Source organism: Pararge aegeria, chromosome 20, assembly GCF_905163445.1.
Source record: "Pararge aegeria chromosome 20, ilParAegt1.1, whole genome shotgun sequence".
Classification (NCBI taxonomy): domain Eukaryota; kingdom Metazoa; phylum Arthropoda; class Insecta; order Lepidoptera; family Nymphalidae; genus Pararge; species Pararge aegeria.
In genome coordinates, this window is record NC_053199.1 from 1496319 (window position 1) to 1629280 (window position 132962).

A 132962-nucleotide genomic window follows, 5' to 3' on the forward strand; every position below is an offset into this window, starting at 1 on the left:
TCTCCACATCAATCATTCAAGATCAAAATTAATGCATTTATTTTTTATTAAAAGACTTATTCCAAGTAAGGTACATTATGGTTTCGTACTATAAGATCATTTCAAAGGACGGAAATATACTTATAACACACACCTGACTGTGGGTCGCACCTTTAAGTGTGATTCTATGATTTTATTCGAACCAAATTGCGTCGCATTTTTGTCGTAAGTATATTTTCGCCTTAACGCAATCAGGGCGCACGGCAGTGCACTGTGCAATGTTCTTTGAATAAAATAAACATACTGGGTATGTCTGCAAAATAAATTCTAAAAAGAGTATCTAATTATAAATTTAAGGAAGTAAAATAAATATATCTAATACAATATCAAGGGGTTAATATCGACCAAAGACGAGAGAGGATGCTGAGAGGATTCAAAGCGGAGGAGAATTTTATGCAAAGAATGGATTTTAAATATATAACCTATATAACAGATTAAGTACCTACTGTCCTTAACATGGCTGCTAATATCGTCTTTGGTCGTTAATACATTTCAATCGAAACTTTCATTTGACGCTGATGCGATACTGGAGTTTTATTTGAGGCACACATATTTATCTGAACTTACCCAGTTATCTGGTTATACAATCATTTATAGTATAATTCTTAATTCAATCGATACAACATCGAAATAGAAAATAATTTAATATTATCACATTTAAATCGGATGCCATTTTTAAATTGTTTGATATGTAACGTAGCATAGTATTGAGTATGTACTGTAATATGAAATGAACATTCTTTATTGTCAAAGCTACATTGAATTAGAGTTATGACATGACTAGGAAGTCATACTTACCTACGTGATCAGTGCTCTTCATGCACATCTAAAATGAAATTTATCCCTTAAATGACATTTTAGGCATTGAATTATATTAGATTCAAAGAAATTGTAGGTTTCGATCAACAAACTCAAAATACTATTCTGAGTTAGTGTCTCATGGACACCAGTCTGAGATCGTACTTTGATTTTGTCTAGTCAAAGTCAGGATTTAAACAAGTGTTTAAGATAGTGTCAGAATCAAATGAGTTTAATAATAAAGAGTAAAATTTTTATTTTGCGTATTCTTACGTAAATTAAGATATTCTGTCCCTTTGACGTAATTTTTTGGAAGTTAAGTACAAATACGTTGGGTAACTTACGAAATTACTGTTAATGAAAGAGCTTATTTTTAACGGACACTTAGACGACTTGCAAGTACATCTAGCATAGGTAATATTGATCAAGCATCTTGCTTCAACTGTTTGTTATGTGTGAGCAAAGACAAAGTATTCTCTAAGATCTCAGCATGAGTTTTTAAGCGGCTTTAGGTATAATATTGCTCCGTTCCCAATACTGTCTAATGAAGACCCGTAGTGCGATTGTGTCAGATTCGTCATCACCATTAGCGTATTTAACAACCCAGGGCTTTTATAGGAGAGAAGGTTTAGAGCGCTACACCACTCACTAACCGTTGGCGGGAATTAAAATTCTGCCCGGGCACGGGGTAAACACTGCTAATTTCCTAACACCAGGCTGGTACTGATACAAACAACCCTGTTAAACTGTCCATTCAATGAAGACTTAAAAGTGCCCAGTGCTTTATAAACTCTATCTCTATAATATCGAGTAATTACGGTATATTTATGCAACGCAGTTGAACTTAACTTATTTATATTTTTGAGGATTTTAACGGTCGCAAAAATAATTTTATATTTGTCGTGTAGCTATTTTTACTAGAAGCATTTGACAAACAAGTACCATACCCATTTTACGTATTATTGCTTTCAAATGAATTTTAATTTTCTTACTCAATCGTACCTCTGATATTTATAATTTCATTTATGGAATCCCCACAGTTATCTATTATTTATATTTTATTTTATCTAATATCTACATAATATATCTATGAAAATAGTGTGAGAAATAATAAATGCGTAAGATAGTGTTTCTTTCTAATAGATCTACCGATACGTCGCTCTACAAGAACCCTAATAGCCGATGATATGAAAGTTAGCGGTCTAAGTACCGAGGACGGTCCCAATATATAAAGGTACACGGCAGTGTGTAAAGCCAAGTTACCAAGCCAAGAAATTACACTGGTTCAAAGCAGCACGCACAGCCTAATAACTTCCCATTGTTGAGCACAGGCGAGAAAATTAGAGCTTAAACCATATATGTTGCTTAAGACGGGTTAGCAAGTAATAATAATCTTACATTGCAAATATGGAAATCTTCCGTGAACTTCTTCGATCTCCTAACATTTTACATGTGATTTAACTAGTTTATTAAAAAACTTACTTTTTTGAGTGGTTACTATTAATATTGTAAGTAGGTACCTCAATATTTTCATTAACGTTTATATTTTGTAACGTTCGGAACAGTATTCTTAAAATATTACTACGAGGTGTCAGTTCACGGATAAAATTTTCATATTATATTAATTAGTAAGTAAAGTAACGTTAACCCACGTTCTACTTTTAAAGTATACAAATTTTTATTTTTCAAAATAAAAATTGTAAACGTAGTAGAACTGGTTGTAGAAGCGTTGACGAAAATAAACCTCATGGCTGTCTCTGCGTACGATAACTTTGTGCAGTTACTTCTCCTTTATTATTTAAATTATTATTGTAATACCCCATCAACTACTCTTGTATACCCGACTGTTTATCTTCTGAATGAAATGTATCTGATGTAGGCAAAGGCAAAACACAAAGGAGTAATACAAAAAACAAAGACAGTAATTAGTGTCGGGGAGCAAAGGGTGCCTTACCACTTCTTCTACCAAGTGATCTTGTAAAGGCAACCGAAGCGTACTTAGTACAAAATTGCACAGTGTCAACGTGTTTCGAGATTTGAAACACAAAGTTTAATCTGCCGTGCAAATATCTGAAAAAGGCAAAGAAATATACAAGTATGTAACTCAAAATAACCAACAAAAATATCAAAAAACCGCTTTTTATTAACACTACAGAAATAAACTTAAAGTATTAAATAAGCTTATATCAAAATTAATAATCCTTGTTTTAAAACACTTTGCGTGCTCAAATTCCTGCAAATAAAATTTCATTTGTCAAGGGAATACCGCCCCGGGAATTTTTACATGAAACCGTTTCTAGATATGATAAAGAATGTAATTTAAAGCTACAATTTCAAAGTGCCTATCTACATGATTTATAAAGACGTGAAGAGACAGTTCTGGAACGCACTACGGTTTTTTGCCGCGGTAAGTAGGTATACAATATTTCTGCAAAAGTATTTTTGTTGGTTTATTATTCTTTTACGCAGTAACTGTAAAGCGAATGGACGTGATATATTAGCATAGCGATAGTTATGGAGCCGGGGCCCATCATGCTATTATATATCCCGGAATAAAAAAACTACGCAAAGTTGATGCGCAGGCAAAAGCAAGTGTATAAAAAAACCTTTTTGTTTCTTGTTTTACGACAAGACTAATTTAAATCTTCATCAAACTAATATATTTGTATCAGCTTGATGAAGAATTTGTATTAGGCACTGACGTATTTGATGTGTCAGTGGTACTAGGTGTAATTTTTTGGATTTCAAAACATCTATCATTGAATAGAGTACCTACCGAAATGTTTTGATAAACAAAAATAACCTAAAATAATCTATGCACCAAAATGAAGAAGAAATTAAACGTAAAATGTCTTCGCAATAGATATAACTGCACGGTTTTGAAGGTGTTTTTAAAATTTTACGTGATATAGAGAACGTAAAAACTATTGATAGCCCAATCTGTTCAGCCATTCTTAGTTATGACGGAAAGGAATAAACTACCATACAAACGTATACGAACCCTGAAAATATTAGTATTTATTGGCCAGTTGTGTAAAACTAGCGGATACTTCGGCGCGGTTAACCGTAATGCGTACTATGACTTATTAAATTTTACATTATACATATATGAAGTAGGTATCTACTCAGTACTTATTAATATCACTGACATACATTTTAATATAATGAACGCAAACAAATTTACTTTGGGGAAATCATTTATTTACTACTCGGTAAGCTGTGTAAGGCACACAGATTTATAATTTAAGATTACTCTGCTAGTAGATGGCGGGAAAATTTTTCCGCGCGCCGAACACAATGCATTTTTCAGTAATGACGTCATCAGCACAAGTCGGATGTTTATGTGTTTATTTTTATGTTTTTCGGATTGGGTGTAGCTGATTAACCCTAATGATTTTAACAGGGTAACATGGTATTGTTGGCGAGCCGCGGAATGGGGCTCTGCAGGAAGAGTGAAAGGGTAACGGACGGTGATTAGTCCGCACGCTTCCGAGAACGTTGTGCGAGCCCACGTCCGGATGACTTTAGAAGTCGGGGACCTCGTCTTAGCCGAGGTGCGGTCTGCACGCTGTGCAGAGGTTGATTGTGTGTTCTGATCAGCCACTACTGGATGGATGAAATGGTGGATGTTTATGTGCAACTGTACGTACGTAGCGTAGAGCGAGCGGCTTTGCTAAACCTTCTGGTTCCAGGAACCAGAATAATATCTAGCTTATCCTTTAATTATGCCTCCGAACAGCGAACCGCCGCGACGTATATGGTGGCGTACTTCTAAAGTATACGGCGTACTGTACTTTTAAGGTACTAAAGCACAGTATGGTGTCCTTATAAAACGTCCAGCGTACTTATAAAGTACACGATGTAATTATGAAGCACATGACGTAGTTCTAAAGTACACGGTGTATTTATAAAGCAAACATGTAATGGGTCCTGCCTTATACAACGTGTAACCGAATTACGAAATAATGTTAAGGGTGCAGGTATATTTCATAAGGAATCGCCCCGTAAAAACATTAGGTCAAAAGAAGCATATTTATTTTTCAATACAACCCTATTAAAGATAAAAGACCGACACGCGCCTAGTACCTACGCTACGCGACACGTACCTTATAAAGTGACAGAAGGCATTTGATTTTAATTTTGCATGTGATGTTAGGGCTGCATCTGATTTGTTTCAGTAAAAACTATGGCAATGGTTTACTCAAAACCTATTAGGTTTTCGGTTTCACAGATAAGTACCTATCAGAAACAGTACCTACACGTTTTTCTAAAGCCTGTGAAGTATTAGTTCGGTTTTCATTAACACGTTGTATAACGTGAGTATTATCAAGGTAAGAGTGGAGAGACAAGCGCGTCGCAACCCAACCACAACTATTCTTCTCAAGTAGATAGTTCTTGTATTGATCACTACGCGATGGCGGCACGCGTCAAACTTCTGGTAGACATGACAAATGAATGCACTGTCAAGGTGACTGACGTGTGGGTGGATGCCTTACAACTATATTGCATGACGTCGCTGATCTGCGCTTAAGTTGCTGAGTACCTTAATTAAAGAACTTAAACTATTAATCATATTCTATTATGTAGTTCTTCACAGAAAAAAAAGATATGTTATTTTGACCATATTTCTGGCTAATAAATAAAACCGCTTCGTTCGATTCAGTAAATTATTTTTAAAATAAATAAATGTTAAAGTTAGTAAACTTCTAAAAATAATAAATAAACCTTTAACTGTAACAAAAATTAGAAGGACGGTTTTCCTAGTAAATAAATACTATTTTGACACTACTCTACTTGTAGATATTTGTGAGTATTTAGCAGCGAATGAATTTTGCAGTCATGTTTATTTATTTATTTATTTAAGAGCACTAACAACATGCATATTACACGTTTTTTAAACATCTTAACAGTCATGTTAAGATCTTAATTAGCTTTTTTTCAGCATGGAATGCTCTGGACTGGCTGCTGGCGTCATTCGCATTTTTAATACCGATAAATGCATTGCGTATGATCTGTAACAAGTACGGCCATTATTACAAAAATCAAGCATAATTTGATATAAGTACTCCGCGAAAAGCAAGAGAATCTGTATAGTGTAATTTATGCTTGCTTGTTTATATTTCACACCAAACAGACCTTCGGCAATGCACCTACCCTCTACGCACGTTTTGCTCCGAAACCAGAGCATCATTAGATGTTGACTTTACAGTTAATAATTGTTAAGTGAAAATTCCCCAAATACAGATACCAAACAGGTTCTCTTGCTTTTCGCGTAGTATAGTAAACTAAGCTTAATTTTCATAATATATCATAGAATTCCGCAAAGTAACGCCTGCTTCTATCCAATATCCAAGTACGGCCATATTTAATTGAAATTGAATATGGAAATATGGGCACCAATCTGGGCGTACGGTTGTGCAACCGCCAAGTTCAGTACGGTATTAATATTAATAATTGTACAAATACATTTTTATGGTCCACATTAGAAGCCTATTCTGCAATATTTTGAGATTTAGCACATTTTTTTTGCTGCTTAAATTTTATTTAGTGGTGGCATTGACCATTTTATGATTCATGTTGTATTGGAACTAGAGATTAAAATATACTATTGGAAAATAGTTATTATTTCACTAATTGTGACTTAACAGTATGGTTCCATTCTTGAAATGCCACTATGTTGGTAACTCTCTGTTTCAAAACCCAAGAATGTATTGAAGATTATCAATCTCCTTTGCATTGGTCAACTTGATACCTTTATCTCAGTATACAGTAATATGGACCACAGTTCATAAATACATAAATAGCTAATTGAAATTGTAATATACATTGTATAATTTATATTAAGATTGTACAGTTAGCATAATTTTTAGTCACTATATGTGCATATTACTAGTGTTTAACTTTGGAGTGTTATTAATGCTAACTGTACGCATGCGGCAACGAAAGTTGAAATAAGGTTGTGCACTGGCGTTTGGAATTGATTTGCTGAATTGTAACAAGATACATCATTATAGATACTCGAATTAGCATGATATTTTATTTATCAAGTAACAAATTAAATACTTTTTAAGTTGTAAAATTCTGTTAAAGCAGGTTCGAGTCTATCATCGCCCCGTTTCAACTTTCGTGGCGCACGCAGTACTATGTGTTTAAATTTCTACCGGACACGACATATAAACTTTTAAATCAACCAGGAAAAATTAAATAACAAACACCATGCTAATCGTTTACATAAAATTGGTCCGAAGGTTATTTTTTTTCGTTTCTAATTATTATTTATTATCGGTGCGAAAAAATATTAAAATATTAAATCTAAACATTTATTATTAAATTAAATACAGCCATGTGACAGTCCTTTTTATACTACCTAGTGCATTTTTATATCCCTTTTGAATACTTACGTGCTATTTTTTTATTACTTAATACCTAATTTACTTATTTACTTTATTTTTAAAGAAAGACTGATTAGTTATCATTATTTATTAAGAAATGAAACATACTTGCCTAATGCTTACGTATGACCGAAAATCACAAAAATAAATAATGTTCTTTTAAAATAGTAATGAAAAGAAAAATATAGTAAAAAAAATAATTCTCGTAAATTATTCTTCCCTAGATTCACGGTCGATAGTTATCTTAACGGTCTAACTAACTTTTTAAAGCTAAAATTAAAATAATAATGATTTGCATTATCGACACCAATATTTAGTTCACCCAGTCTAACTTCACTGTTGGTAAATTGTCACCATTGTCAATTATGTTTGCTGACAACAGTGTTGTTGCGTTATATTGCAGCCGTTGTTGTGAAATAGCACAATTAGCAACAACACGCAGAACAGCTAGGCTATGCAAACTGTTCAAGCATTTACTAAATAGGTACGACTAGATGTTTAAAGCTTTATAACTAAACTCTAAATAGGGGAGGGGAATTTATAAAAAAAAATCTAGTAGAAGACAAATACTTACCTAGATCAGTGAAAAAGAAAGATAGAGAGGTAAATTGGTGTTTGTTTTGGCATTCGAGTGATTAGAGAAAAACGATAGCGATTTGAAATCTTTCGTAAATTCTATAATTATATTTACCAGACTTTAAAACCAGCGCTCTTAGAATTTGGGCTCAAACATATTTTTAACACGAGGCGTGGTGTGGAGTTTTCTGATCGACTCTACACGCATTGTTATTGGTTTCTACGCGAGTTAAAAGTATGTTTTCCGCCTTTACTCCCATCCAGGGACACCATAGTTAGCCGAAAAGTTCATCTCGTCCCTATACTCGTCAGCACAGCAGCGAGTTGAAGGATTACGAGAACAAAACACATTGGTCTTTGACATTGGCCCAAACATTTACCCTAGACGTTGGCCTAACTAGTATAACTGCTTCTGAAGAAGGCCAAGAATAATTGCCATGCTTCAAAAATACTCGAGAAAACTGGTTTTTCTGTGAGTTCTATAGATGTACAGCTATTACATTGAAAGCGTTTTAAAACATTCTTATAGCTGTAATGGTTAGAAGATGTTGGAGAAACCAGTTTTCACAGAAGGTATCTCTATATACCCATTTATGCGCACGGCCAAGTTCTTTAGAAACAGCGTTAAAGGAAAAGCCAGTTTCACAGATGATATCCCTATTTAAATACCCGTTACCCTTTTAGGCGCACGGCAGTTTGCCGGCAAAGTTATTTTCAAACCATCCTCACGACCGCAGCTACAGCCATTAAGGAGATGCCCGCTTTGAGCCGCAAGGATGGCTTGACCTGCGTAGCTGAGGAGTTGCCAGCCAGGATGAGGGCCCTGAGGCGTTGTCTCTCGCGATACCTCGTGTCCTCGCCAGGGGGGTCGAGGCATTCGAACTCGCAGCATCGCTCGCCGACGCGGAAGTTCTTGCAAAACTGTAAACAAAATACATATCAATGTACTTTATTAGCAAGATATAATAGAGATTTAAGGTGCACCTACTTTATGTAGGCTGTGTTGATGCTATATTATGAAAATTAAGCTTAATTTGACATACTCCGCGAAAAGCAGGAGAATATGTATGGTGTAATTTATAATTTCTTCAATCCTTATACTCCACACCAAACAGATCTCGTTTCGCTCCGAAACCGGAGCATCCTCAGGAGATGACACAATGAATAGAAAGTGTAAGATAGTTAAGAAACATTATTTTAAAGTTTCGCAAAGTAACGCCTGCTTCTATCCAATGTGTTCATGCTAGGCTGATAAAAGACTTGGTCAGGAGGTAAACTTAAATTCCGTAAAAGTAAATTTCAATTTATTTATTAGATATTAATTTAAACTTCTTTATTGCGTAGAACAGGAAAAACTAAGAATACTGATGAAATATTACTGGCATAAGGCGAACTTAACGTAGTTGTACACAAACGATAACATTAACTACAAAATGTATAAAAACTACCAAGCGAAAATTAAACAATGTCCCGAATGGCCTAATTATATTCGTTTTAGAGTTACAAATCCTGTACAAGATGTATTTCTTTTTACAAAAGCTCTGCCATAGCCCTAGTTGAAGAATCTTACGCAAATTTAGCTCAAATTTGCGTAAGATTCTTCAACTAGGGCGAAATGACAAAACAATATGAATAAAATCCATTTTACTCTAATGTTCAAGTATTTCGATACTTGAAAACGACTTCTCGATTACGCGCGAGCGAATTTCGTACTATCGGTACATGATGGGTTGGCGGAAATCATGTCGTTATCCAGATCTGATGGTTTTTGGGGGGTGTTGCGTGATGTTATACGTGACGCTCCTGTCACATGGTTTCAAGATGACGTAACCAAATTGTTATGTTAATTTATGCTGTGCATGTGACTTCACATACATCAAGTAATGACCTAAAAACATGACATTTTGCATATATTGTTCGTCATAGATTTACGCTTCTGGTTCTTGGCCAACAGACCATTGGCAAACACTTTTACATGAGTGATACTTTGACGGCCTCCGTGGTGCAGTTGTAAGTTGGAGGTCCTGGATTTTATTCCCGACAGGAGCAATTTTGGGAATTGATAATATGTGATTCTTTTCTGGTGTCTAGTCTGACGGGAGGCTTCGGCCGTGACTAGTTACCACCCCACCGACAAAGCTGTACTGCTACGCGATTTAGCAGTAAGATGTAGTTAATTGCAGCGAAGACGATATTTCTGACCAAACTTTTATCTGCTTCATACGATACACAGAAAAGTTTATAAAGTAATTTGTGATACGATTGCAAAAAAATTTCATAGTTACCTCCTATACGACGTATACGCCATTCGCAGTGGGTAGGTTTTTCTTAAATCATTAATTAAATTTTGGGATAAAATCAAAAATACTACCTTTATGTGACCATTACCAATTTCGATGTTTTTTTTTTTGATTACCAGCAATACTACTGTATTTTGTTTATATTATAATTTTTTTTTAATTAAATTAATTTTTGCAAATTACATAATTTAATTTTTATGATTTCAAATTCATGTGTATGTAGAACAATTGTGTAGGTAAAACAATTTAATAAAATTTATACTGAAACTCTTAACTCGTCACAGAGTTAAAAAAAATAGCCATAACATAAACACAGCCATGTCACGATCTTAAGAAGTAAAGGCAAACAGCGCAATGCTGAACTATGGCCTTTTCTAGAACGTGTCACACATAGCAAACATTATCCTGGCGCTTCTTTTGTTTGCGCATTAGAGCTTCTAAATACTCAAGTGTCGGAAGCTCCGAGGTAATACCGCTTAACGTGTTTCAATACGTTGCACTATTTCTATAGTTTCATTACGATCTGAGTTTATATGTTAATACACGCTAAGTTCAAGAAATTCCTTAACTGTGATTAACATAATTTCCAGAATTAAATAAATATATTACGACAATACATACACATTTCGCCATCTAGCCCCAAAGTATGCGTAGTTTGTGTTATGAGTACTAAGTTACGACGGCCGATTGGCGCAGTGGGCAGCGATCCAGCTTTCGGAGTCCAAGGCCATGGGTACGATTCCCACAACTGGACAATGTTTGTATGATGAACATGAACTGTTTTTAAGTGTTTAGTTTTTTTGTATTCATAAAGTAATTCATTAGCTATCTTAGTACCCATAACACAAGCTACGCTTACTTTGGGACATTAGTATATTTGTATATTAGTATATTTATTTATTTAAGATGACTGATGAATATTTTTATGAATAATATACATAAATACTTATAATATACAAATAAACACACAGCCACTGAAGTACATCCATGTTCATCACACAAATATTTTTCCAGTTGTGGGAATCGAACCCACAGCAGTGGACTCAGAAAGCAGGGTCGATACCCACTATGCCGATGGGGCGTGAAATCTCGTCTCTTGACTTAAAAATCGAAGGTGTGTTAAATCGCTGTCGTGTTGAATCCTTCAGACAGGTAGTAGTAGCACCTGTCTGAGTTGACCATGAATTAGTAGTACACATAAGGAAAGTCAGTAGAAAGCGGAAGTTTAGCGTTATGGTATGATGGTACCGAAAAATCTGCACCGTTACGTTGTTGAAATTCCATCAACACGTACGAAGCGTTTTGCTTCTTCCTTTCTGATCCGCACCGCAAAGGCCTGGAATGCCCATCCCATCTTCCGACTTCGGTCTTCCCCGATACCTATAATCTGGGTACCTTCAAATCAAGAGTGAATAGGCATCTTCTAGCCAAGCGCGCTTCATCTTAGGCTGCATCATCACTTACCATCAGGTGTGATTGCAGTCAAGCACTTGTCTATATATTAAAAAAAAAAAATGTCGCGTAGAAACCGATTACATGTTATACATAACTGCCTAACTGGTTGGCTCGTTACCATCTTAGAACGCATCATCACCACCAGGTGAGTTTGTTGACACAGTCTTGTCTCTCAAAGTTCTCCCATTGCCGGCCCACTACAGGGCACGGGTCTCCACCCACAATGAGAAGGGGTTAAGGCAGTTTTCCACCATGCCATTACCAGAACATTATTTCCTGGGTGCTAGCATTTCGAGTGAAGTCTCAAATCGAATAAGTTTCGGCTGCTGCCCCTGTATAAAGCGCAAGTTCGGCCTCATTTTGATTTGTTGACAATCCCAAACTAACCATCTGATTGGATACTTTGGCGCACCGTTAAGACGTCAGTTCTTTTTGTTTTTTTCAGCGTCTACCTAATGGGGAGTACTCAAAAGGATTTATGAGCAGTATATTTCGGGCCTCGATACGTAATACCTGGGACGTGGGCAGTGGCGTGCATAGAGGGTATGCAGATCATAAAAATGAAGATAATCTTCAGTACGAATTATAAATGCTTGAGGGTAGGCTTTTTATGACTCTGACAATACCTAACCATAAGTTTTCTTTAATTCGTACTGAAGATTTTCTTCATGATATATCATCTGCATACCCTCTATGCACGCCACTGGGCGTGGGGGTACCAGTACGAGGCAGTTTCCTCTACTCACATAGGGTGGATCGCAGTAAATGGCCTTGCACCACATGGGCTCGGCGTGGTAGCATACACAGATGGAGCACACGCCGGGCCCCGGCACGTAAAGCAGCCCGTGCGGTACGGACTTGCCCTCCCAGTCGATACAGTCTTCTTCCACGCACGCTGCAACAAACGTTACATCGAAAGTTCAAAATACATTTCTTACAAGAAGGCCTAGTTTATAATTACTATTGAAACGTCAAATCAGTCTGTTTGTAGTGAGTCTACCATCGGTTCGAATGACAGATTCTGCCGAGACGGTGTCGGCAAGAAACTCCGCAGTTGCTTCCTTTCAACATCATCATTTCTACAATAATTATTCTGTCTTGCGAAAGATGAAAGCGGAACGGTGTAGGTAGTTCCAAGCAACTTTGGCATTAACACATACGTAGCCAAATGTGAATAGCTGTATAGAAGTCGTAGAGCATTTTGTGATAGAGCAAGTCTGGGGAAGTACTGCCGCTATGATTATTTATATGTGGTTAATGGCATAGGCCTACGTCTCAAGAGGATGTAAAATAAAATAAAATAAATAAATAAATATACTACGACAATACACACATCGCCATCTAGCCCCAAAATAAGGGTAACTTGTGTTATGGGTACTTAGATGACAGATGAATAATTTTTATGAATAACTAGCGTACCCAGCCGACGGGCTAGATATTGCTTTATTTTATTTAAACAATAAACTTACATCATTAAATTTTTAATTTAAGTCTTATAATATAAATAATTTATTTCTCTCCGTATTCATTCTCTTCTCGAGCGGGTGAAGATCATTATCAACATCCATGTACACCCAACAATAGAATATCATCATAGTAAATAAAAGCTGTATTTGACAGTTTGTCAATTCAAGAATAGGAGTGCTTCAATCGTCACCAAACTTTACAGGATTACTCGCCAGGTCAATCCAGAGATTCCCTGAAAGTTTCATTAAAATCGGTTCAGCCGTTTCGGAACCTATACGGAACATACCCACACACTTTCTCTTTTATATAAATAGATATACGTAAATACTTATAATAAACATACAAACACCCATACACTGAAAAACATTCGTGTTCATCACACAAACATTTTCCAGTTGTGGGAATCGAACCCACGGCCTAAGACCCAGAAAGCAGAGTCGCTGCCCACTACGCCAATCGGCCGTACTTTTTATAGGAAGTTGGAAGAAATAATTCCAAACTTCACAGAAAAAAAAATAAACCGTTACGCTAAAATTTACGACTGGAATTTACGTCTTAATAAAAATCTGGGTTGTCGTAAAAATTGACGTCGACCACACATCAAGCGGGATTTCTATGTACCTTCTGGCGACTCGCGCGGGAAAATCGCCAAAGCTCACTTATCCTGAGAGCGTAGTTTACGACCTTGTATAGACCATATTATAGCTAATCCAACATATTCCAACATAGTCCCTATTTCGCGGTTTTCGACTACTAATCCCTACTTAATATTATAAATGTGAATGTAAGTTTGTTTGTTACGCTTTAACGCAAAAACTACTGAACCGATCATCATGTAACTTTGTACACATATTTCTGATGGTATTAGAATTAATATAGGATGCTTTTTAAACCGAAATCAAGCTCAGTTCTTTTGGGAGAGGGGTAGGTGTTTGACGATTTTACACCATAACGCCACCAAATGATTGAAACCCGATTTAAATAATTACTTTTGCACTTTAGAGTTTATAATGTCTGTTTAATTTTGCCCAAATATCGTGTATATCTGATGAAAGTGATTGGAGATAAAGGACACAACTCCTCAGCGGACGGCAGCCAACCCGTCATTTAAGGCTTAGCTATCCTAAATAAAAAAAGTGCGTAGAATTACTCCTAAATCGAATGCCACATATCTTTCGAAAAACACAAACAAACGCAGACGAAGTCGCGGACAACAGCTAGTAAAATATATTTTTACGATTAGCAACACAGCGTGGGTATCTTATATATTTACTGGGCAAAAATTTATAAATTTAAAGTACCCCTTACTTATATCTTATGAATATTAAATGCTTGCCTAGTAGAATAATGTACATTATTCTACTAGGCAAGCATTTGAAAACCATATTGAGTGAGTAGTTATAAAAAAAATTTAAGTCACCATTTTGTGGTTGCAGCCATGTTGGATTCCAAAGTTGTGATTGGTAATATTATTCTACTAGTCAAGCCCTCTCATTTGATACCCATATTGAGGGAGTTCAGAAAAGAAGGCGGCCATCTTGGATATTCGATAGACTTTCATCAAACATAGCTAAGAACACTCCTGACTAATACACGAAATCAAAATCAGTTCATTCGTTTCGCCGCTACGATTCCACAGAGAGACACTCACAAAGACACTTCAAATATATAACAACTATAGTCGGAAAAATGTAATAGGCCCGTTTTGACATTTGTGCAAGACCATAGAATGTAACTTGGAACGAAACTGAAAGAAACAAAAAAATAAAAATCAATTACATACAGTGTTTTAAAAAATACGTAAATTTTTTTGGGACGTTAAATAATATGAAAGAATATATCGCGAGTATTCTTTTTGCGCTTACTTCATAGTAGCATGCAATTTATAATTGTTGCGAAACGTTCCGAAAACAGTTACGTTCTCAGTCTTTTTTTTTTTTTTATACTAGAGCTGTAACCATTTTTTTACTGAATATTGAAATTAAATATTGTGTAGTTATCTTTACTGCAAAGAATGAGCTTGGTTCTCAAAATGGGTTCTAAATAATGAGTCTGATATGATGTATCTGACCAAGCGGCACATGACTGAAGCGTCCCCGCGCGCACTGCGCAGTTTTTCGTTCCTCATCTTGTAAAGTTGACTGTGCGCTCGTTTAAGTTTGATATATATTGTTTACTATTACGTTAACTATGGCTCTTCTATTTTGGACATTAATTTAAACATAGTGATTTGACTCGATTTTTGTGTTTGTTGTTATATAGTACTAACTCTGTTTCAACATGTTGAAAAGTGGACGTATAATCAACAGCCAGTCACGCGTATTGGTTGTGAAGTTAAAGGAATACTTTGAACGAACGAACACTTTACAATACATAATAATATCAATCAAGTACTGATACAAACTTGAATTGATTTATCGTGATTATCGAGTACAGAGTCTTATGGTTCCATAACTAGTTACGTCGCGATGACAAATGTCAAAACGGGCCTATTACATTTTTACGACTATAACACCCCGTCGTTTAATGATAATGATAAATGGTGAATCACTAAAAATAGAGACTTCCACAGTTTTTCTGGGCGTGACCTTGGATAATAAGCTAGTTGGATAATAAGTTGAAATAGCTAGGCTAGTTTATTTTGCGTACTTTCATAGTGTTATGTCCTATGGAATCTTGTTATGGGGTAAAGCAGCTGATATCGAAACTATATTTACATTGCAGAAAAGAGCTGTACGGTCAATATATAAACTTAAATCACGCGAATCCCTCCGTGAGAAGTTTAAAAAAATAGGCATACTTACTGTAGCTTCACAATATATTTATAACAATATAGTATTTGTAAGACAACATAGTAGTCTTTATAAACAAAAAGTGGACATAAACAGTCGACTTACAAGAAATGGTCATAAATTAGTGTCATCTGCATATCGTCTGCGTAAGGTACAGGGATCATTTGTGGGATTGAGTATACGCTTTTATAATATGATTCCTAAGGTGATTTTGGACCTGCCAATGCACAAGTTTAAAGAATTTGTTAAAACACATTTATTACAGCGAGGTTACTATACGATTGATGATTTTTTTAATGACAAGGTTGCTTGGAAGCATCCGGCTCCGCTTTCAGCTCTCACAAGATAGAAAAATGAATGTTAAAATGCAAAATGTAAATTGTTGATGTTGGAAAAGAGCAACTGCTGAGTTTCTTGCCGGCTTCTTCTTGGTAGAATCTGCCTTCCGAACCGGTGGTAGAATCACTACAAACAGACAGACTTGACGTTTCAAAAGTGCTTATATTAGGCCTACTTGAAATAAATGAATTTTGAATTTGAATTTGTTTCTGCGTCGGGGTTTACAAAAGCAGAAGGTTTTCAATTCGTCCACGTGACATGTCACACCAGTAATTTGTTTTCCAGGGATAAAAATGCCTATCCTATTTCCTTCTCCAGGATGCAAGACGACTCTATGCATTATATTTGGTGCTCGAACAAACTAACAACTACACACTAGCGTTTATAACTGATGCTATGTATCTAATAAATACTTATTTATATTAGTTATTTACATCAGTTTTAAGTGTTTTTGCGACTAATCCTTCGTGTAGGAAGGAATCACAATCTTAATAGAAAACTTTTGATATAAAACTACCCTGAGCGCTCTTACCCTAGAATCTACCCAAGTATCGAAAATCTTTTGGGGAGCCTAGATACTTTTTTCGATACTTATATCCCTGAAAACAAGCCTACTATTAATCACTTAGAAAATGAAAAGTAAACAACGTTCCTTCATAAAAATAATACCTAGAAACGAAAATTAAAATGGCGAAAACAAATTCCAAAATTCGAGTGCAGTTTTAAAAACAGGTGGTATGAAAAGATAAAGCAAAGGCAGCGTCGCGTACAGCCTAAAAGCCCTAGACGAATTCATTAGCGCGCCCGGCAGGCACACGAAAAAAATTGGGCTCGCATAAAAGGCACACACACACGAACGAGCTCGTCTCGAGTATCCTGTCTCGAGGACATAAAACACGCACCTGTGTATACCAGTCTACAGAATGCAGGCTATATTGTAGTTTAGTAAATGATTACGACGGAGCACTGGGAGAACTTAATAACAGTTTAGGAGTTGAAAAGTTTTGGATTTAATTTCATTTATTTTGACCGCCACGATGGCCCTTTATATTGATTTTCAAGGGTCGGTGTATATTTTTGTATATTAATGTCGTGCAAAGGCATAAATAAGTAATGTCTTACATTATGCATTCCAAAATTAAACGCGCTACGCTACGCTCTTTTAGTTAAGAGGTAAAGTATACCCGGTGAAAAAGTCACTCAAATATTGATATTTTGATATAAATTTACATTTTGATATAAATTGATATTTTGATATAAATTGATATTTTTAGATGGTTTAAAAAAAAGAGAAACTTTTAAATCAGACGTTAGACACCAAATTTAAAGCGGTGGGTCAGACCGATTTGATTATCCCTTCTTTTAGCGCTAGATATTACTAGCTACTACTAGCGGCCTGCAACGTTATCCTGCGTCGCAAAGGTTCTTTTAATCTTTTTAATGTTTAATCCCAACACGGTAATGTTCTTCACGGTTGCCGCTCAGACTTTCGGATATTGCCTCTCACACAACCAATTGTCACCGCAAATCAGGTCACCTAGTGTGGTGATCAACGGCAAAGCAAAACCATAGTCTGCCAATTTTTGTTTTTAGTCTGCATTGTAAATTATTATTACGTTTAAAATATTATTTACTTTCAAGATATTAAGTAAAAATAAAATACAAAAAAGCGTCAGTTATTCAGTTATCTCTCAACGCCAAGGATTATCCACTATTCTTATACCCGTCTCTTACTGGGGCGGTATCAATTATAATTTTGTCTCCTTCCATCGTTTTCATGATCCTTAAACTCGACGGGAGGGCTTTTTGAGTCTCGTCAATGGCTAAATGGAGACAAAAGGATGTTAGATGCATAGGAAAAGATGTTTATGGTACCTACGTACTGATGTAACTTAGTGTGTGAGGGAAGTCTACAGTCTAAATTATTAGTCTACACAATTTTTTTTTTGTATTAAAATTTGGAGCGCATTTGGAACCCAAAGGGGCAATGCTGCCAGCATCTTAGGAACTGTGCCTCGCTGCGGTGATTTCGAGGACGTTTTAGATTTTATTTTGTTTTAAATAGTTTATTTTAGGTTATATTTAGAAGAAGAAACTTTACTATATCATATATAATTAAATCAGGGTAAATAAATACTATTAAACATTTAATAAAAGTAAAATATAATACAAGGAATTTTCTTTAAGCTGACATGTTATTTAAAATTGGAACTTATTGAGTCAAACGACACATTAAAGTACGGTTGTATTAAAATCATCACATATTCAGTTTATTTACCCTTTTTTTTAATAAGCTCCTGCTCTTATGTTATCATCATCATCGTCATAACCTTTTAATGTACCACTGTTGGGCACAGGTCTCTTCTCTGATGAGAGAGGATTCGAGATAAGCCCATCACCCAATTGGGCATCCGATTTAAGAGCTTCCTAGGTTTAGTGAAGTCGCGCATAAAACTATAAGGTTGACTTTGACTTTGATAACCTACTCATTAAAACAATAATAATAATAATAAGTTTATTTCAATTAACAGTTACACAGTAAATTAAAAATAGTACAAAATAAGGCAAACATAACGTAATGTGTATCATGAAACCCAAATTCGATAATACTGCTATAGTGCAAGACTGAGTCGCAGTTATTATCGCCCATCTCCGGAGCGAGAACCATACACTTAAATTAAATCTAGTGAGATGAATAAAAATAATAACCTAAAAATCCTTTAGAATTGAATTAAATTGAAAGCGTTGATAAACTCAATTTTTTTCTTTTTCTACATTTACATAAATACATGCAGGAGGTTTTTTTTTTAAATATAATTATGTACTTAATAAGATAATTTCTGAGGCATGTGAGGTATCAACTGCGATATAATATTTTTATAGATCGCCAATTCGCAGTGCACCGGGAAACCATACATTATGAGCATTTCCGCGAGTCATTTTTGAAGGGTCGCACATCGAGAATCCCTATAAGGGCTTCAAACGTAATGCTCACCGTCTGGTCTGTTTGAAGAAATTCGGTTGAAATTTTACTCTCTGTTGGTTCACTTTCTTTAATTCGCGAAGCCATTTCAATGACGAAGGGGTATTTTATTACTAGTTGTTGCCTGCTACTTCGTTCGGGTGGAAGTTTTTACGTGTAAGGAAGCTTAATGCATATATCATTTTCTGAGCCCTGAACTATGAAAGATATAATTTCAATCTTTTGCTATGTTAAGAAAAAGAAACAATAAAGCCCATGTGATCCGTACCTACAATTTTCTGGGATAAAAATATTTATCTGTGTGCTAAATTTCATCCAGATCTGTTCAGCCTTTCTGGCATCCTTCTGGAGTAACATACATCCATCCAAAGTTTCGCATTCATAGTACAACAAAGTATAGTTTTTTCGGGACCCTAGTACTAAGACTCCGCTGTCCATCCGTCCGTCCCTCTGTCTGTCTGTCACCAGCCAATATCTCCCATACAACAGACATTATATTTTTGCCGTTTTTATAGATAATGGTACGGAACTATTGCTCGCACTTGGCTGGTTTTACACAAATGTTGTAAGAAACAAACAATATTGCTAAGATAAAAAAAACAAACTAATAAAATTTAACGTTTGCGTAAGTGGATAAAAGCAAAGTATTCGTGCGCGGATGAAGTCGCATAGAACCGCTAGTATCTCGTAAATTATTACTATGCCGAGAGTAGAACAAGCTCCGACAAGTTTGCATTTTATAAACGTCTCCTTTCTGAGGTTGAATATTAACCCTTTTATGGTCTATTAGTATAGTCGGTAGTAGCATGTTCTCGAAGGTAATTTAAAATCTATCGGCATACTTTTTTAACGATTATAAAGTCGAGACTCGAGGCTTATAATATTGTCATCGACGTCACTACCTTTTTTAGTTTCCCAAAGTTGGGCACAGGCCTTATAGGAGAGATTCTATGAAAATGTAGTTTAACTTGCTTTACTCCGCGAGTGGCAGGAGAATCTGTAAAAATAAGTTAATTGGGCGTGAATGATAGACAAACAAACAAACTTTCGCATTTAAAATATTAAAATTTGTAATATTAGTATGGATTTTCAACCCCACTTTGGAAGGCTTTTGATTGAATTACTGGACGCTTACTGACATGGCTTTTTGCAGAATTATTTTTAAATGCCAGTTTTTTATGACATACCTTGACGTTATAGTTCTAAAACAAAAGGTCATCATCATAAGCAAATCATCACTGGCCCACAAGGCTCGGGTTTCGACTTAGAACTTACCTGTGGTTTGCATCTCGTTTTAATTTTACCCCGTGACAGGGTGTGTCGAAGGGTAATCATAAAAACATAACCAAACACTTAGCTACGGCTTATAAGTTTACCTTGACCTATCAAGTTACTTTGGAGTAATGCTGCTGATATTAGCACTATAATTTTGCGTGCTGCGGAAGAGGGCTTTTCGTTCGATCTACAAAATGGGTCCGACAGAGTCATTGAGAGATAAATTTGAAGATTTTAAAATAATGGCAGTGCCAGTACATAACGATAAAAAAGCTTGGGTGCGAATTATTGCTGTAAGGTTGCTGGTAATAATTTTGAATGACATTGTGAGATGGTGATAACAAAAAAAAAACACCCGGCTAAGTTGTGGGCTTCTTCTTAGTGCAGGACGCGTTTGGAACCCTCGTAGCTTTAGTTTTAAGTTTACGAATGTGGTTATGGCGGCGTTAACGGCGTTTTCCTTCACCCTTGAAGCAAGTGATATTTTACGCACGCACATAACGTAGGAAAGTTAGAGGTGCGTGCTGGGATTCAAACTTGACCTCCCGACAGTGTAGACGGAGTCCTAACCACTAGGCTTCGGATTAATAATATTTTGTTATTATTTAGATATATTGAATATCCTTAGTAATTATTATGAAGTATATTGTACCTTTAATTGACCTATACCACAATTAAATCATCTAACTCACATCCTGGTGTAGCTGGAAGAGATATCTTATAGAGATAAGCTTTCCTTAATACACTTCATGTATCTTATGTTCACAATCACAATTTATGGTACATAAATCTTCCTTTTCTTACATAAACTATTTGGTGTGTTGCAGGGACAAGTTTTATAAAATGGCACGTCCAATGCAAACAAGAAGGGCGGCTGCTATGGAAGACCAATTAAAACTAAAAAATGCCCTGCGTGAACTAAAGTCACTAAAACAACTGAATACTCAATTACTAAAGGAACAAGATGATAATGAACTCGAACTGAGAGCAATTATTGTCAAGAACTCCCAACTGAAGACCGAACTGGCAGACCTAAACAGTGCTCATACTGTGATCTTAGAGGAGCGTGACCAACTACAGGTTGTGGTTAGCTCATTCAATCAGTGCATAGCAACATATGATGAGGCTCTGGAAAAAATTTCTATGTTGGAGGGTGAACTAAGCAGTGCACATAAAACTATTAATGACCTTCAGGCTCAATTAAGTAGTGCTGAAATGGTATCCACAAATAATTTATATGATGAGCTGCTTGCTTCATCCTCTACTGAACCAATGTGCATCGATCTGACTTGTGACAGCCCTTATGTCCAAAAAATGAAGCCACAACATATTCATCCATATCTAAATAGTCTCAATAAATTAAAAAAATATATAAAAATTGGTAAAATTATCAAAAAAACTCAAAATTTAATTAAAAACCAGCAAGCAAGTACCAAAAACCTGGCATTAAGGAAAGAAAGGGTATTATTATTGAATAAGTTAAAAAGCTATTGTTTCTCACTTCAAAAAACAACAGCAAAATATGATACAGATGTCCAAAACTTGAATGATCAAATTAAACAGTTGGAAGATTCCTTGACAACTGTCACTTCCAAATATGAGCTGTCACAAAAGCAGATCCATGAGCAAATCCAGGCAGCTGATGAGTTGTTAGCCCTAGGAACGTATAATATGGCTCGTTTTGAGTCTTTAACAAATAAATGTCAATGTACTCATGACATACCTATACCTAGTCAAGACTGTAGTAATATATTCACTGACAATTTGGATATTTGCCCAGAGAGGTCTGGAAATGCAACACATGTTCCTGTATCCTTAAATTCTACTTTATCTGCTAAACCTAAAAAACAAAGTATAGTAATATCTGACAAAATAGGTAGAGGTTTAGGTCCTATTATGAATTGTTACCTAAACCACTCAGTGACAAATATATGTTCACCGGGGGCTAGTTTTGATTGTGTCATTAATAGCCTAAATGAAAAAAATCTAGATAGGCATACAAATGTTGTCTTATTGTTAGGGGACAGTTTAAATGTCAAAAAGCATCAGATTATAAGATGCATTGAAAAATTACTGCTTTTAAATAACAAAACTAAATGTAAGTTTGTAATGTGTGCCTTTCCTTATTGTGGCACTCTAAACTCAAAACAAAATGAACATATTTATAAATTAAACTTATTAATCTATAATTTGACATACCGTCATAGCGACGCAATTTTTTATTTTGACATTAATAAATTCACGTCATCATTTGTAATGACAAGAGATAAATTGTATCTGCCTAAAAAGTGTAAGCAGCAGATAGCGTTTTTACTAGCTTATAATTTAAATGATACTGTTACAACTGTTGTAACAAAGTCTATTGACACTTTTACAAATTGTACTTCAAGTACTTCTATTTCTATTACTGACCCTAGTACTTGCGCTAGTACTATTAAGAAATTTAATAATGATTTAAACTAGTTAATAAGACAACGGAGGAGCTCTGCCATATGAACATTGTACACCAAAATATACAGAGCTTCACCGGCAAAGAATTAGAAATAGAGCTGTTTGTGGAGAAACTCAATGTACATATTTTGTGTATAACTGAGCACTGGCTCACTGGTACACAAGTAGCAGTAAACATCGATAACTTTATATTGTCAAGTGCGTTCTTCAGAAGGACTGCAATTCACGGTGGATCTTTAATTTTTGTACGTAATAATATAATTTGTAAAGAACGAAAAGACATAGTTGGTCTTTCTGTTGAACGCATTGCAGAACTGTCTTGTGTGGAGCTGGAGCGATTTATAATAGTGAGTGTATACCGACCCCCTTCAGGTGATTTTAGCGATTTCGAGAATGTCATGGAGGATGTACTAAAGCGTTTGTGTCTTTCTACTAAAAAAGTAATTGTATGTGGCGATTTCAATGTCGACATTTTACTAGAAAATGCAACAACTGCTAGATTGCTTAACTTATTTAAATGTTTTAATTTGTGTCACACTTTTAGTGAACCTACTAGAGTAACTGCAACTTCAGCATCCTGCTTAGATAATATTTTTTTCAATTGTGACATTTTAGATAAAAGAATAATTAATAATTTAAGGTCAGATCATTGTGGTCAACTTATTACTGTTTTAAATACTATCAATAAAAGCAGACAAATTATAAAGTGTAGGCCAATAACTAAGACTAAATTAATGCGATTCAAACGTGAAATTACTGCGAAAATCCCTGGTATTGCGTGCGAACATTTTCATCCGGACAGTCTTTATAGTGCACTATTTAATACTATAAACAACGAATTTAATAGAGTATTCAACTTTAAGCACATCAATGTCAGTAATAAATTAAAATTTAGTGACTGGGCTACTGTAGGTATATATAAAAGTAGGGAGAAGTTGTATGAGCTGTATGATGAAAAACAATTTAATCATACTCCAACTTTCGTAGAACACGTAAAAAAATACTCTAAAATATTTAAGAATGTTTGCACTAATGCGAAATCGCTACACATTAAATATAGTATAATGAAATCTGATAACAAAATACAAACAACCTGGAAAATAGTTAATTACGAGTCAGGAAAAACTAAATCTCGTGATGTGGATTTTGAACTTATTGTTGATAACAATAAAGTGACGTCTGACAGGGAGGTTGCTAATACTTTCGAAAACTTCTTTCAGAATGTTCCCATTTTGTTAACAGATTCTCTAAGCTCTTCACCAATAGCAGCTCAGCGTATATTGAGAGATAATGTTAAAGAGTGCAATGTTTTATTTAATTTTAAACATATATCTGCAATAGATATTGTAAAGAATTTCAGGTTATTAAAGTTGAAAAAAACCGGTGATCTGTGGGGTATGTCGGTGATGGTCATTTCTAACATTATTGACGTTATTGCCCCTTATCTAGCTGTAATTTTTAATGAATGTGTTGATATGGGTATTTTTCCGAACCTAATGAAATGTAGTAAATTAATACCCCTTTTTAAATCCGGTCATAAAAATGACCTTAACAATTACAGGCCTATTTCAATCTTGCCAACTCTTAGTAAGGTCTTTGAAAAAATTATACTTTATCAACTTTTAAATCATTTTAATGTAAATAACTTACTTCATCCGGAGCAGTACGGCTTCACTAAAGGTCGTAGTACAACGGATGCAGGCGCAAGACTCATAAAGCATATTTACGATGCCTGGGAACGTTCGCAGAATGCCATTGGTGTTTTCTGTGATCTGTCCAAAGCATTCGATTGCGTTGAACACAAAACGTTGTTATTAAAACTAAGCCACTATGGCATCAAAAACGTTGCACTCAATTTAATTGCCTCTTATCTAAGTGATAGAGTTCAAAGGGTATGCGTAAAAGACATAAAGTCTAAGGGATCATCTGCCTTAATGGGTGTCCCACAAGGCTCAATTTTGGGTCCCTTATTGTTTCTGGTGTATATAAATGATCTGCCACACCATGTCAGGGGCACTTGTGAGATTGTACTGTTCGCAGATGATACATCTCTCATTTTTAAGACTGATAGAAACAAAGATAATTTTGACGACGTAAACCGTGCTTTGTCACATGTGTCAGACTGGTTTACTGTTAATAACTTACTTTTAAATGCAAAAAAAACTAAGTGTTTGGAATTTGTTTTGCCTAACGTAAAAAAAATTGATAAAAACATCATAATAAATGGAGAAACACTTGAAATAGAAAACTCCACTGTTTTTCTAGGAGTGACCTTAGATTGTAAGCTACAGTGGGGTACCCATATAGAAAGCCTAGCGAGTAAACTCAGCTCAGCTGCATATGCAGTCAGGAAAATTAGACAGCTTACCGATGTTGAAACAGCTAGGCTTGTTTATTTCGCATACTTTCACAGTATTATGTCCTATGGGATCTTGCTGTGGGGAAAAGCTGCAGATATTGAAAGTATATTTATACTACAGAAAAGAGCCGTACGATCAATATATAAACTTGGATCACGCGAATCGCTTCGTGAAAAATTTAAACAAATAGGTATTCTTACAGTAGCTTCGCTATACATTTATAGTAATATAGTCTTTGTGAGGCAAAATATTACTCTTTATAAATCAAAAGCTGAAATTAACAATCGACTTACCAGAAACGGTCATAAATTAGTGATATCTGCATATCGTCTGCGAAAGGTGCAGAACTCCTTTGTGGGGTTGAGTATACGCTTTTACAACATGATTCCTAAGGAAATTCTTGACCTACCAATGCATACATTTAAAAAATGTGTAAAAACTCATCTAGTACAGCGAGGTTACTATACATTTGATGAATTCCTCAATGACAAGGTAGAATGGAAGCAGCCAGCCTCGCTCTCATCTCCCGCAAGATAGCAAAATGATTGTAAATGTTGATGTTGGAAAAGAGCAACTACTGAGTTTCTTGCCGGCTCTTCTCGGTAGAATCTGCTTTCCGAACCGGTGGTAGAGTCACACAAACATGCATACTTGACGTTTCAAAAGTGCTTATAAAGTAGGCCTACTTGAAATAAATGAATTTGAATTTGAATTTCTTCTATCTATATATATAAAAGATAAAGTGTGTGGGTATGTTCCGTATAGGCTCCGAAACGGCTGGACTGATTTCAATGAAACTTTCAGGGAATCTCCGGATTTACCTGGCGAGTAATCCTGTAAAGTTTGCTGATGATCGGAGCACTCCTATTTTTGAACTGTCAAACTGTCAAATACAGCTTTTATTTACTATGTGTGTAGATAATGATCTTCACCCGTTCGAGAAGATAATAGAAGAGAATGAATATGGAAAGAAATAAATGATTTAATATATTATGAGACTTAAATTAAAAATTTAATGATGTAAGTTTATTGTTTAAATAAAATAAAACAAAATCTAGCCCGGGCTGGGTACGCTAGTAATAAATAAATAAATACCTATAAATAATAACATTGAATAATGTATCGTGCCTTTATAATATACTAGCTATTGCCCGCGACTGCGTTTGATTTTGTTTTTCATGTGGCATTAAATTCAGTTGTAGTTCTAAAATAAAATAAAGTATTCAGTATCGCGAAGCCTTAAATGAGGGGTTTGCTGCTGTCCGCCGAGGAGTTCTGTTCTCTACCTCCAACCACAATTTGGGTAAAATTAAACACATATTATACCTCTATAGTACAAATATATTTTTTTTAATCGGTTATAATTTGTCGGAGTTACGGTGTAAAATCGTCAAACACTCATCCCCTCTCCCAAAAAAACCGAGCTTAATGTCGGGATAAAAAGTATCCTATATTACTTCTAACACTTCCAAGAATATGTGTACAAAGTTTCATGAGGAACGGGTAAGTAGTTTTTGCGTAAAAGCGTAACAAACAAACTTAAATTCACATTTATAATATTAGTAGGGATCTCATCTGAAGGGGGGCTTTGGCCGTGGCTAGTTACCCTAATCGATAAAGACGTGCCGCAAGCAACGTGTAGTTTACTTATACTGGAATAAAATGTATTAAAAATTGAGCTATGGTGGGCCTTCGGATAGTGGCACAGCGCATTTCTAATTTCATCAGGTAGACTTACTCCTAAACGTATCAAAGTTGATACACTCAATGAAAGCGTCAACGCAAACCAAAGCGTCATCGTTGCTGAGTCTAAATAGGTATTGGCAAACGTTTTAAATAATTCCAGTTGAATTACAGCTTCTAAATTAGCAGTGAACTGCGAGCCAAACTTTGGTAATTAACTATGTAGATGACATCCAGGATTTATACGCCGAACGGCCGCTGTACGACGTGCAGCGATTACCTAACTTTGACGCAAATTGCACAACAAGTAAAAATCTAAAATAAATAAACAAATACTAATCGTCCTGATAAAACGTGTAACTGAAAACCGAAACATACTTTAGAGGTACATTATTAACTGTTTATGAGACTCGAGAGAAACCGAAAAGCTAATCCCACCAAAAACATTCTGTAGAAAACTAGCCAAGTCTTGTTTTCTACAGAATGTTTTTGATCTCTAAAAAGTAATGAAATCTAGACAAAGTCGTGCCAAGTCTAAGGTTCCTTACTGCGATTTCTTTATTATTATAGTTAATGTTGTGTGACTTGGCCGTTGAACATTCTTTATACGTACAATGGTGCCATGGAGCACCTGGTTTTGTATCCTAGTGTACCCCTCAAAGGCCAAGTCAAACAACAACGGTCAACAACACAGTACCCCCCGATAGTTTTTGAATATAGAACTGCCATAGTTTTATTCAAAAGAAATTTGATACAGCCCTAACATCACATGCAAAACTATAATCAAGTTACTCCTGTCACTTACTCGTAATTAAACTATGCGCGTGTCGATCTTTTGTCTTTAATAGGGTTGTCATATGGAAACAATTACAATGTTTTTAATTAGTTTTTACAGGGCGTTTCCTTATGAAATAGTCTTATGGTGCATAATTACTTCAATATTATTTCGTAATTCTGTTACACGTTATATATCGTGAATAGGTGTGTCATATTCACATTTTATGATTTAGTTTTCGATTTCACAGCTAAGTCTCAGAGACAGTACATATCTAATGTATGTCTGTCCTGTGCAGTATTAGTATACAAGAATTACTCGTTTAAAAATAATATAAAGATAGTACAATTGTTTCGCATAAAATATCAAACGAAGAAATGTATGTCAGCATTTCGCATCGACATCAATAAAATCGCAGAATATGTCGCCGGGAACGTGTAAATGTATACGTCACAGATAAATCATGTAACTAGGGGAATCCCCAAGGATACCACAAATGTGTCTTGTAATCCGAAATTCTTTATCGTCTTAGATTGCATTATCAATCACCGCCAATTGGTTACTTATTATAATCCTTATATCCTTACAAATATTATAAATGCGAAAGGTGTTTGTTTACGGTTTCACTAAGAACCAATCGACTTGACTTTTGGCATAGAGTTAGTTGAAAGGAAGGAGAGTGAAAAAGGATTTTATCATATGAAAACAAACGGTTCCCACTGGATTTGTAAAAATTAAAAAAAATCGTAATAAACGCGGAGGAAAAACGTATTGTATATATATAACTACATGTTAGCCTTTGTCTGCAATCTCCCCTGGAGCTAAGTGACGATGTAGCCTAAGATGGTATCGGGCTAACCTGTTAGGGAGTATGGCAGTCATAACCCTAATCACATTCATTAACACTACATCGCTTAACGGCACGTCTTTTGACGGCCCATTGGCGCACTTTGCAGCGACCTTGCTTTCTGAGTCCAAGGCCGTGGGTTCGATTCCCACTACTGGAAAATGTTTGTGTGAAAAGCATGAATGTTTTTCAGTGTCTGGGTTTTTATATTTATATTGCTATTTATTTATGTATATTATTCATAAAAATATTCGTCAGTCATCTTAGTACCCATAACAAGCTACGCTTACTTTGGGGCTAGGTTGCGATGTGTGTATTGTCGTATATTTATTTATTTATTTATTTATAGGGTGGTAACTAGCCACGGCCAAAGCCTCAGAGCACACCAGAGAAAATTCAGAAATTATAAATTCCCCAACTGCCCCTGCCGGTACCCGGGACCTCCTCCTTAAATTCCCAGCGCTTACCGTTGCGCTAGGGAGGTCGTCAAAGGTATAAATAGTAACTAATGCTCGTGGGAATATTACTTCGAATGGATACAGGCAAGTGAATGCTATGGAATACGGTTCGCCATTTGTAACTCTCCAGCTCCAGACACATTAATTAATGATTATTATCAACGGGCCTTTCCTTGCAATGTTAATTAAAAGCTCTGTTCCGACTACATGATGAATGTAAATGCGGTAGGTACTATTTATGTCGGTACACAGAGGTATGGGATACGTTTAGTATAAACGACGTACCACGAGGATATTTTTCAAATTTAATCGAACGAAAAACAATACCTCCCTGGTGTTGCGGTGATCTTTTAATTGGGTGGTCGCCAGTTCGATACCCGTCAGGGGCAATTTGGAAAGTTGTAAATTTTAAATTTACTCGTTTCTGATTCCGGAAGAGGTGTAGAAACCGATTAATGGTTTTATATCGTGAGGTAACCTGAGTGTTATCTATAATTTTCTCGAAGGCGTGTGCGGTGTGAAGCCTACCACTCCGCACTAGGCTAGCGTGGTGGACTACGACCTAAACCCTTTTCATTCCAGAATTTCCTCTTTTCATTCTGGAATCCTGCCATTTGATACTCATATTGAGGGAGTCCTGAAAAATTAGCAATACGCCATTTTGTGGCGGTTGCCATCTTGTACTGACTTTCATTAAAGAAAAAAAAATCAGAAAACTCCCGACTTATTCACCTTTCAAACAAAGAAAACTAAATGAAAATCGGTTCATCCGATCGGGACATATGATGCCACAGACACACACACACACATACACGGCACACTTATAACACCCGTCGTTTTTGCAACGGGTTAAAAAGATACCTAACTAAATGATATAATACAAGTCCGGGCGCTATTCATTATTTACTTTCAGTTAATATCGTAATTTCTGAAATAGAGTAGACATACGTTGTTCTATAATTTGAATTTCCAACTGTTCGCTCTCACCTAGTTTCGGAGCCCACGAAAATATCTCAAGGCTGTCTGAGGGCTTCGGGTTGGCGCTATTTCTTAACACGAACTCTGTACTATTACTGTCGACTTTCCGAGCATTTTTACTTACTACGTAGAGAAAGGTTTTCAAAACTTTTTATTTCTTCCTTTTTTAAACGCCGACACAAAAACGACGGGGTGCTATAAGTTTGACGTGTCTTTGTGTGCGTGCCTGTCTGTGGCATCGTAGTTCCAGTTTTTGTTCTTTCTTTGAAACGTGAATTAGTCGGGAGTGTTGTTAGCCTTGTTTGATATAAATCGGTCAAAGATGGCCGCCGCCGCTAAAATGTGAATCACATTTGTGTTCACTCAATACAACCCCATATATGTTTTCATGCCTAAATAACTAAATTCCAACGAAGACTTTTGGGTTAATAAATCCCGCTAGACAAGTTCATTCTCGTTATTTCCAATTTTCGTGTTTGCATGAAGCCCTACCGAGGTGAACCCCTAGTACAATAATTGTATGCTCTCCGTCGTTTTTGATCGAAACCCTATTTTTCAAAGAACCATCAGGTGGCCTTGACCACAGTTTTGGCTTTAGAGTTCCAAAGATTTTTTTTAAAATATCTTTAATATACAGAATTCGACCCGTTACGGTTTAATTAGAACTATACATGAAGCTATAGTGTTTCGATAGTCGATAACGTTTACGCTTGGGGAGTGTAAAAATCTTGCACGAAGGGTTAGTGTCCACTGAGCATACTGATAAAGGTTACATTTTCATAATGGTTCGATCACATTGTCCGCCTTCGCACAAACCCATTTCATTAATCTAGTACGATGATAGCTAAAGTGGTCTATATCGACCCCTTGGGGCCCAAGACGACCTGCATGACGTAAGAGAAAACAGGATTGTGCTGTACTTGAGAATTTAATTAGGTTCAGTGCAGTGGCGAGCATAGAGGGTATGCACAGGGTATGCAGATGATCCCCGATGGCTATCCGTCTTTTTACGTGATATATGTGTCCTCTTTTTTTTCCCCACAAAATAAAACAAAGAAAAACTGTACTGTAATCATTTTATATTCGGAAATAGTGACTAAGCACTCTGTTTTAACCAATATTTTTACATAACAATTAAATTGGCAGTATTAAACGGAGGGTGGAGACCGAGTAAAATATATTTAGGGACCAGTTTCGAGAGCAGAAAACCTGACGTTGTTAATTAGATCTTCAATCTAAAGCTGTCCGTACATTTGAACTCGGCACTACCGCTCGCGCCGAACGTAAGTTGTATAAAACATGAAACGATGGATACTAAGTCACTTCTACTTGACTAACTTATGTTAAACAAAGTAAACAGGAACAATGTAACAACTACAACAATTCGAATACGAGGTATAGATAGAACGTAACTTTCCTATCTCAAGTAGTTTCTCGTAGTTATGTACAAGAGTTATTAGCTACTGTCAACACCCCTCCTCACGTGGTCGTACCCAGAGGGGTGTTAAAAATAAAGTAGTTTACGTAGAAAGGGATTACCTTACAAATTCCTGTACCGCACTTTGGTTTTACTTCCATAGATATTTCATCAAAAGTTAAAAAAATTGTTAGGTTGAACGCCTGACACGATTCCAATGTGCGATCAGCATGAACGGAGGCAATGTGAGACCTCTTTGTGGCGCGTAATCTTTTGTTAAATGTTTACGACCTTTTTCATGAATTAAAAAACGAGAAAGAATAAAGTGGGATGCTCAGCCTAAAAGGGTAATGGTTTCTTTATTCAAAATTAGCTTAAAAAGATTTTTGAAATGTCAAGGCTTTGTGTTAAACAACGACAGCCAGTAACCTTAGTACCAGATTTGCTCGGTCGCAATCGAGGCGTTTGAATATGGAAATACTTGAACATCGGGGTAAAATGGACCTTACTTTCATTGTATTAAAGAACAGAATAGAATAGCAAAACTTTATTGCAAAACAACACAATAGGAAAAACACAAGGAAAACTAGTACTTAGTGCTAGGGTGCAAAGACGGCCTCATCACTAAAAGGGGGACCTTTTAAAGGCAGCCTGAGCGTGCAAAGCCGATAAAAAGGTGGAAAGTGGATGGTGCATAAAGTATGTTACAAAAAATAAAAATAAACTTACACGAACATGCATACTATATTTACATAAAAACTACGAGAATACCGCTATAAATGTATATAATATATACTAGAATAGATATTTATGTTATATATTTATGCTATTGTAAACTAACTTAATACTAAATTACATAAATAAGTCATAATTCTTAATTTTTATTAATTTAAGCTAAATTTTGCCTACAATTCTTTTACTTGGACGTTTGGCGACACGTACGTCAAACAACAAAAAGGGGTGCAGGAAGTGAGACTTTAAAGCAAGCGTAATTAGGTCTTTTTTACGTTGAAGACATAGAGTTTGATATGCGAAAACAACTACTCGATGGGAGTGAGCAAAACTTATGCTAAGGCTACAGGTAAGAAAACTCAGAGTCCCTTAGCCGGCCTACTGTATGAGCATCCCAGCGAGATCAATTAATAAATAACATGATCCGTAGATACAGCGATATAGAGTAGCTTAACGAATTGCAATGCCGAGTTTGGAGACCAAAAAGAGTGATCACCAGATAAGTCAAACATTTACTAGATCGTATTATTAAAAGTGCGTGAAGAAGAATAAAAAAAGAACGTGTGTGTTCTTATGTACATGCGTTAGAAGTTATACTTTGGCGTAACAAAATAGAAATCTTTTCATAAATTTCACCTCTCGCCTTATTCTGCGTTTGTAGAAAAAACGGAACTTACAATAGAAAAAAGATATTCATACATTGAAAGTTTATTATAACGCACTATCTAGTTGAATGAAGTGTGTTTAAATATCACAAAAAAATATATTTCTACATAATTAAAGAAATGGACGTGATAAACATAATGAAATTTGGAACACTAACAGAAATTTAGTTATCGGAAAACAAAGTTTCACTCAACATTAAAATTTGAGATTTTTAATCAATTATATCACCGGAACGAGCCCGCAGACTTTGACTATCAAAGTGTACACTGTCAAACCTTATAGCTAACTTCAGGGTGTCGGTTTTTTGTGACGGTGTGCGCGCGCATCGTAAAAATTTACTCTCGTGATTTTTCCCTAACGCGCCAATAGAAGTATAACTTCAAAACACATTACCTCCGCGTAGTCGGTTAACAAGGCAGAAATGTAGACAAACAATTTTCCGCATGGCTATGGAATTTTCGACCCGGTTAACCCCGAGTTGCGAGTACCGGGAAATAATTATGCTGCGTACGTCAACCGAGAGTCGTCAACGTCACGGACGGGGTTAAGTGGATACAAGCTGAATCGCTGGCTTCGTTCGCCTGAAATTGTACATCCACAGCCTATTAATGTCTAACAAATGGGCTCTTTTCTTAGAAGAAAGATTGTATTAGAGCATAGCATTGTTTGGTGGCTTATTATATTAACTAGTGGTCGAAATTCAACCGTAATTAATTTAAATTATAAGTTTGAGCATTATTAACTTTCTGTTATCTAAGACCATAGATATTCTATGACCATAGGTTATAGCCCACAGATTAACATCATGAGGGCACCGAGTGATTCATAAATCGTAATCAGTTCAGGTATTTAGAAATTATGGTGGAATGAAGATCCTTAAATAAAAACTTACGTATAGGCACATGGACCCTGAAAGCATTAATAAAATCGTATTTGGTCGGGCGTATAAAAATTATTCCTATGTCGATTGATGTTTGCTTACTAAACAAACATCAATAAACATACACCCAGGGTACAGTTATCGAGAACGTAATGGAATAGGTTAAATATTAAATGTTGTTTGCTCGCTGAACTATTAAATTCTGATCATGCAATGCATTATAAATACGAGAACATACATCGTAGGAAGGCGCAAAGAACGATCAATAAATATTATACCTACGTTTTATTTTTCCTAAAATATAACACAATTCTAATAAGTCTGATAACAAATTCTGATTAACAGCGTCTGGACCGTATTTTTTTGATTATATTATTAAAGAACGGGTACAGATGAGAGCAAAACAGTGCAGTTATCGAAAAAGTATTGAAATTCTTTTCATACTGAATGCTCTTTGCTATCTGAACCATTGAAATTTAATCATGCATCGCTTCCATTATAAATACGAGAAGATTCCGATATAGGAAGACGCGAAGAGCAAACGATAAATATTCCATACTATAGCACAGTTATGTGTCCCTGAATATGTGATCTGTAACTTTAAATCTGATGCTTCAGTAAAGATATCAAGCTCAATACAATTCAAACCGACCAACAGATACCATTAATTATTCGGGCTTAGTGTCCCAGAAGAGGGATCAATTGAAGCTGATATAACTAGCAGAATAATATCGTGCTGAAACAACGAGCTTATGTCTTTTATGGAGTAAATATGCCCATTAAAATATAGAACAAAGTTATGAATGGCGGCGAAACCCTGGGCGATGGAGAGACCCATAAACAAAAAACCTATGTCTATGAAGGGCAGGAGGATTCACACTCGGAGAAAAGCTTGAGGGAGTTTCAAGGTTGCAGAAAAAGCGGATAAACTAAATGGTACTGGCCTTAAACAATAAATGACCATGTCGTGAAAAGTACCTTTCATAAATGAAAAGATATGAGGAATACCACAAACCAAAAGAAGACGGAGGTCCAAAAGAACATGAGGGACACGGGACTTATAGAAGATGACCCTTCTTCTTCTCTTTGTGCCTCTTCACTACTGGAGGTTGGCCGTCAGTTCCACGCTTACGATATTGGTCCATACTTTTTTGAAAGATTTTCAGTAACTCCCGGCTTCTGGCGACGCCCTGGAGTATTCTGACGTTGGAAAGTTTTTGTGTCCAGCTAATGCAGAGCATTCTCCGTTAGCACTACATCTCTTAGATTAATAAAAAGATGACCCAAATGACCGAAATTAATAGATTCTCATGATTGGGAAAGTAGAACCCGCGTTCTATAAAAAGGTGAGGTCAAAGAACAAGTCCTGTATGCTTCCATTGCATGGCACACCATTATTGTTATGTGTGGCACAAACTTTTTCTAGGTTGTGCCAACATTAGTGGTGTCGTTGACGTTGTAAATTGTGGCGAAATGTTTATATACAGTTTTTTTTCTTTCCTTAAAACTCAAGTTAACTAAGCTTTGAAGTATCTAAAGTAAATTAGTTTAATTTATATTATGTAGTTGAGAAATGTTGTCTTCATTTGAAAATTACAAATTTAAACTAGCGTGTAGGATGTTAGTTTACGTAAGGCAGTTGTCGGATTTCGTTAACTATTCAATGATGTTTGCTTAACTATTGACATGGTGATGGTTGCATTAAACATTCAAGAGAATATTTCGATTCAGGGAAGAGGTCACCTCTAAATTCTAAATGTTTGATGTATTTAATTTTATACACTGGTTTAAAATAATCGGAAGTACTGGCGAGTCTTAAATAAGTTTCAAATAATGCAACGAGTTTGATGAAATTCGACACCATATTTGAATCTTCAGGAACTTATATATATATAAGCTTGCATCTTTAAGATGAAAAATATTCATTTTTTATTCCGGAAGAGCATTACAGGGGTATTTAAAAAATCACCTTTATTACCTGTGCACGGTTTCACAGCTTTAACTTGCATAGAGAAAATTTCTATCCTGGAGACGGCTATAGGAATTTATTCTGAGAAAAGTAACTGACGATGGTTTTTTAATTCCAATGGATGAGGCAATGTTATAAGTAAATACATATTAATAAATTAATAAAAAAAAACTATTGCATTTAGAGCTGTAGTGGCGAACCCACACCGGTAATGACTGTTATTTTGTTTGCGGGGCCCAAGTTAGTGGAATGTAAATATCCTTATAAAATACCTATAAATATATACAGAAAGTTAACACACATCGCCATCTAGCCCCAAAGTAAGCGTAGCTTGTGTTATGGGTACTAATATGACTGATGAATATGTTTATGAATAATATACGTAAATACATATAATATACACACTGAAAAACATTCATGTTCATCGCATAAATATTTTCCAGTTGTAGGAATCGAACCTACAGGCTTGGCTCTTCTTAGCTCAGAAAACTGCTCTCTGCGCCAAGCGGGCGTCAAATCCTATGTCCAACAATCAATTTCTGATGAAGATGACAGGCCAGGACAGAGAGTCATGACAAAATATGGGCCGCCAAACATTAGTCACCTGTGCATTTGCCCAATTGGGTCAATGTTGCACAGGCTTATTTCATCATCATCATCATCACCCGCAGCCTATTGACGAATACGAGAGATGGTTTCACCCATCACGGCGCTCCAATCTGGGTAGATGGGTTTTAACCACTAATATCACAAGATGATAAAAACCGAGACTGTGAAAGGTTTCAAATAGACCAAACGACAATCTACTGAAATGGTTACATCTATAATAAAATAATGGGCAATAAATAAAATGTATGAACGGGAGAAAAACTTTAATAGAGAGAGGGTTTCTGGATATTTTCCAATCTTGATACAGACAATTCTTTAAATGTGTGTTTTTAAGTTACAAGGTCATGGAGTGTTCTAGATCCAAGGAAATGAATAGGCTTTTTCTGTCGTAAGTGCTTATTGGTGTTACATTGTATTTTGACCGGGCTTCATATAGGCATATTATGTTCACATTTTAGCTACAAGTATTTAGCCAAATTGTGTCTTATTAGTGTCCTCGGTTTCGATTTCCCTGGATAAAAAGAGTGTCTACTCCCGAGCCTCGGCGACCACGTTAAGCGGTTGGTATCGGTTTTTATAACACGTAATTTTTTTTTATTACAATCATTCTAAACGATTTTAGTAGGAGTAGAACTTTTTGTGGCAGAGCTCGCCGGAGATGTACTACCACCATATTTATTTCTGCCGCTAAGCAGCATTGTTGCTATGCTGTGTTCCGGTCTGAAGGGCGTGGTTTCCGGTGTAATTACAGGCGCATGAGGCTTAACACCTACGTCTCTGATTGATGGACACAGGGCATCACTTTCAACATGTGTTCTACGCATGACCTGGCAAGTGTTGCTCATATTATATGATTCATAGGCTTTGGTTTACCACCTACCATCAAGTGGGCTATCTGCTTTGTCCATCAATTAATAAATATAAAAAAATTGGTTGTCAGTAAAGTCGGCTTACTGACGATAGTTGAACGTGACAACGTCGTAAGAAAATACTGATGGAATGGTTGCATTTTTCAAAAGAAAATTTTAATTTTATTTGTTTGATAGATGTTATCGTTGCTATAAACAATTGACACCACATTCACTTTTCACTGCACTTCATCCTTGCCGAAAACATGTAAATGTATTATTTTGTATAGAAGCTGTCCACGCGGACGCATCGCTCACTCAAGTAGGAGAGAGACAGATGTCGAACGCGGAGGCCGACTGTGCCTCTTTGTCGCTCGTTCCGCGCTCCCGCTTGCACTTCAAGCCTTGAATGGAACGACTCAGAGCGAGGTAACGCCGCATGCGTCATGTTTTTTCGGGCGTGCAGCCGGCTCCATCGAATTATAAGACGTTGTCACGTCAAAAAAAAAAACAAAAAAAAAAGAAGCGCGTTCCATCTTACGCCACATCTATACTTCGCAATGAGAATGTGGTAAAAAAACTCGATGCAAAATCCAATTATAGTACAAAGGATTATAAAAATGCTTAGGAATGTTATATCTATGTACGGTGCATAAGAGCGTGTAAAAGCATATTTGAATAAAGAAATTCCTTATTCGGATACCGATACGGGTAAGGTTTTATATTTAAAAAGTTAAGGAGCAGATTTTTCTTTATTATTTGAGGTGAACTAAAGCGAATAGCTATTTTTAGGGTCCTTTACAAGTCTAACACTTGATGGTATTATATCTAATATCTATAAATATGTAACTAGCTATTGCCCACGACTTCGTCTGCGTTTGATTTCGTTTTTTGATGTGGCAATTTAGTTGTAGTTCTAAAAAAAAAAGTATTCAGTATCGCAAAGCCTTAAATGAGTGGTTTGCTGCTTTCCGCTGAGCAGTTCTGTCCTCTATCTCCAACCACATTCATCAGATCTACACAAAGTTTGGGCAAAATTAAATACATATTATAACCTCTATAGTACAAAAATAACTGTTTAAATCGATTATAATTTGACGGAGTTATCCCAAAGAAACCGAGCTTAATGTCGGGATAAAAAGTATCCTATATTACTTTTAACACTTCCAAGAACATGTGTACAAAGTTTCATGAGGATAGGTTTAGTAGTTTTTGCGTGAAAGCGTAAAAATTCAAATTGATATTTATAATATTAGTAGGGATTATATGTGTATGTATATATAAAAATATATATATTATGATATTTATTATTTTATTTAATTATCTATGTATTTTTTTGTGTGTTCTAATGTATCTAAATCTATGTAATTATATGTATAGAATTGCGATTTCCCGTCACTCGTTGCCTTATTCCTTTAGTTAAGGTAGCCTGGAAGAGATCACTTTTAGTAGTGAAGCCACCTTTTTCGCGTAATTATATTTAAAACTAACTGTTGCCCGCCACTTCGTCTGCGTTCGATTTTGTTTTTCGAAAGACATTTGGCATTGAATTTAGGTGTAATTCTATTGAAATTTTTAAGTTGTGTATTCTTTTATAAAAAAAAACTGGTGTAGTTTTTAAATTTAAATTTATCATTTGACTTTCGTCCCCCTCTCCCAAAAGAACTTAATTTTGGGATAAAAAGCAACCTATATTACTTCTAATACCTTCAGGACTATGTGTACAAAGTTTCGTGATGATCGGTTTAGTGGTTTTTGCGTGAAAGCGTAACAAACAAACTTACATTCACATTAATAATATTAGTACGGATAGGGATTAAAATAACTGCGCTGGTCGAAACCACTATGCTTGCCAGTGTTTAGTCTGCATCACTTTTGGCGTGGAAGCTGGCCCACCTCGTCATTACCGGCCCACTACAGGGCACGGGTTTCCCCTCAGCACGGCTAGCATGGGCATAGAAAATTATCTCCCCGGAAAAAGGATATAAATTTATCTTCTCCCACAGCTTTATCAACTCTCAGAGCACTGGCGCACAAGTGGAAATAATATCCAAATAATATATGTGTATTAATAAACGGGGGTAAACTTCTCCTATTTCATGTTCCAGTGATGTAGCAGGCAGACACGTTAATTAAGGGGATTTGATCGGGGGATATAATTTCTATATCTCCCGCCCGTGCTAGCCCTGTAGAATGAAATGGGGTTAGGCCGTAGTCTACCACGCTGGCCTAGAGCGGATTGGTAGACTTCACACTCCGTTGAGAACATTATGAAGCTCTCAGGCATGCAGATTTCCTCACGATGTTTTTCTTCATCGATTATATTTAAATGGCTTACATTAAAAACGCACATAACTCTGAAAAGTCAGTGTTGGGGCTGGGGCTCGAACTCGGACTCCAGGAAAGGAAAGTCGAAACTATAAATTATTTATTTATTTTAATTTATTAAGATATCACCGAGTCTGCTGGCCTACCTAATGGTATCTAAACCATGACCTAACCAACTAACCATCAATCAACTATGACTAATAACCAAGCAACATTTCGCGGGCGTTACAACAGGGCGTGCAAGTGACCAATGCCACGAAGTGCTCGAAAGGAAATTCGAAGCCATAGCCACTAGGCTATAACCGCTTCTTCTGGCCTACCTAATGGTATCTAAGTGTTAAACTCTGGCCTATAAGCCAAGCAAATGCTATGAAGTGCAACTGACGCCCGGCAACTACGCGCTTCAGAGCGAAACACAGCAATGCTACTTGGCAGATAGTTATACTACATTTCCAGACCACTGTTTTAGTAGAAGGTACTAACTACACTTACCACCGCTCACCACATGGCCAGGCTAGGCTAGCTTGTAGAAAAGTAAAAAAAAAAGAATTCTTATAAGCTAAGCGATGCCAGCTCAGCTAGCATGGGCAGGAGGCAATTATCTCTCCCGGTGAAAGGATAGTAATTTATCTTCTCCCACAGATTTATCAACTCTCCGATCATTGGCGCACAAGTTGAAATTACATCCAAATAATATATGTGTATAAGTGTTTAATACTAGGTGTTTCTAAATAATAAACGGGGGTAAACTTCTCTTATTCCATGTTTCCGTGCTTTAGCTGGTGGACACGTTAGGTTAGGGAATATAATCGGGGGCAAGACCTCTCTATACCAGCCGTGGTCAAGGTTATGGCAGGCAGCGACAAGTCTTGGGAGGCGATGGTCTCCTTCTGCGAGCAAGTAATGTCGCAAGGAGGCGGCGGAACGGTTGAGAGAGGACGATGTGGAATCTCAAACGATCCGCCGTAGGAGGATCGGGCGCAGGCGTCTCGCTCATGAACGCCGCCTGCCCCCTTGATGGGGACCTCCGGGCGACGGATGCGGGGAATTCGTCACCCGTTGGAGATAAGTCCTCGGATTGGAAGGTGCACCTTCGGCGATTTGTAGAGTCATATTTTTAGGGTCTCAGAGGAGGGTCTGCTACGACGGGCGCCGCTAGCTGAGTCGCGGTTGTGTGCGAAAGCGTTCCCGGCCCTGCCACCAGGCGACTTGTTGGAACACCGTGGGGTATTAGCCGGTACGAGTCCGTGGTGCGGTGGTATCCATAAGAACTTCCCCACGAGATACAGTTTTTGTCTCGTGCCTGTGCTACCCCTGTAGGCTGGTGACATTACAGATGTCCGCCGGTGAGCCTCGCCAATTGGGAGTTGGAGCCGCGTCAACACGTCACTGGCACTGCGGGCTCTTTTGAGCCGACGACAAAATCCAACGTTCCGTCATCTGCCATCTTTTGATATATGGCGATGTGTGGATTGTCGTAGTAAATTTATATATTTATCTATTATCATTATTATAAACTACAAAGCGCGATTATCCTCGAATGAAAACTTTTAATATTATATAATTAATTCTCTAATAACTTTTTTTCAAATTCCAATTCTTTGTTTGGAGAAAAAATGGCTGAAACATTTTTTACGCTTATGTTTTTGTCGTTCACATCGAAGGCCGCTATTTTATTCAAGAGTAACAAAGGCTATATTTAATTTCTCTCTAGGGTTTTTAAGAATCATCCTGATCGATACCGGCCCACTACAGGGCACGGGTCTCCTCGCAGAATGAAAAGGATGTAGGCCGTAGACCACCACGCAGACTTAGTGCGGATTGGAAGACTTTACACGTCTTTGTTGACTATGTGAAGAACCAGTTTTCCGCACGATTTTTTCCTTTACTGATAAAGAAACTGTTAATTGCCTAAAATTCAAAATCCCTACTAATATTATAAATGTGAATGTAAGTTTGTTTGTTACGCTTTCACGCGAAAACTACTAAACCGATCTTCATGAAACTCTTTGTACATATTCTTAGAGGTATTAGAAATAATATACCTATAATAATATCATTGAAAAAAAATTACGTAAGATAAAAAAAATGTCTATAGGTGTAGACTATGTAGCAGTACGCTGCCTCCCAAAATTACGCGGGCGCAGCCGCAGGGCACTTCTAGTAACTTCATAAGAGAGAAGTGCTTGCCAGTGCGTGAACTCGCGCCTCCCGTAAGTTAAGCGGAAAGCCCTAGGCTATCACCACATTATAGTATTACCTCACGATTTGTTGACCGACACGGGAACCAAACTCAGGAACAGGTGGTCAGTAAAACGTGCTAACCACTAGGTCAAAGAGCCAGAGGGTCGATTGTGTAAGCTAATCGCATTCATTTCACAGCTTAACATAAGGTTTCAATTGACAAACAGATAATTCCAATTGACTTTGGGGTTTATACTCGGACTGTATAATATTTTGTTTAACTACTATATAAACAATCTTTTCATAACTTTTTTCAAATTCCGATTCTTTATTTGGGAAAATATGGCAGCTAAAAAAGTTGACATTTTCACACCCATTTTATTAGCTTCACCCGTATGTTGACTCCTTTGGACTGGATTTTTACCCTTTACATACGGTCTGATTCCGTTCAAACTTTGGACCAATGACATCAAGGATCAATGGCAAATGGCAATACACTAATTTAATAGGATTATTCGGTGGGATAATTTCATTTTCTTTTTTCAAAATAATATTTTTGTTAATTTCTAGAGTTTTCATCTATGGGCAGGAATGATGTTAATTTAATTTCCAGTAATTATCTTTAGCAGATTTCTCTACATTAACAACGTTGATAGAGTTACCGATTAATTTCGCTCTAATATAAATAAAAGTTTAAAAAAAACACGCTTTTATAAATAAACTAAAAGCTAGAAATTAGTTTGGTATGAATACCAAGCGTGTTTTTTAGTTCTTTCGAACTATTTATTTTTATGCTATTGTTTTTATGCAAAATATTTGGTAGTTTAGGGTACATTATTGCAATTTGTTTATGTATCTCTTATTTTATTGAAAGTAAGTTATAACTTATGTTACTTTGTGATAATGTTGTTTTCTATTGGTAAAGAAATGATTAAAATCGGTCGCGTAGTTTTGGAGATTATTGGGTACAAACAAACTTCATCTTTATAATCGTAATAATAATAATAATAATAATAATAGCTTTATTATTCCTTACAACGGTTTACATATTATTTTAAATGGATTCTAAATTTACATAATTAAATTCTAAATACAACAAATGTTTAGGTTAGTAATTTTTCTTAAAACTATGTTAGATTTAATATTTGTTGGAAGGACCGCATTTGGCGGTGAAAGCCTCCTCCATGAGTAGCCAGACTTTCTGTCCATAGCTGCTCTTGCCCATGTTTTTCCTGCTATCTGTGTTATATCATCAGACCACCTTCTTAATGGTCGGCCTCTTCTGCGCTTAGAGTCTCAATAGTCTAGTTTGAGTCTTGGGTATCAATTTGTAACTATGTATGACCACCGCTCGTCTTTGACTCTTTGTATATGTCCTGCCCATTTCCATTTCAAAACGAGTACATGTTTTATGAGTATATAATATACTCGTAATATTACTAGATATATATCAATATTGGTATGTTTGAAATGTTTTAAACACTAAAGTAGGTAGTAGTTTCTGATATGGGGCAGCCGTGCCATTGCGGGCAAGCTATTAATAACAATGAATGACAAGCGGATGCCAGTCCTCGAGACAAGGGTTGGAGTGCTTCTATGCGGGCTACCGGTTGACGCATACCCTGGCCCTCTGCGGCGTAGGGTGGCTTATACATAATACTAAGATAACAAAGCTTTTGTTACCTGTGTATCAATCGATAGCTTATAACAGTCCACTCCTCGCAGAGGAGGGCAGCTGCACCCTTGGAAATCTCGAAGAAAATGTACATTGTAGCAGATAATGTAGCAAGTAGCCCATAGATGGCAATTTTAATGTGTACAAAATTAAAAAAAAAACAAAATTCAAAATTCATTTATTTCAAGTAGGCCAAGCTATAAACTTGCAATTTTGAATCGTCAAGTCAGTCTGTTTGTAGTAACTCTACCACCTGTTCGGAAGGCAGATTCCACCGAGAAGAGCCGGCAAAAACTCAGCAGATTGCTCTTTTTCAACATCATTTTGCAGTTTACAATCTTTTAAATTTACTATCTTGTGAGAGATGACTGATGAGAGCGAAGCCTGCTTCCAAACAGCCTTATCGTTAAGAAATTCATCAACCGTATAGTAACCACGATTTATTGAATGTGTTTTAACACATTGTTTAAACTAATGGCAGGTCCAAAATTACCTTGGGAATCATATTACCTTACACCTTTCGCAAACGATATGCAGATGTCACTAAGTTATGTCCATTTCGAGTAAGGCGGTTGTTTATATTCACTTTTCATTTATAAAGAGTACTGTTTTGTCTGACAAATACTAGGTATATTGTTATAAATATAGTGTGAGGCTACCGTAAGTATACCTTCCTACATGGTAGTGAGATAATGGCAATAACCATATTCGTAAACTAAAAACTAAAGCTACGAGGGTTCCAAATGCGTCCTGGTCTAAGAAGAAGTTCACAACAAACTTAGCCGGGAACTCTCTTAATGAATCTATGAACACTCTTAAAATATGTATATAAGATACATACAGACAGGCAAAAAAACTACCCTGCCGAAAACGCAGGACTAGACAGAATCTAACAAAAACTGTTAAAGTTGTACTAAAAAACAAAAATACTAAATTCAGATCTGTTTATATCAAAGGTACACGGACTATTATGGCAATAGACACAAGATTAGGGCTGTAGGTTATATGAACACAAGTTCTCACACACACATGCACATATACACACACTTGTTAATGTGATTTTAAGACATTACAATTAGTTAAGGGTGACCATCTTTCTGAAATATATGTCACTGGAAATACTCCAACATAAGTGATACTTGTTATGAAGATTGCATTATAGTTACTGATTTCATCAAGGTTTCATTTATGAATTTCATAAAGACAAGGCTGCTCTGAAGATGGTTCCGCTTCTATCACACGCAAGATAAAATAATGAATATTTTATTGTGAAATGTTAAAATAGAGCCACTGCAGATTTTCTTGCCGACTTCTTTCCAGTAGAATCTATTTTCCGATCCGTTCACCAAACGGTTGGTAGAGTCACTACAAACAGACAGACCAAAAGTTTCAGTTTGACTTGTTATTCATAAAATAAATGTTGAGATCAGGATTGTAAAAACCAAAACTCTACACTTTTTTTTCCATTTTTCATTGATTCAAATACTATATAAATTCAAATTCAAAATTTCTTTATCCTTGTAGCGTTCATAAAATAGCTTTAGTTTAACTTAGGAAAAAGGTCCAACTTAATTTGAAATGTTGTTTTTTTAAAATATTGTTTTAGACACTACAAGAATTATTTTTGAATTATTGGTGAAAATTTTGTTTGGAAAATGTTTAAAAATAATTTGAATGTAGTTAATAAACCGTTTTCAAACGTATAAATAGAGCCATTCTAGCGTCGTATATTATAGGGGCTTGTTTATATGTGTATATATAAATTAATAAATTATATATACTCGACACCATCATACGCGTGTTTGACTTTTTGGATGGCTAAAACCGTTATATGTAAACTGTGCATCGTTTTAATTATGTTCTCTATTATTATCTATTATTTTATAACTGATTATGTACTTGTAAATTTCTATCTTTTAAATCTGACGGCCGATTGGCGCAGTGGGCAGTGGCCCTTCTTTCTGAGTCCAAGGTCGTGGGTTCGATTTCCACAACTGGACAATATTTGTGTGATGAACATGAATGAAAAATAAGTATTTATGTATATTATTCATAAAAAATATTCATCAGTTATCTTAGTACCCATAACACAAGCTAAGCTTACTTTGGGACTAGATGGCGATGTATGTATTGTCGTAGTATATTTATTTATTTAAAAAAAAATATATACTGTACAGTACATTAATGCGACAGAAGGCCTCAAACAAGTCGCCGTCTATGCCCAGCAGTGGACGTAATCGGTTGAAGTGTTCATTACAGTGTTCAGACACTAGTGTGCTCTTAATATCCTTACCGATTTTTGTAGAAAAATAAATGGCCAAAACAACGTTTTTCCTGTCGAAACACAGTTATTGCATTGTCTTGTGTTTTAACTTCTGTCGGCATTTCTTATCACTGTCTCTGTATAATTTTTCTCTTTGCGGCTTGTGGCCATAATGTTATGAAAATAAATATATTCGAAATAATTCGCAGTGAAGATGAACTAGCAAAGGTAATCTATAAAAAATATTTTAAACAAGTCCTTAGCGTTAATGCCCGTTTTAGTGGGTTGTAATAAGCGAATGAAGTCGTAATAAAGGCTAGTTTCGTGGTTTTTATCATTATAATAACGGACCCTAAAAATATTGAATTGGATCCAAATGTTCAGAAAGTAGAAACAAAAAAACTTTCACTTCGACTTGGCAGCAACACTAGTTTGCATAATAAAAAAACTTGACACAGAAAAGCCAAATTAAAAAGTTACGGAATCGGAAGTATTTAAACTGTCACTTGTCATTTCAAACTTTTTACTATAACAATGGAACGAGCATAATGATAACTCCTGACATTAATTACCCGTAGTTCCAATGAAAGTTGCTAGTTGTTTTTTAAAATTCTTGAAAATATAATGCATTGTTGCATTGAAAAAATAAATTAAATGTTTCCAGATTTGTCAGAAAATTCAAACATGGAAACTGTCACTGCAAAAAATTTGCCGCAATAACAATAGTTTAAATTATCAACTTTTGAAATGGTACATTAACGAACCATAAAATACTCTATTGTAATTATTAAAATATGGAAAGTTCGAATGATTCCATAAAAACATAAACACCACTTGCTGGTAAAAAATTAAACTATACTACCTCTCCAATAACAAAGGTAATGCATTAAAAATATGGTATACATTATTGCATGAAATTAGGAAATGTCACTGTCACTTATTATAAATTCGCGCTGTTTATCTTATGTGAAAGAAACGTTCGATGAAACTTTTTAAAATTGAAAAATGGAACACTCGTACTCACCGGCGAGCGCGACGAGTAGCGCGAGGAACGCGACGCAACGTGACATTCGTGGCATTGCTCGCGCGGCCGCAGCGCTGAGCGGACTGAGGTCTGAGCCGCGCCTCCCCGCGCCCCCGACTGCGGCACTGCGCTTCTGTGCCGGACACGTGAGCGTTGGGGCGCTTTCCACAGCAGACGACACGTGGAGTACGTTGCTGTAATCGACTCTACATTCTATGTTACTAACAACAATCCCTGTTTTATCTGTGCTCTATCTACAAACCTTTCGTAGCACAGTTAGCTTAAAACGAAATATACTTGCGCGCACAAAGACAAGTGCTATAATTTACGGTTTGTAGGCCTCTGAGTGTCTAAGAACATATTATTATATTTTATGAAACTAGTAAAAACTTGAGAGAGGAATTTTCTTAATCAGTTGGACACTGTAGGGACAGATTACTTGCTTCATTGCTATTTTTTTTATTTCTTCTTTAGTATCCTACGAGTAAATAATCGGGCAGGACATTGCAAGTAGGTAGGTATATTTATTAATTCTTACGCGAGGTAAGATTGGTGTACTCTTAGTTAAAGATGATATTACAGAATGTTTGGAGTGAATTAAGGTCAGCCATAGGCTATGCTTTAAAAACAAAAGATAACATATGTAAAATGTGAACAAAAAAAGTAAAATAAGTATTATATTAATGTTAATTGTGGTGATAAGCAAATTTAGAGGAGGCTAAATTTTGCCTTTCTGGTAGGTTCCAACCGTGGAGACATGTAATATCGATACCATAATTTTCGATGGGAAGTCAACCGGCATTGAAAAATTAAAATGACTGGTTGACAATTTGTTGGAAAAGTAATTGAATCCTTATCCTATGGACAACAACACAGTTAATAATAATCTATATTGCTCATAACGTTAGGGCAAGTGGAAAAGCGCGCTCTTATCGCTTCAATTTGTACTCGATTGGTAACTCAGTGGTTCACACCTCCTGGATCAGGAACAAAGACAATCTCACTTCTGACAATTTTTTTATACTAAATTAATCTTTTATTTTCAAAACAAACCCTCCCTGTTATTAAAAAGGATAAGAAGATACTATCGTAAATCTTTTGTACATAAGAGAAATAAAGTTTAAAATAATCATTATAGTATTTTTCTATTTTGTTCCAAAATTGTAATAAATAACTGAGAAGCGTTTTGCGAATTCGTTAGAGGACATTGTATACCGTCGTTAAAATTTTATTTAATCGTGTGCAGTGGAAAACTATTTACTCAGAAATATGGTCAAGAATAACGTATCTTTTTATAACTTTATTTTATGTTCAAATTTATGAGTTGTTTGAACTTCAAAATAATTGAAGTTCTCAGCATTTTAAGTTCAAGCGGCTCAATTATATACGTAGGCCGAAGCGTAGCACTGACGTAGGCGCCTGCGTAACCTATACGTAGCACAAGCGTAGTACACCTCATAGCAACGAGTATGGAATTCATATAGTATTCTTTCGCATATCGTAACATAATATATCCATAGCATAATAAAGTTAATCTTAGTCGTTTTACTATGTGTTTTTTTTCCTTGGCCGCAATGGTAGGGTGTTCACGGCAAACAAAACAAAATTTTTACCCTCTATAAGTGATAAATTAATATAATGGTATTTTGATACTCGATTGTAAGCTTTCAAACCTCATAAGTAAATAGAATACGACAATACGCACATCGCCATCCAACCCAAAAGTAAGCGTAGGTTGTGTTATGGTTATACTGATGAATATTTTTATGAATAATTTACATAAATACTTATAAATACGCTACCCACTACGCCACTCAGCCGTGAATTTCGCTTTAAGAATTCCTTGTAAGAACTTCTGAAACGTCAAGCCTGTTTGTAGTGACTCTACCACCGGTTTGGAAGGCAGATTCTACCGAGAAGAGCCGTCAAGAAACTCAGCAGATTGCTCTTTTTCACAATCATTAAAATCTTGTCACACATTTTTGTCACTGGTAACTGGCCACAGTCGAAGCCTGAAGGCTTTGTGCTATTTATAATTTCAGAGAGGTCTGTATTGCTCTCTAAGATTATAAATAGCCAAATTGTCTCCGCCGGGAATCGAACTAGAGCCTCCACTCATAAGACCACAGCGCTCACCATTGCGCCACGCAGGTTGAGTCCATTATATATTGTACCCACTAATGAAATCGTTGCTTTATTTAAACAAGCGAGCAATCACTGCCAATCGGACTGATAGCCCGCCCGCCAGTTAACTCGATGCGGTTTCCACTTCCCAGTCATTTCATACCAATAAAATAGACGGGATCAGTTGTGCAGCGTAGTCACAATCACTAACGCATTTGTAACATCATCTCACAATCTGATCATCAATTGTTAAAATCAATAAATAAAAATAAACTTGCAGTGCAATACACTAGATATTTAAAAGAAATTTGGTGATGACAAAAATAACAAGTTTGTTGTGGGCTTCTTCTTAGCGTTAGTTACCCCCGTAGCTTTAGTTTTAAGTTTTCGAATGTAGTTATCGCCATCACTACTCACTACTATGTTCACATTTTGAATGTAATGAACGTATCAAAAGACCCCATCTATGTGGCTATGTGAATAAAGAAATATTTGACTTTAACTTTTGACTTTCTCAATCTGCTCCAAGATCTACTACTATATTAAAGAGGTCAAAAAGCTTTTAAAAGTACTACTTGATAGTTAGTCACTTTTCATTGTTATTTTCTTGTGTTATTTTTACCTATTATTTTTGTGTTCAGCGGTTATATTTTTTTTTTTCAAAATTAAGTTTTAAACAAAGATACACTCTTTTATGTTATGCTTGTTGAGTATATACATAATAGTTAGTGGAGTGTGCATCATTATAACACAACTGTTTAATGTGTCCATATATTAAGATAGCTATAAACGTTGGCTTCATAATAAATAAATAAATTTTAGTGACTTTTAAAACTGGCATTTAGTAATGTATCTAAAGCCAACCAGTTGTTATACAAAATGCATAATTTGACAACGACAGTTATATGCTTCATCATTACCGGCCCCTCACCGATTTTTCTACGCGACTATTCTAAAAACCTAAGCTTTGGAAACAGCAGCTCTGGAAAGTTACCGAGTGGCTTTTATTAAAGCCCTGGCGTAGGTTATTTAGCCAGAATATACTCAACTTCGTTAATAGAATCGAATAAGAGAACACTTGCGAACATTTCAAATAACCCCATTATTGAATATAAACAGTTTTTGTTCGTTTAATGTGCGATCATATATCCTGTAGGTGAAACGAAAGATAACTGTTAACAGCCCACTTAATTTATTCAAAATGGCGGTATCTCTGCTATAACAACAAAACGTTAAGGCAATTTACACTAAAGTAAGCCAATTCGGCATTTATTTCATTGCTTTCTTCACTAAAAGTAATTCGTAGCAGATACTAAAAGCTCCTTGTAGTCATTTGAGTCTTTGAAGAAGACTTAAGTATTTAGGCACAAAACCTACAATGAATAAAATTTAATTGCATTAAATTAAGCTTTTATGTCAGAGCTCCTATTTTTTTTCCGATTGTGTTTAGCTGATAAACCCTAATGTTTTAGCAGCGTAACGCGGGCTTGTTGGCGAGCCTCGGAATGTAGCTCTGCCAGGAAGAAGCCTAGGGCTCGAGGAAGTATTTATAGTACCTAAGTTTTCTTCAAAAGACTCTGTTGGTAGCCTGTTTGTTTGTAGTGATTTTTATCGCGGTTTGTAGATTTTATGTTGTCACTACAACTTGCTATCGGTCACTAATTTAACTAATCTATATAATTCGACGAATCGAGTTTCTGCGGAAAATAAAAGACTGTCAAGGAACGGGTAATTCGAAACTAAAAGAAATGTCTCGCTGGTTTCTTAATCTCCAGTGAGGTTAGTGCGTCCTTGAACTTAGGTTTTATTGATTTAATTAAAAGGAAGAAAGACAGAAAAGAAAAAATATATTTTATGCAATTGCCAACATTTTGAAGAAGAAGAAGAAGAAATACTTTATTGCACACAAACATCAGAATATACATAAAATATAGAATAAACAACAACAAGAATTGTAGGCATGCAAAGGCGGCCTTATTGCTGCAAGCAATCTCTTACAGGCAACCTCTGACAGAAGGAAAAGCTGCAAGAGAGCGGGATAGTGCAATTATACTACATATAATATACATATATATTCGGCAATAAATAGACATACATATAATATAAATAAATATATAAATACATATATAATAAATATATATATAAATACATACATAATTAAATAATGAAAAAAGAAAAATACAAAAAAAAAACACATTAATTACGATATTTGTTCAAATTACTTCACTCAAAGACAGATAGTAGTCTTTAAGACGACATTTAAATATGGGAAGGGATTGACTTTTACGGATGTCAGCAGGCAAATTATTCCAAAGAACAACAGCCTTAAAAGTGGAAGAGTTACCGAAGAACTTGGTTTTGCAAAATGGGAGTACCAGGCGGTTATCGTGCCGAGATCGGAGGTCAGTATGTGAGGCAGAATCAGAAATATAGCGAAAACGGTATTTAAGGTACGAGGGTGTAACTGGATTATTTAGGATAGAGTACAAGAATGAGAGGAGATGAAGTTCACGACGCAATCTGATCGGCAGCCATTTAAGTCTAACCCGGTACTCCGAAATGTGGTCAAATTTACGCAGTCCAAAAACAAACCGGATACATAAATTTTGTAGGCGCTCGAGTTTGTTCAGCAGTTCTTCGGTAAGATCAGGATAGCATGAGTCAGCGTAGTCAAGTAACGGAAGAAGAAGAGATTGTGCAAGAGAAATTTTCGTTTTAACTGGAAGGAAATTTTTCCAACGTTTTGACTCACCTCAGCTACTTGAGGTGACCAGGATAGGGTGGTATCCATAAGCAGGCCGAGATTCTTTACTGTAGTGCTAAGAAGCAAATCAGTAGAGTTAAAGCGAACAGAAGGAAGAGTGCTAAAATTAACTTTTGCTAATTGCTGACGGCTGCCAATAATAATTACTTGTGACTTATTGGGATTAACACATAGCCCATATGAATTACTCCATGTGTAGATACTGAGTAGTTCATTGTTAACCTCAGCAATGCCCTCACAAATACTGTGTGAGGGGGATCCAATATAAACTTGTAAGTCATCGGCATAGAGATGAAAGCTGGAAGAAAGTTGTTTTGAAACAGTGTTTATAAAAATAGCAAATAGAAGAGGGGAGAGGACGCCACCTTGAGGAACACCAGCAGTGAGAGAAGAATAGGAGGAGAATTTATTTTGACTATAAACACATTGCTGACGTCCATTTAAGTAGCTATGGAACCAATCAATAGCTGCCTCTGAGATGTTAATGGATTTGAGAATAGCAAGGAGGATATCAAAATCCACAGTGTTGAAGGCATTGCTGAAATCTAATAAAGCAAGGATTGTAATAAGCTGATTGTCCATATTAGCACGTATATCGTCACAAACTTTAACAAGAGCAGTTACAGTACTATGGCCGCGTCTAAAACCGGACTGATACGGACTGAGGATATTGTTATTGACCAGGAAAGAGTTAAGCTGGAAATGCACGATGCGCTCCAATACTTTAGATAAAAAGGGAAGAATGGAGATAGGGCGATACTGAGAGAAAGAAATTGGATTTTTAGCCTTAGGTATAGGAATAATGTGAGCTTTACGCCAAGATTTAGGAAACTCTCCAGAAGATAAAGAGAAATTAAAAATATGCGAAAGTACTGGCGCCACAGTATCTAGGAGAAGAAAAATCATTTTGCGGTTAATTCCGTCACACCCAGTAGCATTGGACTTAATTGCCAGGACATGTTTTTTTACCTCAGCCGGAGTTATAGGACAGAAATGAAATGGAGCGCAGTTTAAAGGAGAAAGAGTCTTAAGATGACTTAAGGTGCTGCATTTATTCTGTGGATCCATAGGCGAAATTGAAGTGAAATGGCGATTAAGAGCATCAATATCCAGGTCACATGGGGCGCTCAAGCGTTGCCGGCCAAAACCGAGTGTCTCCAAGAATCTCCAAATCCCAGTACTGCCACAGTTTTCAACGGAGGAGAAAATATAGCTCCGCTGTGCGTCCCTGCAGATTTTATTACAACGGTTACGCAGATGCTTATATTTATTGAGATCTGTCAGTTGGGTTGCGTTTGTACTTGGCTTTGGCAGCATTACGCTTCGCCATCAGTGCCCGGATATCTTGTGTCAACCATGGCGCAGGGAGATGCTTCAGTTTAATTGGACGAAGGGGAGCGTGCTTATCAAAGAGTTCGGTCAGGATTGAGTTAAAAATGGAGATCTTGTCGTCAGCAGTATTAGCACCAAGAATAGAGTCCCAATGAATGTTATTAAGATCAGACATGAAACAATCATTAATTTTGAAAGGATTGCACTACCTTCTATTTAGATTTACCTCGAGAATTGTGTATAAAAGAAATTACGCCATTGTAAAACATTTAATACACTATGGATCAACTTAAATTTATAGTTGTTCCTAGGACACATTAAGTAAAATGAAATATGTGTACATCATACAAAGTCAGCCATTATACGGCAGTCGTACAAATACATAACATAAATATACTACGACAATACACACATCGTCATCTAGCCCAAAAGTAAGCGTAGCTTGTGTTATAGGCACTAAAATGACTGATGAATATTTTTATATAAGAATAATAATAAAAAAAAGAAAGAAAGAAAAAAAGAAAGCAGGGTCGCTTATATTATAATATAAGCGACCCTGCTTTCTGAGTCCAAGGCCGTGGGTTCGATTCCCACAACTGGAAAATGTTTGTGTGATGAGCATAAGTGTTTTAGTGTCTGGGTGTTTATTTGTATATTATAAGTATTTATGTATATTATTCATAAAAATATTCATCAGTCATCTTAGTACCCATAACACAAGCTACGCTTACTTTGGGGCTAGATGGCGATGTGTGTACTGTCGTAGTATATTTATTATTTATTAATGCGGTTTGGCGAGCAGCTAAACGGTGCAATCATAAACTGAAATGTAAATTAAAATCCCCTAAGAATTTATTCTAAGTTTTAAACACTTGAACTGGAGTGGGAAACTAAGTTATGAAGGTAATTTAGTTACTGAGTCCAGCGAGAGCACTTGTTAAGTTCGCCAGTCGGGTTTGCTTTACCAATGAAAAGAATTCAACTGCATTTGAAGCCTTTTCATTTTACACACGAAGTACGGTATTAATTGACAGCCGACTGGCACAGTGGGCAGCGACCCTGCTTTCTGAGTCCCAGGCCGTGGGTTCGATTCCCATAACTGGTAAATCTTTGTTTGATGAACATGATTGTTTTTCAGTGTCTGGGCGTTTATCTGTATATTATAAGTATTTATGTGTATTATATTCATAAAAATATTCATCAGCTACTTTGGGGCTAGATGGCGTTGTGTGTATTGTCGTAGTATTTTTATTTATTTAGGTTTTTCGTGTATTATATATACTATTTTTGAAGCTTTTTCGACAAAAGTTTCAGAGAAAAACTGTTTTAATTACATGAAGCCCATTGGACGTATTAGGCGTCTTTTTTTATTTGATAATTTCCCATAGTCTATGGATGAAAGAAAAAAAAGTGGGTGCGTGTTACCTTTAGACGTGACTATTTATATCATATATCGTACTAGTTGTACCCTGCCACGCTTCGCTGTGGCACATAGTGATTGAATGGTTGAGATTGAAAATAGATAAAAACAATCGTTGATGCGTATTATATATCATATTAAAATTTCAGCCCGATCATTGCAGAACTTTAAAGCGTACACAAACCAACATAACATTTTTATTTATATAGATATGTGTTTTAGCACTAAAGATGTCCCTCCTACTTCCAGAGGCAACCAGTATTATTTGGAAATTATAGATAGTTGCAATCATTGACTGCAAATCTTACATAGACTCTTCCGCACTTAATATTTTAGTAGTAGTATTAAAGCATTTTGTGGCCAAGCTTGTCCAGGGAAGTCCCTACTACCCCCATGCCTATTTAAGCTGCTAAGCTGCGTTCCAGTCCGAAGGGTGTCATTTCATAGGATGTGATCCTTGCCTGTTGAATGCCATCAAAGTGTTCCTCTGTTTATGTAACAAATTATGGTTTTTCACTAACCATTAGGTTACCAAAGCTTGGTCCATCATTTATATAAGAAAACCTTTAGGATGTTATCAACAATAATTATAATTATATAAATAATTTTAACGCCCCCACAATATCCTCTAGGGCTAAAATTTTTTGAAATCTGATAGTAAGTGACCTTCATTTAACAAACATGAAACTTTTATTTAATTTTAAGTCTGTGGGAATTTTAGTATAAAATTTTCATTTTATTTCATTAGCACCCCCGTAACCGATTTTGTGATTAAAACTTCATTCAATACATTCTTGTTTGCTCGTAACATAGCCCAAAAAAATTCTGTCCAAATTTCATGTCTAAAAGAGTTAAAATTCAAAATTTAGTTTTTTATGATTTTTTCTAATCATTAACTTTCTTATAAAAAAGTTAGCCTATCCTATATATATTAAGTCAATGTATCCTCTACATGGATGCAAAATTTCAATTCAATCGGATGTATAGTTTAATAGTTTTAACGGAACAACCGTAAAAAACTCTATAGATTTATATATTAGTATAGATTTATCTTTCTGGTATTATGTCGCGTAGAAACCTTGTAGTGTAATAAAAAATAATATATGGAGTTCATACCCTCCACGCTACTTTAAGGTTACCTGGCAAAGATCGCTACTAAGCGTGCCTTTTGTATACTGCTTTTGTCTATGTTTTTTTTATTCTTATTGTATTCTTTTTTAACTTGTAGAGTGCAAATAAAGAGTATAAATAAAAATGACGGTTTTTCTCAACGGAAAATTCCAATCTAATAATTATTCAGATGCCTGAGAATCGAACAAAAAGACATCGTGTACCGTAGTTAAACCACGCCAAAAAGGTAGCTCTATATTATATATATTATTTGTATATATATAATCAGTATTTAACAAAAAATGTTTTATCCATTTAGACCTTATCACAGGCACTTATGAAGTGTTCATACATTTAACATGTTACACTAATTAGTGATGGTGATAAATGCATTCGTTAACTTAAAACTAAAGCTAGAAGGGTTCAAAAGTTCGCACCCTGGTTTAAGAAGAGCCCACAACAAACGTAGCCAGGTTTTTTTTTGTTCACACCACACCACACACACTACACCGTCTCACAGTCTAGTAAATGTTGAGCTATGGAATAAGAGCAATTCATTCCCAAGCCTTTTTTTATCATACATGTAATCCCTAATATTATAATACAATATTTGTGTTCTATGCGCATTTCCGCAAGAGATCTGCAGTGCTAATGTTCCCGCATAAAGTCGTAGTACCTAGTTACGGTACGTGAGTACGAATAACTCTAGGATATTGGAAGTAGGCGTTACTTTGCGGAATTCCATGATATATTATGAAAAGCTTAATTTGCTATAGTCCGCGAAAATTAGGAGAATCTATATGTATGGTGTAAATTATAATTTCTCCAATTCTTATACTCCACACCATACAGATATTCGGCAATGTACACTGAGGGAAATTTATGCTATGTTGTATTTTATGTAGCTTAATTTTCATATTAACGCTAGTTTTCCTAACTATTGTTGATACTGATGTTTGAAAAAGTTATTAAGGTACTAAGAGCGATTGGGTTTTAAAATCCCGTGTCTTTTGGATTTATTAAAAAGTAAGTACTTCTTCTTTTTTCTTTCTCTATAATTTATCATTCATTCACTCATTTTTACTGCGGTTTGGTACGCAATAATTCCACCAAAGTAGTGAAAATTCGGAGCTTGGGGTTTTAAAATAGAGGAGAATTTGACAACCTCTCTGGCGCAGTGTTGAGCATTGTCGATTTAAAAGTCTGGAGGTCCTGACTTCGATCCCCGGCGAAGGCAAATTTTTAGGTGTAGTAAAAAAAAACGTTTCACCAACTCTTAGGTGATAACTATTGGTGTACGTATAATGTATGCCTAGGAATCTCCTTATTAATCTCCTTATTTAGGCATATCCTGATCCGTCTTTAGTGTAAACGGGCATTAATTTCCCTAAAGTCTACCAGAACGGTTTTTTTTTTATATACTTGTAGATATACTTGCGCTTGACAACTATCATGCCTGATGTAAAGCAATGATGCGGTCTAAGTTGGAGCGCGTTTGCCTAGAAAATGCCTAATCACTCTTGCCTTAAAAGCATTTAATTGTATGTATCAGGAAACACCGAAGCCGGAAGAGCGTTCCAAACTTTAGCAGTCCGTATCAGAAACGAAGATAAATAAATAAATAAAAATAAATATACTACGACAATACACACATCGCCATCTAACCCCAAAGTAAGTGTAGCTTGTGTTATGGGTACTAAGATGACTGATGAATATTTTCTATTTTTTATGAATTATATTCATAAATACTTATAATATACAGATAAACACCCAGACACTGAAAAACATTCATGTTCATCACACAAACATTTTCCAGTTGTGGGAATCGAACCCACGGCCTTGGACTCAGTCAATTGGCCGTCAAAAGCGCTTCGTGCGTGTTGCCTGTATGTCAACCACATAAGGATGCCACCGTTCACGGCGTCTTGCTGTTCTGTGGAAGAATGGTGCCGGAGGAATAAGATTACGAAGTTCCTCAGCACACTCGCCAAAGTATATCCTGTAAAAAACCGCCAGGCAGGCAACCTTACGTCGGTGCTGTAAGCTGTGTAGTTTTGCCTGAGTAAGGGATTCATTGCCTATGATTCTTCTGGCAGGGCGATCAACCGAGTCTAAGGCTTCAACGTAAGCATCGCTGTGGCATAGAGTTTAACGGTTTTATATTAAACTTTAACTATGGGCCTCATAAGAAGGCTTAGAGTCACTCAGCGGGCGATGGAGAGAGCTATGCTCGGAGTATCTCTACGCGATCGAATCAGAAATGTGGAGATTCGTAGAAGAACCAAAGTTACCGACATAGCTCAACGAGTCGCGAAGCTTAAGTGGCAATGGGCCAGTGTATAAGAAAAATATTACAGGTCATTTTTGTGGGCTGGGACATAAGAATGTTTCTAAGTGAAGACGAAACCCGAGTGATAAAAACAGAAAAACGAAAGACAGAGACACTTATAGTAAAAGGAGAAGGGACATATGCGGATGTACTTAAGAAAATGAAAAGCAGTGTTAGTTCAACTGATCTTAAACAACTGGGAGTAACTGTTAAATCGGTGAAAAAAGTAGGTGAAGGCAAAGTTATGATGAAAGTCTTTGGAAACGCGAACCAAACAGAGGCTCTTAAAGATAAAATAACTAATGTCATGGTAAACTCAGAAGTAAGTATGGGAGGAGAATCCATATATCATATTACAGGTATAGAGGAAGACGTAGACAGGGATGAAGTTAAAAGAGCAATAGAGAAAGAACTGAACACCACAGTACAAGTCACATCTTTGAGACCCACGAAACATAGAAGCCAAACAGCTACAATTGCAGTCAAAAAATACCTCACTAAGAATCTGATAAATATAAAATGGATAACAATTGGATGGACAAGGTGTAGGCTAAGGAAGAGAGTAAACATTGATATATGCTATAAATGTTGGGAGACGGGACACATTGCAGTGGAATGCCAGGGTCCGGATAGATCAGATCTTTGTAAGAAATGTGGAATGAGTGGGCATAAAGCAGCTAGCTGCGTGGCAGGTGAATACTGTTTATTATGCGATAAGGCAGGCCACAGACCTGCAACGACAGGATGCTTGAAATTTAGAGAAGATATAAGGCGTGCTGAAAATATAGGCGTAAAAGAGTATAAAGGGAACAAAACTAAAACAAAATAGTAAAAATAAGATAGAAAGAAATATATTTAATCAAGAATAACAGCAAATAATGACAATTAAAAAAATAATACAAATTAACACTGACCGAATACGAGCAGCGCATGATCTTCTTTTCGAAACAGTCAAAAGGTTGAATATCGATCTTGCTATTATAGCAGAACCCAATCGCAAAATAGCTGAGGCAAAAGACTGGGAAAGAGACAATAGAGGTGATGCAGCATTAGTCGCGTTTAAAAATAATACAACATTGGATGGGATAATAAAAGGAAATGGCTTCATTGGTTGGCACCTGGGTAGTTTTACCGTTTTTAGTTGCTACATTTCACCAAATTGCCAGCTAGCAGATTATAAGAGAGATATTGATAATTTATGGGACATTCTTAGACAACAACGAGGACAGATATTAGTGGCAGGTGACTTTAATGCTGCTTCTCAAGCATGGGGAAGCAAAAAAAGTGACCATAGAGGAAAATATCTACTCGAAATGGTGGCGGATCTGGATGTGGTAATTCTGAACAAAGGTGACTCTCCTACCTTTGAAAGAGGTCTTAGAACCTCTAGGCCTGACATAACCATAGCCAGCCAAGAAATAGCGGGAAGAATATGCAACTGGGAAGTATTAGACGAAGAGTCAATGAGTGGACACAAATATATCATGTACGAAGTACTCGAAAATGAGCATAAAGTCTATCCTTTAAATGGAAAATGGAATCTCAACAAACTTAACATTGCAAATTTTGCAGAAACTATAAAAAAGCAACAAATTGAAACACCAGAAGATCTAATAGAAGCAACAAACAGAGCTTGCGATAGCTCAATGCCACGCAAAAAAACAAATAAAAGGCAGGAAATATACTGGTGGAACAACGAAATAGCAGAGGCAAGGCAAAAGTGCATTCAGTGCAGAAGAAGATTAACGAGGGAAAACACAAAAAAAAAGAAAAAGAAAAACCATCATGATCAACAGTCTGCCTTATATAATGATCAATACAAGGAGGCAAAGCTTTTATTGCAAAGGTTGATTATAAAATCTAAGAACAAAAGCTGGGAGGCTGTCTGTGAAGAGGTCGACCAAGACGTCTGGGGTCTTGGATATAAGATTGTCACAAAAAAGCTGAAAGGAAATCCTGCCGTTCAAATTAGTATGAATAAAATCGATGAAGTTGTTGGTGTACTTTTTCCTAAGCACGAAAAGTTTACGCGAATAGTAGTCTCAGTGCAGGCAGTTCCGGAAGTCACAGACGATGAACTTAAAAAAGTACGAGATCGAATTAAACTAAAAAAGGCACCAGGCCCGGACCATATACCACCCGAAATAGTAAAATTGGCCACAAGTATTATACCTGAAAAGATTAAAAACGTTATGACTGGGGTGATTAAATCAGGTATTTTCCCAGCCATTTGGAAAACAGCAAAGCTAGTATTGCTCCGAAAACCTAACAAAAAAGCTGATGATCCCGCTGGTTATAGACCACTCTCCCTACTAGATTGCTATGGTAAACTGCTAGAAGCAATCTTATTAGGCAGGATAGAAGAATTGCTACAAAATCATTGCAACTTAGCGGATACACAATTCGGATTTAGGAAAGGAAAGTCCACACTTGGCGCAATTGAAAAGGTTGTAGCAATGGCGGAAGCGGCGAAACAAGGCACACAACGTAACAAAAAATTATGTGCATTAATAACGCTTGACGTTAAGAATGCGTTCAATTCAGCGCCTTGGCAAGCTATACTCGAAGAAATAAAGAGAAGAGGCTTCCCTCAATATATGTACAACCTTATAGATAGCTACCTAGATCAAAGACATGTCGTTGTAAGAGATGCTAAGGGAACGACAAAAACGTTTGAAGTAAGCAGTGGGGTACCACAGGGCTCCATTTTAGGCCCAACACTGTGGAATATTCTTTATGACGAGGTGCTGAGATTGGATTTGGGATCTGAGGTCCAGCTTGTAGGCTTCGCTGATGATCTAGCCTTAATAGTGACGGCCCAAAAAGAGTATGTGTTAATGAAAAAGGCCAACATTGCACTCGGTAGGATAAGCGACTGGATGAAACACAAGAGACTTAGACTTGCACCCGAAAAGACTGAAGCCATTATGCTTAGCGGAAAAAAAAGGTATGGCCCAATCTCATTTCTAGTAGACGGCGTAGAAGTTAGACCTGGAGAAAAACTAAAGTACCTGGGTATATGGTTTGACAGATGTCTGAAGTTCAATAAACATATTGAAGAGGTGTCGGGCAAGGCAGAACGCCTAACTGCAGCGTTAGGCCGGCTGATGCCTCGGCGAGGTGGACCACGTGCGAGTAAGAGAAAATTACTGGCATCAGTGGCCCACTCTGTTATGTTATATGGTGCACCAATATGGGTAAACACATTAAAGATGGATAAGTATAAAAAAATGCTGACAAGAATTCAGAGGCTGCTTGCCATAAGAATATGTGGTGCCTATAGAACTATCTCTTTAGAAGCCGTGCAGGTAATAGCTGGACTAATACCCATAGAGCGACTGGCTTTGGAACGTACCAGAAGATACAGAAAAGACAAAAATACACCTGAAGAGGAAAGAAAAAGAACGTTGATAGAATGGGAGGCAGAATGGAGAAGCCGTGGAAAAGGAGCATGGACCAGGGAACTTATACCGAACCTTAAAGAGTGGATGGAACGCAAACATGGAGAAGTAGACAGATGGCTAACACAGGTTTTGAGTGGGCATGGTGTCTTCAACACGTACCTGCATACCATAGGTAAAGCCATAAGTGACGAGTGCCCCTATTGTGGCGAAAATGATACTCCACAGCATGCCATCTTTGAGTGCCGTATGTTTGAACGAGAAAGAAATATGACTTTAGGAAAAGGAAGCAAGTTAACGCCTAAAAACTTTATACCCAGAATGCTTGCGAATAAGGATGAATGGGAAAAAGTTGCTAAATTGGTAAAGCTCATTATGAAAACTCGGGAAGATGACGAATGGGATAGGCAGAACATCGAAGCCTGAATTAAACAGCTGCCTTTCTGATGGAATACTTAGTGTAATACCGGAAAGTACAGTGGAGGATGGAGGAGGTTTTTAGTCCGCAGGTCACCCCATAATTATAGGTGAAGTCGGGCATGCCAGTTAGTGGTATCCATGAGGATTTTCCTCCTCCATATATATAAAAAAAAAAAAAAAAGTGGCAATGGGCCGGGCACATAGTTCGGAGAAAGGATGGACGTTGGGGTCCCAAGGTGCTGGAATGGCAGCCCCGTACTGGTAAGCGCAGCTTTGGTCGACCCCCAACGAGGTGGACAGACGACATTAAGCGCGTCGCAGGTAGCCGTTGGATCCAAGCGGCTCAGAATCGTGGAACTTGGAACTCCCTACAAAAGACCTATGTCCAGCAGTGGACGTCTATCGGTTGATGTGATGATGATGATATTAAACTGAGTATTCTGTCCTTGACCTTACAAAAAAAGGGTAATTACTTAGAAGGTAGGTTAATAATATTAATCCTAGTGATCGATTACGGTGACAAGGCTCGAAAATGTATCCCGGATACTTTCTGAGCAAATCAGATTGTGTACACATTCTGCCTTTGGCTTTTACCTGTTTTTTCTCTTATTTATCTTCTTTGTATATACCTATGAAGTTGTGATAGTGCATTGGGTAGGAGCTCGATATCACTTTTGGAGGACCTAGTTCGAATCCCAGCACGCACCTCTAACTTTTCTTAATTATGTGCTTTCAATTTATGAAAATATCACTTGCTTTAACGGAGAAGGGTTGAGGAAACCTGGCTGCTTGAGAGTCCTACATATTATTCTCAAAGGCAGTGGCGTGCACAGGTTCTACGGCCAGGGTATGCATAAAGCAGATATATCGCTTAAAATAGAAACATTCCCCTACAATAAGAGCTATATAAAATAATTTGGGTATGCAGTGCTTTTGTGCTTGTATGTAATGCACGCCACTGTTCAAAGGTGTGTCCGTAGTCCACCCTTCCGCACAGTGCCAGCGTAGTGGACTACGGCCTTAACCCCTTCTTATTGTGAGAGACCCGTGGCCTGCAGTGGGCCGTAATGGGTTGATGTGATGATATTTGTTAGAATGTATGTATAATGTGTACTACGTGTAACAGAATGACGAAATTAAATTGAAATTAAATAAAAATGCTTAAGTATATTCCATAAGGAATCACCTTGTAAAAATTTTAAATCAAAAGATGCATATCTATTTTTTCATACAAACGAATTCAAAACGTTCTAAGTGTTTACTTATATCCACCCTATTGAAGATAAAAGACCGACACGCGCATAGTATCTACACTAAGCGACGCGTACCTAATAAAGTAATAATAATAATAATAAATAAATAAATATATGAGGACAATACACACAACGCCATCTAGCCCCAAAGTAAGCGTAGCTTGTGTTATGGGTACTAAGATGACTGTTGAATATCTTTATAAATAATATACATAAATACTTATAATATACATATAAACACCCAGACACTGAAAAACATTCATGCTCAACACACGAACATTTGCCTGAAGTATTTTTTCGGTTTTCATTTACACGTTGTATATTTACGTATGTATGTATGCCTATATCAGTGTATTAAACACTGTTAGACATTATTGTTGTACACCCATAACCACACTCTGTAACTCATTATGTCCTCTGTCACTCATTATGACCTCTGACACTCATTATGTCCTCTGCAGTTGAGGTACTTCAATGTGTCGTACACAAGTTACGTTCAATATGTCGTTTTAAGTCTATATATATGTTTATTGGTGTGCAATAAAGTATACTTTATTTCTTTCTTTTAATCTGATAAGTTAAGACGCTTGCCAGGCTTGGCTTTTCGAATGATGCATGTTCAAAGACCCTTGGGGCTCAGAACACTGCATATCTCTTCCGACATTGTGTCACCAGGTGATCCAGGAGAAGCTGCAGTAAATACATTTAAGCAAGACAATTCAACCCATCTTAGCATATTTTATTTTCAATATTGATATATAGTATTTATAACGTGGCCTTCGTTATTTATTGTTCTTATATTCTATGTTATTTTGTATTATATTTTATGTGTTTCAATGAGCATACCTAGTTTCTTAAAACTATAAATAATAATAATAAGACATTCCTGTTCAATAAGGCCGATGTGGTCACCCAAATAATTGGCATGGGCTATGATCGTACATGCGATATACGAAAGTATGCGTGACATTCAAGGGCGCGGTCTAAACATGCATTACGTGTTAATGTTTAAACGAGAGGGTGCTGTGGCATGGTTGTGACAGCGCAAAGTCACGAAACAAACAGGTGCAGTTATGTAGATACTTAAGATTATAAAGTCATTGGTTCAACAATGGTTTCAAAGTTGATGGGGTTGCAGCGTTTCTGTAGTGCATCTCTGATTTTTGCAGATGCTCGAAACAGTGGATTTCTATGGTATTACGAGTATGTGAAAAATAGCGGCAATAATTATTGAACAGAATGCGCGGAAGCTCCAACGGTATTCTGCCAAATAGCATACTGAGACAAACCGTCCGTCCAAGCTTCGCACCGGACCAGAGACACAAGCGCACCACTGCGCTAGGGTAGACGTAAAAAATGACACTTCAAATCGCATAAGAGAAGTATTACAGAATTGGTAGACCAGTAGTTAAAAGTATGAGTTACAAACTGGTACCACCATGGTACCGGTGGGGACCCCAAAGAGGATATAAACAAACGTTAACATCTCTGTAGCCTGGCAACGGTAAACAACCCCCCAGTTAAAACGATATAAACAAATCGAGCACTGTCACCATGTCACCACTCGTTACATTGTCACCGAGGAGTACACAGATTAACGACGTAATAACAAATTCTAACCATTATAAATCACTTATAAATACAATAGTTTATTTAAATTGGGTTCAGTTTAATTTTAAAATCACCGGTTAGTGTAAAGTGTGCTTTAAAATTGGTGTCAAAAAACATATTTAAAATGACCGGAATCAATCGACCGATGAGTCAAATGAGGAAGCTGGAAACTGTACGTATTAGTTATACCCCTTTTATAATATTCGACCATCATCATGTCGACCAATGGGCGTCCATTGCTGGACATAGGTCTTTTGTGGGGATTTCCATAAACAATGGCCTTTTTTCGTCTGATTGAAGAAGTTATATATACCATACAGATTCTCCTGCTTTTCGCGGAGTATAGGAAATTAAGCTTAATTTTCATAATATATCATGGATTACGCAAAGTAACGCCTGTTTCTCTCCAATATATTTCGACCCAGATTCATGAATCGTGGTCACGACGTAGATTTTCAAGCAATAAAAGGATTTTATCTGTACAGAAAGAAGCACTATTCCGAACAAGGAAGCGCATCCTCAAGTACTTGGTGCTGGGTTTCCTGAAGCAGGAGGGCTTGCTTCGCACCGCGGAGACCATGTCCTCGGAGGCTGCCATGACGGACGAGTACACCCTGTGCGACAACATCGACTTAGATATCATACTGCAGGTCAGTTCAGACCTTAACAGCGTTAAGTGAAAGGTTGAAAGGTTCTTTGGGTGCCAATATTATTTATTTAGAAATTTATTTAAGTCCGGTCTAGTAACTTATAAGAGCTTCGGCCGCGGTGATTTAAAACTCCTCATCATATCAACCCATTACCAGCCGACTACAAGTCACCGGTTTTCTCTCACAATGGGCCAAGGCCGAAGTCCCCCACGCTGGCCTAGCGCGGTTTGGTGGACTTCGGAAAACCCTCACAAGGTATTCGTTGCATGGAGGTTTCCTCACAATGTATTCGTTCACGCTTAATCGCTAGGCGGCACGTCCTTTTCGGTAAGGTGGTAACTAGCCTCGGCCGAAGCGTCCCACCGGCCACAAGACCAGACAAGAGGAAATTCGAAAATTATAAATTTCCGAATTGTCCATGCCGGGGATCGAAACTGGGGCCTTTCAATCAAAACCACAGCGCTCGCCGCTGGGAGGTCGACAAATAGATTGAAGGAAAGAAAGCTTCTGCAGTCAGTGGCGTGCACCTCATACATGCACAAAAGCACTACTTAACTACCTACCTACCTTACAATTTTGTATAACTCATAAAGGGGAAGGATTTTATGCCATCTTGCTTCTTTATGCATACCCTGTTCAATAACCCTGTGCACGCCACTGTCTGCAGTGCATCAACAATGTTTGCGGAGAATCACTTTGAGGAAGCTCCAACAACAATTGGAAAATATTAAGCAATAAATGGGAAAACCCCTTTATGGATCACTGGGTTGGTACACACTAAAACACCAAGTGCTCAAGAGGGCATGCCTAAGTTAGGAGATTCCTAATTATTTCTTATTTATAGGTTTGGCCAATTTTAATTTATAATATAGTAAATAAGATAATTGTTATTGTTGTAGCTATGGATTTGTATCTTAATTAAACGTTTTTATTATACAATATCAACGACACACATAGGCAATGTTTGAATTTGAAGTGTGTTTTGAAAGAATTTGTAGAGCAAACCAACTTGAAATATACGGAGACATATTATTGAGCCTAGCGACCTAAATAATGGCAGTTAGGTCGCGCTGTAAGCCCGCGCTCAGTGAATGGAGCTTTTGCTAGAAACTTCCACCCGCAGCCCTTTGGGTCGGCATTCGAGTAGGTGCACAAGCTTTGAGCGACACAAGTGTTTAATGAACGAGTGGATGGTTAAAAGTATACGTTTGATGTTTTTAAAATTGTAGCTCCGCCAATCTATGTGTTCATCATATTTATGTAATAGCTGTTGTACGTTCATTATATATATATATATATATATATATATATATATATATATATGTTAGCCTGTGATCTTTGTCCGGTTTTTTTCAAATCGCGTGGGAACGATTAGTTTTCCATTTCTGTTTTAGTTCAGGCAACTTATAGGCCCATCTGAAATACACATAAAATACTATACAGCGTATTATAACAATTATAAATACAACATTATAAGCACTATAACGTCAAAATAAAAATGACTTAATCTAAGATTGTATTCCTTAACGACAAGGCTGCTTGGAAGCAGGCCACTCAGCTCTCATCTCTCACAAAACAGAAACATTCTTAAGTTTGTTAAACTATAAAATGATGTTGGAAAAGAGCAATCTACTGAGTTTCTTGCCGGCTCTTCTCAGTGGAATCTGCCTTCCGAAACGGTGGTAATACAAACAGACTGACTTGACGTTTCAAAAGTGTTTCTAACTTTTAAGTAGGCGTAGTTGAAATAAATGAATTTCGAATTTTTTGAATTTTAAAGTTATTATGGATTATGAAGAGAAAATATTTCATTAGGTCGGTACTAGATGTTACAACCAGTGAATATTAATTACCGTTGAAGTATTACAACAATTTGCAACAGAGCTGTTGCGATGGTGACTTGTCATTGTGCACGAGACTAGCAAATATTTTATTGGCGTGTCAGTGGTCCGCCATCGGAAAATCATAACACCATTATGTTCGTAGACTACCAAACTTGCCAAAGGTGACGCATTGACCACATCGCCGTACGTGTATACACAAGGAGTAATATAAAAAGACAGGCACTATTCTTTTGGTTTCGATAATATAAAATGTGTTTAAAACTTGTCAGATATGATACGAGATCAATCCCACTGTTTATTTAGAATCGTAGTAGAAAATACATTGTGCATCGGGGAGAGTTGGACGGCTGCCACGTGGAAGGTTTGAGACTCGCGGACGCCGCGCCGACCTAGCGGTTAGGCTGCGGACACAGATCGCATTAATAACTTACGAAGTTACGAACTAGGGTAGACAACAAATTTAAAAATGTGTTAATTCTTGATCAAGCGTCTAAAAATATAAGCGATGGCTCTTTAGATTTCGAATGCCACCTAAAAAATGTATCGAAAGTAAATATTAGCACATACAAAAAATTAAATTGTTAATTTACAAATTAAGATAAAAATATTAGAAGTTAAGGAATTTTAAAAAAAGGTCCTTACAGAGTAGTAAATTTCAAATAAAAATTTCCACCTCTCGGTATTCTATCTTCATTATTTATAATCAATATTAATGTTTAACATTTAAAAAAATTATGGATTACCGAACGCCTGGGTTCTAGATGCTTCTTTACTATTTCAACCAGTACACGATTTACGTATATCGTCCACTTTCGCGATGACCAATCGAAACTTTCAATTTTTCCGTAAGGCATGTTCACAATAAAGACTTTGAAACGTATTTATCACTATGAATCTAACTATTATTAGTGAAATATCGATAAAACTCGTCGCCAGTTACGTATGACGCAATAAAACCAGGCAGTCGATAACAGACTGATTTAATATGAGACCAAATGTAGGTACACACATAATTACTTATGGAACTACCCAACACAGTTGAAGATGTATGATAAATAAGGCCACTAAGTATGTCTGATTAAAAATTAAGGCCCTTGAGAGCTAATAAGCCCGCGGAGTTTATATTTTGAATCTACGGTACTATAGCCGGTTCGCTGTCATATAAATTGCTATTGTAGAATCCCCACCACTCACCGTCCTAATAAATAGCATATTGGTGTGTTTTAATGATTTTTATCACACTGTTGTGCGCATTCTTTGTCCGCGTTTGCTACGGTTTTATGAACCGTTTGTTTTCTTGTTATAAAAAGTAGCGAATGTAACTCTAATAATAATAAATAATAATAATAAACTGCTTAAGCTTAAAATATGCATAAAAAAGGTCTCAATCTATCAATGTAGATGGCCGATTGGCGCTGTGGGCAGCGACCCTACTTTCTGAGTCCAAAGCCGTGGGTTCGATTCCCACAACTGGACAATATTTGTGTGATGAACATGAATATCTTCAGTGTCTGGGTGTTTATTATAAGTATAAGTATTTGTGTATATTATTCATAAAAATTATTCATCCCATCTTAGTACCCATAACACAAGCTAAGCCCACTTTGGGACTAGATGGCGATGTGTGTATTGTCGTAGTATATTTAAAAAAAAAAAAAAAAAATGTGCACTGTGTACACAGCCTTATGTGAACTACTACTACTACTAAACTACTGTCTATGTTTCTCGCTTTTGAAACTGAAATGGTGATGCGGGAAAATATCCAAATGTCTGCCGCCAAATAGAAATGTTTTCCCTTTTGTAATCGAAATGTTTGATATATTGTTTATTTGAATGCATGTAATTTGAAGTACACCATCATCAGCATCATTATCACCCCATTTCCGGTCCACTAGGGTCCTGGACAAACCAGGGTTTAGGCTAAAAGTCCACCACGCTGGCCAAGTGAGCTGACTTGACACGCCTTTGAGAACGTTATGAAGAACTCTCAGGTAGATTTCCTCACGACGTTCTAAAGACTTTTTCCTTCACCGTTAAACAAGTGATATTTAATTGCTTAAAACGCATCTAACTCCGAAAGTTAGAGGTATGTGCCCAGGTTCGAATAAACTGCGACATATTTTATCAGAGTAGTATGACCTAGTTGTAATTTTGTACCTGTGCTAATTTATTGATTAGGCCCTAGTTTGCGGCTTTCCGCATTTTCAGCGGCTTACAGTTGCCTTGAGACATTTTATTTAAAACTCTGAATCTTACTGCAGATTGTAATGTCTCTGATTATGAAAAACATAGGGAATTGGTTTGTTTTTTTGGGGATGAATTTTTCGCCCCACTCGCTATTCCTTCGTTTCGTGAGGTGTTTTAAAATAGAGTAGAGCACAGCTATTACCATGTATCATGATTTGGGCTGCCAAATAAAAGAGTTTTCTTCTATAAGAAAAAGAGAAGAGACCTGGTCCCGTAGATGTGTATTTATCGGATATGCTGGCCACAGAATTAAGAATATACAGAATCCGTATTCAGCCATTATTGCATGCAGTGCATTGTGTCCAAATACATATAATAACGTCTCACTTCACACCCGCGGCTCACAAACTTTTCCCATTTTCTCCATTTTATGATAAGTATACGTTTAGAACACTGGTAAGCGCTCAGCGAGTCGCAAAGCTGAAGTGGAAATGGGCAGGGCGCATAGCTCGGAGAACCGATGGACGTTGGGGTTCCAAGGTGCAGGAATGGCGACCCGCACAGGTAAACGCAGCGTTGGTCGACCCCTAACGAGGTGCAAATACTGTATTATGCGCGTCGCAGTTAGCCGCTGGATCCAAGCGGCACAAAACCGTGGAATTTGGAACTCCGTACTATATATACTACTATACTGGACATAGGTATGGTAATACCTATGTCCAGCTGTGGACGTGTATCAGTTGATATGATGATGATGATGATGATGATGATGTTTTGAACATTAGAGATAAAATAATGACAGTCAACTGCTAAATGAATGAAGTGACTCTGATCGTGAATAACACATAAATATAAATAAATAAATAAATATAAATATACTACGACAATACACACATCGCCATCTAGCCTCAAAGTAAGCGTAGTTTGTGTTATGGGTACTGAGATAGCTGATGAATATTTTTTTATGAATATAATACATATAAATACTTATAATATGCAGATAAACACCCAGATACTGAAATATATTCATGTTCATCACACAAACATTTGCCAGTTGTGGGAATCGAACCCACGACCTTGGACTCAGAAAGCAGGGTTGCTGCCCACTGCGCCACTCGGTCGTCACACATAAAGTGGCACTCCAATTTATGTTCTTGAGTTTTTTATCCTTCCAATAATAATCGTGAACACGGATTCTGTATGTTCTTCATTCTTTGCTGGCTATGCTGAGGTATAGATGATGATGGATAGGAGTCAAATATAATGATATCATTGGTGCAGGACTACTGCAGTTATTACATGATCCGGTTTAACAAGCAGCCCCAGTTCTGCCGCAAGGTTGATGATGCACCGGCGAAGAGGCCTCAGACGAGGCGCACCAGACCAGAGCCCGTGGTGGTGGAGAAGGAAGACCCGGATCCCGATCTGCCTTCCACCTTCACTGTCACCAAGTTATTGAAGGTCAGTATGGAGGTCAGTTTAGACAGAACGGAATAATGCATTTTATTGGATCTACTTGGCTCTGAGAATAGGACCTTGGATTAAAGTAGAAAATTCTATGAATATCGACACGTTCTTAAGAAGCATAGCTGAATTCTTTAAAAATAAATATTAATGTGTTGAATAAAGTATAATGTAATGTAAGAGTAAAACAAAGGAAAATAAGTATTAAAACGTAAATGCCCCATTATTTACGTTTTAATAGTTATTTACCTCCGTGTCTTATTAGCGCTTCCTTCAGACTACCTGGTAAATAACCCCTTAAGTTATACAACGTATAAATCAAAACATTATTTACTGTCTCTGAGACTTATCTGCGTAACCGAACCCTAATAGTTTTTGAGTAAACCATTGCCATAGTGTTTACTAAAAAAACCAGGTACAGCCATCACATGCAAATAAATACCAAGTGACTCCTGTTACTTTTTTAGAAGCATCGCAACCACACTGAAATCACAAGCAGTAATTCGTAAGCAAATCAGAGCCCGCTTGCGCGATTGCTTCGAGAACTCCCGGGCTAGCGCGAAAAGCGCGCGAGCATGCCCGAGCAAACTCGATATTCATACAAGGCTATTTCCTATGGTAATAGGATAATTTAGAATGCATAGCAAAGTGCTTTTTTCAGCGGATCTGTCTGAACTGCGTTAAGTATTGGGCATTAGTATAAATAAATAAATACGACAATACAACGATCGCCACCTAGTCCCAAAGTAATACGGGCAAGATATATTTTGTACGACCTTGATCGTTTTCGTTGGCCATCTCTCAGATATCCTACTTAGCACCAAGGCTCTCGTTAAAACGTGCCTTTTGATTAGTATTTTTTAACAGTACGATAAAAAAATCTACTTAGGCTAGGATAATCAGTCTGGTCTTTTATTGGTCAATTCCTGTTGCCTGCGTGTTTGGTCCGTGTTAATTACGGGTTTTTTACAAATCCCGTAGCAAACATTTGTTTTCGTGAGATAAAAAGTAGCCTATACTACTCCGCCACCTTTCAATTAACTCTACGCCAAAAATCAAATCGATTGGTCGCTTATTTAGGGAGTTAAGTGAGGACAAACAAACGATCCCACTTTCGCGTTTATAACATTATTTTGGATTTTCTGTCTTGGTCTACTATTTAGCTTAACCTTTACAGGATAACCAGCTGGCGAACTGTACAATACCCGCCATAGAACGAAAGCCTCTATCTGGACTTATGTCAAATATGACCTCAGAGAAGAAGCAGCTAGTGGAACTCTTGTACCAGGACATCATACGACCATCGGGTGTGTGCTGGGACGATATCAAGGGTTTGACCACAGCTAAGAGCATTCTAATGGAGTCTGTGGTGTATCCCGTTAGGTAGGTAAGACAGTGAAGAAATCATACGTATTAATTATAATAGTACCTAGTAGTAGATCTTTCTGTGAGAGAGCTCGTCCGAGCCAGTCTGTAGGGCGTGGTTGCCGATGTAATTACAGGTAAATTACTTAATACCTACGCCGCAGGTTGATGGACACAGGGCGACACTTTATAGGGCGTGTTCCTAACTTGCTCTGCGAAGAGTTGCACTGTTTATATGTGACTTGCTCTGTTTAGTTTGTCAATTATTACGATAAAAAAGTAGCTCCTGAGCACACTCTCCGAAATGTAGCTTGTAGAATACAGCCAGACAAGCAACCTTGCACCGGTGTTCAAGGCTTTGAAGTCTAATGACTACAAGGTCCATTGAGTCTCCTAGCACGACGATCCACCGAATCCAAAGCATCGAGCTGGTACTTGGCAGAGCTATCCCATAAATGGCTGCAGTACTCCATGCACGACCGAACTTGAGCTTGGTACAGGGTTAGAAGCTGTTCCGGCGTGAAATAGCGCTTAACTTTGTTGAAGATGCCAAGTTTTTTGCCAGCAGTTTAGCTTTGGACTCGATGCATTGTCCAAAGCTAAGATTGGACGAAATGCTGATAACTAAGAGCTCAATACTTTTGATTACATCAACGTATGGCGAATAAACAACTCCAGGAGTAAAGATGTTAAATGAAGCAAACTTATGGGCAACATTCGATCAAGTGTATTCATTCATTCATGGGTACAGTGGCGTGCACTTCATAGATGCACAAAAGCACTGCCTACCCTAAAATTGATATATAGCTCGTATAGGAGGACGATTTCTGCCATTTTATGCAATTTTCCTGCTGTCTGCATACCCTGGTGAGAAACCCAATGCACACCACTGCATGGGCATACCCATAACTGGACTGACAGGAGTGTGTTACTGGACTATTTATTAAAAAAATATCACATGTGATAATAGTATCATGTTCTTAACCAGGTACTGCAGTGGCCAACAAAAGAGGCATTGATGGACAGACGGACAGACGTGTAACTGTGGGCCGAAGCGAAGCCGTGTGATCCTCAGACCATACCCAGACAAAAATCCAAAACTTAACTCTTTGCAGATATCCAGAAGTGTTCACCGGTCTCCTGGAACCTTGGAGGGGGGTGCTGCTCCACGGACCACCGGGCACCGGGAAGACCATGCTAGCGCGTGTCGTGGCCAGCGAGAGTGGGTGCACGTTCTTCAACATCACCTGCAGTACGATCGTCAACAAGTGGCGTGGGGAGTCGGAGAAGATCGTCAAGGTCAAGATACTTTTTTCTGTCCCATTGTGAAGCAAGGTGCAAAATGCAACTTTTAATATAAGTGGATCAACTTGGAGGCATCTACCATCGTGATCGTGCATCTCTAAAAGCAGTACTATTTTAATACTGTTTTGTCTAATCCGCATTTAAGGCATGGCATAAGTAACCTTAGATAGATAGAATAAATTTATTGCAACAAACCTATTTTAGGAACGGCAAGCTAACTTAGACAGCAAAAACTTTATTGCAAACAAAAAAAAAGGGAGAGTTGGTAGATATTTTTGTACTAGCGTCTATGCGGTCTTATCAATTAAACTGACAGTAGTAACAGATATGAATATTAAAATACAGAACCTTCAATTATCCATTATTGCATGACAGACCTAAAACAGTGAAAACGCCCCACGCTCGTCTCACTTAATACTCGCGCAATGTTGCTAGCTCACAAAATTTTCCCATTTTCCCCGTTTTATTGTAAACGTTTAGAACATTAGAGGTAAATGAGATTATAGTCAACTGCTAAATGGAGTAAAGTAACTCTGTTGGAGAAATACTACTAAGTCGAGTGGTTTTTGTTGGTTGGTTTGGTGTACGCGGTTTCTATATTTTGTTAATTCTGTAGCTCGCACATTCCAGGTACTTTTCGAAATGGCTTCCTACTATGCCCCTTCGATCATCTTCATCGACGAGGTGGAGACCCTCGCGGCGGAGCGAGGAGCCGGCGAGCACGAGGCGTCGCGGCGGCTTAAGTCGCAGCTGCTGACAGAGCTGGACGGCATCACGCAGAGAGACGGCATCGTGTTCCTGCTCGTCAACTCCAACATGCCTTGGTGAGATGCTTATGCATTTTATCATATTCATCAGGCTAATTAATGGCCGATTGGCGCAGTGGGTAGCGTCTAGTACTTTCCTTTTCCTGCTTTGGACTCATCCAAGGCCGTGGGTTCGGTTCCCACAACTGGAAAATGTTTGTATGATCTCGGTCTCGGTGTTTATTTGTATTTTATAACAATTTATTTACCTAAATTATTAAAAGTATTCATCAGTCAACTTAGTACTTATTATACAAGCTACGCTTACTCTGGGGCTAAAAGGCGATGTGTGTTTTGTCGTAGTTATTTATTAGTTGTCGGCAGACTGGCGCAGTGGGCAGAGAGTGCTTGCCGAGTCCAAGGCCGTGGGCTCGGTTCCCACAAATGGAAAATGTTTGTGTGATGAACATAAATGTTTTTCAGTGTCTGGGTGTTTATATGTATATAATAAGTATTCATATGTATTATTTAAAAAATATATTCATCAGGCGTCTTTGTACCCATAACACAAGCTACGCTTACTTTAGGGCTAGATGGCGACGTGTGTATTTTATTTATTTATTTGGTATCTATGACCCATCACTACACACTACACTATAACATAGATAGAATAATTAAAAACTAAACTAAATCAAATAACTTACATTAAATATTAATATGCAATATAAAAAAAAGTTACAAATTAAAATATCTGCGCCCAGGCAGCCCTATGTAAAGTTTAATATACCACTTGTAAATTGGAGAGTCGTATCGATTTATTAGTGCTTTCAGAATGCCGTTACTGCTTACCCATTATTATTGTCATAGTATATTTATGTATCTGTTTATTTATTTATATTGGTTAGAGCCCACTCTAACGATTATTATCACATTTTACTAACCAGGGCCATGGTCTCCAAGGCACGTAAGTGGAGACTACCAATTTGGATTGGATTCCAGGCTGGTATTGAGAATTTCAAGAGAAGAACCCAATACGTCGCTATCCATAATTCACTATGCTTAGTTCAATCCATGTTCCGTGTAAAATGAACGAACCAATTAGATAATCTCATATACCTAACTTAGCGCATTGTGCGCGCGTGTTTAAGTCAAATCTAAATAGTAAAAGTACATTTTTTATCTTGTGTTTTACCCGCACATTTCGCTTTTAACTTCCCGTCTAAAAAAAACGACGTCAACGTCATCATAAATTCAAAATGGCCACTAGTTCAAGATGGCCTACAACATAATGTTAAACAACGAATCTTGGTTGAATCGATGTGTTATCTAATACTAGGAAAAGTTTTAGTCACAATACGATTTTAACTTTTCCTTATTCTTCTCCATCAGGGAAATCGACCCGGCAATGCTGAGGCGATTGGAGAAGAGGATCTACATACCGCTACCAGATTTCAAAACCCGCGAGGAACTTTTCGAGACGTTTCTGAACAGCAAGAATATAGAACTGGTGCCCAAGGTCAACTTCCAGGAGTTAGCTGCTAAGACTGAGGGTTACTCCGGGAGCGATGTGAAAATGGTCTGCAAGGAGGCTCTGATGAGCAGCGTGAGGAAGATGCTGCCTTACATGGGGGGAAAGAGTAAGTGTCTTTACCTCCAGATTCCCTGTCATTCTATATTAATACCAGCGACCCGCCCCGGTTTCGCACAGGTGCAATGTGATTTATACTTAATAAGTACAATTTCATAGTACAGGTTTAGACAGCGTTTGCAATGTAAACTCACAAAAATATATTTGTAATGCATACATTGCTATTCTTTGAAATTCTTTGCTTTTCTCGAGTATACCTAATATGTCCTACTATACTTAATCTTAACGTTCTTCTTGAATCACTATGTTTATGGCCTAAAACTGAAGATTAGATGCGAAGTTTAAAAGATTTAAGCGTACAAACAGTTGGAGCGACTTTGTTTTTTACTATGTACCGTAAAGTGAGTAGGAGCTAGACTTCGCTTTCAGTGGGCAGAGTTCGAATCCCAGCCGGTAACTTTTCTAAGTTATTTGCGTTTTATTTAATTAAAATATCATGGCTTCAACGGTGAAGAAAAAACATCGTGGGTACACCTGCACGCCTGACAGTTCTCGAAAATGTTCTCAAAGGTGTGTGGAGTCCACCAATCCGCACAGGGCCAGCGTGGTCGACTACGGCCTTAACCCCTTCTCATTGTGAGAGGAGACCCGTGCCGTGAAATATTAAAAATAAAAACACTAAACATAGCTCTGTCTATCGCCGCTGAATTTAATTCATGAATCTGTTATTTGCTCTATTCTTAGATCATACCAATCGTAAAGACAAGATATCTCTCTCCGATGTTCTCACGGCGATTGAGAAGACGAAACCAGTTTCGAAGAGCCTATCAAAAAGACACCAGGAGTGGCAGAATGAGATGGGGTCATCTTAGTAATAGAAGTAGGAAGAGAGAGAGTTCAAGAGGAAAGTAGGAAGAGAGAGAGAGTTCCATAGGGAAGTAGGTACACCTACCATACTTATTTAAATATATTTAAAAAGCTGGAAAGGAAGCTGAAGCGTGAGTTCCTAAATAAGAAGCATTTTTTCCACAAAGCGGTACATTAAAATTAAGTTTTCTTTTTTCGAGTATCTCTGGGACGTCGTATCGGTATAAAAGAATTTAAAGTAAACCATTATATTTGTATTGCAAGGTTAAATCTGAATTCGTATTTATATAGCTCTATTCACAAATATGAAAAAAACATTATTCAATACCTAACTAAAGTATGATTTTGTTGAAAAAGCTCTTCAATTCAAGTCGCTTCGCTCTCAGCTCTCATAAGATAGTAAAATTCTATTGATTGTAAACTATAAATGATGTTGAAAAAGAGCTATTTACTGAGTTTCTTGCCGGCTCTCTTCGGTAGAATCTGCCTTTTAAACCGGTGCAGGTTGAGGTAGAGTCACTACAGACTGTCTTGACGAAGAGAAATGAATTTTGAATTTCATTTTTTGCGGTCTACATGACATAAGCCCGGAAGTTTGAACGTCACGAGCCTGCGTAAAATGTAATCCATACTATTATTATAAATAAGGAAGTGTGTTTGTTTGCTCGTCTTCACTTTACACCCCAATAAGGAACCAATCAACTATATTTTTGGCATAGAGTTAGTTAAAAGGACACAGTAAAAGTAGCCTTTGCTACTATTGGTTCTGGAAAATCATCAAACTCCCAACTAATATTTGTATTTTTACACACAAATGTACTTACACCACGGGTAACACCGCGGGGCAGCACTAGTTTTAAAATAAAACGTTTTTTTTATTCACCAATTATCTTTTATTTGACATCTAAATTAATTCCTCTATACAAAACCTTGAAAAATACATATTTTATAGTTTACAGCTACTTAATAAATAGATAAAAATGTACACAGCTCAATTCCTAATTCTATTATATTTTTATTTAAAAAATATATAACAAAAAAGAATACAAACACCAAGGGTCGATGCACACCGATCGGTGCGGTTACGCATCTGATGCGTCTACAAAAGTAGTAAAAAGTCATAATAAGTAAATAAAATACTACTGATGGCGCTTTTTAACCGTAAAATACATTATGCAGTTCGCTAGACCGCATTGGCGCATCATCGTGCCGAGTCTAAGAACTCGATCCCACTCCCATAAGAGACGCCGAGCTTTGGGTCATCATACGCGTAGGATGATGACGATGGTTTTTTACTAAAATTCTAAATTTATTTACAAGGTGAAAACTAATGTGTATCGACCCTTTAAAGGAACATTTTTCACTAAGGATAGTTCTAGCAGCAGTACCTACGTCATACATCTTAAACATAAGGGGTCTTATAAATAAACATGGCATAACGTCGCATATAGTTACGCAGTTTATATTCATGCTCTGGACGATTGCCAGTTGAAGTGTGATTACTTCGTAACTATTTCATCGTTATGCCACGTTAATCAATAAGGCGCTAGGAGCCTTATTTATAAAAATGGCATAACGTCAGAATGCGTAAACATATCGACGCTATGCCACGTTTATAAATAGGAGGGTAGGAGCCATAATTATTAAACGTGGCATAACGTTGGAATTGTTAGTGTTTTTCGCGAACATAAATTTAAAAGATGCTTGCTGTCATTTGAAGTGTGATTAAACACAGCGAAGCTATATCTACGTTATGCCACGTTATAAATATTGGGGTAGGAGTAATTTTGAATAAACATGGCATAAAGTCGATATAGTTAGGAACTACGTTGTGTTTCTCACCGGCTGACACTTGAAAGGCTGTTGTCAGTTGGAGTCTGACAAAATACTGCGTAGCTATTCTGACGTAATGCCATTGTTCTGGTACATACTTTTTTCGGGGCACAAGTCAACTCGATATTTGAGCCTATAGACATCAGGTAAAATGACTGCACGCGATTTATGAAATATTAAATTGTTTTACTGACAAAAATTCGCCTTTGTTTGAGACGATTACAAAACGAAAAAAGTTAACTCCAGTATTAGTAAATTTCGTTCGAGCAGTCAGTGCTGTTGTGCATGGATGAGGTGCCTTCTTTTTTAAATGTTTAGTTTCCTTGAGATGACACATGACACAATGAAATCAAGCAATTTGATCCTATTACACTATTGTAAGCTTTACCAATGTGCATGGTAAGTTTAATTGGTAGGCGATAAATATTTTTAACCAATCATAACGCTCAATATTTTGGCGCGAAAGATTATCTATCCCCTTATGCGTCCCCTATTGGTTGTTGCGTCTGCTGTTTACAAATGCGATAGCATGAGACTCTTTTGTTAATTCTAACCTTAATGTAAATCAAAAGTTTTTATATTGAATTGATGTATACAATTGCTTTTAGAAGTTGGATTACACTTTCTTTCTCTAAACTATAAAGTGGCAGTATGTTTATTGCTTAATTAGTTACGCTTAATTATGTTTATTGCTTATGTATGAATAAATTATTTCATTTTGGCACTATTTAGTTTAATTTTACAAAAATATTGCTGTATTCATTAAGTCACAGATTGGTGTTGTCTATTATACGTAACAATAGCGGAGAAATTTACCCGATAAAAATATAATTTTATGTAGAAAAAGTATTTCAAAGCGGGAAATTAAGTGTAATTATATGATTGTCGTAATAATTTTCAGATTATTAAAACATGGTGATCCGTCCGTGATCCGTGAAGTCGCAATTCGCTTTGTTTTTCTAATGTTCTTTATCCCTTATCCACTAATGAATAGAGACGAACAAATTAAAAAAAAAACAAATATACCCGGAGTATATTTGTTTTTTTTTTATCTTAACAATACAGGCATATATTTGTATATAGGTTAAAGAGTTTACCTAGCTTAAGAATATACGTGTCTCTAACCTAAAAGTTATCACGACAGTAGAATATAACAAGAAAGTTCAAATTTATATGTATAAGCGTTTTATTATTATATTACACATAGACAGAAATACAAGATATAATAAAGGTTTTCGCTATAACGCCAGGTCTAATAAAATTGAGAAAACGACTGATATTTTCAAGGGTACTTTAAACACTTACGACTTCTATATTGCACAATTCTTATAACTAGCCTATAATGTAAGCAACAATTTTGGTAAATTTATTGAATTAATACTGTTCAGAGTTTTGTTGAACAATGTTTTAAAAGTTTTAAACAATATTGTAAAGATTATGTAAGTTTTATGAATTAGAAATTGACGAATGTTCGGGGCTCATCGGGGCACATCGATCGAGAGCAGCGCAGCGTTAGTAGACCTCCAACTAGGTAGACAGGTATTTATTTTTTTAATTATTTACAATGGCTTTGACATAAGTGCTAGGACGCTGCGGTTGTACTCTGCTATACATTCGTTCCCACGACGCCGCGTCTCGTGGACACGGTAGTTTCACTACGTGGCTCTCACATCTGTATCTGTCCCACCACCCAGCTTCTACACGTAGGGCAACTCTTTCAGATTAACCTACAGCCTATCACTGAACCGTAAAGTCACTATAAATAGACAGACATGACGTTTCAAAAGTGCTTATAGAGTAAGCCTACTTGAGATAAATGAATTTTGAATTCAACGAACCGTGCTTGCAAATCGCCAGTCACCAGAAATTAAAAAAACAGCTGGAAATATGAGTGAACCAAACTCGCAAAGCGATGTAGCTTTCTAGGCGAAGGCAAAATATATAGATTCCTAGACTAGGTAATGGGGAATGTACCTTTTATTTTTGTTCGTTGTCATTGTTTTATCGTTTCTGGGCACATTCCTAGTCTCTCATAGCAGAGACAGTTTTGAAAGCATAGACCCACGTTGCTTTTGTACATTTCACCAATCGATTTTCACTAGGTAACTGATAAATGTCTATGATTCTTCCCACAAGTTGTGGTATTTTGTTATGATATTTTTCATTTATCGTATTGATTTAAGATTATTTAAAAAAATCTTGTATATATAATTTATTTTCATCTGGCAAGTGTCAGTTAACGACTTTCCTAAACATTACGCACCGCCGTATCTTAACCTTAGATGGCGCCTCACGTCGTAAGTCTTCATCTAAGAGTTCATAAAACGTTTTTTTTTCTTTACGCATCACCCGAATCATTATGGCATTAGTGCTTACTATTTGTAAACTTGCTATGCCTACATAAACGGTTTCGTTTCTAAGGATGGCGCATGGTTTTCTCTAACGACCGCCTACATCGCGGTTTGACGGTAGAAAGGTGAAGGTAAAAATCAAATGATATGTGTTTTTCAATGCAAGCGTAATTTTAAACTAGTAGCAGTGCCATTTGTGACAGAGCTCGTTCGGTGAAGTACTGCACCGAAAAATAATAAAAATAATTTATTCGATCTTTCTTGATTTTTTAGTTCGTTGGCGACAAGGGGGGGACAGAGCGAAAATAATTAGTTCCATCTGTCCCCCTGCCCCCGTCGAGGGGACAAATAATTTTTTTTATTAATATTTCTCTCCCTAAGAAAACAGCCCGGAAAAAAATAATTTGATCTGACCCCTTGTTGGGAGCAGGGGGACAGACCGCATTTTTTTGTTCCTATTTGGTCCCCTGCAGGGCTGGTACAGGTAGGAGACAATAATTATATTTCCCGTACATATATCCCCTGACAAGGGATATAATTAACGTGTCCAACTGGTAAAACACGGAAAAATACCCCCGTTTATTATTACGCATATATTGTTTGGATACTATTTCCACTTGCTCGCCAGTGATCTGAGAGTTAATAAAGCTGTGGAAGAAGATTAATTTTTATCCTTTCCCGGCGAGATTGTCTCCTGCCCATGCTAGCCGTGCTAAGGGGAAAGTGCAGGGGGACAGACCCTATTTACCAGACGTAATGATGAAGGAGATGAATCAACCACATTTCACTGGCCCGAATGAAATCTAAGAGTAAAATGTTACCATTTTATAAAAATTTATGCTACGCCTACAATAAAAACAACTAGTTTGCGACTTCAGATGTGGAATATGATGGCGGGGATCTGACCGTCCTCCACGGAGGTGCCGTTGTTGTTCCCGGCCGCGTACGAGAACTGAAACACCACCTTCTCCCCGTTGTTGCAGTCCACCGTCACCCGCCGCAAACCCCGCGTGCCGTAGTAAGAGTCCGTGCCCTGGAAGGAAGGCGTTCCGCGTATATGTTTTTTCATCGACCCAAATGCACAGCACATCGAATTGTGGGTTCGATTCCCACAACTGGAACATGTTTGTGTAATGAACATGAATGTTTTTCATTGTCTGGGTGTTTATATGTATATTATAAGTATTTACGTATCCTATTCATAAGAATCTTAGTACCCATAATACAAGCCACGCTATATTATGAAAATTAAGCTTAATTTGCTATAGTCCGCAAAGCAAGAGAATCTGGATTGTGTAATTTATAATTTCTTCAATCCTTATACTCCACACCAAACAGATCTTCGGCAATTTACCCTCTACGCAGGTTTCGCTCCGAAACCGGAGCATCCTGAGGAGATGTTGACTTCACAATAATTCATTGTAAAGTCAACATCTCCTGAGGATTAAGCTTAATTTTCATAATTTATCATGGATTTCCGCAAAGTAACGCCTGCTTCTATCCAATACAAGCTACGCTTACTTTAGGTCTAGATGGCGATGATTTTGTGACTTCACACGCCTTTGAGAACATTATGGAGAACTCTCAGGCATGCAGAAGATATCAATCAACACGATGAATAACATCTGACTTTTTCAGAGTTAAACGTAGTGATAGCAGTTAACGTGAGTAATATTCAATTGCTTAAAACGCACGTGGGCCGGAAGTGAATTGATAACTATGAAGTGGCTGTCAATTATTATTTTTTATCCCCCTACAAGTCAACCCTCGACTACAATCTCACCTACTGCCAAGTCATGATTCAGTCCAAAATGGTAACGGGCTATAACCCCTAATCAGTTTCTACGCGACATCGTACAGAAACGCGAAATCGTTTTTTATAGAATTACGTCCTTGGCGGTAGTCACTAGCTACGGCAGAAGTCTCCGACCGGACCACACCAGAAGAAAATAATAGAAATACCAAATCTTATACCCAGGACCTCCGACTTAAGGGCAGGGCACGGAAACCGGAAAAAAAATTAAACCGGTTTCGGTCGTTAACCGTATACCGGGGGGTATTAAAATAAATTCGGTTAAGGCTCCAGTTTCGTTATTTTGACCGGTTAAACAGAGAAACCGCTTCTTATTTCCCTCAAATGATTTAAAATAAGGTTTTTAAGGGTTTTACTTAACTATAATTTCAGTTCTTTTTGTGATTTGCTGCGCGCGCTGTACGAGTAATCTGAGGCGGCAGGAAGTTTAGATGGTCGTTAAATATTCCATGAACTACATTTTCTTTGAAGTTAGCCAAAAGTCTATATTCCTAACCTAAGTAGTATATTCTTATTCTTAAAATTAGGCTTTTTCTACTAAAACATCTTGATTTAAAAGAAACGACACAAATCGACTTAAAAAGATGTATAATTTACACAATTATTGTTTTTTGCAGCGAAGTAGGACTCGCATTCACCACGAACTAGGATAGGCGTCTTGAATAAACCGGTATATTAAATATAAATATATATACTACGACAATACACACATCGCCATCTAGCCCCAAAGTAAGCGTAGCTTGTGTTATGGGTACTGAGATAGCTGATGAATATTTTTTTATGAATATAATACACATAAATACTTATAATATACAGATAAACACCCAGACACTGAAAAACATTCATGTTCGTCACACAAATATTTTCCAGTTGTGGGAATCGAACCCACGACCTTGGACTCAGAAAGCAGGGTCACTGCCCACTGCCCCACTCTTTATTAGGTTTATTTAACGTTATGAAATCGATCGCTCAATTAGAACGGTAATCTGTAGCATTTCGGTTCGTTCAACAATTTATCCGGTAAAACTCAGAACATTGAAATAAACCGGTTATTAACCAAAATTATGCGGTAAACCGGTTTAAACCGGTTCAGACCCCTGCTTAAGGGAAGTCGTATTGAGCTAAGTGGAGTTAAATCAGCGTCCTTCATTGTCATACCTTAAGTTTGGCACTGGCGATGTAGGAGGTGTTGGGCAGGATCTCAACGGGCTCCTTGAACATCGCGCGGAAGGTATCGTCCGTGCCGTCGCAGCAGAACGTGGTGGTGTTCGACCCGCACACCTTCTTTGTGGCTAGATGAATTATCTGGAAACAATTAAATAGTAATCTTGCATATAAAAGGCAAAGGTGACTGACTGACTGATCTATCAACGCACAGCTCTAACCACTTGACGGATCAGGCTGAAATTTTGCACACAAATACTTATTACAACGTAGGCATCGGCTAAGAAAGTATTTTTGCAAATTCCAACCCTAAGAAGGTAAAATGGGAGATGAAAGTTTGTACAAAATCCTGCATTTACCAATTTGTTTTTCAAGTTACATCAATAGAACTTTGATTTTAGGTTTTTTAGGGCGTTCCAAACTCCACGAATCTTGGCCGCTTGTATCCAGCGGTTCCGCGGGTAACCGCTTGATGTCGTCTGTCCACCTGGTTGGGGTCGACCAACGCTGCGCTTACCAGTGCGAAGTTGCCACTCAAACACCTTGGAATCCCAACGTCCAACGGTTCTCTGAGCTATGTGCCCCGCCCATTGCCACTTCAGCTTCGCGACTCGTTGAGATATGTTGGTTGTCTCTACTAATTATTTATAACTATCTACTATTTCTTTATAGATCATAAAACATATTTTGTTTGCAGAATGTCATCTAAATAAATGTATATACTAAAAAATCCTGTGCATTTCACACACAGCAGAATTAAAAGTTAGTCTATGAGATGGATGGAATATCAGCTATATTAGGATAAAAGTAAGGTTCATTATTCTGTACTGAGCCTTAAAATTATTTAATACTTTAATGTATTCTATCTCATTCTCTCGAAGACTTAATCCTATACATACATATGTTTGTTTTTTATTGTGACACATTTTCGTTACATTGAGTTTCAAATCAAAATAATTACTAGTACATACTTGTAAGTGAACTTCATATTCCGTCGGTCCAAAGTAAGATCCATATAATCCGAATCCCACAATAAAGATCCTTTGGTCTACCGTGAACCTGATCCTATCAGTGGTACCACTATAACCCCACCGGGATTCAGTTTGAGAGAACCTATTAACTGTCAGCTCTTTACCAGTCATACAGCATCTTGGTGTATCCAGGAAGCCTACATTTGGTTTCGGATTAACTGTAAAGTACAGAAATAACTGGACAATCTCTCTGTCGTCAAGTAAACCACTCTGGGCGGGTCCCATTGCAAATTCTTCTACAGACATTAAGGGGAATCTTATTGCATGGAATGCTCTTCCTAGGACCATTCTTTGGTTGCTGGGAGTGACAGGCAACTGACGTCGAATACATTCAGCCTCCGACCAGCGAAGAACGGCCGCGAAGATTTTCGCCTCGCGAATGCGTAAGGTGTCTCTGCAAAAAAAAAAAACATTACTTATTTATGACTAATAAGGACTGACAACATTCAACCGGAATTTCTGTCTACCCCATTCCCCGCATATACTAGCCATCTACCCGTTAGATCTTTCACACTACCCCAATTAGATTTAAGCTTGTAGGTTCAAGTACATAGGGAAAAATTATTGAAATGCATGTTGCATTGCACAAATTAATTACAGATTATAATCATTAGAATATATGTAGTCAAAATAATAATGGTGCCATTGTTAATATTGTACAAAATTCTCAGAGCTTCCTGTACGAGGTTTATAATATATAGGCAAGTTTGTTTAGAGTACATCTCTGAATGTAATTGAACCTATAAGCTTATTTTGCTTATATTATACCTCTCCAACACAGCATTCAAAGTGTCCTGATCGATATCTGTAAATCCCTCCGCATTCAATGCATCGGTAGTGTTCTTATCAATCATTTCCAAGCACAATGCTGCCAGCTGTGGCTCATCAAACAGCCTTGCTTGAGTTAAAAGCAAAAACGCATTGTCCGTACCCAAATTAACTTTTAAAAATTCAACACAATGCTCTTCTAATGCTGCCACTGCATATTTCTTAGCTGTATATAAAGTTGTCATGACACTTTCCGGACCAATTCGTACCTCATCAGAATACAAAAACTTTAGTAAGAGTAAAAAAGCTGCAGGCTCGACATCTGGTAACTCTACCTCTTCAGATTTTGTTGCTAGGACCCCATTGAACATTGCATCAAACACTGCACTGCCTACGGATAAGACGAATTTGTGCGCAGGTATGACTTGCTGATTCGCATCCTTGCCCACAATGAAATGTACGTCGGATAAAATTTCGTTGTTAAAAAGAAATGACAAGCGTTCTTTAACTGTCGTTTTCGTTGCCTGCCAGTTGTGGAGTCGTCCACCTGTGTTATTGGTGGGCTGTAGGTTCTCTATCGCTGATGAGGAAGGCATAGGCTCGTTGGCATGGTTTTCATCATCGTTACGACTTTGTCTCGATTGTCTGTTTGAAGGCAGCATATTCTGTGGCGGATGCTCTTCAGCATTCGCCCCTTCCTCCAGCCGCACATTCAATAATCTATTAACTATCTCATTCTGGAAACCAGAAGCCATGGCTGCAGTTTATTTTCTTTCCTCGTACATTACATGAACGCCGGTCGGTTGAGATTTTCCTTGCACGGTAAACTCAAATTTGAATGCAGCCGAACTAAAATAATACGAGGAATTAATTTTGATAAACTGAATCAATTCCTTAAATGTTTGTGTATTTAATTAATTAAACGGTTCATTTTCTTCTGCGACAAAATTTTCGCATTTTTGACGTGACAAATGACATTGAAATTTAAAGTGACGTTTGACAATTGACTTTGACATAGGCAGGAGCTTTTTAAAACGAGGCTTCCTAGCACTGGGTTCAAACTATTTCACATATTATGTCAAGCCGAAGGAGCTTGCTGTATTAATAAACCGTCATCGAGCTAAGAACAGGTTCCAAAGTACCGTTTAATGTATGCTCAACATTTTTTTTTAAATGCACTATTTTATTTTGCTATATAAGTTAGCTTTTGATTGCAATCTCACCCGACCACAATCCCACCTGCCGTGTGATGATGCAGTTGAAGATAAAACGGGAAATCTGTTTGAGGTAGAGCCGTTATATTAAACAAATACCCTTAATTGGTTTCCACTTGAAATCGTACCGAAATGCTAGATCGCATGGCAGCACGTTTTGTTCGTTAGGATGGTATATATAACCCCAGCCGAAACCTCCATCCAGACCAAACGCACTTCAGAAATTTTTAATTCTCAAATAACCGTGGATCGACCCCGGAATCTATAATGGGAACTCCCACTTATAAGACGACAGCGCTTACTTACCACTGCGCCAGAGTCTACTTCGTCAACAACAGGTTTTCAATCATTAGTAGGTACTTTGAATTTGACAACCGGTTCTTAGGACGATGTTATAAAACACCACGAACTTACTGAAGCATATTCAAAATATTTTGAATATGCTTCAGTAAGTTCGTTCGAGATTTTTTTTAAATTCCACTACAAGTTAACCCTTGACTGCAAACGCACCGGGTTGTATGTGATGATGCAGTCTAAGATGGTAGCGGGCTAACCTGTTAGGGAGTATGGTAGTTACACCCCTAATAGGTTGTCGGTAGGGTAACAACTAGCCACGGCCAAAGCCTCCCACCAGACAAAATTCCTGTATTTTCTGCACTTATCTCGGGGTCTACATACCCAATAAGCATTATCCTTATCATCACATTATCCGGCCACTCTATGCGGCGATAGCTCAGTGGTTAGGACTTCGGCTTCACTCTGCGGGGGCTGAGTTCGAATCCCAGCACGCACCTCTAACTTGTCTAAGTTATATGCGTTTTAAGCTATTAAAATATCACTTGCTTCATCGCTGAAGGAAAACATCGTGAGGAAACCTGCATGCTTCAGAGTTCTCCATAATGTTCTCAAAGTAAACTCAACCAATCCGCACTGGGCCAGCCAACTGGACTAAGGTCTGATGATATGGATTGTTGCCAGCGAACGAAAAAAGCATAGAAGACGCGTTTCTAAGAAATTGTCTTTCGAAACTAGTACCAATTAGTCAATAAACGCACGCCCTTTAAAAGAAGGAACTTGAGTCGCAAAGAGCTCTTAATAGGTTCTTCTATTTGTCGTACGACACGGGACCAAGCGTGATTGGCCGGTAGTTACGTAGTGCCGCTGCTGCGCAGGCCCAATCAGCAGTCTCTGGAATCGTTGGATGATTTTATGCAATAAGGAAAGCAAAATTAGATTAAAATAGCGTCATAATAAACGCCGATTTACTTTACGGAAGGAATTTCTTTCCTTTGTTCATCATTTTCTTTGTTACATGAGTTTTTATCATTTTGCAATTTATTATCCATGGAGCCATTGTAATGTTATTATGTTTCGATGTTATATTGGACAGTGGAAGTGGTGTCTCGGGCTGTGGGGATGGAGTCGTTAAAACCGGAATTTCGTTTGAAAACACCATCTGAAATTGTTTAATCATTTTTTTAATTAATTTAACAAGAAAAGATAATTTATCTAAATTCCACAAAATACACTTAACACTATAAAAACAAAAAATAATTATCTCGACCATACCAAATTAAAAGCATCATCTCAGACTAAATTTTTAATACATACTTAAATATATAAATATATTTTTAAATACTTACAGTACAACTAGGTGTAGCGACTTTTTTAATCATTCTGAATCCCTTCTTTGACAGATAAAAATCATCATCTCTAAAAGGAATGGAACATATTCTCGAGCTTTTGCTAGGCATCCAATCATTTTCTTGTCTCTCTAACTGAACAGCTTTTACCCATTGTTCTCTTCGACAAGGGTTTTGTGGGAATCCAAATTAAAAAAAAAAGAAAATCAAATAAGAAAATCATATTATTTGTCACTAATAATTTTGAAAAACGATATAATTACAAAAGTTAAAAAAAAATACTATATTTTCAAAAAATAATTACATCTGAGCATTGTAAATTAAATGCAGTTAGTTTTGTTTAACGCTATACCATTAAAAGCAAAAATTAAAAGTTTGTAATAAATACTATCTGAGTCGAAATAATTGTATTATAATTACTTAACTACATATGGCATAACACCATCCATAAGGATAATACGTAATTGTATTTATTTAGATTTTAGTATAGTTATCGGTGTTCTTACACGTGAAAAGTTATTCCACTATCCTTGTGGTGATGATCCGTATGATTTCGACACCATTTCACAACACATGAAGGCATTTTGAATTATTAAAATCTAGTTTTACGCAATTCGTTTAGCCGCCACTACGCATGAATGTCGCGAGTCAACTAGATTCGTTTGCGGTACAGTTTATAAGCCCCTCCCACCACGGGACAGTTTCCGTTACGCTATTTTTGAGTACGAGAAATGCTTCTATGCTTTTTTCGTTCGCTGATTGTTGCCAATTGCCATAACTTCTAGGAAACGGACGGAACCAAAACGGAACGTTTTCTCCTCTGATACATAGCATGCATGTGTAAGTTTTCTCAACCACGTAAGAAGATAATAAAAAAAACGATATACTATTAAAGTTTTTGCGAATTTATTTATTATTTATTCGCCTGGAAATATTTGAAGTAGTATTTTCAGCAGCATGTATACGGGATGGGAAGGTCAAATACGGTGACAGATCGTATATACGGGACGTATGGCAACTCTAACTATAATTGGTTTTTTGATTATATTTATTATTTGAATTGTTTATTATTATTGTTTTTGATGTGAAACATCTTTAGGCTTTTAAACCTGATTGTTGGCGTGGCGACACAGGCCGTGGCGACGCGTAGTTGAGTTCTCACGATTTCAAATAAATATTTAAAATTGTAATATATTTTTTTTATTTTATTTTGTTTTTAATACAAAAATAATAAACATTATTTTATGGAACAAACTTGTAATGCTTTGTCCTTTACGCTGTATCTGATTCCTGTCCTAATTTGTTCTTTCATGCATTCTATATATATGTATATATAAAAGAGAAAGTGTGTGGGTATGTTCCATATAGGCTCCGAAACGGCTGGACCGATTTCTATTAAACTTTCAGGGAATCTCCGGATTGACCTGGCGAGAAATCCTGTAAAGTTAGGTGGCGATCGGAGCACTCCTATTTTTGAACTGTCAAACTGACAAATACAGCTTTTATTTTACAGCTTATATTCTATTGTTGGGTGTACATGGGTGTAGATAATGATCTTCACCCGCTCGAGAAGAGAATAGAAGAGAATGAATACGGAGAGAAATAAATGATTTAATATATTATGAGACTTCAATTAAAAATTTAATGATGTAAGTTTATTGTTTAAATAAAATAAAGCAAAATCTAGCCCGGCGAAGCGGGCTGGGTACGCTAGTAACTTATATAAAACAATTTCAATGTTTCACATCTGCCAGGCGTCCGGTGAAAGCTTGCACATTTTTTTTTAATTCTTAATTTTATATAGCTATTTTTTTTTGTAGTTATTGTTATTCTTTTTATAGCCCCGGGGAGTCGAATTGGGCAACTGTAATGTCTTCACGGGGTGTGTTTTTGCTAAAAAAATAAGGCACTTGTCTTCGATCTAAATTGGGTTAAGGTCATGATCGACCACGATTGGAAAATGTGGATTGCTAGATCTTACACGCCTTTGAGAACATTATGGAGAACTCTCAAATGTAACGATTTCATCATGTTTTTCTTCACTAACAAAGAAAGTGATACCTAACTGCCTACAGGCCTCATAAATTAGAAAAGTTAGCTAGTTACCTTATACGAGATATATTGGAATAGCTTGGTAAACTATTTAAAGCCACCGATTGCTCAGCGGTGAGCGCTGTTTTAAGTCCCGGGTTCAGTCCCAGCCAAGGGCAATTTGGGTTTGTGTGAGGCTTCGGCTGTGGCAACTTACCTCACTTATCAGACCAGACGTATCGTAAGCGTTCCAGTACGATTCCGCGTAGAAACCGATTAGGGGTATTTTTATGTACCCCTAACAGATTAGCCCGTTATCATCTTAGACTGCATCATCGCGCAGCAGGTGACAATGTGGTCATCGGGTAAGGGCTAACGGTAGTGATAAAAAAAATAAAAAAAACCGGACCAAATCAATAGGCAGGTTATCCATGTAAAATCGCTTACATGTCTCCACCCGCGCCAGTATAAAGACACCGGCTGCTTGGTTGCCTCTTTAGCCTTCATTGAGCTTAAAGACCTAAGTATTGTGTAGAAATGCCAGCGGGTACCTTACAATCAAATAATTAGCAATTAAATATTAAATTAATTTTTTTATGAATTCATTCATACTACTTATTATCTTGATCAACCCATTGCCAGTCCACTGCAGGGAACGGGTCTACTCTCAGAATGAGGAGGGTTTAGGCCACGTTGTCACCATTGAAAACGCTAATGAATGCTCTCAAGCACGCAGGTTTCCTCCCGTTGTTTTCCACTAAAGCACTATAGTACCTACTATACTAATAATAAATAGATTAAAGATTAGGGGTCTTACAAATAAATTCGACATAAAGTTGGAATAGCTAATAAATAAATAAATATACTACGACAATACACACATCGCCATCTAGCCCCAAAGTAAGAATAGCTTGTGTTATGTGTACAAAGATGACTGATGAATAATTATAGGAATAATATACATAAATGCTTATAATATATAGATAAACACCCAGACACTGAAAAACATTCATGTTCATCACACAAACTGTCCAGTTGTGGGAATCGAACCCACGGCCTTGGCTCAGATAGCAGGGTCGCTGCCCACTGCGCCAATCGACCGTCAAATAGCTAAGCAACTTTTTGCCCCATTTTTGTATGTAATGGATGAAATAAAATTACTAACTGCATACTTTGCACATCTTTCGCTATACTAGCTAGGAAGGTAGATACTTATATACAAAACCCGCACAAGTTACTTTCAATAATACCCAAATTGTTTTAGGCCTATTGCCTACTTTATTTAAAGAGTTCCTAGATTTCTCCAGGATTCCATAGTCAGATCTATACCTTGTCAAATGTTTTTTCTAAATTTAAACAACACCTTTTTTACGACACTTACATCTAAAGGTGACATAGATTCGGAGATTACTTATAGGATATGTGTTGCCTCAGCAGCTTTTGGCAAGCTCCGTGAGAAGGTGCTCTGCTCACATTAAATTAACTTAAGTACAAAAATCAAAGTGTACATGGCGATCGTGTTGACAAATCTCCTTTTCTCTGCAGAGACTTGGACTCTATACCGCAAGCAGTGGCGTGCACTTCATACATGCACAAAAGCACTGCATACCCTAAAATTTATATATAACTCGTATAGGAGGAGATTATTTGCAGTTTTATGCAACTTACTGCTGTATGCATACCCGGGTAAGAAACCAAGTGCACGCCACTGACCGCAAGCATATTCGCATATTGGATAGATTTCACCTTAAATGCCTTCGTGATATACAGAACATCAGGTGGTCTGATCGCGTTAGAAGCACCGACGAATTACGACGGGCAAGAGTCAGTGGCATCGAGACGTATTTAATGCGACGACAATTGCGCTGGTTCGGACATGTCATGAGAATGTCCAACGAGAGGTTAGCTAAGCGCATTTTCTACTCTGAGCTCGAAAACGGGAAGCGCAAACAAGGCGGCCAGTTTTGGAGATATAAAGATGTGCAAAAGCGGCATTTGTCTAGATGCAATATAAACGTCACGCATTGGGAAAGTCTGGCTGGAAATCGAACGCAATGGAGGCATTTAGTCCAGCAGAGTACCAGCTCCTTCGAAGACAAAAGGAGGATCGAACATGATGCTTATCGTGACCATCTTAAAGCAAGACATCTTAAACCCTCCAATATTAACGATATTTTGACCCACGATACGTTGGCGGTCACTCATGTCATGTCATGACATGTCACTCATTACATGTCCTCACTGTGCACGCATATTTAGTGCTAAAATAGTAAAATAGGATATATAAGTCACATCAGGGCGCATGAGCGAAGCCCTTACATGTAATCTAATCTAAAAAAAACAAAAAACAGAACCAGTCGCTGTTGACACACGCGGCAGTGAATGAATGATGGGGGGGGGGGTGACTTTATTCAAAGAGTTCCTAGATTTCTCCAGGATTCCATAGTCAGATCTATACCTGATGACTTTGTTTATTTTTACCTTTACACATACATACGTATTTATATACAAATATATATACAATAACTTGCAATACATTTGCGTACAATGAAACAGCGTTTACTACAAAGGGACGCGTGCCTTTCACTTTTTATGTCTGTCTCTCTCGCTCTTAGGCGGGCTAACCATGCCCGAGTGGAAGGGACGCGTGCCTCTCACTCGCTCTCATTGTGAGCGCATAACGTGAGCGGAGCGTAACGCAGTTTCTTGAAGTGTCACCCGGCAAACCAATTTATAAGACGTTGTCACGTCAAAAAATATTTTTTTCAAATCTGTCCAGGCGTCTTTAAATAATCGAGGAACATACAAGAAAATATAAAATAAAAAGAAAATCCTCCGAATTAAGAACTTCCATTTTAATAAACCTACTACCTAAAGGAGGAGGTTATCAATTTGGATATTTTTTTAATAATAAAGCAGGTTGAAACCTTTATTGTGTGTGGTTTTTTTAGAGCGCTGCGAAGACACTAATATACGAACTTACAAAAAGAGACGCACAAAGAATTACCATACTCATAAAACACCTCTTTTGCGTCAAGGGTTATCAAAATTACGCATGTTGTAATTACACTTCTATCGCTTCGCAGCTCTATGGTACGTTTTCTACGTCATTGGGGACACGCAAGCGCGCCACGGTCGATCCAGCTACAGGTGCTGGCCCGGCAGTCGGACGGTCGCCCTCGACGGGACAACCATCGCCAACCCTTACAAGGCGTTCAAAAAAACCATCTCTATGACTGTCATAACACTCTGAAGCGTTTTAAAGCCATACAAGCAAATAAAAAAAAAACCTACCGTTCTCGTACCTAAATTTTTCGGATACGCCTGTGATTATTGTTAGAGCAACGTGTTGGAAAAACATTGCACTGCAAATTCAACAGGCGCTCGCTCTCCACGCTTATCAAATTGCCTCTTTTAAAGTTATCCCCCTTTTTCTACACTGTTGTTAATGTTTCTTATTATTTATTAATAAAATTATTCTCTTGTTAAATACTGAGCTAATAAGTGTCGTTGATAAACTATAGAATACGGTAGATTGGATATTTCATCGATCAAATTAATTAATAATGAACGGTTTGAAGTGAAACGTAAGTATGAAGAGTACTTGATTGTTCTGCGGTTCAAGTCTGCTGGTGCGGTGTTATTTTAATGTGAGTAGCAAATCATTTTACATTACATTAATTAAAATAACGTAGTATTTAATTAACTAATGTTTAAAAGGCTTTTATATAAGCCACCGCTAAAAGGGATATTAATACCTTAGTAGCTTTATGTTACCGTTAGTTATGGCTTTTGGATTAATTTAATAAATATTAGGAATAAATGAATATTCAATAACCTTCCGTTTACAATGTTCTACTTTTATAACTTAAACAGTTATTCGAATTGGACTTTCCGAGATTAGCGTGTCCAAACACACAAACATATGTTTTTTCTAAACTTAAACAACACCTTTTTTACGACTTACCCAATTTTGTGAACTACGACACTACAGTTCAACTTGGAGCAGAATTTGAAACTAAGATCTTTCTTACGTTTTATCATTTTGCTGTTTAGCTATTGGGGGCTCTAATTCCACTCCAAAAATGAAGTGTATCAGTTTAAAAGATTCCTGTTTGTTTGTATGTATGAGTTTTTTTGCACTACAGCTTCTAAAGTTTGAAACGATTTCGTGGGTATATGCAGTGGCGTGCATTGGGTTTCTTACCAGGGTATGCATACAGCAGGAAAATTGCGTAAAATGGAAAAAATCCTCCTCTTATAAGGGCTATGTTTCAATTTTAGGGTATGCAGTGCTTTTGTGCGTGTATCAAGTGCACGCCACTGGGTATATGTATATCTAAGGTATGTGTAATAGTTATATGTAAATAGGACAAGAGGGTTAGTTTCCCAGGCCGTGGCAATTGGGGAATTTATAATTTCTGACGTTTCTCTGGTCTGGTCTGTTGGATGGCTTTAGTCATGGCTGGTTAAAGAAGTGTCGCCAATCGATTTAGCGTTCCAGTACGATGTCGCGTACAAACCAATTAGGGCGTTAATATACTTAACTGCCATAACCCCTAACATGTTAGCCCGTTACCATCTTAGACTGCTTCATCACTAACCACCAGATGAGATAAGGGAACGGTAGGGATCAAGGGCTAACTTGTAGTAAGAAAAAATATCTATACATATATTTTTATAGTGAGTCCGAATTCTCCCGAGAGGCATTAGCTGTAATTAATGAAAAAAAAATAACGGGCGCCTTTGTCACGCTATTTTCAGATGCAAAAATTCGTATAGTGTTCGGGTGATGCGTATTTTTTGTTACGACGTTTTGCATTCGTGAGGTTGTTTAGTTAATTAAGGGTTTATGTGAGCCGAATGCGAATCGTTTACCCGAAACTCTTTTTATTTCTGGTTGCTCTGTTAAATACAATAAAAGAAGCTGTAAATATATTCATATATTCATCTTAACAGCCTATTACCGACCCACTATAGGCCACTACACGGCACTGGTCTCCGCCCGCAATGAGAACGGAATAGGCCGAAGTCCATCACGCTGGTCCAGTGCAGATTGGTGGATGCAAATATAAATTAGCGCTTTATCCGCGGCTTCGCTCTCGTGGTAATTTGAAAAACTTTGCCAGGAGACGTGACTTTTGGCATAGAGTTCGTTTATTAGTTACATGAGCTACTTTTTATCCCGGTAAAGCAAGCAAGAAACCAAGCTAGAAAGCAAGTAAGCGCGAAAACGAGCGTAAGCACTTTGCTTTTTTCCGGGCTAACTAGTAGTAGTATGTACTTACTCTGCGGCTCATAAACTATATCTATGCCAAAAATCACGTTAATCCTTTGCTCTGTTGCTGCGTGATTGAATGGCAAAACGTAAGCGCAACCGTATCTAGGTTTAGGTTTAAAGACATTTATTCCCATAAAAAGATTTAATTCACTTACATAGGAAACTTAATTTCCTATAATAAATTAATACACTTCGCCATTAGACTAAACTAAATTCAATTTTACTATTATCTACTAATTCAATGTATTCGTCTTTAAATTTATTGGTATTACTTAATATATAAGAAGCTAATTTAGTTTTGAATACATTGAATGAGTTAATTAAGTATAGGTATTTTATTTAAAATTTTTGTATCTTCCCACAGGAACGGTGCATTTTTCCAGAATAAACCTTAATTTCTTCAAAAATAAGTTATTTTTTTGATATAGTATGTACTTCCGAAGTCATCATGCTTGTACTACTCAATCCTTCAGTGACGTCTTTGTTATAGAAGCGAGCATGTTGAGTCCGAAGATTCAACGTTCAGTGCGTGTGAACGATGGGCAACTAGTGACGCTCTCCGATCGTGCGCAATACGACCACTCGCAGGTAAGTGACATCTCATATGGTGCCGTGCTAATCAAAAATCCGACTTCACGGCCTTTTGCTTAAACTGAATTTAAAACAAAACCTGTAGTGTAGGTATCTGCAAAACGAGCTCTTTTCAATCTTACTCGATTTCATCTGTCTTTCAGTTTTCCGTTTCAGAAAAAACGAGTATTTAGGTAAAGTACTTTCTGCTCATGCCCGATTTCACTAAATATAGAGAACGCTTAAATCGGATTCCTAATGATTTGGGTGATGCGTAGAGAAAAAAACGTTTCACCAACTCTTGCATGATGACGACTTTAGGCAACATCTAAAGTTACTAAGTACACCAATTCAGCGGTGCGTAATGCTTAGGGAACAAGTGAACTGATAGTTGATATATAAATTCGTTTTTTTTTTTATAACCATAAACCAAAATGAAAAATGAAACAGGTATATGATAATACAAACACAAAATACTCCACATTCTGGGAAGAATCATAGGCAAGTTAGGTTATATAAGTTGTTTAATCAAAAACTTGGTAATCACGCAGTCTAAGGTAGCGTAGCGGGCTAACCTTTTTTTAATTGGTAAATATTTGTTTTTTTTACGATCGTTTCTGTAACGTGGAAATTTTAAGGGGTGTTTATTTTGGTGCAGGCCGGCTACTTGCACAAAAGGAGTGCTGACAATACAAAATGGCAGCTGAGGTGGTTTGTTCTTTACCAGGTAAGTAAGGACTATTCTATCTACATAATAAAGAAGAGTTTCAATAAATAAAATAATTCATAATGGTCGGTCATTTGTCTTATAGTATGACGGCCGATTGACGCAGTGAGCAGCGACCCTGCTTTCTGAGTCCAAGGCCGTGGGTTCGATTCCCACAAATGGAAAATGTTTGTGTGATGAACACGATTGTCTTTCAGTGTCTAGGTGGTTATACGTATTTATGTATATTATTCATAAAATAATATTTATCAGTCATATTAGCACCCTAACACAAGCTACGCTTACTTTGGGGCTAGATGGCGATGTGGGTATTGTCGTATTATATTTATTTATTTTAAATGTATTGTAAAAGAATTGTATTAGAAAATGATTCAAAAAACTACCACTCATTGATAACGTAAGGAGTTTTTTAAATTTTATTTAACGTTGTTAACGTTATTATTCATTTATACTTTTTGTCATTGTTCGACTGACAATCGACACACAATTGCAATAGCATGCAATGACCGAGGACCGAGGTTCGACCATTCATATTTGGAAGTAAACTAAATGTGGTCCATTTTTGTGAACACTTCGTTAGCGCAATGCTGGCTCTTTGTGGCGCCATCTAGTTTGGTAATGTGAAGACCGCTACATAAGTGAGTATTCTGTTTGTTATTACCATCTGCTTATCCGTAGAACATGCTGTTCTATTACGAGTCGGAGAACAACACGCGGCCAACTGGGGTGCTGTTGCTGGAAGGATCGTACTGCGAGAGGCTCAGCAAGTCGCCCATGGAGCGGAACGCTTCTGTAAGAGACATGGTACCATATTTTCATCACCCTTGTAATCTTTTATAGATAGTTTCTTTCTTTTATAGTTACTACTTCACAGGTTACGTTAGTTTGGCAAAACTTTGCTTCAATCACACGTTTTTAAAGCCTTCTTTGAGAAAGCGGGTTTAAGGCTATAATCCAAGATATTAAACACCCTTGTTTCTTTCATAATATTACCGCACTTGTGTGTTGATTTGTGCATTGTAAGTCATAGATGCTATATGTAGACGAAGTTACCTGCGTAAGTAAACAGTTTCAGTCCCCAGAATTAGAAATTTAAACTAAGTAAAATGTGCATTGTATAGTCATAATCTCCTGAGGATGCTTCGGTCTTGGAGAATATTTTACGGCCGGTTGGGGCAGTGGGCAGAGACCCTCCTCTCTGAGTCTGAGGCTGTGGGATCGATTCTCACAACTGGAAATATTTGTGGGATGAACGTGAATGGTTTTAGTGTCTGGGTGTTTATCTATATATTTTAAATATTTATGTATATTATTCAACGTTAAATGTTAACTTACTTTGAGGCTAGATGGCGATGTTTGTATTGTCGTCATAATATATTTATTTATTTGTTTATTTATGCAGTTATCGAAATTTACTTTTTTACATAGAAACTATGCCCTCTGAGCATAGCTCTCTGCGTAAACAAATTAGGTATTAACCAGAGCTATCAATATAGTTCAAGTAGCACTGGTCTGGGCAAGCTATGCTATAGCAAGCAGAACCGATGACGGCAATCTTGCCCCGCAAACTCAGCGATTGTAGGCCCCCTGGTAGGTGGAGAGACGACATCAAGCGAGTTCCACAGAACAACTACAAAGCAAGCGGAACAGAACTAAAGATTTTGGAACTCCCTAAAAATACCTATGTTTAGCAATGGGTGTCCATTGCTTAAAATGACTCTGAACCATCATTATCAACAAGCAGGAAACTGTTGGAATAACCTCTCCCGAGGAAAGGGTGTGCCAATAACCTCCTCGCTGGGCAGTGGTGTTGGTGATCGCAATAGATGGTAGACGGTAGTAGTAGCACAGAGGTCGTTGCTGATTCTCCATTATAATCTTTTAGCAACCTTGTACGCCTCCCGCAAGGTTAGGAAGGGTGTGGACAATTGTATTCTGATCTGCCGTCACCACGCAGCATAACTCTGAATGCGTCATGAAATTGCATTGTCTGTGGTCTAGTTCTGCTTCACCATAACGTATCGGCGTGAGAGCCAGCGCCAGTACGAGTTGCGAGCTGCCTCGGAGGTTGACTGCGTTCACTGGGTCGACGCGATCCGGGAGGCGAGGTGAGTTTAGTAACTGTACCACCATAAAAATCTTCGTTATGTGTTCTTTATCATCATCACCGTCATATCAACCCATTACCGGCCCACTACAGAGCACGGGTCTCCTCCCACAACGAGCAGGAGTTAAGGTCGTAGTCCACGCTGCCCCATTACGGATTGGTGGACTCAGTGGCGTGCATAGGGTTTTCGGTCAGGGTATGCATTAAAAAAATAGGTACTGAACATGCTATTTTGATGTTACTGTATAATTTTACTTGTGAGTAGGTACCTAACCTAACATTTTTTTGTGATACCCATGTAGATCTGCTCATCATCTCCAATGTGCACTGCTTATTGATGCTATGAGATGCACGCCACTGTGGACTTCACATTCCTTCGAGAACATTATGGAGAACTTTAAGGTTTTCTCACGATGTTTTCCTTTACCGTTGAAGCAAGTTTTCACATGAACTCGATGATCTTAGGAACTACTGGTCCGATTGGAAAAATTCTTTCATTGGATAGCCTATTTATCGAGGAAGGCTATATGCTTAGCACGCTTACACGAATAGGAGAATAGCACTAATGAAGAATGTTTGTTTTGTGTTTTTTTTCGTTTTGAGAGCTAACGCTGCGTGCGCTGAGTAAACGGTTAAAGTTTTTATAAAATCTTGTATGACAAAATTGTTCCCCTTTAAATGTTCAAAAAAATAGTCAGCGACAGCATATATCTATCTTTTAAGGTTTATTTATAGCCGAATCAAGTCGCGAGGTACCGATAGTAGATAGATATAGATAAAATTACCTTGCGGTTTTAACTACGGAATACCAAGTAATAAGTTGGACACAAAATCAATACAGGGGCCTTCAATTTACATTTATAATGGAACGGTTACCTGTTTATCCCAACTTCGTCCGCTATTGTTTCGTTTATGAGAACAGAATTCTAATTCAAGTTCAAAATTAATTTATAGATGTAGGCCTAGTTTAAAAGCACTTTTGTCAAGTCAAGTCTGTTTGTAGTGACTCTACCACCCGTTCGGAAAGCAGATTGTACCGACAAGAAGTCGGGGAGAAACTCAGCCGATTCCCGTCGATTTTGGAATTTATAATTTTTGAATTTTCTCTGGTCTGGTCAGCTAGCTTTGGTCGTGGCTAGTTACCGCCCTACCAACCAACACGTTCAGATAACCGATTTAGGGTTCGGGTACGATGTTGCGTATAAGCCGATTAGGGGTATTACGGCTATTATACTCCTAGTCAATTTCCACGCGACATAGTACCCGAACGCTTAATCGCTTAGCGGCACTTTTTTGTCAGTAGGGTGGTAAGTAGCCACGGCCGAAGCCTTTCCTACGCAATCTGCTTTAAAATGTTCAACCTCTTTCTAAAAAATACACAGAGTTAGCCAATTAAAAGATTTAAACCTGCATCGAGAAAATGGCTTGTACAAAATTAATTTTATTCGGTCAAAGAATTTTTAGGGCACAAAAATATTTTATTACACAGTGAAACTACTACCATGTACAATTTTTCGTTCACTAGGTCGTAAAATACGTACGCTTTTTCTACATACAAAAAATTAGGCTAATATCATTATTCAAGGAGGCCCATAGATGGCACATAAAATGCGCACATTACATGAGAACTGTGGACATGGTAGTGAGATGATGGCGATAACCATATTCGTGAACTTCAAACTAAAGCTACGAAGGTTGCAAACGCGCCCTGCTCTAACAAGAAGCCCACAACAAACTTAGCTGGGTGTTCTTTTATGTTACCACCATCTCACAAGGCACATTGTACTTTATATTGTTGGAAGAGCAAACTGGTTAGGGCAATAATTGGCACTCAAGCCTTTTTATTGATAACGTAGTCCTTTACACTATAATAGGACTTTTCTATAAGCGTTCCTACTTTGAACTATTTAAGAGACATCTCCAAGATGTCAACGTAAAATTGTATGCAGTTTCCTTTGACTTTTATGTATATTTCATTATTTTATCTCAATATTTAAAATTGAGTATTTTAATTACGATTGAGTATTTAACTCGGCCCCCTGAAAAAAGCGGCGATAACGCATAGCGTATAGCTATCACCGCTTTTTTCGCTATCGCTGCTTTTTTTTTATTCCTGTACAATTTAGCCCTTGATTTCGATCTTACCTGGTGGTAATGGATGATTAAGTTTAAAATGGTAGCGGGCTAACCTGTTAGGGAGTATGGTGGTCACACCCCTAAATCCTAATCGGTTTCTACGTGACATCGCACCGGAACACTTAATCGCTTAGCGGTACGTATTTGTTGGTAGGGTGGTAACTAGCCACAGCCAAAGCCTCCCACCAGACAATTTTTTTCAATAGATATACGTATATTAGGAATTGGGGAAAAATAATTTAGAACTTTCGCCTCCATATAAAGTCACTTAAGAGATAAAAATAGCACAAGCCCATTGCCTGTGCCCCTCCGCCCCGCAGCGAGGATTAGTCGTGTACCTTGACCCGGTTACGAGAGGAGGGGTACTTGAGGGTACTAGAGGGGCGGCACCTCTGCAGTCTGTAATTCAGCAACGGCGATTGCTCGTAGCCAACTGAATAATACATTCACATCACACTTGCTCGTAACTTGGATCTTATTACATAGTATTTAGATTCATAATTCACGATATTAAATAATCGCCAACAATTACGTACCCATACCGAAGAAACAAGGTTCATTTTCCATTCAATATTATGAATGTAGATGTTTGTTACTCAATCACGCAAAAACGGATGAATGGATATGGATGAAATTAGATGAAATTCGGCAAGCGTGTAGCCTTTGACATGGAAAAGAACATAGGCCACCTTTTATCCCGATTCCTGAAGTAGTTCCCGAGGGATGTATAAAAATTGTTTACGAGCTAAGCCGCAGGCTGACAGCTTTGAAATTTGGTATACATGTCACCTACGCTATGGTTTCTGTCCTAAGATTAAAAATTGTTAACGAGCGAAGCTTTAGACCTTTCAGATACCCAAGTTGTAAGAATTAGGAAACACAGAACTCGTGTGAGTTTTTGGGATATTAACAACATAGGGATGAAAACCCGCCTAGAGTTGCAGTGCGATGGTAAAATGGTGAGGAGGGGGTGAGATCGAATAGTTCTTGAGCACACTCTCCAAATTATATCCTATAAAACACCGATAGACTGGCTACCTTACGACGATGATCAAGACATGATAAATACCTAATTTTTTTTTATTTGCCAAAAAAAAACTTGAATCTTTTTGCGATTGGGCATCAATAATAACTTAAACTTTACTTTACGATTGATGAATCTCTGAACGACAAGGCTGCTTGAAAGAAGGCTCTGCTCTCTTCTCTCAAAAGATAGAAAATTCTAAAGATTGTGAAACCGTAAAATGACGGAGAAAAAGAGCAATCTGAAAGAAAGAAACAAAGAAAAATTTATTTTTTACATTGCGCCACACATTACAATATTAACGACACCACGTATGTTATGTGTGGCACAATCTAGAAAAAAGGTGTCAGATCAGCATCGTGCTACATGCGCCAGTGGGAGCATACAGCGCAGATTTTCAGTTGGCACCTTGTACCAGGTGATACCACGGAAATGCGTATCTGCTGTGTTTCCTGCCGGCTCTTCTCAGTAGAATCTGCTTTCCGAACCGGTGGTAGACCTCTTTTGTTGAGTTACTCTCTTGACGACAGACTGACTTGACGTTTCAAAAGTGCTAAACTAGGTCTACTTGAAAAAAATGAATTTTGAATTTTTTCGATTTGATCCTGTGATTATAATCATGGGTAGTTCATGTGGTACGGCTTTTACGGGAACGACAAAGTCGGCTGGTTCAACTGGTATCAAAAAAACTAGCCTTGTTTATGTGCATTCACCTTTGGCAAAAAAATCTATGCATCGTGTCACAGTAACTTGTTAAAGTGGGTAAATAATTAAACATTTGATAACTATAAATTCATATTGGCCATGTATTTTATTAAATTGATTAGAATTTTTTCGAATACACTTATAATTATTATTTTATTAATAAATAGTTACCAAGAAACTATTAAAATTATATTTGACTAGCGTACCCAGCCCGCTTCGCCGGGCTAGATTTTGCTTTATGTTATTTAAACAATAAACCTACATCATAAAAATTTTAATTTAAGTCTCATAATATATTAAATCATTTATTTCTCTCCGTATTCATTCTCTTCTATTCTCTTCTCGAGCGGGTGAAGATGGGAGAATATCATCATAGTAAAAAAAAGCTGTATTTGAATGTTTGACAGTTCAAAAATAGGAGTGCTCCGATCGTCACCAAGGGTGCTCCAACTTTACAGGATTACTCGCCAGGTCAATCCGGAGATTCCCTGAAAGTTTCATTGAAATCGGTCCAGCCGTTTCGGAGCCTATACGGAACATACCCACACACTTTCTCTTTTACATATGTATAAAAGATTAACAACCAGTGTTCATGACATTGAGTTGGTGGGTATTTTGATATAAATACGGGTGCGTGCTTACCAGAAATACATGGCTGTTCACAGATTTGCATAACACTAGGTGACTCCCTCGGATCAGCCTTTCAGGCTAATTACACAGCAAACATACAAACCATTCCTCTTCAAAAAACTTGTGTGGTTTGGCGCGGGAATAAGCTAGTTCATAGATGAAATGCTTCTTTCGGTATTGGCAGCTATTTAATATTTGAGGATACGCATGGGAGAGTTGCGCGTTAAATGTCGGCGCGTCCTCGACCCCGTCGCCATGGCAACCGGCCGAGATGCGATGACGCGCACGCCGCAGCATCCAGGGTGCGAGCTCTGAATTGAGATAGGGCTGCCAATAACATTCAAGTGTGTGTCCAAAAAAAAAAGTGTGTGTGTGGTGTGTAACCTTTATGCGCGATTGAAGTAAAACTTTTATTATTATTTATTGATGAAAGAGTAAAATGTTCCTGGGACTCCGTAATTTCATTTACTATTCACTTTAATTTTATATTCTTTTTTAAAAATTCATTAATATCACTTTCACATTTTATTAATATTTTCATGTGTTAAATAGGATAATTGGGAGTAGAAAATTGAAGGTTAGATCATTCGATTCGATCGATTGGACAGCGACCCTGCTTTCTGGGTCTAAGGCGGTCTGTTGGATTCCCACAACTGGAAAAATGTTTGTGTGATGAACATGAAAGATTTTCAGTGTCTGGGTGAATTATAAGTATTTGTGTATTATTCATTTAAACATTGATCAGTCATCTTAGTACCCATAACACAAGCTACGCTTACTTTGGTGCTAGATGTCGATGTGTGTATTGTCGTAGTATATTTATTTATTTATTGAATATTTTAGACTGTCGCAATCGGCAGAAAATTTATTAATAATTTATTTATCACAAAAGTAATAAATAAACAAGTATATTTAAAGATTTTCAAAAAACTTTGCAATTTAATTTTTTTTTTAAACCTTTGAATATTTTGTCAGTTTGCTATGATCCGTTTGAAAATATTGGAAATACATAATCTTAATTGATTATGATATTTGCTACTAGCTGGCGTATAAGTCAAGAAGCGTGATATGACATGTACTTACCACCAATCCAAATTATTATTTTTTAATAGCGGAAACTACACGGACGTCTGATGTAAGCGTTACTTCCGTCAGATAAAAAATCCGAGTTACTCCCTAGTCGCGCCTAAAAAAGTTTTACTTTAAAAAGTCAAATAGTAAACGCCTAAGACACTGTGAGGTATCTTTGCATCGTTCGAGTCCAATATATGACTGAAGTGTTTCGATTTTCGGATGGAGACTTGCCGATAACCACCTGAGGGGTTGCTACGGCGTCACTGTAGGAGCGGGGCGAGCGCGAAAGCTCGCCATGAGAACAGCCCCAGGGCTCGACGACATCGGGGGGAAAATCGATAATGCAGTCGTGTTTATATCGAAATACCTACCAACTCAATGTCATGAACATTGGTTTTGGCAAATTAAGCTTAATTTTCATAGGACATAGTTCACTTAGAACAGTCTTCGAGACTGTTCTCATTTGTTTCGTACAATTATTGACTGTTGGATTGGATGTCATAAAACATACTGCACCATCGATTGACTATACCAAATAATCGCTTGTATGCCTTTCGCGGAGTATAGCAAATTAAGCTTAATTTTTATAATATATCATGGAGTTCCGAGAAGTGACGCCTGCTTCTGTCAAATATTTGCGAGCGTATGTCCGGTGGCAGCTTCAACAAGTTGCTGCTGCAGAAAGAGGAGTTGGAGCAGAAGCAGCTTCACCTACTGCAGGTGGTGGAGAGCGAGCGCACGTCGCGCTGGCAGTACGCGCAGCAGTGCGACGAGCTGGCCAACGAGGTCAAGAAGCTGAGGACGGAAGTAAGTAGAACTAACAGAAAGAGAAGGAGACGGAAGTAGAAGTAGAAAGAACATGCAGAACTCATACATTACGTATTGCGTGCAGTGCGTTGTGTAAGTGTTCAAGACAGTGAAAACGCCCCACCCAAAGCTCACATCACACCCGCGGAATGAAGCTAGCTCAAAAATTTTCGCATTCTCCTCATTTTATTTTACCTTTTAGTGTCAACTGCTTAATGGAATTTTGTTACTAACCGCCTGTTCTAGAAAGAATACTAAAGTAACAAGATTTAAAAACCTATTCAAAAATTTTAACTTTCGCCTTATTCTACGAGTACGTTTGTAGAAACAACGCCACTAACAATAGAAAAAAGGTATTTAATTTAATACATTGAATGTTTTAACGCATTATCAAGTTATCTCAGTATCGGACAACCACCTTTCGTTCAACATTAAAATTGGAGATTTTTGTACAATTGAGTCCATTAAATCACCGGAATGAGCTCGCAAAAGTTTGACAGTATTGTCAAAGTAACAATTGAAAGTATATACTGTAAATATATAAATATACTGTCAAACTTTTTTTTATAAACTTCAGGGTGTCGGTTTTTTGTGACGGCGTGCGCGCGCATCGTAAAAATTTACGCACATAATTTTTCCCTAACGCGCCAAAAGAAACGCGCTTCAATAAATAAGATCTTGGATATATGGATCGTAACAGAAGTGCCATATTTTGCAGCTTTGCGCGTACAAAAAGGAGCATGAGCCCAACACTCGCACTTCGTCCACCGCCAGCCTGTCAGCCGCGGACTCGGATGACATTGACCCTGCGGAGCTGCGGAAGATTAAGAAAGTTCAGGTAGTACCAAGTTTCTCCTTCTTTCTTTCAAACCTTGATCTTAATCAAAATTCTTAAATTCCCTTCCCCTTCCCTTTTTTACAAGCAGGCCCAGTTTATAAGCACTTTTGAAACGTTAAGTCAGTCTGTCTGTAGTGACTCTACCACCGGTTCGGAAGGCAGATTCCACCGAGAAGAGCAGGCAAGAAACTCAGCAGTTGATCTTTTTCAACATATTTTTATCATCTTATCAACCTGCCCACTACATGGCACGCGTCCCCTCGGACAATGAGCGTCCACCGCGCTGGCCTAGTGAGGATTGATGGACTATTATAAGTGGGCTTTTTAGCTATTGCTATATTCTACATAGTATAAAACAAAGTAAATTTCCACGTCTGTGTATATGTGTCCGCTAACTCCTTAACCACACAACAGATTTCGTTGCTGTTCTCAACATCCTTTGGTTTATACTTTATATATGGTATGTATACTTATATAAAAAAAGCCTTATTAATTTAATTAATTTTGTGAGTATGAATAAATAATATTACCAAGGCGCTGTAAAATAAAATTACCTGACTTGCGGCTTAACTGTAAGGAGTATTTCAGAAATATTTAGATACTAGGGATTTATAGTTCTTCTGAAATCATAAAGAAATGCTTATTATCATGTTAGGTTTGATTTACAGTAGTGTCTTATTGTAGTATAACTACATTTTAATTTCATTTAGTTTCGATTTAGGTTAGGTTAGGTTCATTCGTGATGAACACGAATGCTTTTCAGTGTCTGGGTGTTTATATGTATATTATAAGTATTTTATGTATAGTATTCGTGAAAATATTCATCCGACATCTTACTACCCGTAACACGGGTACAGGGTTAAAAAGAGTTATGAGACGCTATGAACAAGAGAATAAGGAACATTTTCGTGTGACAACGCAGAGCTTCTTTCGAGGATGGCTGTGCAGACGCCGTTGGAAGCAGATCGTGGAGCAGTACATCAAGAGTCCGCATGCAGAGAGCATGAGAAAGAGAAATAGGTAATAGCTATAATATGAAAATGAATCGCTGAATGTCTTGCTAAGCGCAAATCTCGAAAGCAGCTGAACCGATTTCGCTAATCCTTATTTTAGAATATTCCTTGAAATACAAAGATGGTTCTTACGGAGAGAAAATTAAAAATTGCATCATATAATAATCAAATTCATATTTATATTAGATCTATAACTAAATTTAATGCCACATCAAAAAACAAAATCAAACGCAGACGAAGTCGCGGGCAACAGCTAGTAACATAATAAATTTTAAGGAGGTTCCAGAAAGGCAAAAAGTTACGATGTGTAAAGAAATAAAATAGAGTTTGGAAATAAAACTGGACCCGTTAGGTGACCCTCAAATAGGTTGTAGGTTATATAAGATATTAAAACCGGTAGTAACCGATTTGGTACAGACGAAGTTGCGCAGGTAGTCATATAAATATGAACACAATAATTATAATAATAATCAAGATATTAGTAAACAATGCAGTCAGTTTAGAGGGCATCGCATTCTACTTAATTAATAGTGTGCAAATTTCGTTCATGGAGAGAGATTCATTTTAAATTAACAAAGGTATTAAAAAAATAATAAAATCTACCTTAATTAAATGTCAAATTTGGATTAAAATTAACACTACAAAACATACAATAAGATTAAAAATGACAATAAATACATAAATTAATAACAAATCCAATGAAATGTTCCATAGATAGAAAGATAGAAAGTCTTTATTGCACATACAGAAAACAAAAACAAATTGACCAAAACAAAAGGTAAATAAATACATATGCATATCACAATTTCTTTGGAATTAATTTGGATATCTTTTAACTAATACACACATATCTCTTATATACCTAAAAGGCAGTGGTAGAATACCTAATTTCCTAAAAACCCATTTTCCTAACGCCATTTTATTTTCAGCCTTGTATTCAAGATGGTGGAAGCCGAAGAGGAATATTTAGAGCAGATGGAGATATTGGTAAGTTAGTATTATTTTGTTTAAGTTATTGAAATTTGAATGGTGGTAATAACCAAGACCGCCGCAAGTCAACAGTGTAAGAGCAGCACTGTGGGTCTTTTTTATTCCTCTACAAGTTAGCCCTTGACTGCAATCTCACCTGGTGTTTAGTGACTATGCAGTCTATGATAGTAGCGGGCTAACGTTTGTCTAAACCAGGAATTGAGGGTCGCAAAATAATCGCCTAGATCCACTTTGCTTACCAATACATAGATATTTTGATTATTATTATAATTATTCTTATTTATTTGCTTCTTTTATTTGCAAAATTGGGTTAGTCTTAAATATCTTCATGGCCATTTCTGCATACTTAATTTAATACCCGAACTCTACAGGTGACTTGTTTCCTTCGGCCATTCAAAATGGCGGCTAGCTCGAAGAAGCCGCCCTGCACGCATGAAGATGTCAACTCAATCTTCTTGAACAGCGAGACGGTGTTGTTCCTGCATCAGATATTCTTCAAGGGGCTTACATCGCGAATGGAGTCCTGGCCAACACTGGTGTTAGGTAAGACCTCATGTTTCTTTTGTTACTTAACATTCTAATCTTAATGTACTTGTAACAAAGCAAACATTTTCCAAATTAATAAAAAAAAATTATGACATCACAATTTTTTTATTTAATTTTTTTACAATATTTGACGGACTGTTGAAGACAGTATTACGCGGATAGCGGCATAACTTCGGCCGCTACCAATATGCGGGGTTCTGGGGGAAACAACGCGCCTATTTTATATATTGCTATTTTATATAAAAAAAAAGTTTCGAAATTAGTTTTATTTAAATTGATTTTTATTTTTGAAGTTATACTTCTTTTGGCGCGTTAGATAAATATAATGGGGTAAATTTTTACGTCAAAAAAACCGACACCCTGAAGTTAGCTGTAGTCAACAAAGTAAAAATAAGGACTTCTCACATCTACGTATGTGAGAACTGACAACTATATTCACGATATTTATTTATTTGTGATTTTCAAATAAATTTTATTTAAATAGATAATGCGTTATAATAAAACTTCAAATGTATTAAACACCTTTTTTTCTATTGTTAGTGTAGTTTTTTGTACAAACGTAGAATAAGGCTAAAGATAAAATTTTTGAAAATATTTTTTTCTTGTCATACATTTCAAGAAATAAAAAAACTATTCATCTTGTGTCCTTTATATATTGAAGCTTCGTGGTAATTTGCAAATCCCTACGGATAGGTGTTGCAAACGTTTTGTTAATAGTGCGAAGTTCAAAAATTCAAAATTCAAAATTCATTTCAAGTAGACCTAATAAAAGCACTTTTGAAACGTCAAGTCTGTCTGTGTGACTCTACCACCGGTCCGGAAGGCAGATTCTACCGAGAAGAAGCCGGCAAGAAACTCAGCAGTTGCTCTTTTCCAATATTAACAATTTACATTTTAAAATTCATTTTTCTATCTTGTGAGAGATGAAAACGGAGCCGGATGCTTCCAAACAACCTTGTCATTAAGTAATTCATCATTTGTATAATAACCTCGCTGTAATAAATGTGTTTTAACACATTCTTTAAACTTATGCATTGGTAGGTCCAAAATTACCTTAGGAATCATATTATAAAAGCGTATACTCAATCCCCCAAATGACTTCTGCACCTTTCGCAGACGATATGCAGATGTCACTAATTTATGACCATTTCTTGTAAGTCGGCTGTTGTCTTACAAATACTATATTGTTATAAATATATTGTGAGGCTACCGTAAGGATACCAATTTCTTTAAATTTTTCACGGAGGGATTCACGTGATTTAAGTTTATATATTGACCGTACAGCTCTTTTCTGCAATAAGAATATAGTTTCAATATCAGCAGCTTTGCCCCATAATGAGATCCCGTAAGACATCACACTATGAAAGTACGCAAAGTAAACAAGTCTTGCTGTTTCTATGTCAGTAATCTGTCTACTTTTCCTGACGGCGTAGGCAGCCGAGCTTAGTTTACCTGCTAGTCTATCTAAATGGGTACCCTACTGAAGATTACAATCTAAATTCATGCCCAGAAAAACTTAAATTGGTAAATTCGTGCTTTAAAGTGTATTTGGAAATGTGACGACACGAAATTTGGGAAAAGTCACACAATGTAACACTTCGTCCCCTCCTCTACTCAATTTGAGACTACTACTACTAAAACTTTAGTAGTAGTAGTCTCAAATTGTCTACTGCCCATTCTAGCCGCACTTCATGACTATCTTTTGCTTATTGTGGTTTATTCTTATAGGGGATCTATTTGACATGCTGCTGCCGATGCTCACAATCTACCAGGAGTACGTGCGGAACCACCATTACTCTCTCCAAGTCCTCACCGAGTGCAAGCAAAGCCAGCCCTTTACTCAACTGCTGGCAAGATTGGAAACGAAATCAGCTTTGCAGGGCAGATCACTGGAGACATTCTTGACGTATCCAATGCATCAGGTAAGGACTTCTTGATTGGTCGCATTTGATTGATATGAATTCAAATCTAAGCAAAATCATAAAAAAGTATTTTACGAATTGAAATAAATATAACCATAGGTTTTACTTTGTTCTATACTAAGACTGCCTTGCTCCAATTAGTTTTGAATGAATGCATATACTTTTATTGTACACAACACACAGAAAGCAAAAATAAAAAATAAATAAAAAAAATGCAAATACAAAGAAGTAAAGCACAATTTGGCAACCTTATCGCTACATAGCGATCTCTTCCAGGCAACCAAAGGCATATTAAGAGAAAACTGTAGATGCATGGCAGGCATGGTAGGTATATAACATATAAATAAAAATATAATTTAATACATAGACATTTCAATCTGTGAAATCTAGCGATACGCCATGACAAGCGAAACGCTGAATTCGAATATATAACGTCACATCTATATAAATATCATTTTGTACCGCTTGAACTATGAAAATCTCTGCGTATATAAAGTATTTTGTGATTTTAAACTATTGCTAACAGTTGCTAAGTTTTTTGTTATCAATACAAAAAACAATTTTCTTTAGCTCTGGAACAAGGCCTTACTAAAGCTCTAATTTGCATGTGACGTCACAAGTCCGGCCACGGCACCCAGCGAGCGTTTTAAGACAGAGTTACTCAGCGGGCGATGGAGAGTGCTATGCTACGAGTATCTCTACGTGATCAAATCAGAAATGAGGAGATCCATAGAAGAACTATAGTTACCGACATAGCACAGCGAGTCGCTAAGCTAAAGTGGCAATGGCAGGGCACATAACTCGGAGAACCGATGGACGTTGGGATCTTAAGGTGCTGGAATGGCAACCCCGCACCGGTAAACGTAGCGTAGGTCGGCCCCCAACACGGTGGACAGATGACATCAGGCGAGACGCTCGCAGCCACTGGAGGCAAGCGGCCCAGGACTGTGGATTTCGGAACTCCCTACAAAAAACCTATGTCCAGAAGTGGATGTCCATTGGTTGAAATGATGATGATGATAACCAAAACCTTTAATTTCTGCAAAAATATGATATTTTTTTATATTTTTTTCTGAACATCATGGGGCAGTTCTTCATAATGAGTTCTCATGCCAATTGTAAACGTCATGAACTCCGCCAGATCCCGCGCTACATCATCACGCTGCACGAGCTGCTAGCGCACACGCCGCACGACCACGTGGAGCGCCGCAGCCTGCAGCATGCGCGCGCGCAGCTCGAGGAGCTGTCCCGCCAGATGCACGACGAGGTGCGTGCAGCTCGACGAGGTCCCTCGCCACCAGTTCATTCGATTCTCGGAACGATGCCTTGGATTCAGTGGATAGCCACGATAGAAGACTCATCGGTTACCTAGGCAAAGAACTTCGCAAGGTTGCCTGCCTTTTGGTATTCTATAAAATAAATTTCGGAGAGTGTGCTCAAGAACTGTTTGATCTTGTTCCTCCGTCATCTTTTAACCATCGAACCGCGAGGCACCCTAAGGATCTGCATCCCTACGTGGTTGATATAACATGGACGCGTAGGAAGCGCTTTGCATCTTCGTTTCTGATTCACACCGCAAGAATCTGAAATAACCTTTCCAGCTTCCATTTTCTCCAGTACATACAATATGAGAATCTTCAAATCAAGAGTGAATAGGCATCTACTAGGCAAGCGCGCTCCACCTTAGGCTGCTTCTTCGCTTACCATCAGGTGTGATTGCAGTCAAGTGCTCGTCTATATACATAAAAAAGGGATCGTAGCTGATGACGATTTAAGGGTTTCAACAGCGTCACCGGGTGCGAGGGGCGAGCGCGAAAGCTCGCCATGAGTAGAGCCCAATTAGGGCCCAATTTTTTCAAAGAATCCTTATTTATTTATCGTTATTAATATTTGTTTACTGATAAACACTGCCACCTTTGTTGAGCCAGCAAATTGAATTAAATGCTGGCTGACTACGTTGCCAAAAAAAAATCAAAATTGCTATCATGTTTAAACAATGAACTTGTATAGGTGAGCGAGACAGAAAATCTAAGGAAGAACCTAGCCGTGGAGCGAATGATCATCGAGGGCTGCGATATTCTTCTTGATGTTAACCAAGTCTTCATAAGGCAAGGTAAGCTTAAAGGCTCTTAATACACAAAAATAAAAATATTAGGTTATAAAATAAACCCCATTTGCATGCATACTCTAACAAAATAGAATTCCAGTTTATTTAGTTAATAAAAGACATCAGTGCATATTTTCAGTGATGCCTTATGGCTTCGAAATGTGGTCGCTAACTCTGGGTCTCAAAAGGCTCAGAGTAGCATAACGGGAGATGGAAAGAGCTATACTTGCAATATCTCTACCTGATAAAAAGAATGAAAAGATACCAGAGTTAACGTGATATTAGGAACTCCCTACAAGAGACCATTGGACCAGTGGATGTCCATTGGTTGACATGATACAGCTAAGGGTCTAAGGGGCGCAAATATAAAACCCCGAGATATAAGTTTAATTTTTAAGCCTTGTGGGCTAGAGACTCGGAAAATGCAAACCCCTGGTGCTTGACCTCTTGTAAAATAAATATCAGAAAAGCTTGCTTTTTTAGAGAAATATCAGAGAAGCTTATCGAGACTGGATATCCTTAAGCAGGCCACCTTAGGTACCTTGACCTAAGAATAAGTTTGTCCATTCAAAGGGCCAGCTGCCAGCATCATGAGTGCTGTGCTATGCCTCATAGCAGTGGTACCGAAGTAGTTTTATGTTGGCACGTGGGCTTCATTTTATTTAATAAATAAAAATAATAAATCTTCTTAGGAACATTATCTCAAGTGGTCGGCAAGGGTCGCCGGGCGTCCTTGCAAGCGCGACAGGCGTTCATATTCAGCAACCATCTGCTGTTGACAACCAGAGCAACTGGCGGGCGTCTTCACCTACCTCCAAATGGAAGATTGCCGTTACATGATGCCCTGCTCATCGAGGATCCATCTAGCCATGACGATGATGGTAAATTAACATTTATTATCAAGTGCTAAAACTGCTAAGCTTCTGCTGAGCCTTGTGGTGTGACGAAAGATCAGAACACAGTTGTCACCGCGTCCTCTTCTTGCGGGTGTCGTACGAGGCGACTAAGGGAATATAACGGAGAACGGACAGCGAATTCTGTGATAAAACTAGCATCTTCTACGATTACCAACCCGTCTGCAAAAATATGTATTTTGCCAGTGTCACTAACATAACGACCGGAATTCCTTTGTCAAATTTAGCCTTGACTTACATAGCTGTCGGTGCCAAATTACTAACATTGCGTCGATTAATTAAAATGGGTAGATATATTAATCTGTACAGATACAACTTTTATTCAAAGTCCTTTGTTCCGCAATGATAACATTAATTCAATTCATACCTTTATACTAGTAGTTTTACATGTTTATTATTTTAAGCTCCAAGTGGCTTTTGAATAAAAGCTTTAATAAAATAAGAAAAAGTTCCGCAAAAAGACAAGGTATTCGGCAAATAACTTTTTATCTCGTGCGTGCAATGCTTTTAACAACAAATATTGTGAGACGGACCTTTTTCATGTCAAAATTGGCACGTTTAGAAAATTTATTTTGACAAAATAAGTACTATAGCTTTAAAGTTTTTTTTTTCATTTTTGTTTTACTTACATTATTATTATTTTTTCTTTTTTTTGTATAATAATTGCTTGCTAAGTACTTACTCCTAAGCAATTGTGGTTAATGTTATCGTGTTATATGTATAACCAAGTTGTGGAAACTTCATTGGTCTATGTGATACAAAAATACGGCATTACTTTTAAAGTTTTATGTATAATTATACTGTTTGTTTCCCTTGAAAAGCTAATAAATAAATAAATAAATAAATAAATAAAACTGGAGTCAGTTTCTTTATAAGTTCAGTTTTTATAAATTTAACATTAGGTAACATTTCGTCGTAACATATCATCTAATATTTGTTAAGTTTATTTGTATTGTAATGGAAGAGCAGAGTCTTCTGACAAGGTACCACTTTGTTTCGAAATAAACACTTTTTTCTTATTTCATTTGATGAAATCTTTAACAGATAGCGCATCAGTCTGCTCATCTCCCGGTGGTGATATTTACCAAGGAAAGGATTTCAAAATACTGGTCGAAGTTAAAGGAGAACAAATCTGCGCACACTTAGGTATGACCTATTTTTATAAATCATGCTAACATAGAGCTACGCAAACTTAAACAGCATTTTGTAGGCAATGCAATACTAACAATTATTTATCACTAGCCGCTCGCCCCGACTTCGCACAAGTAGATAAAAAAATACGTTTTGTGTCTTAAATGTAAAAGTTAAACCTTGATTTTTTTGTAGAACTTGATAATGCTTACATTATCAAGTTCTACAACTTAATCAAAAACTCAATCATATATTTCTCATTGTTGAGACAACGTTCATAAGAAAGGCTATCGTTCGCCCGTATTTTTTTAAGACTTATATTGCAAAGTCAACTACCACGAAAAAAAAAATCGGTTCCATAAATAGCCTAAGACACTCAAAAAGAAAGTAATTTTCTATTAGTGCAGAATTTCCAAAATCGGTTCAGGAGTTCCAGGAATTATCCAAATCACAATCTAAGTAATATAGCTTACTAAAATCAGAAAAAAGGATTAGGGTTATCCAATTGACAAACGAATACCGCAAAACTACCATCAATGTTATTAAGTAATATTTTTTTCATGATTTGCCTTGATTAAGTCGCTGCAACACTCGAAGAAAAAGCGGCATGGACAAGCGAGCTAGCACAGTGCATGGAAAGTGCTGCTTTGACGGAGCTCCTCCGCGCCTGCGGCTCGTGCGGCGCCGCGTCCGCCAGCCTGCCCGCCTGCCGCTCCGACAGGGCGCTGTTCACCGACGACGTGGACATCCGCTTCAGCAGGACCTTGAACTCCTGCAAGGTGCCGCAGATTCGGTCGGCCACCCCGCAAAGGCTTTTGCAGAGATTGACGGGTAAGTTTGCTGACCAACACTATTCACAGGGTACTTCTCTATGTAATAGAGCAACTCTTGAGTTCTTTGCCGGCCTCATCTCGGTAAAATCTGCCGTCAGAACCGGTGGTAGAGTCACTACAAACAGACATACTTGACGTTTCTTAAGTGCTAATATTAGACCAAGAATTGAGATTTTTTTTTTTAACAGATTTCTTCCGCTAAGGTTTAGATAGTTTTTGAAATAAAAACATAGTCTTCTTTTAGGCCATCTTGGCATCAGTCTATTGGTATATACATTTTACGCTGATATAACTCTGACCTTTTGAAAAAATATAATATTATCTATCTAATCCTTTACTTACTTTTTGCTTTATTGTAAATTTATAAGATAATAATGGGAGTGATATTAGTACAAAAATCCCTAATAAATAAAGATAAAAGAAACAATTGACGGCTCTCAATCAATTACCACTAATATTTGTTGATGATAATGTCAGCCGGCGATCACTGATTTATAAGACGTTATCACGTCGTGACTGAAACAATAACCCCTTTAATCTCCACCAGATCTCCGTTTCCTGTCAGTGGATTTCCTGAACACGTTCCTGCTGACTTACCGCGTGTTCACGGACGGGGTGACGGTATTGGAAGCTCTCAAGCAGGTGTTCTACGAGCAGTCTCAGCAGGACATGGAGCTAGCTCCACCGGCTGATGCGACGAGAAAGACCAGTGCCGCCAGCACTGTTTCTGGTAAGAGATTTTTAAATTACTTTTGGATGATATTTCTGGTAAAAAAACATCATCTAAACACTAAAGAACCTGTAATACACTGTCGGGAAATTATTATTTCCCAGGACCAAAATAAGCCTAAGTTACTCTCCGTCTTTTCAACTAATTCTATGCCAAGAATCAAGTTGATTGGAAGCATAATAGGGGCGTAAAGGTAGGAGGAACAAACAAACATGCATTCGCATTTGTAATATTAGTAGGGCAGTTATTTTTGAAGGCAATATATATTACCTACTAGTGGTTCTCCACGTCTTCATCTGGGTACAAATTACAATTTCTGTTGAGTTGGTTCTGAACAAACTTCCATCCAATAATGTACAATAAATACTCCGACCAACTGCGTCACCTAATCCGCCTCCTTTACGCCTTTAAGTTTAACTGTTCGGCTCCTTAGACACGTTGCGTAATGTTAAATAGGAGGGTAATTTAACGATGAAAAATAACTCAATTAGGATTATAATAAAGTATATTATGTAGGTATATTTACTAGACCTTTAAAACACTGCAGTTCTTCAGTTTCAGTTAGTTTTTTATGACATACTTACTTTTGACTTTTTAGTTTTACATCCATTTTAGTGCTACAGTAACAGGTCCAATTGGTCGTTGATTCAAACTTGGTAACGATATTTTGCAATATCAACTGTAGTTGATATATGCAACACACGGTTTTTTCGGGTAATAAGAATTATTAAATATATAAACAATTGTGTCTGGTTGAGGCTTTGGCTGCTAGTTACCAATCTACCGACAAAGACGTGCCGCTAAGCGATTTAGATTTCCGGTACTATGTCGCGTACAAACCAATTAAGGATATGGGTTTAATATAACTGGCATACTCTCTAACAGAGTAGAACTAATGTGCTGGAATGGCAACCCTGCACCGGTAACTATAGCGGTGGTTGGCCCCCAACGAGGTGGACAGACGACATCCAGCGAGTCACTGGGAGCCGCTGGAAACAAGAGGCCCAAGATGGTCGATTTCGAAACGCCCTACAGAAGACCAATATCCAGCAGTGGACGTCAAGCAGTTGAAGTGATTAAGATGGTGATGATTCTAGTTCTAAAAATCCGACAAAAAAAACCGTATTTCCTGTGTATATTATTGGTGCTTCTAAAGAACCATACAGAAGATTTGGTTTCAGGTTACGGTTCCGAATTAAGTGAGCGTGACTGGCAATCGCGATTTTGGAAGAATTCCAGGAAAAGTAAGTATTGTATTGTTATAAATTCCGCTACCATTAAGTGCGTATTTTTTATTATTTCGTTATTAAATAAGGAATATTAAACAAGTGTTAAACGTGGAATCAAAATTGAAGTAACAGTTCAAAATATAATTAATGCACTAGATTTTTTTAAATATTGGATAGAAACAGGTGTTAATTTGCGGGATTCCATGATATACTATGAAAATTAAAGTTAATATGTACTCTGCGATAAGCAGGAGAATCAGTATGGTGTAATTTATAATTTCTTCAGTCATTATACTCCACACCAAACAGATCTTCCGCAATGCACCCTCTACGCACGTTTTGCTCCGACACCGGAGTATCCTCAGGAGATTTTGACTTTACAATCAATAACTGTTAAGAGTATAGCAAAATTTAGCTTAATTTTCATAGTTCTAATTGAATTTTTGTGTTTATGGCTCGTGCTTGTACAAACTGGGTAAAGTTTACATCGCCAATATCGCGTGGTATTGAGAAGTCAGCGTGTATTCTCCTCACTTGACATTGGCGAAATAGTTAGTGTATTGGTAGAAATAGTTAAAAAATAATATTTTTTAGGTGAAGAAGATGATAAGCTGTCACCTTATTTGATGGCACCTTCGCGTCGCACTTCAGCGGTCAGCACCAAAGGACAGGTACGAGATACGTTATTAAATATAGGTATATATTTAGTAAGCTTACGAGAAAGCGTGAAAACAATGATCTGATAAAACAAAGAATCAATGAATGAACCAAGGATCCAGATGACTTTCCAGTATTAACAACTCTTCAGAATACTCCGATGATTAATTAAAAACAAATATATTAAAGCACATTCATCATTAATTTATCTGTAATTTTTAGGCGGAAGAAGATAACAGTCATCTACAAATACCAAAAATTATGGCAACATCCTCAAGCAACGAGACATTGAAAGGTAAGAAATAGTTATCAATTATAGAAAAATAGATAAGAGGCAGTAAAGTGTTTTATTTTTTTATCAAGAGCAACACAATCATATTAAGAGCACTAACAACATGTATATTACACGTTTTTAAATATAGCACACAAAAAAAACATGGACTGATATGCTCGTCAATTACTAGGGCACATAGCATTGACAAAGCGTCATGTAAATTTAATTTGACAATAAATTCAACAAGTTTTTTTCTAAGTGATTCGGTGAGGTTTGAATTAGCTATTTCAACACGCGGTTAGTATTGTCGATGCCATCTACACAATTTAAATATTGCTAAGCCATTCATTCGAATTCCTTATATCTATGGGACGATTGTGTAAGGTTGTTAAATAATCTTTAATTTATAAGGCCAATTCGAAAGAAGCCTTTGGTTTGTAAAAGGTAAATTCATATAGGAGTTAAACCGTTCATTTTCACGGAGGCCTAAAAGAGAAGACACATTCCACAATTTTTCACATTCAAGTGGTTTGAAAACAATAACAATGCAATTTATCGAGCTAACCCATTAAATTCCTCGTCAAAATGGACCCTCATAATTAAACATATTCAATTGTACGAAAATGGGAGAAAAACTATTAAGGGAGAAAAAATTATTAAATTCAGTTCTGGTTTTAAAAAAATTGACAAAAAAAAATTATGGCCAATTGATAACTACCTTACCGTACTCAAGTTCTTTCGAATTGAACAGGTACTTCACCCTCTTCACCCAGTGCACTAAGTTCAGTGACTCTAGTTGGCACTCCTAAGAAGACAAGCCCAGTAGAAAGTATTTCGTCAAAACCACCACCACACAAAGGATCCCCGACCAAAGACAATGATTCAGCAGCATGCATCATGAAAGATGAGAGCATTGAGTTGATAGACCAGAGTGATGAGGATATTAAATACAAGGAAGAAGAACAAGAAAAAAATAAGTATAAAATCGACGATAAATTTAAAATATCGCAAAAGTTTTCGGAGGTATGTAATGTTAGTAAACATTTCTAGATCAAACTCAATTTATTATTCATTTTTAGCGTTTAGTGTGTTCTTCGGTGAGATCATGCAGCCACGACTGAATCAATTTCTTTTTTTACGGTCATTAAAATTAAATTCAAATTTAACATTTATTTATTTTAAGTTGGCTTACTATAAGCACTTTTGAAACGTCAAGTCTATCTGCTACCAACTGTTCAGAATCATCAAGAGAAAGAATCTACTGTGAAGAAGCCGGCAAGAACTGAGTTACCCTTTTCCAAAATGAGGATTGTAAAATTTTGCAATATATGTACTGTCTGGCGAGATATTTAAAGCGGAGCGGTGTGCTGCAAGCTACTTTGTTATTAGAGATATAATGTTTTTGTAAATTCCTCAAGAACTCCCATTCATAAACCGAATTAAAAAACGGTTAGGCTGTGAAGCCTTAAATAGATAAGCCAGGTATTTATTTTTATCAAGTGGGAAAACCTTATTACATTGACAGTGCCTACCTATTTTCATTTTCTCGATGCAAGCTGTTATACCAAATTACAACAAGATTCGTGCAGTGGCAAATTACTGACAGACAGACTTCTAAATTTTTAAATTAGAAGATGAAGACACCACCCTGAGCCTTTTATTATAATTTTAGGATAAGGCTTCCTCACTCATCTGATAAAGATAAAAAACTTCTCAACGATCAAATTATAGACCATGCATTCGCTAATGTATTTACAAAAAATAAAATTGAAGACTAAATTTGAAGAACGAGGTGTAGCCAAATCTGAAAAATATAAAAGCTAGATCTTGAATATCTGACTCTTTATGATCCATTAATTCAGATCTCGTATTCTTCCTTACAGCGTGTACGTACAATGTCGGAAAGCCCTCGACGTCTGCAGCCATCGGCTCGTGCGGCAGCTGAGGCTCGACGTAGGTCCGATGGCGCCCGAGAGGTCACCGCAACCGCTAAAGAAGAAATCGAGCCTCGTCGCGCTTCGTATACTGTTGCGAGATCTTTGCCAAGACGTTCTGTGAGGTGTGTCTTTTTTACATAATTCTAGAATGGAAAAAATACTTTTGATGTCAAATAAGTTTAGGAGTCAGAATATAGTTATCACCACCCATCTGTTTTCCGAACGACTAGGGGAATATAACAGAAAACAGACCGCAGCGCCCTCTGTGCTACTACTACCATCTACTGGACTTAGGCTATTTAATATGCTAAATAAGTCCTGCTAGTATTCGTGGCATTGATTCAATGCAATGGAATAAACGAAGGTTCATCGGCAGGAACATCTTTACTTTCAAGATTATAATATATAATATATAATAATATATAATACGTATTTTCTGTAAATAATGGTTTTATGCACAAATCACAGTTGAGGGAGAATAAATATTTGGAGTGTTTTATCTAGCTAACTAAACGTCGCCTTTGTCATTAAAAAACACCTTCCAAGTTTTAGAGGAGAAGAGAAGTGTTTGTTTAATATAGGAGTAAATTATTTATTGGTTTGGTTTCAAATTAACTCTTTCATAGTAATTCATTTTCCTCGTTATCTCAGATCCTTTGGTCCTTTTACTTAAAATATAAGATCTTGCGTTAGATACATATTATCTCAGATCCCTTGCTCGACCTCCCTTTTCCTTTTTCTTTCTATATGGCTTCTTAACTAAAGCCTTACTTAAAATAAAATTTGTGGAGAAATACCGCGAGTAGGAACTACTGCTAATTCTTTTTTCATACCTGTAGTGAAAGGCGTTACACCAACGCTTCAATAAACAGCGAGAGGCGTCGCTATTGGGGAGGCTCTGAACCACGCACCTCTGTCACATCCCAAGTTTCACAAATGCAGGTAAACTATCAACAACTGGTTCACGAAAAAAAAATATTAAAATTATCATTTACTATGAATTGGCTCGATTTTTGGTTCCAAAATTAGTTGAGAAGCCTTAAGTTTGAGCGAAGGCTTCTAAATGTTGGACTCATTAGTCTTGCCTACTCTTAAGATGATTGACTTTCAAGAGTAGGCAAGAAAAAGGTGATTTTATGGAAACATGACCGAGGTCACAAAAGTCATCTGCTTCATATTTGATTCCCAAAAATACCTAGTGCGATGATTTAGATATTTACATGAATATTTTATTTTTAACCACTTAACAGGAATGTGATAGATCGAAGAGAGATTTTTGCCCAACCGTAGGATTCAGGCCAGAATAGATTAGATTGAGAAATTCTTGTGTGTATCCTGCTATATTTCTTTTAGAATTATCGTCGAGAGACTGGCCAACCAAAAGCCGGAGTTGTCATTACCTCCTTCCGCCAGTCTCACCGGAGGTATTATAACTTGTTTCATGTGACTCTATTTGTGTATCAAATCTTTCATTTCTTAACTCAATGGTGATATCATTACGTTAATTACTAAAGCACAAAACGGGATCTCATTAACTGTCGGTGTTGTCGCATGTAATTACTTTTACTCTGTGATCTCAAATTTCTTTATCAATTTTAAGGTTGCCAGCTTTTGCACGATGGTCCATTTCTTGAGTATCAATCCTGTCTTTAAAATTGTTCAAACTGTTACAGCATAATGTACTTGGATCATTACCGAATAGTTCTGTTTTTACTGTTTTTGTTTGATCTTGGTTTAATCTCTTTCAATCTAGATGAGATTCAATCTAGATCCGTTCATCGCATATGGCCTTCTGTTACTTGATGTTATTCATAACTTTTGGAAATTTAACAGCTTTGGAAATGACCTGTTTTGGTGAGTTCACGTCCGAGGTAAAAAGTAGAGGAAACTCCGTAGAGCTGAGTAGAGGATCTTGGACAAAATTTGCTTCTATAGTATTCTGCAATTTTATCTTATACCAAACCTTTTATTTTCGTGAAACGTAGTGTCCAGCTGTCACTGTCTCACCACTCCACACCAGTCTTACACAATTAACAGCTCGTCAATCAAATCTGTGCCTTAAATTGTGTTCTGTTGATACATTAATATACTCGCAGTCAAGCGCCATCTATGCAATATTATAAATTCGAAAGTTTGTCTGTTTGTTTGTTTTTGACCTACGTTCGCCCTTGGCACTGCTCTTGATACCATTATGCATAGATTACACGCATAGGATAATTTTTTTTATCCTGGTAAAACCAAAACGGCGGGATTAAAAAAAGGCGGATGAAGTCCCACAATCCGAAAAAAAAGAAGGTGCAATAAATGAATGAATACACTTTAATGTACAGAGATTCACAGAGATACAGATACACAATAAGGTAGAAGGTACATTTTGGCGGCCTTATCGCTGTTTAGCCATCTCTTCCAGTTCCAGTCATTTATCTGTTATTGATAGATGTACTTTAAAATAAAGTAAAAATAGTCTCTATTTCTAGAAAAGTGCAATAAACCAATACATATTAAAATTATTTAAGTTCATAAAAACATTTGCAATACATTTCATCACATTTATCATAAAAAAATAATACATTAATTTTTAATTTGTTGATACCATTATATGAATAATAGAAATATAAAATTGAGCAACTATTTAATATCAAAATATGTGTACTTACATAATATCAATTGAAGCATAGATTTGAATGATGAAATGTTTTGTGTACAGTGCTTAGCGGTGGGCAGTTTCGACTATAAATCCTGAATGTGAGAATAGCTCGACCTTTTAACAACGGTAATACAAACACACATTTAACTAAAACCAGCCCAGACAAACCCCACTATAAAACAAATAAATAAAACATCCCCATATTTATTTCAATCTATAGACTTAGAAAGTAAGACTTAGGTAGTTGTTTTTTTTTAATTCTGCACTGTAACTGATTGGATTGGTTTTTTTTACAAAATTTTGTACCTTTTACACTTTCAGCCTTAATATAAATTTTATTATATTGGTGCTTCCACAAGTGTCACACTGTTCTATATTGACAGGTCTAAGTACTAGTAGTACTAACACAATTAGACTTGACTCAACTCCCTTATCTAAAGATGCAGGTATAAAAATACTACTGTGCCAAACTGACTATTCGTTGTGTAAAGAGATTTTCCCGCATGCCCTGCGAAATGTTGCCATCTGCTTGCTGTGACAATAATTCTAAAAAATATAGATATCACCTTCTCACTAATTTGAGGTGGTATTGAAAGAAGCCTGTAAAGGAATCCTAGAAATAACGTTCGAGAAGAAAAATCAGTCCGGTGTATAAACAGGAATTTTTACCGCAGTACCGCATAACGCTTTACTTATTAAGCAAAATATTAAAACTATAATTTTAATAGTAGTAAGGTAATCAAAAGTATCACTTGCTTCAACGGAAAACATCGTGAAGAAACCTGCATGCCTGAGAGTTTTACATAATGTTCTCAAAGGTGTGTGGAGTCCACCAATCCGCATTGGGCCAGCATGGTGGACTAGCCTCCCCCCAAAATGGGTTGATATGATGATGATGATAAGCCAAAAATATAATATTGAATACCCTTGTAAGATGAGAATAGAAGTGAAAAATAATAGTACTACGAGACTAGACTTATCAATAATGTTTTGAATTTTGTGTGAAACTTCTGCACCGACATTTTCAAAATTTTTATTAAACTGTGAATACCTATTTTATTTACTACTTTACTTCGATTAGAAATAATATAAATTAGTTTATTTTTGTGATTTTTATAAAATTTGTAGACTATTTTGCAACTGTCCCGATACAATAGAATTAACAAAAACCGGCTAACCTTTCATTGGACCTTACCTAACCAAGGGTTCCGTAACTTAAAAAACTATTTATTCTGTGAAATTACTTTTCGATCACAATTAAATACTGTGCTATACGTTATAACCTACAACGTTTAACATTATTTATCACAGATCAGAAAGCCTTGGATGGCATTTATAGGCCTCGCAATAACAATCGTATGTCTTGATGTCACAAGTAACTGGTTTTTTGGTTTTGACTTTAGAGTATTTACTTAAAGACTTTAGAGTTACGTCTTTGGTGCTCACAAACGGTTACCAATTTATGACAATTGATTGAAAGACACTACCTTTTTTTAGGCTCATTCTTTACTAGAAGTAAGTGGGACTTTAAGTCAAGAAATACGTATTTAAGGATTGTATTATCTTATGGGGTTAACTGTACTGACTTTCAGTATATTAAATATTAACTTGATCGTTAAACTAAAAACACCTCAGTGATCTAAAAACTCTTCTCGTTATGATTTATGAGGTACGGAACTCTATAATTTATTACTCTTATTTTATGTACGGACATCTGCAATTTTTCCAATATTTTATATCTACCTAAGTACAATTCGCTGTTAGAAAACCTTACGTTGAATTCCTATCGTGAAAGTATAACAGAAAGAAGTCGCTTCTTTAAATTCAAATGTGCACATTTATGTGTGTTAAAAACATCTCTAAATTGTTTGTCATAATCATCAGTATCATTATCTCTTCTGTGGTTAAAACTTCTTTCTCTCTCACTTTCTTCTTAACGACGTCACTGCATGCTTCTTTTTGTGTCATGTTTCCACGTTTTCCGTCTGAATATATTCTAGAATTAAATAATGGAACAGATTCAATAAACTCAGGTACTAAATGATATTAAAAACTTAAAAGAACGCAGACTGCAGGAATAAGCTAGACGGAGCTATTGAAGCATGGGCTAAGCGTAATAATGAGAACCCTGACTCTGTTAGATTTCTCAAAAATAAATTCTGTCTATGAGCCGAGTAAAAGAACAGGATGGACACATGAGCACGTCCCAGCTGCCCGCATTACAGGGTAGACAGCGCAGTAATGGGTAATACGTTACAGAATCGCTTCTGAATTGCCCTGTGGGTAACTATGTCACTTTCTCGTCAGGGTCATTCGTTAATATGTAACACTGTGCAAGTATCCTTTCAGTTGTGCATGCATTGTAAATAATCTATATATCAGGTTTTATTAAAAACAAATGTCCAACGTAACTCAACGAAATGTCCTTCAGTTATTTAGGAGTTACTTTACAAAATGAGCCCAATCAATTCCAGTCTAATTCATACTTATCTTATTCTTGTGTGACCTACTCTAATGTTTCGATTGAAGTCTTTATGCTAGTGTCAGGATACGCTTAGCCTAAGGTTTGTTTGTGCAAATTTATTTTATTAGGCGTCAGGTATAAAATTTTGGATCTTTTAATTCTTATGCTCCGTCTATCTTTCTCCCGCAGGCTTGTAATAAATAAATACATCTAAATGCAAAGGCAAAGTCAATATGTGATTGTTCCGTGTGTAGGAGCAGCACATCTACTGCAGCAGTTGCCTTCGCCGTGGCCACGTCCGCGTCCTCAAACCCAAGGTCTCCGCCGCCGACATCACCACCACATGCCAGGCGCGACTCTGTAATATCAACGGCTGCTACTATGAGAGTACTAAATGTTTTAAGGTAATTATACCCCACGACTACCCAACGTCAAAAAGTAAAAGGCGTAGACAGACTGACAGACAGACACGCAGGCAGGCAGGCAGGCCTTGCAAACTTACCAATTTGCTGAATTAAGCTTGTCCAATTTTAATGAAGAAGAGACATTCACGGTAAGGCACTTGCTTAATATTATATTATTCTCATTTCTACACCATTGAACTACATTTGTTCCATTATAGAAGAATTATCGTGTAGGTATAAGAAGAAAATCATCAAATAATCATCAGTCATCTTAGTACCCATAACACAAGTCAAAAAAATGTCTTAAAAAACCGAAATCGAAGGAACAAAAATTTATTGTTATTTTATCAGATACCACTACCATTTATTTACAAAGAATTATACGCTTATTGATTAATCTGAATTTAAGAGCTATTTGACCACTCTGCTAAAACAATTCCAAATAACAGGCACTGGATTTCCAAGCACTCGTCTGACTTCTGGTCCGATGAGCGTCTTCGCGGTCTCACCATGGACTTCCTGAAGGAAATCGAGAGCAGCCCAGGCCTGCTTCCTGCGGAGAACAAGTCCGCTTCGCAACTGCTGCGGCTACTAGAAAGGCCACCGGACAGGGCCGTGGATTTAAAAGCCTTGTTTGTGCCGCCCAGAGTAAGTTATACTAGGATTGATAGGTTGTAGCAGTAGAGCTCTTTGTGACAGAGCTCCATGCTTATTTCTGCCGCTTAGCGGCACTGTTGCAATGCTGTGTTCCTGTCTGAAGGGCGTGGTTGCTGGTGTAATTACAGGCGTATTACGCCACGCTAAAATTAATGGTCACAGGGCGGCATGTTGCGTGACGTGTTTCTTGCATGCCCTGTGAAGTGTTGCTCTGTTTTTAAGCGATGGTACTCCACGTCCCATCAGATGAGCCATCTGCTTGCTCCTCGAGGTACGTATACATTAATAATGTTCGTGCTCTCGAAAATGTGTAAAATAAACTTAAATATATTTTTACTAGCTAATGCCCGCGACTTCGTCTACGTTTGATTTTTTTTTTTGATTTGGCATTTAATTTAGTTGTAGTTCTAAAAAAATTTAATGTATTCAGTGTCGCTAAGCCTTAATTTAGGGGTTTGCTGTTGTCCGCTGAGGAGTTCTGTCCTCTATCTCCAACCACATTCATCAGATCTATACAAAGTTTGGGCAAAATTAAACACATATTATAACCTCTATAGTACAAAAATAATTATTTAAATCGGTTATAATTTGTCGCAGTAATGGTGTAAAATCGTCAAAAACTTTCATCCCCTCTCCCAAAGGAACCGAGCTTAATGTCGGGATAAAAAGTATCCTATATTACTTCTAACACTTCCAAAAATATGTGTACAAAGTTTCTTGAGGATCGGTTACGTAGGTTTTGCGTGAAAGCGTAACATACAAACTTACATTCACATTTATAATATTAAGTAGGGTAGGGATAGGGAGAGAGATGGTGTAATGTACTATATAGCCCACAGTCCGTCAATCTTTCCGTCCGTCGTCTTTTAGTGGCGTGCATAGAGGGTATTCACAGGGTATGCAGATAGTATAAAATGAAAAAAATCTCCAGTACGAGTTATAAAAAAGCCTAAACTCTTAAATATTTATAACTCGTACTGGAGATTTTCTTCGTTTTATACCATCTGCATACCCTGCGCATACCTTAGTGTAGCTACAGTTTTTGAAAACTATTGTAATACTATCCGTACATTGCGAAAAGAACGAAGAACATCGGGTACTTTTTAAAATTGTTTGGATTGTAGGTACCTACTAAAGAAAGCATCGAAACATTGTCGGCCCTCGAGATCGCTGAGCAAATGACATATCTTGACTATCAGATATTCAGTGCCATTCACAGCGAGTAAGTAAAAACTGTTTATTATCAAACCAATTTGGAACCTTACTAAATGAAATACTATGGTTAGTTTTCTAATTAGTTAAAGCTGCTTGCATGATAATTTACCAACCGAGAAGTCCAGTCTTACCGGGATAGTGATCGTTGGTATGCTTAAAAAATAAAGAAATGAATGGGATTTGAATTACTTTATTTCATTTCATTTTCAGCCTTTTACAGCTTTAACGATTATAAAGAGTCTTCTTCTCTAAAGCCCCAGGTCAAAGCTGTTATTACTAAAGTAAAGTGAACTATCGTGATTAAGCCTGACATGCTTCCTACAAGATGCCACTACAGTACCAGAGGTCTGTAGTAATACACCGAAATAGAGTTAAGAACAATTTATCAAGTATCGGCCAATTTTTGCTTAAGATCCAACTTCAGAAGCTTGGCTCGATGCCATCTTATTTATACGGTCGGTAGACTGGTAGTGGCTGATATACGATGAAATAAACGCACTAGCCGAGATTGTCAAAGTTACGTGAATTAGTTCTGCAATTTGATGTTTTTTATCCAACAGGGAGTTCTTAGGCCAAGCTTGGACGAAGGGCGACAAAGCTGAACGCGCACCGCACATTCTGATGATGACAGCTCACTTCAACCATATCTCGAACCTTGTTATATCGGAGATTCTCAAAAAATACACGCTGATAGGTATGATGAAATAAGATACATTTTTTATTATTAGATTACAGTATTTTTGATTTATAGTGTCAGTTTAACGCTTACAAACTATATAATATGTGGGTGCATTTTCATAAAAATTGATCCACACGTTTGGTCCTCCAAGTGCAGAATGATTAGCTTTTCCGAATGATGGATAACCTTTAATGGAAGCTGGGTGCAAATTTGGAAATACCTACAGATCTATCACAGAAAGGTTAGGTTGATCTGGTTTTTATCACAAAAAAATGTACGGCAACCGATAGTCGGAAAGATTACAAATTTCCAATTCATCATTAAGGGCTTAACGTCTTTGCTAGACGATTTAAACATTGTCTCAAAGACATTTTCTCTGGTAACTTTACATACCTTTTCGTAAACGACAATTAAATTTGAGTGCATATTTGCTACGCCGAAACGACGCAGTGGCGAAACTTACCCACCTCTTCCTTTCTCTCGCAAAAACATCTGACCAAACGGTCATCCATTTAAGAAACTGGCGTTCCATACACCCAAGATGAATAAAACAACGCCGCCGGGACAGATCAGATCCCTACTGACTTCACTTAAAGCGGCCCGCACCTACTTGATCGATGGTCTACAATAGATCCTTTTAACAGAGTGTCGAAAATGTTTGCCAATCGGTCAGGTTAAAACCGAACGACGACCCCATTCCGTTTTTCATTTTTCAGTCTCCATTCTCCTGTATACATTTATAGTAGGTCTACTTGATATAAATTAATTTAAAACGTATGGCACAGGTCGCGCAGCATCCATAGAGAAGTGGGCAGCGGTTGCCGACATCGCGCGGTGTCTGCACAACTTCAACGGCGTGCTTCAAGTGTGCGCTGCACTGGCCAACAGCTCCATATTCCGTCTGAAGAAGACCTGGGATAAAGTGTCCAAGACCGTAAGTTGACTACCAACTGCCTCTGTAGCTGATCATTATCTACCCATTCATCATATCAACCGGCCTAAGGCACGGGACTTCTCCCACAATGAGAATGGATTAAGGCCATAGTCCACCATCTTGGCCCAATGCGGATTGGAGGACTCCACACACCTATGAGAACATTATGGAGAACTCTCAGGCATGCAGGTTTTATTCCGATGTTTTCCTTCATCAGTGAAGCAAGCGATATTTTAATTACTTAAATCGCACATAACTTTGAAAAGTTAGAGGTGCGTGCTGGGATTTGAATTTGGCCCCCCGAAAGTGTAGTTGAGCTCCTACCCACTGGGCTATCGCTGCTTTAACCATTTCTGACCACTTTCGGCCTAAAAAACAAGATTCTCCTCTCAGGAAGAGATAGGTTCGGGCCATAGTCCATCAGCAGGGCTAGCACGGGCGGCAGATAAAAAATATATCCCCCATCCACAAGGGATATAATTAAGGTGTCCATCTGCTAAAGCTCGGAAACATGGAATAGGAGAAGTTTACCTCCGTTTGTTATTACACTTATATATTTTTTGGATATTATTTCCACTTGTGCGCTCTGAGAGTTGATGAAGCTGTGGGAGATGATAATTGGGGATAGGATAAACAATTATCTCCTGCTCATGCTAGCCGTGCTGGATGGCCAAGTACAGATGACCGTTGAAGCAAGTCATATTAATAAAATGTTTAAACAGAGGAAGATTAGGGGACTAGACTCTTAACTTATTAGTTAAGAGTTTTTACCGGTGTTTAGTTATCCTCCGTAATAAGCAAAAAAAAACATAATAGGGATCGTATGGCATCACAGTGACGAAAATAACGGCCTAATTCTGTTGTACATTTTCATGATGACCTCCTTAAGTGATCATCACCGTCATCATGGATTGCCTACAACCGTCCACTGCTGGACTTATTGCCTCCCCTATCTCGAGGGTTTGAGGCAGACAGGTTGCTGATCACTTAAAATGGTAGTAGGACAGTTGCCCGGGCTTCATTATATTCCCTTGGATGAGATTCGCGACACCCGCGGAAGGATGAGGGGCGATGACAGCTGTATCCTACGCGAATGCTATTTGAAAAAGCTAATGCTTCAGGCAACTAACTTACACATGGATACTGAAATATATTTAAAAGAGTACTATCTCATGCGTTACACTTTGTTTTATTGTTACAGAGCAAGCAGACCCTGGAGAAGCTGCAAGTTTTGACATCTTCTGAATGTCGCTTTAGAATTTTACGAGATGCTTTGCACAGGTAACAAGTGACCACATAACAAGCCACAAGACATGATGGCATGAAATTTGGAGTAAGGGCCCAAAATTGCATGCCGTTTGACGCATTCTTACTTGCAATTACAATCGCGTAAGTCGTGCAAACTCGAACGAAATTCTGGCGCGAGCTTGCCAGTGATTTCGAATTTTGAAGTTATTTGCTGTTGTTTTGAAGTTTGTTGTTATTTGCAAGAGCTTTCTGGTGAACCAATAAAAAGTAATAACATAAATTTTATGATTTAAATACTTTAATCACTAGGGTAGAATATATCAACTTATTAATTGAAGTAAATGATTTAAATTGATTACTGCAACCCATTTTTAGCATTAGAGCTACAAAATGTTTCTTTCTGAGGGATTTTTGAATAACTGCACTACTTTTGAATAATAACAAGATAATAAGTTTTAGTTTGCGGTGTCAGTAGCCATTCATGAACAGGTTTTTATATATTTTAATTTTTATTTTAATTTTTTTAATTTTTTTGTTGATTCGTAGATGCGATCCACCCTGCATCCCTTACCTGGGCATGTACCTCTCGGACCTCTCGTTTATAGAGGAGGGGACGTCCAACTATACACCCGAGTCACTCCTCAACTTCTCCAAGATGCGAATGGTAAGTGGCAACCTTAAGTTTATTTACGTCATCAGCTTTGTTCGAGTGAGCGGAACCCAAACGTGTATTTTACCTTTTCAAACACTTCCTTTGCACTAAGAAGGATTAAGTATTCAGTATTGGTCCCTCCAGTTTTTGCTATAACCTTCTTTTATCTATTTATTTCAGATTGCCCACGTGATCCGTGAGATAAGAAACTTCCAGCAGACCCCATATAAAATTGATCACATACCGAAAGTAAGTTCTTAGTAAATATTTAAAAAAACTTCACTTATTTAGCAAACATTAACTGATTACGGCTAAGGTAATCAAAGCTTGGTAAACGGACTTCTTTGGGACAATTCCATTTAGCAGTTTCATTTCTCAATCGAATCATTAACATCCCACTACCTAAAGAACGCGATCTATTGAAAATGAGCTGAAGTAGCGATTCTCATAAAAAAGGTAGACGACTTTTCGGCTTGTCCTTAGGGTTCTTCCTAATTGTAATTCTTTTTAAACAACCTCTGTTGGCACCAGCATTTCCGGGTTCTTAACGTACATAATAAAATCCATATAAATTTCTATATTTTATGTATTATGTATTACTACAGTTATAGTAGTATATTTTATGTATTACTACAGTTTTTGACGACCTCCCTGGGCAATAGTGAGCGCTGTGAATTTAAGTAGGAGGTCCCGGGTTCGATTCCCGGCAAGGGCCATTTGGGAATTTATAATTTCTGAATTCTCTCTGGCCGTGGCTAGTTACCGACCTACCGACAAAAACGTGCCGCTAAGCGATTTAGTGTTCCGGTGCGATGTTGTGTAGAAACCGATTAGGGGTATGACTACCATACTCGCTAACAGGTTAGCCCGCCTACTATCTTAGATTGCATCATCACTTACCACCGGGTGAAATTGCAGATGAAGAGCTAACTTGTAGTGGAATACTAAGCAAAAATATATATACTTGTTCATACAGAAGAAGAAGATAGAAAATATATAATAAAATATCTTTAGGTTTGCGAGTTTCTGTTGGATCGGTCTCTACTGATGAACGAGGAACGCCAATACACGTTGTCCCTGGAATTGGAGCCCAGGGCATCGCGGGGCTCCGCCGGAGGACTGCCGGGCACCCCCGTGTCCCCCGCCTCCCCGACGGCGCAGCGACGTCGCCGCGCCTCGCTGGCCGCTTTGGCCCCTCTCGCTCCGTTACGAGGCGATCGTTAATTTTGTTGTTGTTTTTTAATGATTCACTTTTTGGAGCACACTGTTTTACTGTACCCTTAATTCGAGATCGCACACTGCTTTCGTGTATCGAAACACGTACGAGTCAGAGTAAAACAGATTCCTTCAATTTTTTTCTTAAATATAGTTCTACGGGTACATACCACGATAATATTTTTGGATTAGTCGATATTTCAACCCAGTTGCATGGATCGTGGTCACGACGGGACTCAAGAGACCCGTGGCATTCAAAGATTCTTATCCATCCATCCATTTTTTTTAAACAAAGATATTCCGATCGGTGATATAACTGGACATAACTTTATGGCATGTAGGTAGTTCGCTTTAAAGTGGCCGTGCTTTTTATACATGCATTAATCTTATCGTAAAGTTTTTATATTATTACTCGTAGTGTAAAAGTGTTTTTTCTATTTAATCTCCTTCGCATTCTAGATTGATGGTGAGCTT

The 132962-nt window shown here is 37.2% G+C and overlaps 4 protein-coding genes and 1 long non-coding RNA gene across 5 annotated transcripts; 2 read left to right on the forward strand and 3 right to left on the reverse strand.

The window, feature by feature from the left end:
- Positions 1 to 7276: 7276 nt before the first annotated feature.
- LOC120632855 lies at positions 7277 to 48725 on the reverse strand. Its single transcript, XM_039902892.1, has 4 exons — positions 48700 to 48725; positions 46564 to 46757; positions 12307 to 12455; positions 7277 to 8726 (listed from the first exon to the last, which is right to left on the reverse strand). The coding sequence occupies exons 1-4, from the start codon at positions 48723 to 48725 to the stop codon at positions 8520 to 8522; spliced, it is 576 nt and encodes a 191-aa protein (XP_039758826.1). The 3' UTR covers positions 7277 to 8519.
- Positions 48726 to 64418: 15693 nt separating this feature from the next.
- LOC120632741 (katanin p60 ATPase-containing subunit A-like 2) lies at positions 64419 to 76793 on the forward strand. The gene is made up of 8 exons (XM_039902728.1): positions 64419 to 64499; positions 64813 to 64977; positions 70290 to 70469; positions 71650 to 71855; positions 72953 to 73136; positions 73773 to 73966; positions 75278 to 75525; positions 76221 to 76793. The coding sequence occupies exons 1-8, from the start codon at positions 64452 to 64454 to the stop codon at positions 76346 to 76348; spliced, it is 1353 nt and encodes a 450-aa protein (XP_039758662.1). The 5' UTR covers positions 64419 to 64451; the 3' UTR covers positions 76349 to 76793.
- A 428-nt stretch (positions 76794 to 77221) lies between these two features.
- Positions 77222 to 86261, reverse strand: LOC120632558 (BTB/POZ domain-containing protein 2-like). The gene is made up of 4 exons (XM_039902428.1): positions 85304 to 86261; positions 84476 to 84929; positions 83499 to 83645; positions 77222 to 81560 (listed from the first exon to the last, which is right to left on the reverse strand). The coding sequence occupies exons 1-4, from the start codon at positions 86056 to 86058 to the stop codon at positions 81402 to 81404; spliced, it is 1515 nt and encodes a 504-aa protein (XP_039758362.1). The 5' UTR covers positions 86059 to 86261; the 3' UTR covers positions 77222 to 81401.
- Positions 86262 to 87924: 1663 nt separating this feature from the next.
- LOC120632828 lies at positions 87925 to 88783 on the reverse strand. The gene is made up of 3 exons (XR_005659151.1): positions 88667 to 88783; positions 88161 to 88320; positions 87925 to 87973 (listed from the first exon to the last, which is right to left on the reverse strand). It is a non-coding gene; the product is annotated as an uncharacterized LOC120632828 (long non-coding RNA).
- Positions 88784 to 93794: 5011 nt separating this feature from the next.
- On the forward strand, positions 93795 to 132497 carry LOC120632722 (ras-specific guanine nucleotide-releasing factor 1-like). Its single transcript, XM_039902701.1, has 34 exons — positions 93795 to 93841; positions 95963 to 96060; positions 96701 to 96769; positions 97448 to 97561; positions 98771 to 98877; positions 105105 to 105252; positions 105971 to 106090; positions 107013 to 107110; positions 108033 to 108090; positions 108465 to 108636; positions 110368 to 110561; positions 111703 to 111828; positions 112572 to 112674; positions 113361 to 113549; positions 114627 to 114728; positions 115293 to 115544; positions 116094 to 116276; positions 117458 to 117520; positions 118100 to 118176; positions 118385 to 118457; positions 119188 to 119459; positions 120320 to 120495; positions 121213 to 121315; positions 121727 to 121797; positions 122207 to 122227; positions 125739 to 125888; positions 126338 to 126536; positions 127670 to 127767; positions 128321 to 128454; positions 129225 to 129373; positions 130575 to 130654; positions 131168 to 131285; positions 131454 to 131522; positions 132288 to 132497. The coding sequence occupies exons 2-34, from the start codon at positions 95971 to 95973 to the stop codon at positions 132495 to 132497; spliced, it is 4188 nt and encodes a 1395-aa protein (XP_039758635.1). The 5' UTR covers positions 93795 to 93841; positions 95963 to 95970.
- The last annotated feature ends 465 nt before the right edge of the window (positions 132498 to 132962 follow it).

Bases quoted from the DNA above. Each gene is read 5' to 3' on its own strand.
- LOC120632855 (XM_039902892.1), bottom strand. From the start codon at position 48,725: ATGGACTCAACCTGCGTGGCGCAATG. The intron at 46,758-48,699 runs GTGAGCGCTGTG...AGTCGATTACAG, and splicing joins TCAACCTGCGTGGCGCAATG to CAACGTACTCCACGTGTCGT. The intron at 8,727-12,306 runs GTGAGTAGAGGA...TTTTGTTTACAG, and splicing joins TTTACTGCGATCCACCCTAT to TTTTGCAAGAACTTCCGCGT.
- LOC120632741 (XM_039902728.1), top strand. From the start codon at position 64,452: ATGACCGGAATCAATCGACCGATGAGTCAAATGAGGAAGCTGGAAACT. The intron at 73,137-73,772 runs GTCAAGATACTT...CGCACATTCCAG, and splicing joins AGTCGGAGAAGATCGTCAAG to GTACTTTTCGAAATGGCTTC. The intron at 73,967-75,277 runs GTGAGATGCTTA...CTTCTCCATCAG, and splicing joins GTCAACTCCAACATGCCTTG to GGAAATCGACCCGGCAATGC.
- LOC120632558 (XM_039902428.1), bottom strand. From the start codon at position 86,058: ATGGCTTCTGGTTTCCAGAATGAGATAGTTAATAGATTATTGAATGTG. The intron at 83,646-84,475 runs GTATGTACTAGT...AATTGTTTCCAG, and splicing joins AATATGAAGTTCACTTACAA to ATAATTCATCTAGCCACAAA. The intron at 81,561-83,498 runs GTATGACAATGA...CCTTCCTTCCAG, and splicing joins TCGCCAGTGCCAAACTTAAG to GGCACGGACTCTTACTACGG.
- LOC120632722 (XM_039902701.1), top strand. From the start codon at position 95,971: ATGTTGAGTCCGAAGATTCAACGTTCAGTGCGTGTGAACGATGGGCAA. The intron at 108,637-110,367 runs GTAAGACCTCAT...TTATTCTTATAG, and splicing joins CTGGCCAACACTGGTGTTAG to GGGATCTATTTGACATGCTG. The intron at 117,521-118,099 runs GTAAGTATTGTA...AATATTTTTTAG, and splicing joins TTGGAAGAATTCCAGGAAAA to GTGAAGAAGATGATAAGCTG.